Here is a 116,303-nt window from a genome sequence, read left to right as displayed (position 1 = left end):
CCCTATAAAAACATCTCACACACCACACTCCCCACTACCGTAAAAAAGTAAAAAAAGAAACAAAATTAGAAACGAAAACAGGAAGCGGTTAGCGATGAGGCGGCCCGGCCCAGCCCCGTGGCCGGTCCGCGCAGGGCTCCGCGTCTGGGCCGGCGGCCCGCGGCTCACTAAGGTGAAGTTTATCCCCTCCCGCCAGTGAGCAGCGTGTTTGGGGTTACATCAGCCTTTCCTGGGCAAGTGAAGGTGGAGCCGGGCCCACCGGGTGGTTAGCGGGACGCGGCTGGAGAAGGGGAGGCTGACGCGTTCCCGGCATCGCTGCCTGGTGGGCAGGGAATCCCCTGCGTAGCTGTCACTCAGAACTTCTCTCCCGCCCCAGAGGCGAACTGTGGGAGCCCGGGGCCCAGCCCTCCCCTGTCCCCGCCAGAGATGCTACGTGCGCCAGCCCCCCCGCCCCACCGCTCCCTCGCCAGTCATCAGCCCTGCAGTCACCTCGGAGGGGAGGAGAAGGGGAGGAGCCTTGTCTGGCCTTGGAGAAGTGTGTTAACTGGCCTTGGAGAAGTGTGTGAACTGGGTGCCTTCCTCCCCATCTCACTACGATTCCAGCTCCATGTCACTGGGCAAGCTGTTCCACCTCCATCCATTCACATCTCTTTCTTTTCCCTTCTATCCTTCATTCTAAAAATAATTGTCAATCGCCCCTCCCCCTTCCCCCGTCTCCAAGGCTCTTTACAACGTGAAAGACGACTCTCAGGGGCCCTTGTTTAACTCACCAGGTCATCTTTCTGAATCGCAGTTACTTCAGGCCTCCTCAGGTCATTAGATGGTCACCACCGGACAGCTCAGCTCACCTTCATGGGTGAGGCTCTGAAGACAGTATGGGAGGCAAAACCACCACTCCACCTCCCTGTTTTATTCTCTGGGCAGCTCTGACCACTGTTTGAAACTTTCTTGTTCATTTATTGGTCTGCCTCTGCCTGGAATGAAAGCTCTGTGGGGTCAGGGGCCTGTCTCTCTTGTTCACTTGCTAGATCCTTCCTCCTGGAGAGTGCCTGGTAGAAGGTAGGCACTTACGCTTCCTTGGTGAATGAACGGCTCGGTAGTTGGGGCCCTTTGTGGGTTTTATTCATGCATTCTTTCATTGGAAGCCCTGATTGACTGATAGGTGAGTAGAGTGCCTGGGTAGGATCCTGCTGCACTGGACTGGCCAGCCTCCAATCCCTCACTACAATGGAAGAAATGATAGTGTCTGTCGCAGAGGGTTATGAAAAGGGTTACAAAAGACAATGTAAACCAAATACACAGTTCAGGCCTCAACAGATGTTGGCTCTTATTTTTATTTTTACAGCAATAAGCCAGGGTTTGGCAAACTAGATAGCAAATATGGTAGGTTCTGCAGGCCAGGAGGCAAAATAGAAGGTATTATGTAGGTACTTTTTTATGAGAGAAAAAAAACACACACATCTTCACAATTTTTATTGGTGAAATTTGAAATTTTCATTATGGACACTGACATTTGAATTTCCCATAATATTCACATGCCAAAAATACTATTATTTCGATATTTTTTAAAAACCACCTAAAATGGAAAAGCCATTCTTAGCTGGTGGATTGTAGGTTGCCAGCCCTCCTTCTAAACTTAAAGAAAGTGTGCAATGAATTACTGCTTCACAGGATTATGGTTAAGACACAGGTGCCTTGCTTTGCAGTGTGACTTCACCACTCAATAGCTGTGAGAGTTTGGGCAAGCTGTTTGGTCTCAGTTCTTTCTGTACAAAATTGAAACCCAAATATCACTTGCTTTATTTATTTTTAAAAATATATTTTATTGATTTTTTTTACAGAGAGGAAAGGAGAGGGATAGAGAGTTAGAAACATCAGTGAGGATCAGCTGCCTCCTGCACACCTCCTACTGGGGATGTGCCTGCAACCAAGGTACATGCCCTTGACCGGAATCGAACCTGGGACCTTTCAGTCCGCAGGCTGACGCTCTATCCACTGAGCCAAAGCAGTTAGGGCTCACCTGCTTTATAAGGTTGTTGTGGATATTACTATACTCTAGTGATTCTATGAAACACATTTTTAAAATCTCCAAAACTGGTATTTATCTTTTCATTGATTGTGGTTTTTACTCATTGTTGGCCAGGTGTCAGTCATTGCCGGTACCTGTGGGATCTTGGCTAGAGCTATGCACACTGTTGTGCCTTTTTGACTTATATGCATCATCTAACAAAACTTTCCTCGAAGAGATTTCCCCAGGACTTGGAGGAAAAGGGGAGGTGAGCCTATCTTAGAAGTCACCTATTGGAATATACGTCCAGGAACCTATGTATCAGAAAATTTAAAAGAATAAACTCCCTCAAAAGCATAGTGATCTGTCATTGGTCCAGCAGCTGTCACATCATCCCCACTGTTTCCATCAACAAGTCATGGAAGGACCATTTTAGGAAATAGTGGGATTTCTGGTTCTTGTCTGACAACTTTCCACTGACATCTGATAGAATCAAGAAAGGGCCAGCATGAGAACATGAAGACTGGTGTCAGGAACTTAACGGAAACCCTGGGGACAAAAATGATGTTATCTTTCAAGAAATGTCTCACCAGCACCCTTGATAGCACTGAGGGTGATATGTGTTTGCGGGGGGGGGGGGGGGGAGTCCGATCCTGAATGTGAAGAAGTTTTAGAAATACCTCAATCAGTTTTTTTTGGATATCTTTTCTTCTATGTGTAGTATAGGAGTAGTTTATGACAAAAGAAAATCTGTCTAAATTTAAGTCTAAAAAATGCTTTTAATACTTTCAGCATAAACACAATGTTAAGCTCCGTGGTTGAGCATCAACCTATGAACCCGAAGGTCACTGTTAGATTTCCGGTCAGAACACATGCCCGGGTTTCAGGCTCAATACCCAGTAAGGGGAGTGCAGGAGGCAGCGATCAGTGATTCTCATCTTTGATGTTTCTCTCTCCCTCTCCCTTCTTCTCTGAAATCAATAACAATATATTTAAAAAGAAAAAAAGATTGTAACAGGTTAACTGGCAATATTTTTTTCTTTCTTAGTGGTTTATAAAACAGTGGTATCTTTAATTCTGTATTTTCAATTGGATGTAAATAAGATTAAAGCTCCTAGATCAGACCTGTGCATTAAGTAGGAAATAGGCTAGACTGCTTTAACAGAATACCCCAATATAACTGTAGACTTGACCATCCAGAGGGAAGCAGTCCAGGAAAGGTAGGATGACCCCATGATACCTCCTCACTGCGCCCATCCAGCAAGTGGGAAACGTGGCCAGGTTGCTGGTATACCTTTCTGCTAGCTGCACAGTCCTCCTTTCCTGGCCAATGTTCACCTCCTGGCCAGAGGTTAGTCACATAACCCTATCAAAGTGTGGGCAAGACTGGGGAAAGTGCTCTTTGGCTAGTTGGCCACGTGGAGCCTAAACTCAGAAACCCGTTATTAAAAATGGAAGAAAATGCATGGAAGTAGTCATAGGACCCAGTAATGTAAGCCATCATTAGCGGCTTTATCGTTACTGTTGTTGCTATTATGTATGCTAGTATAGAATGTATCCACTCATTGCCAGTGCAGTGGTTTATCAAATACTCTTTGCTCCCAACCTGTACTATTTCTTGGGATACTGATGGCTGTTTTTGGAAGAGACTGTGTGGGAAATCTTTATTATATTTATTCACAGGTACCTCTTTCGCCTTTGAAAAAGTTGAAATGTAGAATGCTATTAGTAAATAGGCTCAGCATTCAGGGATGCACTTAAATTGGTAGTGTTTTTAAAAATATTTTTTAAATTGATTTCAGAGAGGAATTGGGAGAGAGAGATGGAAACATCAATGATGAGAGAGAATCATTGATCAGCCACCTTCTGGGGATCAAGCCCAAAACCTGGGCATGTGCCCTGACCAGGAATCAAACCGTGACCTCCTGATTCGTAGGTCAACCACTAAGCCACACTGGCCGGGCTAAATCGATAGTTTACTTTTATTATTATTATTATTTTTTAATTCTTTATTGTTGGAAGTATTACATGTGTAGTTTTAAAACATTATCAGCGACGGCTTCCCAGACTTTGGCATGGCCACGGCTGGCTGCAAGGGAGGCTGAGGATTGTGGTCATTATTCTGGCAGCTTTGTGCCCAGCAAACACACATTACAGATGACTCCCTACTTAACAGTGCCGGTCAGAACTAGACAGAAATAAGGGCTCAAATTGGCAGTCATGGAGGGAGGGACACAGAGCAGCACATGGCCCCCAGGCACAAATGATTGGACAGGAGATTTTGGTGCTCATTTATAAGGTGATTTGTAAATTTTTATGTACAGTCTGGTTTACTCAACACAATAATATAGTTATTTCACTGGGAATTACATTGCTTTATCCCAAGTGTCTAAAAACAAGTCTTCGCAGGTCGCATAGAGTTGCATGCTCACCTATTCTGTTGCTTTTAGCCAAGTTGATGCAGAAAGGCTCATCTTGGTTAAGGTTTGAAGCTCTTAAAACTTTTCTGAGCCCCCTCTCTCCTAGTCCACCTCCTGGAGGGCAGTACCTTCCAGTTAAGTTCATCAACTTCCTCTCTGAAAACCCAGAGGAGCTGACTCACGTCTCTTTGCCCTTGGTGATTTAGTGCTCATGCTATCTGACTTTCTTTTAAAGCTTTTATATGTGTGCAAGAATATGCCAGACAAAAACAAAAACAAAATTTAAAGATGGTTAAACACCGAAGTTTGAGCACTTCTTTGGCTGGGGGCGGAGGGGGGGTGGGGCATAACCTCATATGCAAGTGAGGAACATTTCCTAGGGATGGTGGTTAAGGTGGTCTCTGAAATTGCTCATTCCAGAAGGTTGCAGAAAGAGACTTGCACCACCTTATCTAGGCCTGCCCGGCTCAGGCACCCCAGTGCTAAGTTGCAGGTGGCCCCTGCTGGGACTTTCAGGAGGTCCAAATGCATGGGGGGTGGGGGGGAGGACCAGGGGACTGAGTTCTCTCCCCCTAAGAGGCCTCAGGAGAGTGTCAGATTCTGATGTATCTCTGGTGTTTCTGCAGTATTTCCTTCCCCTCCCTTCCCAAACTCGGGGACCTGGAATTTGTCCTGACACCCTCCCCACCTCCACCACCACTTCTCCAACAGCAAGCCCCCTTCCCAATCCCCTGTCTTCACTACCCTCCCTCCACCACCATTTGCTTTCCCTCTGGTTCCCAGTCTCTCTTTCTGGATGGTGAAGGGACTATGGTGCAGGAAGGGGATTTTTTTCACAAAGAAACACAAACATTTCATTACAGTGATCTTGGAAAATACAAGGGGAAAATTCACCCCTAGAAAATTACTGTTAACATCTAGTTTGTTTATCTCTGCTTATTTTCAAAATTAGCCTGTCGTGCTTTACATTGGGTTAGCATTTCATGAATTCATTGTTCTCCTGCCCTTCCCCTCCATGCTTCCACACGTGAAGCACATCCTCATGTGGTCGAGTTATTTTCACTTACAGTAAAAAACACTCTAAGGGGAATGTGCTGTATCTGTCCTGTTTAGTCACTAACAAAGACACGGTATGTGTGTTTTTTTCTCACTGTAGGGAAGTCATTCAGAATTCAAAGGAAGTTCTTCGTTTATTGCAAGAAAAAAACCCTGCCTTTAAGCCGGTTCTTGCCATTATCCAGGTAAGCTGAGAACGTGGCTTTGTCCTCCTATTTTAGGGTGCCTTTCAATTTTGAAAATAACTGGACACAAAAGGCCAGCTGTATGCGTTGTCACAGAAGTGTCATTCGAGCTTAATGGAGGGAAGAGAGGGCTCGGCTGAAACTGCTCTCATTTTCCCTTTCTTTGGTCATTTTGCTTCCACAGTGCTCCAGGTTAGGGACTGCTCTGCTTGAGCGAGTCTTCTGTGGGTCTTTCTCCTTCGGTGTGGGTAGCTTCCGGAGGCCAGGAGGTAGGCGCTCACCTAGGTGCCCTCACACAGGGTATGGTGGTCCACTCATAAATGCTCATCACATGTGACTCCAAGGTGGTAGGGGGGGGGGGCGGGGGGGAGTTCTCCTTTGTTTCTGTGGAAGACAGATGGCTTGCCGAGTCATGGTACTGGGGAATCTTACTACTAAGGGCCAACAGTCACTACATGTCACAGGTCCTTCCTCATTCCATGTGTATTCCATGTGCCGCACACGGCCCCTTCATGTCCAACTGCAGTTGGCACTGTTTGCCATCCTTTTTGGCACACCCGGGCTGACAGGTGCAGGGAAAGAATGAGGTGAGCCAAGCCTGTAAACTAACACAGCAGTTGGACGGCTCCTGTCGTTTTTGGCATGCACTTAATATGTCAAAATAACAGTGTCTCGTTCCATCAACACTGTCAATGTCAAGGCTGTAGCGTATGCTCAGGTCACCGGTATTCCCGGGGGTCTGTCTCCACATCCCCCACAAAGACAGACCAGTGAGAAGCGTGGAAAGGAAAGTGGGTCGGGAGCCTGGGCCTCCCGGGACGGCTGCTTTCCACTTACAGGCACGTCATCTAAGCCCTGTCTCTGGTGTCCTAGAAAGAGATGCTGGCTGTGTGGCTATAAATGCCTCCGGAGGACGATTATTTAGAAGAAAGTGACACAATTGGAAGCTGACATGTGAATGCCGGCCTTTAGTTCCCTTTTATAAGCAAGGAGTCTCTGCATTTTCCTTATTATCTTTGTAATTAGGTCACTTGTAATCACAAAATTAGTCCGTTTTGTTTTATGCCTTTTCAAGATGTTACATTCTCCTTCTTCCTCCCCTCTCCTAAGGCAAGTGATGATAACTTGATGCAAGAAGTGAACCAGAATTTGGCGGAGGAGGTGAGGATTGTTGCTTTTCGAAATAATTTTTTTTGATGATGCACTCTCTCACAGTGTCAGAGTAACCTCGCGCTCTCTTTCCAGGCTGGCCTGAACATCACTCACATCTGTCTTCCTCCAGAGAGCGGTGAGGACGAGGTAATTCCCGAAGCGAACATGAACCCTCGTGTTGCTTCCCACTTTAGACCTAATACACCTGTCAGCATCTCTCAGTTGTGGTTGGAACATCTGGAGCCTTTTCTTGTGGCTGGACTTTTAGAGGGAAGAGTTTACTTTCCCCTCTAGCGTAAATGCTCCTTGATCTGTTTGTCCGTTACTGCACGTTTCCATTGAAGACATGGACTAGGACACGGTGACTTTTTGGTTGTTTCTCTTCAGGATAGCAGCATGGTCATCTAGTCGAAACTGTCTGAGCACTAATTCTGGTTTTGCTCTGTCCTGACAAATTGTTGGCCCTAGAGCCATTCCTTTGGCTTCTCTGGGTTGCAGTTGCCTTATCTACATATATAAAAGCCTAAGCAACGGGCTGGCCGACTGGCCAGTAGCTATGACGCACACTGATCACCAGGGGGCAGAGGCTCAACACAAGCTGCCAAGCTGCCGTGACTTGGCAGCTGCGGTTCTTGGGTTACGCACCCAGAACCAGAGGAGAAGGGAGCCCAATTCCGGGGTGTGTCACCCAAGAACCGCCCTCCCGCAATCCGGGACCCCTCGGGGGATGTCGGAGAGTCGGTTTTGGCTCGATCCCTGCAGGCCAGGCCAAGGGACCCCACCGGTGCACGAGTCTGTGCACCAGGCCTCTAGTTAATAATAAAGGACCAGCACAGGTCATCTTCAGGGTCCTTTTCTGGCTAACATTCCATACATCCTTCAGTGGCAGCAAAGAAAACCCCCCCTAGGATCCTTCGGCTACTGTTGCGTGTGATTTAGTGGTTCCTGCCAGCAGGGGGTGACAGCCTTCACGAGTGTCCTCTCAAGCGTAGGAGGAGCAGCCACCCCCCTAAGTCGCAGTTAGGGAGCTGTACCTCGGGCAGCTTTCCTTCATGCTGTGGCAGCCATGGCGGTCAGGATTTGGTGTGACTTCCGGTGCTGGAAAACCTCAAACAGCTGAGTCTGAGAAAATGCAGAAGTTCATTTTTCTTCTACGTGAATGAAGTTGAGAAGCAGGTAGGCCCTGGCTGGTGTGCTGGCAGTGCGACGTCGTTAGACACTCACTCCTTCCATCTCGCTGCTCAGCCACCTTTGTTGAGCACGTCACGTCCCAGGTCATGTCCACGTCACGTCCCAGGTCACGTCCCACATCCAGCTGCGCCAAATCCAAAAATGAAATCCGGACTTAGGGCGGAGAGACCTAATCTGAAAGCACCATTGTAATGTGGGGGAAAGGCTGTTGGCAATAGGCAGAGCTCTCTGACTGTAAGATCTGCATGCCTCTGAGAAAGGGTTCTCTTTCTTTCTGTATTTTTTTCAACCACAGTTTACATTTAATACTATTCCGCACACGTTTCGGATGTATGGCCACGTAGACAGACAGACAGAAGACGTGCACTCTACAGAGTGGTGGTGTGTCCTCCTTCCTCCTGCTCCCCCATCTGCCCCAAACACCCAGTTGGCCCCATACCCCATTATTTTGAGATTATTGACTATATATTTTCATCCTTCAATCCGCATCTCTGGCTATTCTGCAACTACCAAGTATCCAAAATTTTATAAAGAGCTCAGACAACTTAACACCCGAAAAACAACCCAGTGAAAAGGTGGGGAGAGACCTGAATAGACACTTTTCCAAGGAAGACATTCGGGTGGCCAATAGACATACGAAAAGTTGGTCAACATCACTAATCATTAGAGAAATTAAAAGGGTGTTTCTTGTATAGGGAAGGGTAGAGAAGTCTAGAATGAACCCCATGGGAGAAAGTGGGGTAAAAGGGCGGTTTAATGAGATAACAGATCAGAGAATGTTTTACCCCAAGTTCCAGCCTGTTTTTAGGAGGGGCTGTCTGCTAGCCCAGGGTAGGCCAAAGTTTAGGGACCTGGGGGAGGGAGGGAGAGAAGCTTGCCCAGAGTTCGGCCAGCAAACATTTTGTTCTGATTGATCAGTGGGGACCAAATAGTTCAGCTAACTTTTTATGAGTCAAAAATGGGAATTTGTAGGGTCTCTGTCTGCCTTGTCCTAGAAAGATAAGTATCAGTGAGACTTATTCTTTGCAGTGCACAAAGGGTAGAGTGATTTCTTAATTCCTGTTTTCCAGGATCATGGGGCTCAGCTCAACAATATCTTATCACCAGCAAGTGAAAGGAAGGCCACAGGTCAAAGACAGGCCCCTCCATCTCTTCCCTTCAGGGACCTTTCCTGAAAGTCACAATTCTGCTTTCATTCCATTGGCCTGAACCTAAATGCTTGGCCATGATGCAGGGGAGACTGGGAAATGTAGCCTTTACACCGGTGGCCTTACATCATTTATTATCACAGCTAAAAATCAAGAGTTTATTCTAAGTAAGAAAGGAAACTGGATATTGGGCAGATAGTTTTTGCCACACTTGCCATTGTAATATTACAAATATTGACACCTATCAAGAGAGTATTAACAAAATGCAGAGAAGTGTGTTGTCTGTAGAGGGACACCCAGTGTCTGTAGTAGAATCTGCATTTCTTTAGGTTGTTTTGCACTGGTATTGATAGCCCTTGACTTTTATTTTTTTCCCTTGACTTATTTTTTTTACAAGGAGTCGTTTATGCCCTATTTTTCTTTGAAATTCTGATAAATATGATTTTGTGTGGTGGTGTTATGATGTTGGAAAAGAGTAAAGATCTTAATTTGTTAAGATTTTGTAGTTGCTTCTATCACATCCTAGTTACAGGAAATCATAGTGCCCTCACTTCATTCTGGACTGTATTTAGATGTTACCCCCTCTGACCAACCCCACCTGATATCACTGTATTAGCCCTTTACCCTGCTTAACCTGCTCTATTTTTCTTTACATCATTTACCACTTCCAAATATTATAGTGTTGTTATTATTATTGGTCTCATCTTCCCCACTAGAATATAAGCTCCACGAGGACAGGAATTTTGATTACAAATCTATTTCCTTTACTTAGGACTGGTCAAAGTAGGTGCTGAAAACACTTAACAGTTGTTGAATAAATGAAAGAATGATGAATGAAGGAGAAAATTTTCTTTCTGAATTTTGTATATCAAATAGCTTTTTCTTTTCTTACCATCAGTGATTTCTGCTAGATAGGGAAACAAAAATGGTAAACGAACACTTCGTAGTAAGATCCAAATCCATGGGCTAGTATTTCTCTTACTTATGAATAAATAGTGTATTAAGTGAAATGAATCATTTCTGGCATAAAATAAAAAACAATAGAGAGGATAGACTATTGCTTACAGTCATACGTAGCCATTCATTAGCTATTACATTAGCTTCCCAAACTGTACTTTTTCATAAATAGTGAATTATTTTAGTGTTTCCTACAAAAAAGGGAGATATCTCAGTTTATCTATCATAAGCCTTTGGAAATGCTTTCTATGTGCCGTTCAGGTCCAGAGAACATGAGAACCCGAGTGATGACTTCTTGGATGTCATGAATAGTAAGCGTTTGTTGAACACACTGTGTTTTGAAACAGGCTTGGCTGGGCCAGGTGGAATGCTTGATTCATGCTTTCTGGCTTCCCTGAAAGTTGGCCGTCTGCTTGGCGTACCTATGATTGTTGACAGCAACTTGTCTTTTGCCTATCTAAACTGTACTAACTGTTGAGCGTTGGTTTTGTTCTGTTCTGTTCTCTTCTGTTCTGGCTGAGAGCAGAGTGATAACAAAGACTGAGAAGTCACTAAAAAATTCAGCCAGCTTTTTTTGAGCATTTATAAACATGCTGGAAAGAGGAAATAGACTTCATTGTGCTTTACACCAAGTCGTCAACAGGGAATAAAAAATAAACTACAAGAGGTGTATTTTTATGAATACGTTTCTTATACAGAGTTTCTTTTGGTGGGTCTTATTTTTGCAAAAACAGATTTTAATTGTTTTCTCTCTTTAGATTATAGATGAAATCTTGAAGGTTAATGAAGACACCAGAGTACATGGCCTTGCCCTTCAGATCTCTGAGAACTCGTTTAGCAACAAAGTCCTCAATGCCCTGAAGCCAGAAAAAGATGTGGATGGGTGAGGAAATAGAAAAGAAAACAACTAATTGCTAAATGAGTTTTTCCACTATGAATTTTTTATTCCACTGTTTCAGCTATGTCAGTAATTAAGAGAGAAAAAGAAATCATTTTAATACTTAACATCAGGGGTCCTCAAACTACGGCCCGCGGGCCACATGCAAATACAAATATTGTATTTGTTCCCGTTTTGTTTTTTTACTTCAAAATAAGGTATGTGCAGTGTGCATAGGAATTTGTTCATAGTTTTTTTTTAAACTATAGTCCGGCCCTCCAACGGTCTGAGGGACAGTGAACTGGCCCCCTGTTTAAAAAGTTTGAGGACCCCTGCTTAACATCATTTAAACGTTAGTATCATTTAAATATCTTAGAGTATTTTGAGAGTTTGAGGGCTTCTTAAATTCTGTGTAAGGAAGTTACATACTTTAGAAAACACACTTGTCCTTTTGTAGGGCAGAATCGGAACACGCAAGGTCATCCCGACTCATAGGGACCAATAGCCTGAGGGGCTACTCTAAGAAGCTGATGGCTTTCATTCCTCCCACTCTTTAATTTACATTTAACTGTTTAATATATCTACCTATTCATTACTGACTTGGGTGTTATTGTGGATTCATCCCTGCAAGTTACAGATGAGTGCGTTTTGACTGCTGGTTGCCTTATTTTTGGTTTCAGAGTCACAGACGTAAACCTGGGGAAGTTGGTACGTGGGGATGCCCATGAATGTTTTATTTCACCTGTGGCCCGAGCTGTAATTGAACTTCTTGAAAAATCAGGTATGATGCTCCTGCAGAAATGCTGCTGTTTTCTATTTATTGGTATTTATAATCCTTATTTTTTAGTAAGGATTTGTTTCCAGAATGTCAAGATCCTAATCGAAATATGGAAGTGTGATAATTCACTGTCAGCTTATTTATATCATCTTTTGAGAGATATGAGTGACTACAGAAGATTTTTCTGATACGATTAATTGTGTTGCAATTTAGAAGAGAAATCAGTAAAAATAACCAGTTTTAAACAAATTCTCAACTTCTCTCATGAAAACAATCAAAATAACCATAATGAAAAATGTCTCAAGTTTTATCTTCTTAAGTCTGTCAAGTATGAATTCCTATATAAGACTTATATATAATACTTAAATGAGAAAGCTGTTAGGTATAGTTTAGGTTATAAAACCTAGGTTGGGACTTATCAGTGAGCAATATCTCTGAGTAATCAGTATTTAATTTCCATCATTCTCCCCTTGATCTGGCATTTTTATGTCAGTGACATAGAAATGAATAATTTCTTTTTCTTGGTTATTAAATTTAATGAGTAAATTATTGCTGGTGTTTTCATATATTTAAGGACTTGCTGAGTACATAAAAATTCAACTAAACTTTTCTCTAATACAACTTGAGTGAAAAAAAGAGGCACATGTCCCTCCCTCTCACCTGAACAATCAACAATCAAACAAAAATTCCAAAGTAAATAACAAAGTTCAATTAGAAGAATAACTTTCAAGATACACCTCTAGCAGCAGTTGCCAACCAGTGGTCCGTGAGGTACAAAAGGTTGGCGACCGCTGGTTTAAGGAAACCTTTGGAGCAGCGATCGCCAACTGGTTGTCCGTGGACCACTGGTGGTCCGTGAGGTCTGAAAGGTTGGTGACCGCTGACCTTTAGGACATTAACCATTAAGCTCAAATCTCTGAGCTAATTCATATAGACAGTGGTTTTTCATCCTTTGGATTATCAGGGTGATGATTCATGGCCACTCTACCATCGAATTTGCAAAGAAAGAGTAAATTACGGCTTTGTCATTGTAGGCTGGTGCTCAGAGGAGCGAGTTTTAAAAGGCTATTGTGCCTTATGTTAGAGCTGTATGGTAGGAAGCCTCTGATGTTTGGGTTGTAAGACTGATTTCCATTTGCTGGGCAGGTGTCAGCTTAGATGGAAAGAAGATCTTGGTAGTAGGAGCCCATGGGTCTCTGGAAGCCACCCTACAATGCCTGTTCCAGAGAAAAGGGTCCATGACGATGAGCTCCCAGTGGAAAACACCTCAGCTTCAAAGCAAGGTAAGCATCAGACCTGTTAGAAACATTACTTTAAATGCTTGTATTGGAAAAGCAGAGGGGCTGGGGATGTATAGGCTACGTATTTAAGAAGTTGGAGAAGGAACAGGAAATCTCAAAGAATGAAAACAGCAAAGAGCATAGATTAATGAAACAGAAAACAAATATATATGAGAGATTATCAACAAAGCCAAAAGTTGGTTCTTGGAAAAGTCTAGAAAAAATAGATTCACCATTAGCCAAAATAATCAAGACATAAAGAGAGAACAGCAGCAATGTTAGGAATGAACAAAGGGTCATTTAACATCAGAAAATCTATTACTGTAATTCACTACATCATCAGATTAAAAACTAATCTCACCATAGTGAGTGAAGAAAAGTCATTTGATAAAATCTAGTATCCTTTATGAAATTTTTCTAGAGAATCTCTTAGGCTAGGAATGTAAAGGAATTCCTTAATTCGTTAAAACATCTATAAAAAGTTAGAGCAAGTACCTCATTTCATAGTGAAATATTAGTGACTATTTCTTTTAAAAGTAGGAAAGACAAAGGGTACCTGTTATCGATATTGCTAATTAACAGTATATAGGAATTCCTAGACAAGTTGTAATATAAAGAAAGGAAGAAAATTTATAATGATTGGAAAGGAAGATACTCAATTGTCTTTAGTCCTAGATGATACGGTTATCTACTATTAAAAACTATGAGAATTAATAAGAGTTCAGCTGGGTTCTTGGATTTAAAATGAACTTGCAAAACGCAATTGCATTTCTAAATAGTACACCCAGTTAGAAAATTATAAAAAATACAATTTCTAATAGTAATGAGAATATAAGGTACTTGGGAATATATTTAACAAAACTTATTTCTGACCTTTTGAAAGAAAGCATATAATTTTGATGAGATTCATTAAGAAGACCCAAATAAAAGCATGGATAAGAAGATTCACTATCTTCAAAATACTAATTCTCCCCAAATTAATTTATAAAGTTGAATCAAAATCCTGACATAATATTGTTTTGTGGAATTTGACAAGCTGATTCTAAAATGTATATGGAAGCACAAGGACCAAAATGATTTTGAAAGAAAACTCGAGCTGTAAATACCAACATGGAAGAACTTTTAAAAACAGCATTCACTGAAAAATAAGCAAGAAAGATATATTTCACTTCATGAACACCACTTTATGTAAGGTCTAAAAGCAATGTTACCTGGTATATATTTTTAGGACCACATACTTAGAGAGTAAAAGTGTGAAGAAATGGATGGGAAGTATGAACCCAATCAGGAAAACCATTTATAAGGGACAAAAATGTGGCTGTGGATGGAAAGGAGACCTGGGAACCTTCGCTTGTATTGGTCACGTCTTTTTTCTTAAACTGGGCCATGGGTGGGGTGTCCAGGTGTGTAATATTATTATTACTTCAGTTTCATGTCTTAAATAGTTCATACATTTTTTAATTTTAAAAAATTACAGTGCATTTCACAGATATCAAGCAAATTCAAGTTAAAAGCTCATTAAGTACAATAAATTAGCAGAGAACAAAATCTAAAAGTACAGGTTCCTCATGTTGCTGTATGAAAATGAAAACAAGCAAGTTGTAGTCCCCGCCCAGGGAATGCTGGTGTCTCGTCTGAGACTGACCATATTTGAGTAGCGAGTGGATCAAATCCATTGAATTCTTGTTTTAAGACGGCTCAGGAATTTGATCTTGTCATTGAACTCAAACCAAGGTGTCTTTTTAGTGGTCACCACATGATGGCAGCCTATTCAAGAAAATTCACGGGCAGTGTTTTGTAACGGAGAGCCCCGAATTTTTGATTTGGAAGCTTAGTGGAAGAGGACAATAAACCTTGCCCTGAACTGAACAGCTGTGGCGAGAGGGAGAAAAAGGCCTTCGTTGGCCATTGAATGTTTTCACAGCTGTCACAGATAGTTTTGCTGGTTGTATCTGTATTGTTGAAAAACAAAGACATCTTTTAAAGTACTTTTTTTATTATGGAAATAAATCACCCGACTTCTCTGGGATAAATCTCATTCTAACTTTGAGAACGATTAAGTAGCTTTACTCTCTAGAGAACCTAGAAATTGGGTTACATTTCTGTTTTCATAAATCTAAGAAGGGTCTCTCTATTAGCTCATGTCACGCACACATGTTGTTTTCTAAGTCCTTGGGACTTATAACAGCACCACCGTAATCTGAGAGCCTGTCAACTGTCACTCTTTTTATTGCTTCATCTTTGTAGTGAAAAAGATGGAAAGAAAGGTTCAGGGCTCCCCAACTTGTCTTTGAAGTGTATTTGGTGTCGGGTGTTTGGCCCCCTCTACCTAGCTACTTACTTGTGACAGGCTCCGATTCTACTGCAAGATAAAGCCGGTATCTTCCCATTTTTCATGCGGGTGCTTAGCACGTCACCAGCCACTTACCTTCCCACCGCTGTGTCTCCGTGCTTCTGCCTGACCTTTGACTTTTCACAATTGCTGGGCCTTGTTTCAGAGGGTCAGTGGGCCCCGTACCGACCATAGTCAAAGGGTGGCAGTGAATGTGGTACAAAGAACAACGAGGCACGGGTTAGCGTCCTGGGGCACCCAGGTGGGACAGGCTGTGTCCAGTCTTGCCACATCCTTGGAAAAACATCACCGTGAAAAAAATCGAAGGCGTAAATGTAACAACAGGTTGGGATTTTTGTCTTCTAAGTTCATCAACAATGAATAATGGTGCATTTTAAGATTCTTGTCCATTTAGTTTCTCAGTATCAGCCGTGATGTGTTAGGGAAAGACAAGGGGAAGCCAAGGCTTAGGGCGGTTAGATCGAAGGAAATTATCTTTGAAAAGCATTTCTTACCTGCTTACCTGGCATGGAACAAGAATCCCTATTGGCCGTCTGGTTGGGGATTTCCAACGCCAAGGGCATGGGAGGTTTCTGGCTCGGGGTGGTCATGTAACACTGGAGTCCTATCTACCATCTCCTAAGCGCCAGACAGCCTTTCCAGTTTGGGATGACCTTCGAGTAATCAGCCCGCTCTAACCATGTCATGTAGATGTAATTGCTCCTCAAAACTGTAGGACCTTCGAAGGTTTGGAGTCAGGCACAGCATGCGTGTCCTCGGTAAGCAGTAGAACATAGGCTTTGGTGGCAGACAGTCCTGGGTTCACGCCTTAGCTGTTGCTAGACTTTGGTGAACTCGTCTCCCCGTGTGTAGAACGGGGACCGTGACACTCCCTACCTCATAGGGCTGCCGGGATAACTCAGGAATTGTGGGAGCTTGCTCAGCACAGCCCTTGGCACCGACTCACACTCACATCAGCAGCTTGGCTGCTGTGACGGTGAGTCAGGAAAGCCACTGGCAAGGTTCACCATGCAGATGTGTAATTGATCTGAGACGTAGAAAGGCAGGTGGGTCCATCACATCCTACGGAGATAGACCTCAGCGGGATCCAGGACCCCTCCCTCCTTGGAAGGGATGCCCGTGCTTCCACTGCGTGGCTGGGGGAAGGAGAGAGGCGCTCTGTCTGGGAGGTTTCCCACAGTCTGTGGAAGCCAAGGGAACAGAACCAAAGCAAAACTAAAAGAGAGTGTGAGAGAGAGAGAGAGAGAGAGAGAGAGAGAGAGAGAGAGAGAGAGAGAGAGAGCTCAGCTTCGGCCAGGAGAGAGAGATTCCTCTGCTCCTCGCAAACCACTTATTTCAGATCATTGTCTGCTGGGAGTTTCTGTTTCCTTCCAGGTCCTGCCGTTTTGAGGGACAGTTACATCGCGTTAGTTATATAGAAACGGATCCTTTGTCTACCAGCCTGCCTAAATCTGAGGCTATTCTTTGGATACCAATTACATGTAAAATCTTCATGGAGCATGAGTGTGAGGAATCGAAATTTGTCTTTAAGAGTTCTACAGAAAACAGTAGATTTCTGTATTTGGTAGCTTTATAGCTTATGCCTATCTGAGTGTATCCTTGAAAATTAAGACTCTGTTTCCTGATTTGCGTCTGAGCTGTGAGGTGCGTTGTGCGTTTATGGTAGGGGAGGGGAAGAATGTCTAGGCTTTGGTCCACATGAGCCCCAAGCTGTGGATAACAGATGTCAGTGAGCAGAGCACCGGGCGTGGTGCTTTTGCAGAGGGCTAAGGAGTAACCTACTTCCTCCAGCCCCACACTCAACTTCCCAGGCCCCTGGAGTGGAGTGTCCCAGTGTGAGGATGGGACAGCGCCACCGCTCAGTGAGAATTGTCCTAGATTTGGAGATACCCTCTTCCTCACCCTAATGAGAATTCTCAGTTGTTCACCCTGATGCCAAAAGCAACCCGAGGTGAGAGACTGTCCCACATTTAGTCCTTCGGAGGCAGAGTGGTCCCCTCTCCAGGGAAAAGGGTGTCAAGCACTCAGGCTGTGTGAGCAGGGCCTGCTCGCGCCCCTAACTGAGAGCCGCTTCTGCATCTGTGTTAGACACAGCTGGACCACGATGCGAAGGCCTCCAGCTGTGACAAGTCACGTCACTTCCAGCTGCGTGTGTAAGAAATAATCTAGAAATAAGAGAACAGTCTTGTTTTTCTCTGAGGCTCTCGTTTCTCCTCTTTCTGAGCACAGAGACCCCCAAAACTAGAACTAACAGAAGAAAGAAAAAGTACAGGTCTTTCACATTTGAAGAATGAGAGTGTCTTTTTTTTTTTGAGCAAAGCTAAATTATCACAGAGTCATTCCCAGTTTAAATTCAGAACATAGCATAGCTTAAAAAAGACTTTAGAATGAATTGGAAAATTCTAAATATATTTGTATTATACATAGGAAACCTTGTAAAAAGAATAAATGCTTTTTCAAGATAGGAAAGAAAGCCCTAGCTGGTTTGGCTCAGTGGATAGAGGGTCGGCCTGGGGACTGAAGGGTGCCGGGTTCAGTTCTGGTCAAGGGCACATGCCTGGGTTGTGGGCTCCATCCCCAGTAGGGCGGCGTGCAGGAGGCAGCCCATCAATCATTCTCTCTTATCATTGATGCTTCTATCTCTCCTCCTCCTCCCTTCCTCTCTGAAATCAATAAAAATATATTTAAAAAAAAAAGATAGGAAAGAAAAAAACCCTAGGTATTAAACTGGACTAGATTAGTGAGTTACATGACAAATCTTTTTTTTTAAATATGTTTATAATTGTTAATGCATTTGTCTTTTAAATCCTGTAGGTAATAAAAAGTGTAATTATAAACCAAAAATACTATAATACTGGCTTTCCTGGAGATCTCTTTTTCTTCATATGGCTTGGAGTTGCTGTCTAGTGTCCTTTCATTTCAAGCTGAAGGAATCCAGTTCACACTTCTTATAGGGCAAGTCTAGTGATAGTGCACTCCCTTCGCTTTTATTAATATGCAAATGAATTAATTTCCTCGTATATTTGAAATACCGTTTTGCTGGATATAGAATTCTCAGTTGACAGATTTTTTTCCTTCCAGCACTATGTCTTTCCACTGTCTTCTGGCCTTTCAGGTTTCTGATGAGCAGGATAACTGTTTTAACAGGAGAGGTTACACTTACTAGTAAGCTAGTAACATATTGTAAGGGCAACAATGGTGGCTAACATTAATCAGGTTAGTGGTTACTGTGAACCACGTACTATCCTTTACGTAAATTTTCTCACTGATTCTGAACAGTCATCCTGTTAGGCAGGAGTCTCATTCTCCTCATATCACAGGTGAGAAAACCGAGGCTCTGAGAAGTAAAGAGACTCTAAATATCTACCAATTTAAACTGATAGAGGTGGCACTGTCACTTGTGTTTTTAGTCACTGCCCCATGTCAGCTCTTACTCCAGATAATTGCATGAAGTCTAATCACTAATCTTTAAAACCCTGAAGTCCCTGATAGCTTGGGTGGGGAATGTCAGAGACCAAGACCCAAGACATTAGACTTGTGTTGAGTTTGCTGTTGTTTTATGCCAACAGTTAATAATCCCACAGACACCCCTTTAAGAGAAGGAAGCTGAACTAGGCTGAGGCCTGGGTTTGTCACCACCCCTCCAGGCTCACTCCTCAGGGAAAGCGGCCACCTTACTGAGGCAGGGTGGGGTAGGGGGTGCCCCCTGGTCAGGACAGCCTCATTGTTGTTGGCTTGGGGGGAAATAGCCCCTGGCCCCGGGACACCACAGATCTTGTGCCGAGTCAATACCAAGGTTCCTCCGTATTGTGTGACCAGGTGACCTGAGTAATGTAGGCCCTGCACTCTCTTTGATGAGTTTTGAATAGTATTCAAGGCCTTTGGTGCCTTTGGTGTCAGCTCTTGTCCTTTCCACTGTTGCTCCTGCCTGAGCAGTGCCTGACTTATTCACACCACCACTTGTCAGCGAAGGCAACGGAGGCCCCAAGAGTTACAGGAAGTGGCATGCAGAAATCTCAACGTGGGATCCAAGGTTCAGAATCGGAGAGCATTAATGTGTCGGGAAATGCCAAGCTAACTTCCCACAGCCACATGGGTTTGCATTAACTTCAGGGGTCGTAGACACTGAAGCCCGTAGTTAGCAGCATAAATGTAAATCGAGAGGGCTGTCTGCCTCTGACACGTGGCTTGCTGCGTGTTCCTCTGGGAACTGTCACGTGGGCAGTTCTTCATTCTTGTGCTCCATGGTTCTGAGTCTTTGTCTGATGAGGTTCCCCCTCAAAATACATGCACATGTAGGGTCTTGTCTCTCAGCCTGGCTTTTTTATGTCCTAGGGTGTGAGGAAGGGAATTATTTTTGATGCATGATTCAAAGTATATCCATTACTAGATTGGAGGTTGCATTTCCCTTTTATCATCTGTTATAACTTAGATGAGTGTGAAGGTCACTTGAAGAGGGATTAGCTGTCTTTCCTATCATTTTAGACACCAGAGAATATCTCCAATATTCTCTTCTCAGACACTGAGCAGTAAATATGTTGAATGGTGATGTAAGAGGTGAATTTAGGAACATTTAGAAAAAGGAAGGTCATTTATTAGCCTTGGGGGGGAAATTTGGTAGATAAGTGCTGTAATCATAATCCCTCGCTGTCCACTTGGCTTGTAGTCCTGATTTATGAAATAACCATAAGGTAGGTCTTAATTTTAGAGGCCAATAATCTGTTCTACTGATCACGGAGGAGAGTGGAAAAAAGAAACTTACCCAATTCCTGAAAGGAAAATTCTCCCAGGATGAGATCACTTGCTGAGCATGAGTCGGGGGAATTAGCTTTTGCTGAAATTGTCATTCTCGTATCTTGCCAAACTATTGCAACATCTGAATGAAGTGGTTTGACATTCCTATTTTAAAATATTTCCGCAGCTATTTTAACATTTTTTTGATAGTGTGCTTAAATTTCAGGGAATTGTGGCTAAGGGTCCGTAGGTACGAAGCAATAATCCTATAATAGAAGTTCATTTAACTCAAAGAATTAAACATTCTAAGTTAGAATAACTTACGTAGAAACAGGGTCTCTGCTCGTGGAAACTCTGCCCGAATGAAATCTTCATTTGCGGGGAACACAGTCCACTCAAATGGCAACAGTTTCCCCGGCGTGGATGCCAGTGCTCACTTCTGTCGGGCAGTCACTGACGAATTCCTAATGGCCAGAAAAGGGTTTTTGTGCTTTTAGCTTGCTTGGCCATTGGGCCTCTCAGACCTGTCAACCGCACCCTTTCCTGAGAGCCTGGGCCACACCAGCCATCATTTGTTCCTCTTCACTTACCGTTGAAGAGGAGTCCTCCCCAGGATGTCCTTTAACCCCCTTTCTTCCCTCCTTCCTGTGTCCCTCGGAGCTCTTATCCAAGCTGCTGGTTTTCACTGCATCTGTATGTTGAGGGATCCCAACCTGTGTCCCCCTCCTTCCTGACCATCCCCAGCTCCAGTCCGTCTCCTCTTTCATATTTCAGTATCGTGCTTCCCCAGCCTCCCCCACCCCCTCAACCCATTCTCCACCGGCTTCCAGAGCAATCGTCCTAAAACATGTCTGATGGTGTAAGGGCAACCGTCTGACCGCTACTTGTCTGTTACCAAGAAAAGGTCAGCAAATTTGGAAATTTGGCACTTACTGGGGAAAAAGTGACATTTCATTAAAAAAGAAAAACACCTAACTTTTTAGGACTGTGCCACAAGATAGTGAAGGAATCCTAAAGGGGCTCACACAACCGCCTCTTAAAGGGGCTCACACAAACCACCCTGTGTCCCGGTTCATTGAAAGTGTAAGAACAAGTGAGGGGCCACCTCCCTCCCGTGGGGGCCCTCCCAGCCGACACACAGGGCCTGATCCAGAATGCCGGTGTCTGCCCGGACGTTCAATACCAGTGAAACGGACTTTCCAGTCTGTGTGGGCAAGAGAAGTGGGAACTGAGTGTTTCTTCGTTTCCTTTCCTGACCAGAGGTTTGCCCTGCCCGCTCCATCTTAAAGCTGCAGCTCTGACCGCTGAGGCAGGGACTTTATTTTTAAGTCCTCGGCGGCCTCAGTGTCTGCCCCAGGTGGCCCTCGAGAATGGCAGGTGAAGGAGTGTGTCCCCTGAAGAAGCCTGGGTCTACAACTTCCTGAGTGAGTAGTTGTAGAACCCTGTCTTGGCTGGAGAGAGCACCTGCTGTTGATTTTTTTTAAGTGCTGGTCTTCATTTTGAACTTTACTTACTGAACTCTGCTGATTACTTGGGAAGAGTATAGAGACAGCTTTCCTAGTCCCAGGCCCTATAAACCACAATTCTTCAAAAATATCTCTCATCCTTTTTTTTTTTTTTTTTTAAACCCATCCCAGGTTCTGGTATACAGTATCTGCAATCCTCACACCATAGATTTTCAAATGCACCCTTTTGAAACACATCGATAGCAGAAGGCTAATTCTGTCTTCTAGCCGAGGAGGGTGAGGCTGTACTTTCTATAGCTTAAATTTTAAAATGCATTTTGTTGGCTAATTGCAAAATTATGATGTTCCTTATAACTTTGCAAATCACATCTTTCCTCCTTATCCATGTTCTGACACTCACCCCCCCCCACCCCCCTTCAAAATCAATGAGTTAAAGAAAAACATATTTCATGTTATCTAAACCCTCCGGCCCGCCCCTAGGCTCCCATATGCTCCCCGTTAAATGTCTGCATAGCTGCGTCTTGCTATTGTTTTAACATTTGGTCTAATGCCTGGGGAGTGGGCGTTCTCTTTAAGCTGCTTCTACTCAATTCTCAGCAGAGAAAGCAATATTTTGTTATGAGGTAAAGTTTCAAGCCAGGCCCTGGCCAGGGTCTTCCCCACGGGGGAGGAGGAAAGTAGGAGCTGCCAGCGCGACGATAATTCTCCTTGAATTTTAGCTCATTAAAACCTCCCCTGGTCCTTGGGGGGGTTATTTATTGATGTAAGCATCTAGCACTTGTCCCTTCCAGAAAGAATTAGCAGCTATGATGTGATCATTGCTAAGGGAGGAGGTTTTCGTCCTTTCTCTGTGGGACCGGGTGTCCCCAGCTGCTGCTTAGCACAGCCCGTGGCAGAGCTGAGTTTGGGTCCGGACCAGGGGTCGGATGAGATTGCCGAGATTTATAGGTAATGAAAAGAACAGGTTGTGTCGAAGACACCACGTGTAGGAAACGAAGTGTCCTTAGGGGACTTGTGTGAACCTGTGATCCTTGGCTTTTTCCAAAACGAACACTTCAGTCTTGTACATGTTAACTGTTTAGAGATGTTTTGCCGTGTTCTGTTTTTGCTGCTATTGTGCATGAAAATAGAGCAAAAATGGTGTTTCTTATCTGCGGGTCCTTTTCAACAGCGTGGAACCTTTGTGTTTCTCTTGAGACTCCCTGTAGTTGAATGTCTGCCCTGGTGCAGGTAAAGGAAGAGGTGCATTTTCTTATTCAGATGTGACATCCTCCTTCCGTAAGAACACCTTTTCCCTGAAATATAACATCGCCCGAAAGTCTGGTTGCTTTTCAGATCTATCTGTAGAGAGCACGTGTGGCATTAACACACCAGATTGTTGGTAGTGTTGGCTTTAAACATCTTGATTTCGTCTTGCAGCGTTGTGGCCATGGAGCATGAGGAGAGAATGGTAGTTTCAGCAGGGACTTGTCTTTTTAATGTGATTCATGCACTCAATTCGCCGAGAACCGTTTCAGTGAATTCATTCTTCTTCCTGTGCCTTAATGAAGTACGAGACTGGAAAGCACAAGCACTGTTTGCCTCATTAGTGTTGCTCAGTGAATGTTAATTCACTTGGTCCTATTTGCATGATCAAACTGGTCTTGGCTTTATCGGCTCTTTGAAAAGACATGCGTTTACATTGTTACTGTGCTTCTCCTGTGTCGGGAGCTGGGAGCTGCCCTGGATCTTGGCCATTTTGTCCATAAGCCAAGTAGGACTGTCATGGTTTGCTTCCCCTCGCTGCCGTCTCTGGTCCCAAGAGGCCGAAGAGACTTCAGCTGACAAAGTCTCCTGCCCAGAAGGTGTTACAGACTCTCAGGTTGAGGAGCTGGCTTAGTTCTCCCTCGAGATCGTCAGGGATCAGCCTGTCCAAGCTGAGAGTGGAGGAGGGTGTGTGGAGCACGGTTGTTTACCGGGTGGTTGGGGGATGGTGGTGGCAGGGCATTGAGTCTGGAAAGCAGAGGGTAGGCAGCTTCCCTCTCTTCCTACCTCATAGAGGACTCTAATTAAGACGTATAGTAGGGATACTTACACTTGCTGAGCCTCCGTTTCCTCATCTACTAAATGGGTATAGGAATGCCGCCCTCACATATTTGGGGTATTCAGTGAGATATTGGCAGCACCGAGTGGACATGTGCAGGTGCAGCCATTTCCCCCCAAGGAGCTAAGATTCCTTCTTCCCCTCTGTCCCTCCACATACAGATCCAGTTTCAGATCCTCGGTTGCTTCCTTGGTGCGGGGACAGGTGGTCACTCTTTGGTTGAGCTCAGAGCCACCCGCTTACCCTGCCTCTAGACGTGACCTTCCTACCAGACACATTCCTCCAGCACTGTTGGCAGAATTCAAACCGGAACCGACGTGATAAATGTGTTTTGTAGTAGTGGTTTCATTCTTTCCTTTTTCTTTAAAAAAAAAAACAAAAACAGTTTTTCACGAGACTAACCAAGGCCTCAAGGAAAAGGAGATCCTCTCTCGAGCTTTTGAACATCCTTCCATACATCTAGTACAAGCTCCACGTGGCTCTAGTTTTGATTGTTCAATTGAACAGGCTGGAGGCCCCCTGTTCAAGTGGCCTTTCAAGTGGCCTCTGTACAGCAACCCCCTATGTTCCTCCTAAGCCGACTCAGGGTGCTGCCCACCCCGGCGCCCCTTCCGTCTCCGCCTTCCATCGTAGTTTTCTTTGGCCTCGCCCTTTTCTTGATGCTGCAGTGAGCAGTGAAAACACGTAAATGACAGTACTACATACGCTGGAGTGACGACCCTGGAGAAAGTGTTGGTCTCCTTTTCCTTCAGGATATGATAAACACATTCTCAGTACTAACCAACATGAGCTGCATTAGTCAGTCAGTCCATGATTCTGTCCGGGTCGTCAGTGCGAAGCAAAACTCGGGAACTGCGATGGCCTATTACGTTCAAAGCATTTGACATTGATCGCTCGGTATGTCTTTATTCAACAGATTGTCTTTTTCCAGCTTCAAGAGGCTGACATTGTGGTCTTAGGCTCGCCCAAGCCAGAAGAAGTTCAGAAGAAGTTCCCCTTTCTTGGATACAACCAGAAACGATTGTTCTCAACTGTTCCCAGTGTGTTAAAATAGGTGCCGGGCTGCTGATAAAAAATAGGTGTGATTGTTACAAAGCACGTTAACCTTATTCAAAAGAGTATGTTCCTGAGATGTCTGCTGGTCATTGTCAGTATGCGTGCACAGGAGAGGAAACTGAGAGTTGACGTGCCCACCTTTTGGGTTACTGATACGGGAACCACATTGTCCGCCAAAGAGGAGCCAAGAGGCCAAGTGCAGTGGCTGCCTCCGCCTCCTCCCCTGCCGGCCTCCAGCATCAAGCAGTCAAGCCAGCTGTGGCCTAACGCAGATCATTTGTACATGTGTGAGGTCAGCTAGAGAGCGTGGTTTCCGCGGTCTTTTAAAAAGCACCAGAATCCTTCCTTCCAAACAAATCTCAGCCAAACCTCAACATGAAAACAGTGGCCAGGAGGGATGGAAAATGGAGACTAGCTCTTGTGTCTCCCAGGTTTCCCTTGCAATGAACCCCCTAAAGTCCCCATTACAAACGGGTGGTGTTAGGATTGATATTTGATGGTGTTTCACCAAAGCATCCGGGAATGCCGGGTCACACCAGGCCCACGGTTAGGGTAGCTCAAGCTGTGCCAGCACCAGGGCACCCAGCCAGGCGGCAGTCGGCGCAGGCCCACAGGAGGTACCCTTCTCTCACTCAGAGAAAGACACTGAGGCCGAGGAAGCTCTGGCCACACTCAGCCCGCCTCAAGCCCCTGAGTGACATGTAGATGCAGAGATACGGGCAAAGGGAGGCGAAGGAACCCTCCTTCCTTGCTACCTGTGGCCTCCAAATCTCATGATGAAGCGAGGGACTCTCCTGGGGGCCTGGAGGACAGCGCTGTTTTTCTCCAGAGCTGGTCGGAACTTGGGCCAAAGTCCCCTCTCCCATCTTGCCAGTACCACACTGGGGTTCTCGGTCTTGAAGCCTTAGAGAATAGTATCCAGGAGAAAATAAAAATAACTTCTGACCCAGTCACCTCGACAGAACCATTTTACATATTGTCATTCAAAAAGCATTCAACATAATTTTATGGGACATATAGAATGAAAAGAAAATATATGACATGAAAAGCATTATTGACATTCATATAACTCTTTCTTCAAAGAGAAATGGGCTCCTCTCAGAATTAAGCACTCAGATTAAAAACCCCTTAGGCCTGTGGTCGGCGGCTTGCGAGCCACATGCGGCTCTTTGGCCCCTTGAGTGTGGCTCTTCCTAAGCCTTAGGAGTACCCTAATTAAGTTAATAACAATGTACCTACCTATATAGTTTAAGTTTAAAAAATTTGGCTCTCAAAAGAAATTTCAATCGTTGTACTGTTGATATTTGGCTCTGTTGACTAATGAGTTTGCCGACCACTGCCTTAGGCTGAAGGGGGTGAGGTGGATTGGGGAGGGCAAGGGAAATAGATGCTCAGGAATTAATATGATATGAAAAGCATTGAAGGAGAGTCTACTTCCATCTACTTCCATATTCTCTCTCCCTTTTTAAAAAATATACTTTTATTGATTTCAGAAAGGAAGGGAAAGGGAGAGAGAGATAAAAACATCAAGGATGAGAAAGAATCATTGATTGGCTGCCTCCTGCATGCCCCACACTGGGGATCTAGCCTACAACCCAATTCCCAGTCATGTACCCTGACTGGGAATCGAACCATGATCTCTTGGTTCATAGGTCGATGCTCAACCACTGAGCAACACTGGCCAGGCTCCCTCCATGTTCTTTTGGAATCCCTTTGAGACCCATGATTTTATGAAGGTAACATATTTTATTAGTGAAACTTTGCCTTATTAATAAATTTCTTTTTAGGACCTTCACTTACCTGGTTCAGTAGTAGTTTTCTTGTTGTTTTTGCATGCCCAGAGTCCAGAATAGTGCCTGACACATTATAAGTGCTCAGTTAATACTGAGTGCTGGATGAGTGAATAAATGTGGGCTCAGCTCAGAATTGCACTTCGAGTGCAGTTTTAAGTTAGCTGTAGATTTATAGACATTTCCTTGAATTTGTCTCCCACCTAGAAGCGGGACTGGCAGGGCCGAGTCAAAGATGAAAAACACTGTGCGGATGAAATGGATGAACATTTTCCAGTCTGTACTGTTTACAATAGCAGGCATTCCTCAGTAGTCAAAGTTTTCATTTTAACAACTTTGAGTAGTATGAAAATTTAATCTATGAGTAGTAAATTGGTAGAAGACCCCCTTTTATATAATCTTTCCCCTTTGAAAAAAAATGAATAGACTTTTTCAATTATTATTAAAAGGAAAAATGCTTTTATTTAAACTCAAGAACAAAAGAATTTTTAATAAACTTGTGATTGACTGAAGGCAGGGTTTTTTAATGAAATTTTTATGCTTATCTTAATGGTACAGGGTTTCCCTACTCTCTCCCTCCCTGTAAAATTAGATGGGGTATGGTGATTTACGATGAGGTAATTCAGTAGAGGCATTTTATTGAATATCTGATCTCTGGAGACGTTTTCCTGATGGTTGATATCCTAGAAGCAGTGTTCAGAAAACAATTACACCTGCTTTGTTGGATCTGTTCGCTCTTCTATGGCTTGACTCTGTTTAGATTTAAAACAGGGTCCAGCCGGCATGGCTCCATGGTTGAGCATTGACCTATGAACCAGGAGGTCACAGTTCCTGGTCAGGGCACATGCCCAGGTTGCAGGCTAAGCTCCCGGTGGGGGTGTGCAGGAGGCTGTTGATCAATGATTATCTTTCATCGTGGATGTTTCTATCTCTCTCTCTCCCTCTCCCTTCCTCTCTGAAATCAATCAAAATTTATTTTTATAAAGAAAAAAAAACAACAACAGGGACATGGCAATGTTCAGTTTCCTAGTTATAAGGATATAGTTTTAGAAGTGGGCTGTGATTTTGTAGTGCTATGCTTGCTAAAGCAAGACCATTTGTACCCCAATATTAGGACTTGTTTCCTGATGTACCAAACTAGACTAAGGAGAAACGGGTGTATGTCTTGGGCCCAGAGAACAGTATGAAAACAGCAACTTTGTGTTTTCATAAAGTTGGGTCAGAATAGTTTATGGCATCATTTTAAGCAAACATAACTGTTGTTAGTGTGGAGCAGGGGCCGAACCCTGGGCTGCATCCCAGGGTTCATGCTAATGAGCTGAGGGATCCTGGGGGACTGAGCCTTCCCTCTTAGGAATCTGAAGGACATATAATAGAGAGGGAAGAATATGGAATCTGGGGTCAGCATTGATCTGACTCAGAGATGAGAGAGTTTTTTGGTTTGTTTAACTCTTAATGCATTGTATCGATGGACTTGGGTGACTTTGGGCAAATAACCTAAGCTCTCTGTTCTTCATTGTCCATTCATTGTCCTTGTGGGCACGAGGGGAGCAATGTTGTTGGCAGGAATGAATGAGATGCCTCCTCATGTGCCAGGCCTCTTTCATGGGAGCTGCCAGTAAACGGCCCACTTTCTCACTCCATTTCATTGTTGTCACACCGGCACACAAAATAACTCACATCAGCGGGATGAAAGTTTACATGTGAGAAATCAAGCACAAGGAAGGAAGAGTTCCAATGAGGTTCTGAGGATGTAAGAATGCAGAAATTGGGCATGTGTGTATTTTAATGATTATCCTATTAGAGTTGGAATGTGTGCTTAGGACTTTTGAACTTTAATTCTAAAATCCAGTGTATCTATTACCATTTTCCTTAATTTTTTCTTTCTTTTTTTTTTTTTTTTAAGGAAATTCTAGATGTTTTGGATCTATCCCTGAGATATATTTTTGCCAGTTGTTTTTTTATTTCAAAATTTAATTAGTTCTCAATACAATATATTATTTAATGCTTTTCTTTTATTTTTTTAAAAGTCTCAGCCATTTAGAATAAACAAGTCTATCAATTTTTTCTTAATTTGGTTTCAGTGATTTCAAAAGGGCTGCTTATATAATTAATACTAATTTTTTTACCCTTTCTTTGAAGATTCTTACATTGTATTCTTTTTTAAAATAGTAATTCAAGTTATTTGATAGAGTAGTTCAGGTGTTTTAAGTGAGAAATTCTTGAGCACAGTCACAAAAATTGTACTGAAATTTTATTTATTGCCTTTCACTGTTAATGTATTTAACTTAATACATTAACTTAAGTTGATATATTTCACTTAAAAGCTAATCATGTTTTTTTTGAACAGTTCATCTTTACTAATTTGTAATTTTTAGCTCTTTCTATTTCAAACTTTCACATAAATTTTTTGGTGACTTGTTCTCCTGGGAGGAGGAGAAAATATTTAGAATTCAGTCAATGGGTTTATGCAGCGCATGTTTTATAAGAAGGGTGCCCTCAGCCAGATTGCAAAATAAGCTGAAGCGTTTCCATGTAACCGAGATGGCAGGGAGACTGCAGAATGCCCCATGGCCCCTCCCACTCATTTATTATGGCAAAATTCCCAAGTGGCCTCAAAATAGCTCCTGTCAGAAAAGGCCTGTTCTGATTTCCAGGGAAAGTACTGTAACACTTTAGCCTTACATTTTCTTATCGTGGAAAGTTTGGTTATTATAATACAAACTAGAGGCTGGTGCATGAAATTCATGCAACGGTGGGGGGGGGGGTCCCTCAGCCCGGCCTGTACCCTCTCACAATCCGGGACATCCCTCTCGCAATCCGGGACCACTGGCTCCTAACCGCTCGCTTGCCTGCCTGCCTGATTGCCCCTAACCCCTCTGCCTGCCTGCCTGATCGCCCCTAACTGCTTGCCTGCCTGCATGATCAACCCTAACCGCCTCTGTCTGCCTGCATGATCAACCCTAACCGCCTCTGTCTGCCTGCATGATCAACCCTAACCGCCTCTGTCTGCCTGCCTGATTGCCCCTAACAGCCTCTGACTCATCCCCCACACTCGGGATCCAGGCTTTCCTCCTCTGGACGGCCATAGGCAACCGAGACCCAGACTTCCCTCCCTCTGGCCGGCTGCAGGCAACCGGGACCCGGGCTTCCCTCCCTCTGGCTGGTCGCAGGCAACAGGGACCTGTGCTGGCTTTGCCCGGGCCGGCCGCAGGCACCTGGGATCCCAGACAGCTTCGCCCAGGCCCCGGCTTTGTCAGGAAGGACCTCTGGAATGACGTCTGGAAGACATCTGGTCTATCCGGTCTAATTAGCATATTACCCTTTTATTAGTATAGATTATAAATGAAAGGCTGTCTTTTAAAGTGATTCATTGACTTGTCCCTGGAGGAGCCATGAGTGAATGGGGAGTGTTTAGTGGAAGTGGAAAGACCCATTTGGTTTGGGATGGGACACTGGCTGGACTCACAGGCCAGTGTAGACAGCCCTCTGGATGGGGCCGCCCTCCGTACAGGCAGGAGTTGAGATAATGATTTCCTTTCCCCGTTCTCTTCAGATGAAATTTATTAAGGATGTATTCCTAATTTGTCAAGTTACCATCTTAATTGCTTTGAATTCTCTGGGTTCAGAATTTTTAAGTTAGTTTTAAGATGCATCGATCGTACTACAAAAGAAAGTAGTATCAAATAGCACAGAAGAAAGCGACAGTAACTTTTGATCTTGTCACCTTGAGATAACCATCTTGTATTTTTCCACTAAAAAAAAACATTACACTTAATTTTATTGGAATGACTATAGTAGAAGGAAAATAAAACAATATGATATAAAAGCACTACTGAAACTCAGATAACTTCCTTCAAAAAGAGAAATACTGGTTCCTATGAGATTCTTCTAAGATTTAAAATACATGTATATTTTGTGTTGTTTTAAAATCCTTTTTATGTTAGCCATATTCTGTTGCATGGAAGGCAGTGGTTGAGATTACGGGAGGAATTATTCACTGTGTAATTCCACAGGCAAAATGTTCTTTATTCACAGGGGTATTTGTGATTCTGTTCCGGGAACATACATTTTTAAATTGATACCAGTTCCTAGAATGTAGCTTTTTCCCTGTGTTTCCATCATTTAAGGATAGAGGTAAGAATGAGGAAAGCATAATTCTTTTCGGTGGTGGTTGGACAAGACCTTCCGATCAGATCTCTAGTGATGCAAACAAAGCAAAACAAATCTCTCTCATTCTCTAGACTCTTGGCTTTTGCCCGAACATGATTTATAAAACTGAAGTGTTGCTAATCCTTAAACCATACCTTAGGGACATGATTTTCCAACACCCTGAACACATCTGACAATAGGACATCACAGAACACTTACCCTGAAGTGTTTGGTGCTCTCTCTTGCGAAGGACTGTCAGCAAAATGGATAATTTCAAAGTGTAGTGGCCAAAAAAGAGGGGAAGCATTTCTTAGTTCAGAAGAATTGCTATTAGAAACGCGTCTCTTTTAAGGGAGGGTGTAGCTAAAGCATTTTTACATGTGTGTTTGCTTTTTATAATCTTCCAAGTGCCAACCACAGGAGGGAAAAGTAGAATTCTTATAAGTGCCTTTCTATTTTGAAAACCAGGTAATCCCCAAATGAATATTCTAAAATGTTACATCACTGTTAGGACAGGGAATTTTGTAATGATCAGAGAAAGCCTGATCTTTCACATAACACTCTGGCTGGCTTTATCCTGTAGGAGTTCAGTTCCCCTACTTATACTTTCTATTCAATGTGTGAAATTGCTTTTATTTTATACGTATTGTTTAAACATACACACCATATGCCAAGCACTGTACCTACCATATCACATGCAGTTCTCACAAAATTCTACGAGGTAGATAGTCCCCACATCAATGAACAGGGTCAAAGTCACAGTTGCTGGTAGGAGGTAGAGGCAAGATTTTAATCCAGTCCAACTCTAGAGTCTGTGGCCCAATCAGGAGCCCCAGGATGGTGCCAGGGACTGGTGACCTACCTAGAGTCGTACCTGCCATGGCGCTCTAACTTACTTGGGTGAAGATGAGAGCGTCATTCACTGCGCTGGCTTTTTACAAGGAGCGCTTGGATATAAATGACGATATGCTGAAAGTCTTTTTCCCCCTAACATGTTTCACAGGGAAGCTTGGCTCTGGCTCTCCAGGTGTACCCTTCAGTGGTCCCATCGCGGAAAATGACGTGAGTCTCCTTGCTGCAGCTCTGCGGATCCAGGTGTGTTCGACGCAGCTACTGGAGAATTTTGAGTTTGGAGCTTTGATTAATAGTGACTAATATTTTACTATTTGTGTGTGTGTGTGTGTGTGTGTGTGTGTGTGTGTGTGTGTGTGTGTGAAAAGATGCAGTATTAAGCACTTTGCACACCTACGTCCTTTAATTTTATTTCTCTGTGTGTGTTACTATTTAATAATTTGATAATTTGCTTACTCTTATATCAACTGTAGAAGGGTTATACTTGAAATGTTGCAATTTTTTTTAAAGTGTATTTTTAGTGAGGAAGGGAGAGGGAGAGAGAGAAACATCAACGATGAGAGAGAATCATCGATTGGCTGCCTCCTGCACACCCCCTACTGGGGATCGGGCCCGTAACCCAGGCATGTGCCTGGGTTGAACCTGGGAATTGAACCTGGGACTCTTCAGTCCGCAGGCTGATGCTCTATCCACTGTGCCAAACCGGCTAGGGTGCTGTTGCAAATTTTGGAAGCTAGGCATCCAGCCTGATTGTGCATATATTCTCATGTTTTCCTCATTTTTTCACTTCTAATGGAGATGAAGAACCCACTCTATAAATTTAATCTGTGCACTTGATGCCTTAGTGAACACTTAAACTATTTCGATAGTACATATATCTTATATTTTCCTTTTTAAGAAAAACCTACAAATTTAATTGCATGAGAATGAAAGTATTCCTGATAGTCACTTGAGTCGTTGTGCAACTTGATAATCATTTCCTGGCATGCCACCCCGGAGCAGTGTTTTCACAGTTCACACACAGGCCCCGTCAGCATTTACGTTTCTAACGTGTTTTCCTTCCCGTCCCTTCTGAAGAACATGGTTAGCAGTGGAAGGAGATGGCTCCGTGAACAGCAGTACACGCGCTGGAGACTTCACTGCTTGAAACTTCAGCCGCTCTCCCCAGTACCCAGGTACCCGGTGCTTTGTTTATACTGATGTCAGCTCATCCAGGTGCCTTAGGTCTCCACAGTGACCCACTGAGGGGGCATGCCTCGTGGTGTCATGCCCTCAATGCTAGATCATTTTATCGTTTAAGTACTCCCAAATTAAATAATAACGAACATGTTTACCATATCCTATCATTTCTAATATATGTGTGTTTTTTTTCATTTCTGAAATCAGTATGTACCTTACTGTCACTAATGTATATCCTGAATTAAATGGCAGTGGGGGTTTTTCTTAGTTGTCCATAAAATAATGATGCCTTAGATTTGACCAAATACAGTCATGTGATAATTGGAATATTCTTTTAATGTTAGAAAAGAAACATACGTTGTCTGGTTTTGAGGGCCGTGTAGGTTTCCACTCTGGGGGTAAATGGTCAACCCGGCCAAACACCAGTCCGGGTGGGGAGTGTCCAGCGTATGTGGGAGGATCCGCTGTCCCACAGGACGCTCTGGGATGGCCCCGGCAGATGTTTCCTTCGGAGTGGGCTTTGATGAAGTGTAAGCTACACGCTATCTATAAATTTGGAAATAGAAGCTGGAGAACAGTCTCAGCATTGTTAGCATAGTTAGATAAGATGTCTGAGCCAGAGGAGTGCTCTCTCCAGCCTCATAACGCGTGCTCTGTGGCTCCCCCGCCCCTTTCATCAGAGGCAGACACAATGCCAGCGCTTCCCCAGGTGATCCCAGCTTCTCCAGGTGATCCCATCGCCACTGTTGGGAAACAGTGTCAGTGGTTATTGACTAAGTTTTCGCTGGGTAACCAGTTGCGTTGTAGAATTGACCTGTTTCCCTGGGCAGTTCCTGAACACTGGTTCATTCGATTACATCCATGTTTCAGGCTGGTGAAACCCTCCAGGCGAGGCTTCCACCCCTGAAATAGACTAAACATCTTAGTCATCTTCTGTGTTCATTAATACATAAATCCCAAGGAATGTTGTTTTTCATAATATTATCCCTGTAGTTCTGGAATCTGTTTCATAAAATACTTTTCAAGTTACTTACGTCATTATAGGACCTTACTTTTTAAGAGTAAATGAGTAAATGTTTGAGATGGGCTCCCCCAAATTGTGTGCCACAATCTTTGCTTACATCAAAATAAATTGTCCTTGGGGGAAAGTGCTTTAATTGCTTAACCGAATTTGACTTCTAGCGCCACTGGGGAAAGAAAGGCAGGCTGACTAGTTTATAAATCACTAAGAAAATCATAATGATGTCACTACCACTCTTTAGCTAGGGAAAAGAAAACCTTGGACATTTTCCAAGAGAGGGCTCTTCAATTTAGGATATTGTGGCAGGAGAGAGAGAGAGTAAAAGGAGGGAAAGAGTGAGAGAGAAAGAGGGTAGCCTGGGAAGAATAATGAAGCAGGAGCATGGGCAGTGAGGGGGAGGAAAACCTAAGGGCATGGGAGAACCTGCCTGGAGGCACAGAGCTCAGTCCACATCTGCTGAGGTGCCCTGTCCCCTCTCTGAGCTGCCCTTGGGAGAAGGGGGCATTGGAGGTCGCTTTACTGTTATCTCGTGCACCGGAGTCCGCCCCCTGTGGGGTCATGGAGAAGAATGGGGTCCTGTGGCAGCTGAGACTAGATGTTAGCAGTAGAAACAGACCAGAGCAGGGAGCGACCCACTGCCAGAGGAGAGGGTGATCTGCCCCCCAACGCCGACTGTCGTGCCCCAAAATAGTGCTCCCGGGCCACTCCGGGAACTGGCTCCTGTCTTCTCAGTCCCTGATGCCTGCTCTCCCACAGTCTGGCTCAGGCCTGCTGGGTCTCTCAAACTGATGGCCTGCAGACAGATGGACGGCCTGAACCCCAGTAAAAACATGGCTGAGCTTAGGGGCCCCAGGGGCGCTCTCTGAGGAGATCAGCAGACGCTGGTTTTCACAGCACTCCCGAGAGATGCGCAGCGCTGTTCCCATCTTGCCGGATGAGAAAACAGAACCAAGTGTTTGCCCAGTGACACTCGGGAGCTCCCAAGTCTCCTATCCCTGAGGTTGAGCTTCGGACATGGGTCCATCACAGTTATGTAATTCATGAAATATTTTGAAATATGATTTTGAACTTGAAATAGGAAAGAGAGAGGGACAGTATGGACGCAGATAAAACAAAGTCACATTTACACATTTTTGGAGAGTGGCTCACCCAGTGAGAGCACTGTGCGGTAACCTGTCTGTTCCTGGTTAACGGATACAGCGACGACCCCTAGCATCGTGCTCTATAATAGATTTATACTTAAACGGGCACATTGTGATCTATAGCCTCCTCTCCTACGGTGTAGGTGTTTTCCTTGTACCCGGGCAGAATTCTAGGATCTTTTCCAGTTTCTCTAAAGCGATGCACCATTTTCTCACGTCCGTTAATTGTTAGCAGTTGTGCGTACCGCTGCTTGGGGGAAAGGACCACGAAGCCTTTCGCGTTGATTTAATTGTTGGCGTGGTGTGCGGCCATTTTTCACTCCAGCAGCGACCACCTAAGCTGAGAAGACTCTTGCCTCTTATGTGTTTCCCCCGCAGTGATATCGAGATTTCAAGAGCACAGACGCCAAAAGCTGTGGATGTCCTTGCCAAGGAGATAGGATTGCTTGCAGATGAAATTGAAATCTACGGCAAAAGCAAAGCCAAAGTCTGCTTGTCCCTGCTGGAAAGGCTAAAGGATCAAGCAGATGGAAAATACGTCTTAGTTGCTGGGTAAGACGGCTTTACGGCTCTTTTACTAAGACGACCTGTTTACCAAACTCTCTTCCCCGTGTACGTCCATCGTCACACCCCTCACATCCATCCAGTTCTCGCCTTTGACATTATCTTGTCCATTTCTCTTGGCATGCCTTCCTTTGATGAGCAGTGAGTTTTTCCTTCCAGTGCAAAAGAAATTAGTCTCCACAAAATATAAAGTGTAACAAGTCGCTAATTCAGTACTTCATTTTTTTGTTTCTCATATTGTGTTTTGATCACCCTTGCTCTCCACTTCGGATTTTTTCCTTTGTTTTTTTTCAGGATAAAATAACAATTGAAAGTAAGATATTTTGTATTGAGCAGAGCATTTTTTTAAAATATTTTTTTATTGATTTCAGAGAGGAGGGGAAAGAAATATATCAATGATGAGAGAGAATCATTGACCAGCTGCCTCCTGGGGATTGAGCATGCAGGCCAGGCACGTGCCCTGACGGAATCAAGCCGTGACCTTTAGGTTCATAAGCTGATGCTCAACCACTGAGCCACACTGGCCAGGCTGAGCAGGGCATTTTTTGTGTTCAACTTAGATTTTCCTATTCATGTCTTTACTCTTTCTTATAGATGAATTTGAATTATAAAAACTCAGTATTTGTCTTTCTTGCATGTCAGAATTAATGTTGGGCCATGCACAGTATTTATGAAAAGGAGCTTTTCCTTTTATTTTCCCTCTTAAAAAAAGAAATGCATTCCCTAGCTGAAAAATATGATAGAAAACAAAGGATTTCAAATATTTACTCAGTGTGACCTGAGGGAACATAGAGAGACCATATAAATTCCTCTGTTGTTTTAAATTTTCATTGCACGGGCTTGCTAATGATCTAGAGGCCAAAGCTGGAGGCACAAAAACCTCTTAACACTCAGAGATGTTTCTGATCATTGGACTTGACTCATAGTTAACTTTCTTTTCACATATTTAATTGTGGATGTTAGTGCTTTATTCCCTTTTTCTGATTATAAAAATCATGCATACTCATTGTGAAAGTATCCCAGAAAGTATAAACAAGAGAGTGAGACATCCCAGCTCCTAGCACCCAGAGGGAACAACTGTTAACATCTGAGACCATCTTGACACCGATGCAGTCACTCATAAATGAGGTCACTGACACTGCTCTTCTGGGGGTGGCGGAGTGTTCAGCAGTGTGCTGTGCCCTGTCAGTCATTGCGGAGCCACGTCATCGTTGTTCATGACTACATACCATTGCACCCTTAATAGCCCAGATTCTTCAAGTGCCGGGAAGGGGGGTCCCCGGCAGAGCGGGTGGTAGAAATGCCTGAGATGAGGGTGGGTTCCATTTTCCACATCTTCCCGGCACCGAGAAGCGCTGCTGTGGCCCAGCCACTGAGGGACCAGCATGTGTCTACTGCTCCAAGTACGGAGGCGGGAAAATGATCGGAGAACATCTTAGGGATGTCCCATCATTCATTTAGCCAGTTCTCTATTGCTGGGCACTTAAATTGTTTCCCGTTTTTGGCCATTATAAACTGCTAAAATCACCAGCCTTGGGCATGCGTATTTGTGCATTGGTCCAATATCTCCTTAGGAAAGATCCCTAGAGGTGAATTCAGTGTTGCAAAACTACAAATAAATATAAAACTACCAAAAAATCAAGATACCATGCATCATGTCACCTCTCCAAGGGCATCCTGATTGCTTCATATTTCCTCCCTCCATCCTCTTCCCCCTTCTCACCCCTCCTTGTCTCCAGCTCCTGTTACTATTTTGTAAGAGGAGTGGGCAGTCAGGGTCTGTCAGAGTCACTGTGGTTTAAAGGAATTCATACCTTGTTGCAGCATCTCAGGTGCCTGTGGCTTAAACCTCCTTCAGGCTGCCTGGCTCCCTTATAGTTGGACTCCCCACCCTAATGGGGTTCTTTCCAAGCTAGGCCTCCCCCTGGCCCTCCCTCCCCAATGTCGCCCAACTGAGCTGCAGGAGAGCTCCACGCTGAGGGATGCTGGTCTGTCTGCAGGCCCCTGGGGCCAGGATGTGAAGGAGCCCGCTGCCTGGGGGGCTCCGGGTTCCTGAGTTGTCATTGCACATCTAGTCGGTTTTGCTTTATGCTCATAATGCTTGATGCAAGTTTGTTGATAGTGAATAAGCAAACTTGGGTGTGGAGAACTTCCAAATTCAGCGTCTTATCCACGGATTTGCTTTCCTTCTCCCAGGCCTTGGGTGATCTTGGTGGTGGGTTTGCTGCCTGTCTCACCCCGATTAGGGTAGGAGGACTTAAAGGAAAACGCAGAGGACATGTTCTCAGTTTTATGAAGGAAAAGTCTGCTGCATTTTCTCATGTGGAGTGGCCGTGGTTTATCTGCTTTGGGCGCCTGAATATTGGAAATGAAAACACAAGCGTAGACATGACCCTTCTTAGCCAGGAACACAGAATCGATATTTCTAAAGCGAAAGCTCTGGCGGTGTTGTTACCAGGTTCCGAACTGGAAGCCCTTCTGCCAAAGCCTGGCCTCCGGCCTCACACCGGAGCATGACCACCGGCCTGGCCGGCTGGGGTTACAGCCCCCCGGGGCCCGCCCCCAGGAGAACACTGCCCTGCGCAGTCTCTGTGTCTTGTTTGTGTGCAGTTGAGCTGAGGAAGCCAGGCTGCCGTGTTGTGGATAGGGATGGAAATTATACCTGAATTCTCAAGTACAGATCTGACCCAAGAGATGAGTTCTTTTTCTGAAATTGTGGTATAAGTTCCCTGCTGAACAAAGGGCCCAGGAAGCAACAAAAATTAAACTGTGTTCCTTTCAACTGCGTTGGGAAAGAACAAAAGCTGCCAGGGTGGGATTTTGAGATATAAGTGCATCTGTTGAGTAGCATGAAGGTGCTTGGTAATATACACCCACTGTGTTCTGTAGGAGGAACAGACCTCCCCTGTCAGCACAACAAATGATGCTGAAGTGAGTAAACTGCCTTTGTTGTCTAATTGTTTAATAGCTGGGTGCTTAAGATTAGTTTAAAGCATAGACATTTTACTTATAATCTAAAATGAGTTCATTTTTTAAAAAATATATTTTATCGAATTTTTACAGAGAGGAAGGGAGAGGGATAGTTAGAAACATTGATGAGAGAGAAACACCGATCAGCTGCCTCCTGCACATCTTCCACTGGGGATGTGCCTGCAACCCAGGTACATGCCCTTGACCGGTATCGAACCTGGGACCCTTCAGTCCGCAGGCTGACGCTCTATCCACTGAGCCAAACCGGTCAGGGCTAAAATGAGTTCCTTTGAAGTAAAAATCACCTCTATATTTTTACTTTTGATCAAGTTAGTGATGGGAAAGTGACATTATCAAACCATTGTACACTTCTTTAGAAATATAAGTTTTCCATTAAATGGAAACTTTTTCAGAAAGGCTTTTTTATTCTGAAAATAATTTTGGCTCATTGTATAAAAATTTAACAGAAAGAAGAGGAAAAAGAAGGAGAAAACAAAATTTCTCATTATCCAGAAGTGTTAAAATTGGTTAGATTTCCTCCCAGGGTTTTGTCCATGCATTCATCCTTTTTACACATTGAGATCATGCCGTAAATACCACTTCATGTCCTGCCTCTTTGTCTGAATACTGTAACATAAAGCTTTTCCCATGCTTTAGAGTTCAAACGCCCACGTAATGTTTAAATAAACTTTAAAAATAACAATATATATTTGTTATTATACATTTCAATTTATGTGTAAATGCGATTTCAATATATCAACAGCAGGATAACTATAAAACAGTGGATTAACATTTTTTTCTACTAGTAATAACCCAAATGCAGAACAGATTAATTCGCTTTAAAAAGCTATTCTTCAAACTTTAGAATTTCTTACTCTGTCAGAATCATCTGTATTTCATCAGCTACACATCGCATGGTATTTACACCTACACATCACTTTATTTGCTTTGCCTGACAAAATGAAAAGTATTGGGAATTGTTCAGGGAAATATGCCAAAAGAATCTTAGGGGCTCTTGAGTTTTACATATTTTCCCAGTTACACTAATGAAAAGGAATTTGTTTGAGAACTTGACTCGGAGTGCAGCTGTAGGGCATTGGATATGTGTGCAGGAGCAGTCTCCATTGGCCCTTTACTGATTTCTGTGCAGAAGTTTCTAGAACTTCTCTGAATTGCTTGGACAGAGCAGTTTAAAGAGAAGCCCAAATCGGTCTGTGAAGAGACTGAGTTTCACATTAAAGAAAAGTTAAAATCTTTTACATCGCTTTTTTTTTCCTGTAGAGTGCCAAATACCTGATTGGATTTTCTTCTTTTCTTTTTCTTTTTCCTTTTTTTTTTTTTTTCTATTTCAACTCCTTATTTTAGTCTGTGTAAAAATAACCTTTATTGGCTTTTCTAAGATGATGCTTTTCTGCCTTGGATAAGGATTTAAACATCTGTGAGTTTTCCTTTTATTTGCGTTATTTGCGCAATAAAACAAAGGTATTTAGAAGAAACCACGACAGGACCTTTGAACTCTTTACCTCAGTCACAGGCAATGGAAACAGCCCAACGGCCCGTGGAGTGTATCGGCCTGTGGAGTGTATCGTTAGGTAGTAAAAGGCTTGTAGAAGCCCTTCCCCATCGGGAGGATGCCTGGGGTGAGTGATATATATTCGCGTGCTGTTTGAGCATATAGTTGGCAATTTGTGGGTAGATCCATGGCTAATGGCAATAATGCTGTTTAGCAAGATTCTAGATTTTGAGACCAGTTCAAAGTTTTACCACTGCATAAGCCATGTCTTTGATCTTTGAGTAAGTGGTAAACTTCTTTCAGATCATGTCCAAGTTGGCACCGAGCACTTCAATAAATTTTTACTCTTGTTAACAGTAAACATTTATCTCAGAAAAAGCGTTGAAATTCCTTCGTCTACCGTTTTGTGCTCATCTGCACCTTAGACAGGTGACTGGGATGCGATGAGAATGGGCATAATCCCTCCCCTGAGCAAGCTCATGGCCTGGCAAGCGAGACAGACATGTCAGGAAGCTTATAAAAATGCCCTCTGGAAAGTTCTAGAATAAACACATACTAAAGGGTGTGGGGTATTAGAGGGAGCGGACCAGTCAGCTGGGGGAATTGAAGAAAATACTGAACAAAAATCACAGTTCTGTCTCCATAAACCCTTAGCTCCTATAGAAAAAGAAAGTAGGTTGACATGGTGCTTGTTTTCTGTGTCAGCCTGATAACTTGGAATCTGAGCTAAGGACATGGGGACAATAGTTAAACCACATTTTGATGCCATATGCAGCAATGAGGTGACATAAGTTTTTATTGTAGCTCTCCTTTTATTGCCCCCAATAAATACTTCCTACTTTCCGATTCTCCTGACTTGTAATCGTTGGCAGAAAGCTAAGCAGTCCTGTGTTTCTAATTAAGAGTTGGATGGTGAGCTGGAGTTTGGAGGAGGTCATCTCTGGGCGGGTCTGCTCTTGGCTGTCTCCAGCAGCTCTGTTAGCATATCCTTGGAACGGAAAATGTAATCCTTCGTGTGAAGTTTAAGTAAACCACCGATCCCTTTGCAAACAGTAAGTGCTCAGTTAAACAGAAAGTTCACTCAGAGCATAAACACCTTCCTGACTTTGAGTCTCCGTGTCGACCAGGTCTCATGTGGCGGGGAGAGTCTGAGGGGGACTTCACCAGGCTCCTCTCAGGTTGGCTCACCCGCTCCCTGCCAGCGACCTCCTTGATGCTAAATCCAGTGACCTGCTTCTCGGTCCTCACTAGGCTTCAGACCTCTTCAAACTCGACACTGCCTTGGTTTCTTTCCAAGACTCCCTGTTGCTCCCCTCCTGCTCCCTCAAGGTTTCTTCCACTGCTCCTTCTTAGCTTCCTTTCGCTCTCTCTTCTGACTATTCCTTAAGAGAAAAACCTTCTTAACAATTTTGTTTTTATCTTTTTTCTTACTCTGTTCACACTCGCTGACTGATCTTACCCATTCCTATCCATAAAAATAACCATGTGATAATCAGCCTGTGTAGCTTGGTGGTTGAGCGTTGACCTCTGAACCAGGAGGTCATGGTTCGATTCCCGGTCAGGGCACATGCCCGAGTTGTGGGCTCGATCCCCAGTGTGGGGCATGAAGGAGGCAGCCCATCAACGATTCTCTCTCATCATTGGTGTTTCTGTCTCTCCCTCTCCCTTCCTTTCTGAAATCAATAAAAATACATTTTAAAAAAATAATAATAACCTTGTGAGGTAAGAATATTTGACTGGGTTTGATTTCCAGTTCTAATTGTGTGACCTCGGGCAAGTTCCTTAAATGCCTTGTGCCTCCATTTCCTCACTTTTCAAATGGGACTAAAAATAATGAACCCAATGACTATAACACAGAGCCTAGCATATTAACCACCCCAAACCCACCCTCAATTGTATCTGGCTGTACCTAGTCATTTGTCAGGTCTCAGTTTAGATATTACTTCCTCCAGGAAACCTTCCCTGATGTTCCAAATCTAGTTAGATCCTCCTTCCGTGGGCTCTCATAATGCAATTTAACTGCCCTATTTCCCATTCATTGTAATTGCTGATTTATCTGTCCATGTGTCTCATTCATCATGAGCTCTGTGAGGGCAGTGATGGAATCCAACTTGGACATCAGTGTATCCCCAGGGACTAGGAGCCTGGCACATAGCAGTACTTAATACATAGTTGCTGAATGAATGGTTGATTGCATGGCTCTGGTGGTCTGAGATAGTTGGGGATGATGTCTCTAAGGGTATTACTTCTTCGTGGTCACATCACTAGATTTTGCAAGTCAGAAAACCCAATCATCAGTTTTGTTGTGGTCGAGTATCCTAGGCAGCCTGACTCACACCATCTGACTCATAGAAGACAATATTGCAAGCCCAAATGACAGTTTTAAAAACTTGTCACAGTGGTTAGAATAGGCTAAGGAACAGGTTTATGGGGCCTCACATGGGAATGTAATGCACGCCTGTCCTATCACGTAACACTGTGGTGTTATGTATGAACGTGTGATGTGATGTTGGGTGTTGGGTGTTGTAGCCAACAATAAGCTCCCCAGTGCACAGGTGGTCTTAGCGCACCGAGGAGCTTTGGACTTACTCTTTTTAACTATTTGAGGGGCTGTTGTAGGGGAGGAATGGGGCTCCCTGTGTCTGACTCCAGGAGAGAGGAGGCTACACGAAGCAGACATCTCTTCCCGAGGGCACAGAACTTCCTCGCTGTGAAAGCTGTCAGTCCAGAAGAGATGAGCCGCCCGAGGGCAATGGGCGCCCATTGCCGCTTGTTTTCAGACTCGGCGGGGACAACCCTGGGCACTGATTTCTAAAAAGGGAGGATGGGTGGGGACATAGGGTCCCTTCTAATCCAGGGGGTTAAGCTGTGCCCCACTCACTCATGGACCACTGAGGCAGCCCCTGTGCCCACATCATGTCCCCAGTCAATGGCCCTGGAAGAACAAATGCCAAGTTACCCATCAGCAAGAAGCGACATGAGCTTAATTTCTGAAACCCTTTGATGTAGGGTTCTATGTGGCTTCTTGAAGTTGATGTTATGAGCACCACTGCCAAATAGCTTCTTTTTTTTTTTTTTTTTTTGGTAAAGTTGTGTCTGTATCTTGACTAACATAAGCATGGCCTGTGTGGCATGGGTAGACCATAATGGTTCAAGAAAACTGATTAAGTGACTTTAGAATGGTATGTTCTCTCGTATGTTCTCTCCTCTGATTAGGCTTTTGTACCTTAAGTTTATTTTATAGGCTGTCTAGGAAATATTATTAAATTCACTATTATTTTTCCCCCCTCCCAAATCAGGATCACGCCCACCCCTCTTGGAGAAGGGAAAAGTACAGTGACCATCGGGCTCGTGCAGGCACTGACCGCACACTTAAACATCAACTCCTTTGCCTGTCTAAGGCAGCCTTCGCAAGGGCCAACTTTCGGCGTTAAAGGTACTTGATTTAAACAACTAGCGTATCTTTCAGAGCAAAATTGGGGGGTAGGAATTTTCTTAAAGTCTAAAAAGAACATCATCAACAGATGTGGAGTTAAAACTTATCAGAGGAACTAGTGCGTTTTATCCCTACATGCACCCCCTCCTCTATGCTCTGTAGGTGAAGGTCGCCCTGAGTTGGTCCTGCAGAGGGCGCTGTAGTGGGGGGTTTAGTGGCACCCCCAGCCCAAGAAGCTGATCCCCTTGGTTTCCGTGGACAGTGGTCAGGCTCTTGCTCAGGAGTCCAACCTGCAGTGGAAGTCTTCTGTTTCACCAAAAACTTCTTTGCCAAGCGACTTTGAAATTCTGCTATTTATATTGGTGTTTTATCATCCCAGCCATGGCGAAAGGTCTTTCCATTCATGCGGCTAGAGACCCTTCCGGTCGGAGCCCAAGCCTCACCCTTTTCGGAGTTGCTGTGTGGGGCCTGAGCAGCTCTGGAACTGGCTGTGGACGGAGATGTGATGGAATTCCTCTTTGGCAGTGGCTGGGCTGATATTTGGCACCATCCCATTCACTACTCTTTCTTCATTGATTTATCTTGAAATTGTTCTCCAGCTCACTGTACAATAGCATCTATTGCTTTAATTACCGTTTCTTCTTGGCGCTTTGTCGTTTTTAGCAGTATTATATTTATATTACTCTTGTAAATATTAATAACTAGTAATTCATTAAGTCCTGATAACTCATAGAATGTCATGCAGTGGAATGAACACTAGACTTGGAGCAAGAAGGCTGAGATTTTATTCATGGCTGTCTCTTACTGCTGTGTGACCTTTAGCCAGTTATAACCGCTCTGAGCTGTGGCTGTAGAATTGTAAAAAGTCATAAGCTAGGCTTACCAGGTTATTGTGAGGACCAAATGAGACAGTATAGAAAAGACAGGATAAACTATAAAATGATATGGACATGGAAGATATCATTATCGTTTTGGGAAAAATTAGTCTTTTTAATGTAATGGCTTTACAATTTTGAGGGATAAAGAGCATGGCAGATCTTATATATTATCATCTAAGATAAAATTAAGTTTATAATGTGTTAGTCTGAGTTTATCAGACGGATTTTTTTAGCCAAGTTTTTTGATACTTCAGTGCATGTGCAACTTAAATGAAGCATAGCCCCAAAGATACAATAAATTAAGAAAACCGCATGTTTGCTGCAATAACATTCGCAATATTATTTTTACCCTTTTTTAAAATGAGGAAAATGAAAGTCTTAAATTGCAGAGTTGGACATGGTGTGAGCTTTCCCCCCTCCTGTCCTACTTTGATAAATGGTTCATGTTTCCCACTGGCTGTTATTTCATCTTGGGGGTAGGTGACTCCCCGTTGGGTGTGAGGAGCCGTGTCCCTGGGGCTCTGTTCCTCTGTGTAGCTGCCCTTGGTGACTCCTTTTAAATGGTGCCCGCTCTGTTGTTTAGGAGGCGCTGCAGGTGGCGGCTATGCGCAGGTCATCCCCATGGAGGAGGTAAGATCTCAAAGGGACACGTGTCGTATGTCACTTTTTTTTCTGTGCTCCCATAAACACAGGCCCACAGTCCTCAATTCCAGCATCCTGAAGGCCCCGAAAACCAAACCCAGCCTTGATTGTTATGGTCTGTTTATGGATTTTGTCTGTGCAGTTGGTGTAAACCTTCATATATTTTGCTGTAGAAATAGTGTTTTTGATGAACCGATGTTGACCGACACCCTGCTTGGGGTGTTTTTAAGTAAGTTATACGTACATCACATCACTTCTCTAAATTCCAAAAAGTTCTGAATCCCCAAACCCTCCTGGCCTCAGGTTCTGGATGAGAGGAAGCAGGCCTGTGTTGCCTACCAGCTAAGGTATAAACTATTATGGCATGTTCTCAATACTTCACATTATAAATATTATAACATATTTGCACATATTTAATTTTTCATATTTTTAGTGATCATATATTTTGTTACAAAATCAGACTTTAAATACAAAATATAAATAGTTAACCTTCCAAGAAATGTAACTTAAAGCAGAACACCACTTTTTCAAATCAATTAACTTATTTTTTTAGCCCAAAGTTGCTTTGTTTCTGAAGTAACTGGTAGTGTTTTTTAGGTGGCACTTCCACCCTTTCAAGCAGCAATGTGGTGAGACCACCAAGTCCTTTAACCCCATAACCGCACTGCTGGAAACATTGGTTATTAGCAATTGATTATTTAAAAACAAAACAAAAAACTATTTGCATGTATTTTTGGAAGCCACAGACTGCATAGTTTTGGTACTTTTCTCAATTATACAGCCCCTATAAATTGTAACTGTACATAAACAACATTATTACATAATAATGAGGTGTTTTTTTAAAGCAGGTAGCAAATTATAAATATGCCAATTTTACACATATGACTGTATGTACATAAGACTAGAAGGAAATAGCAGAATTAATAGAGTTGTGAGAATGATATTTTTTTTGTTTCTCAGACTTTGTGTCATATTTTCTGTTATACTGTTGTTGCTGTTTGTTTCATGCCCTGCCTCCTTCCAAAGTATATTTGATACGATATCATTTTCTAACACACAAAACAATGCATAAAAATGGAAATAAGGAAAACAGAATAAGGAAACCAATCACTAAATTATCAGAACCCTTCACCTTTATCCTGAGAAAGAAAGAATTTGGGACAGGAAGTCTGTTCAGGAGTTCTTTATTGTCAAGTGGAAAACGCTGACATTGATTTTCTGATTTAGGCCGTTTTATGGGCTCAGCTTATCATGAGGATATGTAATTAGCATAATGTTTTATTTACTCAGAAAGTCCTTGAATACTGCCACGGTTGTTTAAAACAAGTAGAAAGATGTTTTCATTTCCTATGTAGTTCAACCTTCACTTGACCGGGGATATCCATGCCATCACTGCCGCCAATAACTTGCTGGCTGCTGCCATCGACGCAAGGATTTTTCACGAAAACACTCAAACTGACAAGGTGAGAAAGGTTTCTTGTTGGCTGTTTGGGGCATCTTGTCCTAGGACTCCTGGATTCTTAAGAAGTTTATGAGTTCTCTGAAATGGTAGTCCAAATTTTGTGAATTTATGTATGTTCTTATTTCTGGGGGATAGGTTCTATACTTTGGTCAGATTCTCAAGTGAGTTTATAACCACTGCTAAGTTGTTGGGAGGGTTATGTCGGTTGTACTTTTTAAGCCAAATATTCTTTGAGACGAGCCTGTAGTTTTTAAGGTGGTCGGTGTGCCACTTCCCTTCATTCTGTCCATAGGTCTAATCTCTTCTCTATACTAAGGGGGTTGGAGTGATAGCTTTTTAAGACTAATGTTACATGCAGCTGTCCTAGGTGTGCTGTTAAAAAGGTCAGACCCCCTTGTCTGGCCTGTGTGGCTCAGTGATTGAGCTTTGTCCGATGAACCAAGAGGTCACAGGTTCAGTTGCTGATCAGGGCACATGCCAGCGTTGTGGGCTCGATCCCCAATAGAGGACATGCAGGAGACAGCCAATCAATGTTTCTCTCTCATCGATGTTTCTATCTCTCGCTCTCCCTTCCTCTCACTCTAAAATCAATTAAAAAAGGAAAATAATTTTTTAAAAGGTCACACCCTCTTGATGGGCTTCAGGTGCATGCAGTCTGAGAGGTAAACCATACATCTGGAAGCGACAGGGCACCAGGTGCTAATTCCTCATAGACACGGACATGGGTAAAAGTAGGCGTTTCTGGCACTTTTATAGGGGTCCCGACTACCTCCAATTAAAGTAACTTTCTAGTGAGTTATTGAAACCAAACTCAGATAAATATTAATTTGATAGTTATAAGGCTGTAGATGAAGAAACATCTATTTATGCAAACTCTTTGCAATGTGCATTATGTCAGATCGAGGCAGATTTATGAAAATGACAGAGCTTAAGGCTACATCGCTTATCGTAGCCAAGAATTTTAATAGGGCCTATAATCTAAACAGTTTGGTTATAAATGTAATGAACTTTGTTGTATCCTGTGAATTGTCCAAGTTCATGGTTGGCCCTTTAACTCCTGTGGCGTTTTATTTTTGTTTTGTGTTCTTAGTCTCTGTACAATCGCCTGGTTCCTTCGGTGAATGGTGTTCGAGAATTTTCAAACATTCAGCTTGCTCGGCTGAAGGTAAGTGTCCAGTGAGTGGTTCTTTAAAAGGAAAATATCCCAGAGGAAGCAGAAAAGCGGTCAGAGCCAGAAAGTTTGAACCTGGTTTGGATTTGGTTTTGAGCCACTCTTTGGGGTATTAAACGCTACAGAGAGCACAGAACTGGAAGCCTGGGACCTGCATCCCACACCAAACAGCAGGGCGGACAAATCGGGCCTCGGGATCTTCCTCGATGAATGAGAGGCCTGCTCTGCCGGCCTGGAGTGCCCGAGTCAGCAAGCACGAGGATCTGCAAGAGCCCTTCTCTTTTGTGAAATGTCTTTACTTTCTAGGGAACGAGACACAGCCTTTTAAAATTCATCTATTTCAGTTTCTGTTGTAGCAAAATACTAAGCAATCTTTTTTTTTCTGTATTTTGTTGTTGTTTTTTACTTGTCAATTACAGTTGACATGATACTAAGCAATCTTAATTCTTATTCACATTACTATTTTCTAGGGCTCTTTGCTGCTTGTCCTACTAATCACATTCATTTCCCCTGGCTCTTTTTCAGACCCTAGATACTACCTTTAATGGTATAATTTTTAGCCACTGCCTGGTAATAATTGGTTTTTAAAATTCACTCCTTTGCTTCTTACCACATTGGGTTTGCTGAGAATAACACACAACACCCCTCCCCCCCTGCAGCTACAACATAGATGGTATGTTGTCCAGATGCCTTCTTTATCCTTCTTCATTAAAAGCCACTGTCTCAGAATGCTTCCTTTGTAGGGACAGATGCATTAACAATTTCAGTGGGTTCTTTCTCAGTGAATTAGAAATAACTAGTTTTGAAAACACAGACATTGAGTTTACTTGAATTATTGGTATTTGAATTGGAAAAGAAGAACAGATGAACTGGAGCATCAGCCATACAGCCAGCGGTTTATGTCCCTTCCGGGCACAGCAAGGTGACCAGGGAGAGGGGCCCAGAACCTCGGCCAAGACGGTGCGTGCCCTCTGGGTGCTGCCAACTGCCTTACATTTTCAGATCTGCCATGTTAAAGGGTATATTACACATATCATTGCCTTCTGCTTACAGGAGATACTGGGTCTCAGGCACTGATTTCTGTGAGTTGGCCTCGCCTACAGTTGACTCAGAGTTCCAGTTCAGATTCTAAAAAGGCTTTCCTAGTCATGGAGAAAATAAAGGAAGAGGGACCATTTGGTTACATCTTGCTTTCTGTTCCTTCTAATACATAGCGCACCTTTTGTTCTTGGTCATTAGAAACTGGGAATAAATAAGACGGATCCCAGCGCACTGACAGAAGAGGAAATGAGCAGATTCGCCCGTCTCAACATCGACCCCCCCACCATCACGTGGCAGAGAGGTGGGTGCTGATCACCAGGTCAGGAGGCGGCCATGTCCCAGCTGACACTCTCCAAGTCAGCTTCGCAAAGGCTTGGTCTTCCTTCTTCCCATTGTCCGCCCAGCTTGTGTTCCCTAATTCCTCCATTTATTTAGAATCCCATCCCCATCTCTCATCTCTGCCTCCTGTTGAGGAGGAAAGGCTGTGCCCCTTCAGCCAACTGCTCATCAGGGCTCAGTCACACCCACTCCCACGCCTTCCACGTGTCCAAGGAAAATTACTTCACTTTCTTCTTTATCTCTTACAGCCTGTTGTCCTATATTTTTTTAAGGCCTGTGTCTTACCCGCCCTCTCTATCACAACATTAAGTTCTTCCTTTCATTTTCTTATCACCATTCTAAGTAGCTCTTAAATCTGTATTTTCAGTTCTGAATTTTCTCTCTGAGTTTAGCGCATGCTTCCAGCCATTTATGGGAATACTCTCTAACACTTCAAGTGCAACACGGGGGCCTCCCCATGACCTCCGTCCTGGTCCCGCCCTTCCCGTTCCCCTCTTAGCTGGGACACCTCCCCCTCCCCCTGCACTGCCCTTTGTGAGGGTGGGACAGAGGGGAAGAGCATGACACGTGGGGTCAGGAGCCCCCAGTGTGTGTCTCCCCCCCCGGCCACTAACTCACTGCATGACCCTGAGCAGGCCACGTGCGTGTTCTGGGCCTCAGGCCTCTGGAGATGGCAGTGGAGATGATCACATACGCTTACGGGAACGTGGTGGTAGCACTGATGGCCAAGGCGATGCCGAGGGTTAGAAGATGGGCTTTCCGGTCCTTCCTGCATGGTTCATCTGAGACCTGCCCACCACGTTCCCCGATTCCGCCCACCTCTATTTTTATCACGTGCCTGCTCTATTGCGGTTCCTTCAGTAGATAGTCTTGCTTTCTCTCCCATCCCCCAATTCAGTGAGTCGGGGAACAGGAGGTGGGCACGGTGGGCAGGTCGGCTAGTGCCGTGTGCCTGAAAGGCAGGGTCAGCGTTTCATCCCCCAGGACCTCCTCCCCATCCCCCCGTCAGTGTCAGGTTGTACATTTGGTAAACGATCTACATTGTCAGTGTGGACAGCTTGTTATTTGAAGCCTCATGCATTATTAGTGAAATCTCAGCCCTTCTGGCATTATAGATTTGGTTTTCACTAAACCTAGTCTAGTTTTCACAATCAAAATGCAAATCGGTGCAATTCAAACAAGCCAATAAAAAAATGAGATTTGGTGCCTGCGCGACTCAGATTGACTTCACCCCCACACACACCCTTTACTCCTTTATTTTTTTATTGTGGTTATATATGCCTGTCTCATTTTAACCATTCATTAGTGTGCAATTAGTGCCATTGGATACATCCACAAGGCTTACAGTGATTACACCATCACCACTGTCTATACCCAAAACATTTTTATCTTCCCCAACAAACACTCTGCACCCATTAAACAATAACTCCCCTTCTACCAGCCCCAGGTAACCACAATAATTAGATAGACACATAGTCATATAGTAATTGTCCTTCTAGCGTATTTTATCATGCCTGTTTTCAACGTCCGTCCATGTTGTAGCATATATCAAAAGCCCATTCCTTTTTATGTCTGTATGATGTTCCATGTATGTGCATGTAACATTCTGCTTTTTCATTCATCTCTCAGACATTTGGTTGTTTCCGCCTTTTGACTGTTGTGAATGATGCTGTATGTACATGGGTGTGCACCTGTCCAAGTTCCCGCCTTCTTTTTGGTTGGATATGTGTGTAGAGGTGGACTTGATGGGTCATGTGGTGGCTCAGTGATTAACGTTGTGCGAAACTTAATTGCCTTCTTCTTTTGACTCAGGTTTCAGCATAATAGGTCACCCCTTCAGAAATGCTTTTCCTAACTGCCTCGTCAAAAAATGAGGCCTCGCCCAGCCTGTGTTGCTCAGTGGTTGAGCATCAACCTATGAGCCAGGAGGTCACAGTTTGATTCTCAGTCAGGGCACATGCCCAGGTTGCAGACTCAGTCCCCAGTGTGGGGCATGCAGGAGGCAGCCGATCGAAGATTATCTCTCATCATCGATGTTTCTCTCTCCCTCTCCTTTCCTCTCGGAAATCAATAAAAATATCTAATTTTTAAAAAATGATACCTCACCCCACTGGTCCCCTGACAAGCACCGTCACCTCACCTCCTTTATCTTCCCAGGGCACTTAGCACTGGCTGATACTTTCTTGTGTGTTAGATCCCTCCCTGTGTCTGCCCACTGGAGTGTCAGCTCCCGGGAAGCTGGGCCTCGTCTCTTGCCTCTACTGCTTCCCCAGCCCTCAGAACACGGCCAGACGCACACCCGGCCGCCAGTCCGTCCTTGCCTGAATAATCTGTTCTCTTCTCTTTCAGTATTGGATACCAATGACCGGTTCCTACGGAAAATAACGATCGGGCAAGCCAGCACGGAGAAGGGGTACTCCCGGCAGGTGCGTGGCCTGTCCTCCACAGGAGTGGCTCTGTTCTTAGTAGCCTTGGTTTACAGCAGCGTAGATGCCAATTCTCTGCTGTTCTCTTCTCCTTCCTCTCCCCGCAGAGGCCAGGGGTCTCCCACCTTCTCCAGTGTCGTTTCCAATCCTCAGCAGGACTCGGGGGGTCGGAGGGCGGGAAGACTCCTGTGTTTTCTTCCCATCCTTTTCTTGTGTGGGTTTGGTTATGTTTCTGGGCTGTGCCGCTCAGGGTGTCCCCGGAATGTCAATCCTAACATATTTTATTGCAGACCCAACCCAGTTATTACTACAGCTGCATGACAACTAAAATTTGAAAATCTCAGGCACATTACTCAAATTTAAAAACTAAAGAAAAAAAAGCACCTTGGTATTTGGCTGAATAGCCTGAGGAATTTGTAAGGGTAATGTTCTATTACTCAAATCCAGAGAATGTGGAAGATAAATTATGATGTCCACCTTCATTTTAATAGGCCTCCAGTGTGGGGCCATGGTGCTTGGGGAATATAAATTCATTCCATGAGTTTTTATCTAGGCAAAATAGGCCTCTAAGGAATATTTTTGGTAATAAACCTTATATTTTAGGACAGTTTTAGATTTATGATTTTACATTGTTAACTTTTTTTAGTGAAAAAAATCACTTTTACTCTAGTATAAAGAAGAGATGATTTTGACATTAAAAAATTAAAATCTTTAGCATGAAAAAAATAATGTACAAAAGCATTAGAAGACCAGTAACAAACTGGAAGAGAGCATTTGCAATATATATAAAACAAAGGGTTGATGTGCCAAACACAAAAAGAACTTCCACAAAGTAGTACTCAGATATTGCTCTCATGAAGGCCTTTCCTGTCACCTTTTTAACACTATTATAGCTCCTGTCCCCAAACTCCCTCTGTCCCTTTCTTGCTGTCCTGACTTACCGTGTTTATCTTCTGCCCCCTTATTAAAATGTGAGTTTCCTAAGGGCGGAGGTTTCTGTCTCTTGTTACTGCTGTATTCTCAGCGTATAGAACCTGGTTACATGGTAGGAGTAGATATTCGGTAAATATTTGCTAAGTAAGTGAATAGAATAAATACAAGACAATTTATAAAAACAGAAATAAAATGCCAATAGGTAATCATGAAACTGCAAATTAAAAAACAGTGCAGTATTATTTACCTATGAGCTTATCAAAGCATAACCCATTGGAGACTTTTATACAGGATTAGTGGGTATATAAATTGGTGAAGCCTCTTCAAAGACAGTTTGTTAGTATTAAGTTTTGAAATTAGCCAACAGTTTCAACTCCAGGACTATAAATGTTAAAGAAAAAGGAGGATGTAGGGAATATTTTCATATGTGCACAAAACATCTTTGTATAAGGATATTACTTGCAGCATTTTTTGTAATGGAGGCAATTTTAAACAATCCAAACGTTTATGAGTAGGAGTGGTTACGTATCTTTGGTGCCTGCTTCTATACAGATAATGTGGCAGTTGAAAATGATAAAGTATACATAGGGGGAGAGACATGGGGCTCTCATATCATTGTGAAATGGAAAGGTTTAAAGAAACTAAAAAATTTATTGAAGTGAATACAAAATGTAATCACCTTTATGTTCAGAAGAGGCCAGCATACATGATCGTATATGTATATAAGCACATAAAATGGAAGCTGGTAAGATGTATACCAGCTTCTGACCTAGTTGTATCGGGAAAGAAAGCGGGTAGTAAGGAAGGCCTTTCACATTTTCTCTGCATGTTTCTGTGCTGTGACTGGGCATTGTCACAGTATAAAATAGGAGAGATTAATAATGGCTATGATTTGAATGCCTTGTATTGATAGGCTCATTATATTCAGGCGCACATTCAGTTTGTACATCTGGTTTACAAATGAGATTTGTTATATCTTGTAGTGTTTTATGGATTCGTGTTTTTAAGTAAAAAGGGATTATATTTAAAAACTTCAACTGCTTCTTTTAGACCATAAGACCCTGTTAAGGACATCTTTTTATGTCATAAAGGGAGATCTGTGTGATCGCTTTTTAATGGCTGTAGAATATCTCGACTTGGAGATGTGTCATCCTGGATTAAGCAGTTCCCTGTAATGGACACCTAGGGTGTTTGCAGTGCTGAGCTAGCATCGATAAGCTGATATCCTCAACGGTAACATACACACAGATTTATGTGAATTCTTAGAGATGGTATCCTTAGGACAGGTTCCAGGGCCCCTAATTGCAGAGTCAAAGAGGGCACAGATTTCAAATGTGGATGCATAATGATTTCCATGTTACCTTCCAGAAAGGCCATGTGGATTCGCGTCCTTGCCAACATTGCTTAATGTCCTTTGTTTAACCAGTTAACTGCCATGATATTTTCAATTAAATTGTGGCTATGGCGTGCAAATGGTTAAATTTGTGATAAACAATAATAACAATTACACTTACACCTTTATATGATTTAAAATGTTTTATTTGAAAAACAAAAATGAACAGTCCTCTGCATCATTCAGTCAATAAAATAAACAATGATGCAATATATATCGATCCAATTCACTTCATTTTTTATATTGCTCAAGATATAAAAATTTAAAATTGTAATAATTACAAATGAAGGACTTGTACGTGTGTTATAAATTCCACTTATTATGCAGGTAATACCTTAAGAGTATTTCTAGTCTCATGTTTTGATTAGTAAGTTTTAATATTTTTAGTCACTTTTTTATATGCACTCTTTATAATGGAATGGTGGCATAGAGAATCCTAACTATCATGCTATGAAAAATCACATATGTTCAGAATGGGTTATGTGGAGAATGTAATAATTGAATGTAGTTGCATTTGACTTTCACCTAATATTTTTTTCACTAAATCAGTAGCTAATGAAATCGCACTCAGGAAGTAGCCAGAAAGCTCCTTGGTTCCTTCATTTCCTTTCTTGTCAGTGACGGAAATGGACAATAAAACTTTTCTAAGGGCATCCGCGAGGGTATAGCTACTTTCTCTCTCTGTAAGCTGGAACGTGTCTGGTTCTCATGCCCCTTGGGAAGAGGGGAATTCAGCCGGAGCTTAATGAAGTGGGTCGTCCAGGGGCTGCTTGAGGAGGAGGAGGAGAAGGAGGAGGAGGAGGAAGTGGAGGAAGTGCATGTTCCCGCGTCTCCTCCAGCTCCTGCTGGTCTGTGCAGGCGGGAGGCAGAGCCCGGAGAGGCCGCAGGAAGTGCACACTCTCCAGCACTCAGTGCCGGGCACTTCCAGGGCTGATGTGGCCGCGCCCTGTGAACAGCTGGAAAGTGCTCCTGTGTCCTCTTTTGACATGGTGATCACACAGTCAGGCTGTCCTCACTGCGGGGCTGAGCTCAGACTCCGGGCAACGCCTCAGGACCATCTCCTTTCACTGTCCGCTCCTCATCTCTTTCAAATGCCGCCCCCTCGGCCCCACGATGAGTAACAGCTCAGAGTCCGCAGGCTGTTCATTCATTCGCCATCGTGTGCCTTTTGGGTTTCACACAGTTCTCCCCGCTGGGGATTCGGGAGTGAACCCTCCCCAGAGGGTCCCTGCCTTGCTGGCACTTAGAGTCCAGTGGTGGAGACACGCATCAAACAGGTAATCACATGTGTAGTCATTAATGACACGTCTGAAACATGCTATAGAAGCAAATAGTGCGTGAGCTGTTGTAATAGGGGCCCAGCCAGGCCGAGTCCTGCTCAGCAGAGCAGATGCAAGAAGCCTGCGGCCACCCTAGGAGTGCACCAAGCCCAGGACTGTGCGTGCTCTAGACCCTCAGAAAGCGTGTGCATTTGAGAATGGCCCTTCGAGGATGATCCCCGGCCTGCGAGAACTTAATTGCTGAGCTACGGCTCCTGCAGACATGGCCCCGCAGCTGACCCGCACCTTTGCTCTTGTCATCTCAGGCGCAGTTTGACATCGCGGTGGCCAGCGAGATCATGGCGGTGCTGGCCCTGACCGACAGCCTCAAGGACATGAAGGAGCGGCTGGGGAGGATGGTGGTGGCCAGTGACAGAAATGGGCAGCCCATCACAGCAGAAGATTTGGTGAGTGTGTCCATTGCGGGAGCTCCAGAGAGCTCGCTCTACCCGTTCTTGATTAGGAGGATGAAGGGTTCCTTTCTCTTATCCACATGCAGAATGGGAATTCAGAGAATTTCAGCACACACATTCCCCCTCACACGCCCGTTTGTTTCACAGCTTTGTAATGTTCTCACAGGCTTTTAGAACGTGCTTGTAATTGGTTGCAACCAAAGCACATGACATTTATTTCATAAGCTTTTCCCAGTTCTTGCCAGTCCTGGCCTCTGCTCTGCCTGGGGTGGGGGTCATCCTGCAGCCCAGCCCGTGACTTTTTTAAAAAGTGTGACCTCTGCCTGCTTTAAATTGGGGGCAAATCCCCTTTCAAAGGTATGAGACGGAAGTGGCTCCAGCGCACCCTGGCTTGTGTGATTCTGTGCCGTAGGTTTGGGTTTCACATCATAAGAGCAGGGCTCCCCCTTGCTCAGTGTTGCCCATCCAGCTCCTCTTCCAGTGGAATGATGCTGATTATAAAGCTGTGGGGGAATCCTGGCACCCCACTGCCTTCCTTAGTTCCTGTTCTCGTTTGGCACGCTGATCGTTTTATTTTCTTTTTAATAACCGTCTGTGTTGTTAACTTAAACCCCATCGGTGGTACAGTGATTTCATTTGCTCATACGTGTTTATAAGGACGGAGGAGGTAGGACATATGCCTGTTGCACCGCGATTGTGCTAAGTTTGAGCTTACTTCCAGCATCTTGAATCACATACAATAATGGAATCTAAAACATACACTCCCAATTGGAAAACAGTTGTGGAAGGGGAAAGGAAAATTAATATTTTATTAATTCCAAAAGCTTAGGACATAACAGGAACCCTTTGCCAACATGTCTTGATTACTTTTTGGCTGCTTTAGAAGAAATGGATCTGACTGACTTATCGCATAGTTCTTTGTCAAGTAAATTAAATGGATATGTTTACATCAGCAGCTCTATGGAATGCTTAGTACAAAGCTTAAAGCGAAAACCCATAGCCAGCCTGCTGTAAAAGTTACTGCTTTTCAAAAATTGTCAAGACCTCTACATTTCTATCTAAACTGACATATTACAGTTTCTGTATAAATATATTTCTCTGTATCCTATTAACTTTAAGTACCAACAAATATGTGGCAGGAGTGATTTGAAATTTAATCCTCAAATACTGTTTCCCTTAGCTTATTTTTTTACGTGTGATAAAAATCTTGGATCTGGAACAGATTCAGAGTTTGCTCTCTTTAGTTATCGTTTGTGTCTCTTCTTTGCGAACGTACCTAATCTCTGCAGATCGTGTTTCATTGAGTTGGAACTCTCAGTAGTTGGTCCAACATAGAAAATTAAGGGAGAACTTGCAGAGCTTCTATACTATCATCTCACTACCTTATGGCTTGTTTTTTATTTGGTCAAAAGACTGCATGTATTGCAGCGAACATTGGAATATGTGGCATGTAAAAGTTCCTGATAAGATGATTGATTCTGATAGTTTCTGGAAGAATATGCCCAAGCTCTCCCCTCCATGAACTTGGGATGTGGAACAGGTGGCATAGCTTACAGTTCGCGTGACAGCCCCAGAGCTGCTCTTGGTGGTGATGGGGTTTTTTTGGCATGGGTTTGACAACAGTCAGTGTGTAGGGAGCAACAAAAGATGAGCTGTGGCGTGGAAAACCAAGCAGGTGGGAACCCACCTGAGACAATCCAACAGAAACGTCCTATGTCCTTCCTCCTGTAGTTTCTTGAGCTAGGTGTGTTTGGCCAGGGATTAGAAGCAAGGATAGTGTGCAGAAAAGCAAACTACTACTCTTCTTCTACATGCTTTGTGTTATGAAAAGAGAACTGATTTCTTTGTGCCATTCCTGGCCAGCAGCTTTCACCGTCAGACATCTTAATGTATTTATGACAGGCAGGTTACATTTCTTGCGATGTATATTTTGTACAATCAAGTTGGATTTGTATAATAAATTGGATTTCCTCATAAATCTTAAGTGATGAAATATTATGAAAATAGAAAAAGATCACATGAGAGAAATGTAATATCATTGGTGATAGAAGAGGGAGAAAGTAATAAACTAATGCACTTTGGAGAGATAAAGAATTTCTAGATTCTACCCACTGATCCGTTAAGAGCTGTTGCACACTATTTAATTTTTTCATGGCTACATTCACATGCATTTGCTCCTAGTATAGCCACCTAATAACTGACTAGTTTGTTGAAAGACACCCTCAATCCCATAGAATGTACCACACCCCAAGTAAACGCTCATGTGAACTATGGAAAAAGGAAAAACGAAAGACACTTGCCCAGTGTCTTGAGAAAAGGTGGGAGGGATTTTTTTTAAAGCTTACCATGTGACCTTATTTGACACATTTTTTCCATAGTGCTTAGACTTCCTCCCTGTTGTTTCTTCCTTCTCCCTTCGTTTCCAAAAAAGGATTTAGAGGGAGCCCGGCCCAGAGCTTCCTAGGACTGGAAGAGGGCAGCCTCATTCTAGGCAGAGAGCATGAGACACAGAGGACGAGAAGCCTTTTCGATGCTTCTGTTTTTGGAGTGCCTTCTCTGTCTGGACGAGAGGTTGAGAGATGGTGGGAAACCAGAATGGGTGCTTTTAAGACAGTTCCCTCTCCCTCTCTTCATGCCCGCTCTGGAAATAGCGTTTTTTCAGTTCTTGGTCTCATTTCTTCAGGCAATAGTAAAATCTCTGGTTATGAAAAAATAATGAGCATAATTGCCAGAAAACACTTGTAGATGGCCTGAAAGATCTACTTCCTGGCAGACCTCTTAAACACCCTCAAGGAGGGCTTTGAAAAAATGCGACTATTACTTCCCCATCACTCTTCATGTCTTACACGGTTGACATTCATTCAGGTGGGGAGAGATGGACGGAGGGCGCAGTGCTGTGTCACAGGTGGCCGGCAGGCAAGAGCAGCCTGTGGGAATGCCCACCTAGGGGACAGGCTGGAGAGAAATGGATCATCTTTTGTCAATCATCTGTTGCTTTTTTCTTTATGGGAGAAAATATTTTTTAAAATTTATTTTCAGTTATAGTTGACATATAATATTACATTCGTTTCAGGTGTACAACATAGTGATTCAACAGTTACATATCTTGTGATCACTACAATAAGCCTAATATCTGTCACTGTACATAATTATTACTTATTATTGACTTTGTTCTTTATGCTGCATATTACATCATCGCCATGACTTACTTTTATAACTGGAAGTTTGTACTTTTTAAACTCCTTTTCCACCCAACCATCAGTTTGTTCACTGTATCTAAGACTTTGTTTCTGTTTTGTTTTGTTTATTTATTTGTTTTGGTTTTTGGACTCCACGTATAACTGAAATCGTATGGTATTTTTCTTTCTCTGTCTGACTTATTTTATTTACACGATAGATCTATCCATCTTGTTGCAAATGTCGAGTTCATTCTTTTTAATGGCTGAATATTTCATTGTGTACATGTACCCTATCTTCTCTGTCTATTCATCTATCAGTAGACACCTAGGTTGCTTCCATATCTTGGCTGTTACAAGTAATGCTGTAGTGAACGTATGGGGTGCATATATCTTTTTGAATTATTGTTTTCCTTTTCTTTCGGATCAATACCCAGGAGTGGAATTGCTGGATCATATGGTAGTTCTATTTTTAATGTTTTGAGTAATCTTCATAATGTTTATTGGCTGCATTCATTTACATTCCCACCAACAGCGCATGAGGGTTCTCTTTTCTCTGTATCCTCACCAGCACTTGTTATTTGTTTCTTTTTTATAATAGCCATTCTGACAGGTGAGAGGTGGTATCTTGTTTTTTTGATTTGCATTTCCCTGGTGTTTAGTGATGTTGATTATTTTTCATGTGTCTCTTGGCTAGCTGTATGCCTGCCTTTGAGAAATGTCTATTTGGGTCCTTTGTTTTTCTTATGTTGAGCTGTATTTTGGATATCCCTTATCTGATATATCACTTGTAAATGTCTTCTCCCATTCAGCAGGTCGCCTTTTCATCTTGTTGATGGCTTCTTCCACTGTGCACAAGCTTTATTTTATGTAGTCCCATTTCTTTCTTTATTCTTTTATTGCCCCCTGCCTTTTAAAAGCGATGTCAGAGTTTACTGCCTATATTTTCTTCTGGGAAATTTATGGTTTAGATCTTACATTTAAGTTTTTAAACCATTTTGAGTTATTTTTGTATATAGTATAAGAAAGTAATCTAGTTTCATCTTTTTGCATGTATCTGTCCAATTTTCCCAACACCATTTATTGAATAGACTGCCTTTACCCTATTGTATGTTCTTGCTTCCTTTGTCGGAGATTAATTGACCATATGAGCTTGGGTTTATGTCTGGGCTCTCTGTTCTGTTCCCTTGATGTATGTGTCTGTTTTTGTGCCAGTTCCATGCCAATTACGATAGCTTTGTAGAATAGTTTGAAATCAGGAACGTGATACCTCTGTGGCTATTCAGGTCTTTTGTGATTCCATATAAATTTTAGGATTATTTGTTATAGTTTTTGTTTTTTTTAAATGCTGTTGATATTTTGTCAGATTAAATAATTGGTGTGGGTTTTTTTTTCCTCTCTCCTTTAGGGGGTGACAGGTGCTTTGACAGTTTTGATGAAAGATGCAATAAAACCAAATCTGATGCAGACCCTAGAAGTAAGTGATTTTCTTTGTATAGAAATTGTTGAAAGTTTGCATTAATTGGATTGCTTGCGCGTCCCCTACAACATGAGCACTTCCAGCCAATATGAGCCCACAAGGAACATCGGAAGAATTTGGTCATCCAAAAAAATTAAAAGTGTACTTACAGATTCTTTAATATAATTCATATCTTGCCTAATGTAGTACTAATTGGCCAGAGTAAAAATTTAGAGACTCGATATCTTGTCTAATATTTCAGTAAGTTGTGTAGTTATGTTTACATGTTTTCTCTTTTGCTTTTTTTTTTTTTTTTTTTTTTTTTTTTTTTTTTTTTTTTGCTTAATCTCTCATAACAATTAGGTTTTGAGATTTTTTTGTTTTTGTTTTCCCCAAACAAAACACACAGTAAATGGTGAAAAAGGTTTTCCAGGAAAGTATGCTGTACCCTGCTTTTATAAGAATGCTGTTTTTGTATATGACTTTCCTGCTCTCGTCTTTATTGAACTTAAATTTCCTCATCAAAATATCTGTTTTCATCCAGGGGTGTAGTCACTCGTCTTGCTCATATGTTGTAGTAATTGTCTAATTCCCTCCTCTTAGCTAAAGAGAGCCCAGGGTTTGGGTGCAGACAAGGAGGCAGTATTTGGGTCGGGTTGACAACGCAGATGGTGTGGGTAGGGGTCTGGGAGATAGTGGTGTACTGGTAAGTGTTTTAACAGCCAGCTCTCTGGGTAAAAATGCCTAATTTGTAGCATTTGCCAATTTGGACAATTGTCTCACAATGGCCAATTTCTGGCTCCCTTCCAGAGGTCCCTGAACAATGGAGATGGGAGGCAGTGCATGCCATGAGTGGTGTAAACGCCTATTTGTCCTCGATCTGTAGTGGGACAAAGGGAGGTGGAGGTGGCCAGAGCATTGGGAAGACATATAACAGCAACACAAGCAAAACAACCATCCATTTATTCAGCTATTCAGCTGATACAAAGCTGAGTTTCAGTGTTCACTCTGCCATTCACTAACTGTGACCTGTGTTTTCATAATCTCATTCTCCCTTTTCTCTCATGTAAAATGCTGAGAGTCCCAATGGCTCACATACCCCACCAATGCTTGCTGCTATATGATACCGTACACAGTTAAATACTGTTGTCTGAAAATTCCAGAGCTAATCCAAAGACATAAAACTATCTATCATGAGTGTGGTATTTCACTTTATCTACAGAACACTTAGGAAAGTAACTCAGTAACTTCACCCTGATGTTCCTTCCTTCGGGAGCCCTTGCTTCTTCTGGCCTCTGACCCCTCACCCTCCTGGACCTTCTTTTTTTTTTTTTTTTTTAAATATACTTTATTGGTTTTTTACAGAGAGGAAGGGAGAGGGATAGAGAGTTAGAAACATCGATCAGCTGCCTCCTGCACACCCCCTACTGGGGATTTGCCCACAACCAAGGTACATGCCCTTGACCGGAATCGAACCTGGGACCCTTCAGTCCGCAGGCGGACGCTCTATCCACTGAGCCAAACCGGTTAGGGCCTCCTGGACCTTCTTGATGGCCTCTCCTCCCTCTCCTCTGTTGGCTTTCGACTCAGCCCCTGAATGTTGGGGGGGCCTGAGCCCTCATTTCTCCAGCTGTGCTCTCCCTGGTTACCAGCCATGCGATGACCCCACGCTCTGGTTCTCAACCTCCTGACCTCAGAATTCCAGATTTGGAGGTACAGTTACCAAGAGCCGCTTGAGTGGGTAAAAGGCATTTCAAACTTAACAAATAAGATCTTTGATTCCCAACCACCTCCTACTTCCTCCCAACCTGCTCCTTCCCCCAAGCCTGGTCTGTGAGCGGTTCAAGCCAAAAACCTAGAGATCATCCGGAGGTCCCCCTCCCTCCCTCACCCTGCCTCCCTGCCTCCTCCCTCCTCCCTGCCTCAGCTACCAGCATGCCCACCTGTCACACCGCCAACTGGTCTCACTTTATTTTTATTTTTTATTTTACTAGCTACATTTTAAGTAGCCTCAGGTATCGGATGGTGCAGATATAGAATATGTTCATCTTTGTAGAAAGTCCATTTGGACAAAGCTGTTTCAGGACTCTGGCAAGCAAATGGGTAATTGACTTGAAATGTTTGAAAAGTCCATTTTGGAGAATATCTATAGCTTTGTCATCATGAGGAACCAAGATAGCCCCTGCATTACTTTCTGAAGTGTTCTGTATATAAAGTGAAATGCCACACTCATGATGGGTAGTCTTATATCTTTGGGTTTTCAGACACCGTTTTTAACTGTGTATGGTATCACATGGCCGCAAGCACCGGTGGAATGTGTGAGCATATGTGTCTGTCTGAAGGTCTAACAAAGAAAATGTACACATTTTCCCATTCAAACTCCATACTGGGGGTTCCAAAACCAGGGCTCCAGTACTGAATAACATACTGTGTGGCCTTCAACTGTAAATGAGAAGTAAAATGCTGCTGATCTAGTTCTTAGAGTGGCTATATCAGGAGTAGTGAGGTGTTTATGCTGATCCAGCCATACCCTGTCTGTCACCTGTGCCCCTTGGAGACCAGTGTCTCGTGCTTCTCAGACAGATGGCCCCATCAGGGTTGGGGTTGCTGCGCGGAAAGGAGTGAGGGCAGCTGCCCGCCCAGGGAGGCAACCTGCGACCTTGTCCTCACGAAACGTCCCAGCGCCACTCTTACTCAGCGAGCCACGTGCGGGGACTGGCGAGGTCAGGAGGTGACGGAGACTCTGTCTTTTAAACAGCGTTTTCTTCAGAGCACTTGAAAGGTTTATCTGGACAGAAGTGAGAAATCAGACATAGACAGAGGTACACGGGTAGATGCAGACACTAAACCCACGTCTGTATACATGTCTCTCAACATGTGTGTTTGGGTTTCATCATCCCGACTTTATGTCCACACACATGTGTATGACCTTCTCAGGACCCTGTTACTGTCCCTCCTGAGGACTTTGGGAGGAAAGTAAACAGAGAGCTCACAGACTGGCTTTGATAAACTGTCTTCATTCTCAGAGACGGTTTTTCTCTCGCTTCCCCTCTTCCTGCTTTGGTGCAGCTTTCTCAGCTTGGACGATGGTCAGCCAGCAGCCCATCGTGGTGCGTGGGAACTTTCCGGGGCTTGCAGCCCCCATGCCCGCGCTCCACTCCCTGTCTCCCCACGCCCGTGAGCGGGCAGCCTGTTTTCACAGGTGGAGCTCAGGCTGCGCGTACACAGGCCCCGGTGGCCCCGCTGGGCTCTGAATAAAACCCGAGCACTCGAATGCGTGTGGGTAAACACGCTCTTCTAGGTGGGGCTATGGTCTGTTCTCATCAACAACGGAAACGTATAGGACAGGCATTAAAAATAAATGCACAGGCAGGTTCTCGTTCAAAGAATGAACATGTAATGGTTGTCCGATTTTTAACATGGAAGACAAACACTGAAAGTCTTAAAGCAGGATTTTTAAAAATCGGAATAACAAGCTTATAATTGTGAACATAAAAATGTTATAGTTCCTTATCATTGCAAATATAATATCCTTATGTAGTTGGCCTGCCGTGAATCAAATGGATTTTTTTATGCTTGCTTTGGGTTTTTCTTGAACTGATTAATTTCTTAAATAATCCTCTTAGACCATCAGAGTCTAATCCCATTTTTTTTAAAGAAAACACAATGTGAAGTAATGTGAAATAATGTAAGGCATTTACTTCACGGTCACTGAGGCAGCTAACACAGTGGCTTATCAGAATTACCGTAGGAAATAACTGGCCCTCAGCGCCTTTTCTCCTTGGTTCAGCATTAAATGTAGAATTAACACCATTCCAGAATACGTAAGGAACCTGGACCTTTGAAAGACTCGGGGCTTTTTAAACTTTGTGAGAATTTGGGCATTAGACTTGTAGTTTCAATGAAAGCGGAATGGCTGAAGTGAGCCTTCTCAGTACCCAGCAGTCTGGCCCACCTCGTGTGACCTTTCCGTTTGTCTCTGGGGTTTTTCATTTGTTCTTCTGCTTCCACAGGGGACGCCCGTCTTTGTGCATGCTGGTCCCTTTGCTAACATCGCCCATGGCAACTCTTCCGTGCTGGCTGATAAAATTGCCCTGAAACTAGTGGGTAAAGAAGGATTCGTAGGTAAGTCATTTCTTTTTTAATGTAGTTGTTGTAGGACATGGAAATCTAAAAGGTGATGACTGGAGTGGCGTGGAACTCACACGGACTTGAGATGTGTTCTTTAGACCTACCTACCCGTCAAAGAGGGTCTCGGTACTGGAAAAGCCCTGTGGGCCGGGCTGCACTGGTGAAATGAACTCGTGGTTGAACCATGGGTTCTGGTGTCAGATGCATGTGGGTGTGGGTGTAAGCTCTGATACTTTCTGGCTCAGAGACCTCAGGCACATTTTAGGGACCTCAGAGCCTCGGTTTTCTCATCCGTAAAATGGTGATCACAATATTGTATCAAACCTTGTAGAGTTATTGTGAAAACTAAAGGAGGTTATTCTTTCAGCAGATACGGAGCACCTACCACTTACAAGGCATGCGACTTAGACCTGAGGCCACAGTGCCGAGGACACAAGCTTAGCCCTGCCCTCTTGGGGTGTCCGTCTGATGGCGTGTATCATCTAGCAGGAGAGGGTGTTCATTCCATCTTAGCTACTATTAGCAGTAATAGTACTATTAACAACTTAAAATTAAATTGAATCTGAATGTGTCTTTGGTGGCCTAATGGAGGAAAGAGTTCCCAGCCAATACACTTGGGAGTTTTAACTGGTAGAACTTCACATCTTCGCTGTTGTCAAACTCTCCTTTGTGGTACCTGTTTCTCTTTGGCTTTTGTTGGATATTCCAGCCAGAAAGAGGGGGCAATGGCCATCGAGATGGCACAGTGAGTACCAGATCCCACCCATGACATTAAGGCTGTGACAAAACAAAAGACAAAACAGCACGGCTTCATGGAATGACCCCTTAATTTGACACTGAGGGATTATACTGGCAGGTTTCACAGGCCCACGGGGTATTTCCATTTACCGCCTGAGTGCCTACCATCACCGAGTCTAGCAGTTGCTTCTTTCACACCCGTCCTCAGCCTGGTGTCCAGCTCAGAGTGGGTTATTGTACTAGAAAGGATTCCACAGGACAAAAGGACTTAGCTGTGCACTTTTATACTCAGCCATGAGGAAGGCCATTCAGGGCTGTTGAGACTGCTGCAGGCATTCCTTGTAAGCAGTCAGGAGCGGAGGAGGATATGTATAGCTCCTTCCTCAAAGGTCTGTGCTAGACGGCCCTCGTGCACTTTGCTTCTTCGGTACCGAGTCCACAAGGAGAGTGGCTAGACATGCTGTCTCAAAGGACTTGCTCGATCGATCACGGCGTAATTGGAGAGCTAATGGACGAGGAGGCCGGGCAGAGGCGGGCACCGCGAGGCTGGTGCTTTTGTGAAGTGGTGTTCTAATGCTTTCACTCCACCAATAAAAGAACTTCTAGAAGAAAGCACTCCGTCTCGTGCTGACAGAGCTCTGCCTCTGTTCTCATCCAATGCATATTTATGGAATGTGTGTTACCATGGCAAAGCATCTGTCAAGGTGTGTGCAGAACATAGCAGCTCTCCGCGTGACCTTGGACAAGCCACCCTCTTCCAGCCAAGGTCCCTCACACTCGGCAGAAGCCCTCTGGGCAGTGCCTCTTTTATACATGCCTGCTGCTTCCACAGCTGGTCTCCAGGCACCACAGACCTTTGACCTCTGACCTACCTTTGGTGGGAGTGCAGCTGTGCCGCTCACACGACCCTGACCCTCTGTTGTGCCGTGGGCTGTAAACTTCCCTTTATCTCCCTCCCCCCTCCCCACCCCTCACCCTTCACCACGGAGGCCCCTAAGGCAGAGACCACTGCGCCTCCCAGGTCTCTCCTCTAAAGCCCCCCTCCCCTCACTAGCTTGAGGCCAGAGTGGGGCTGGTGATGGGGACAGTGGCCTTTGAAGACGTCCTTTCCTGACTTCTGACCTTGTCAACCCCTTTGAAACCTCAAGGTGGCTGTTGGGCTAACGGATGCAAAATTTATTTTCAAACGATTTCTTTGCCAATAAGCAAGTGGCACCATTTTGAAGCCTAAAATAAAGTGGAATGCAGGGGCATGCGTGTATCTGAAGCCTGAGGAGAAATGTCTGTCCTTAGGAAAGTCATTGTTTATAGGCTCAGACCCAAAAGATTGATAATTTGGGTTACATTAAGGAAATAAATTTTGTATGATAAAGGATGTTAGGTTAAAAAGCAAGTGACAGGTTGGAAGAAATCATTTACAAAGGCAACAGACACATGAACAGCATTCAGAATGTACAGGGGTGGCCAAACGGAGGTTTACGGTTGTGAATATGTGAAACAGTTTATTCTTGTGTTATTTATTTGTTAATCATTGTGTTACTGATTTGTATGACAGCTGTAAGCCTACTTTCCCCCACCCCTGTATAACTCACAAAGGGCTATATAGACTGATAAGAAAAAAACAAATACTCCCAGAAAATGGGCAAAAGATTGGAAAAGGTAGTTCACAGAACAAGAGCAATCTGACAGAATTTCCGGGTACAACTTCAAAAGAGAAAATGATGTAGCCGTTTCACTTCTCTGTAATACCCCGAAAATAAATAATTGAAAATATGTTTAGGTCATTGAAATAACTTACCTCAGGACATATTTATTGAGCTTCTGCTGTATGTCAGGTAATACACGGCCGGAGCCAGGAATTGAAGATGATTAAGACACGTTTCCCAGCCCACAGTAATTTACAATGGGGAGAGAGACAGGCCTGCAAGCAGACCCTCAAATGGCAAGTCCAATGCACTTAGGAGATTAAGGACCACATTGATTAACTAAGAACCTTAGGAGATGGGGCGCGTCTCTTAGATAGAATTTTCCCCACACTCCTGGTTTAATCTAGTGTTCTGTTCCATCCCAGCACACATAAGGAATTATTTTGTCTACTCTACAATAATTACTCCAAGATAATGGCCTCAATATTCCATTTAGACTTAAAAACAGAGTAAAGTTTATTTAATTAATTGCAGAAACTTGTCAGACAAGAGCAGAAGGCTCCATGAGAATCTGGGCAAGTGCTGTGGTCACTGATTTCTGTTTCTACTTCTTCCGTCAACAGTCCTCGGGGATCCACTCGCTTCATTTACTGCTGTCAAGGCAAAACATTGCTTTGGCATCAAACCCCAACCATGTGTTATTTTTAAGGAAATAAAGAAAGAAAAGAAAAGAATAACAACATTGAGTTCCTCGGTTTTGAAAACTTATCTCATATTTAAACTATTTGCAGGGATTTCTAACTTACACATGAACCTTAGTTTTTAAAATTTATTTTCTGTTCCCTAAATTTGGTTTTGCTTCCAGTTTTGAATGAATAACTTGCCTTCCTTCTGGAATACAGCCTACATTTTTTAAAAAAGTATATTTTTATTGATTTCAGAGAAGAAAGGAGAGGGAGAGAGAGAGAGAAACATCAATGATGAGAGAGAATCATTGATCTGCTGCCTCCTGCACGCCCCACAATGGGGATTGAGCCCGCAACCTGGGCATGTGCCCTGACTGGGAATCAAACTGTGACCTCCTGGTTCATAGGTCATTGTTCAACCACTGAGCCACTCCGGTCAGGCCAGTCTACATTTTTATAGCCAGAGGTTTGTTAACCGATGATCACCAGTCACCCCCTCCCATAACTAAATGCATAATTATATGAGTGTATGTACTTTTTTTAAAAAACAGAGTTAAGCTCCACAATTCTCATTAGATTCTCAAAAGAAGACATCCGTGCCTCAAAAAGATAAAAGGCCAGGGTCTGCATCTCAGGCCCTAATGGGTGCGGTATGCTGCTTCCCCTTACCCTCTATGGGGATCCATGTGAAGATCGGGTGCCTTTCAGCTTCCTGTTCACATTTGACCTGAGCACTCGCATCCAAAGTGCATGTCAAGAAGTTACCTCCTGGATTGCGTCTTCTCCTTGCTAACTAGACAATCACATGGACCCAGGCTGGGTTCCCCTGGTGCTGCCTGGGTACATGAGTGTAAACAGATGAGGTGGCAGAAGAGAAAGATTAGGCCCATCCCCAATCATGCACCAGGCGTGGCCCTGCACATTTCAGGATTAGGATTTAGTGATCAGAACGAGTAGCCATAGCAGTTCTAAGGCAAACCGAATAGGCTTGGGAAACACAACCTTGTTAATATTTCCATTATAAATGCTCCGGTTCTCTGAGCTTCAAACCTGTGCTAAAGCCATCACAGACTTGCTCACTTAATCCTTAAACAGTTCTGTTGTTCTCCCCGTTTTACAGATGATGCAACCGAAGCCTAAGTCATGGTACCCGTCGTCTGCCATGGCTCAGCCTAGGTGGCGGGGATGCGCCCACGGCCTCCCCCGTGCAGAGAGAGGATCTGTTGGCTCTTCTGCCTGCAGTAACTTTCCCATCTCTCTCTATCTAGTTCCCAGCCACTCCCATAAAAAATAATTCGTTTCAGATGACCTGTCTACAGCAGATGGTCACATTTAGAAATTGTACCAATATAATTATATTGTGCCAATAGATAGTAGCATGTGCCACCAGTCGTGGGATACTTTGAGGTGTTTTTTGTTTTTTTTTCTTCTGACTACTTTAAAAGATCCTTTTCCCTGATATATTGCTAATAAAGGTTGTCTTACTGAGTCACATGCTGACTGCTCTCCCTGCTGCTCCCCCACCGCACCCCCTTTTGCAAACAGCTTTAAATCTTTGCACTTGGGCTTCGGGACTCTGTGCTGGTGGTTACACCCTGTCCTCTGTTTCCATTTTTATTGTTAGGCAATTTTACATGTGCCTTTGTTTCGATAGGAGAGAACCAAACTAAACATTCCTATAATTTCATCCACCCTTTAAAAAAACCCATGTCCAGTGACAGTCCAGCTTTCGAAGCTCTCATTCTCCCAGACTTCACCCTGGTTACGTTACTTGGAAGCACTGATCTCAGCCCACACTCCGTCATGGTTATACTCTCCGCTGATCACATTTGTAATATCAAGGATGAGAAGTGCAGAATTATTGGAGGTCTGGCTGAAGGTCACATGCTAACGTTCAGGAAGCCACTAATCACCAGTAGTGGCTTGTACCCCCTCTGCTGAGGAAAGCCTAGTAAGAGGGGTTGTTTGTTACTGACCCAGGGGTTCTGATTTCTCATCTTGCCAGTATCCAGTCTCATTCTCCCCTCAGTGTCCCTGCTGGCCTTTATTCCGCCTCACCTTTCTCTTCCCTTTTGTAGGAGAATGGAGCCCTCCTTTCTTTCCTCAGCTAGTCTTCTGCCTCCCTCATTCCCTAACAAAAGGTGAAATATTCTGAGTATACAGTATTCCAGAAAGTACACAGATTAATATAGTGAACACCCAGGTTTCCACCACTCAGCTTTGTTAAAATCATAACATATTTCTGTGTGCTTTAGTTGTTGTTTTTTAAAATATTTGTTTATTGTTGAAAGTATTACATATGTCCCCCCTTTTCCCCATTGACCCCCTCCAGCCGGCCCCCACACAACCTCCCCAGGCCTCTAGCACCCTATTGTCTGTGTCCTTGGGTTATGATATATGTGTACAAGGTCTTTGGTTGATTACCTCCCACCCACGCAGCCTCCTCCACCTTCCCTCTGAGTTTCCTCACGCTGTTCCATGCTTCCATGTCTCTGATCCACTCCGCTCATCAGTTTATTTTGTTACTTAGATTCCACATATGAGTGCGATCATGTGATACTTGTCTTTCTCTGACTGACTTATTTCACTTAGCATGATACTCTCCAGGTTCCTCCATGCTCTCTCAAAGGGTAACAGAGTTTTCTTTTTTACTGCTGCATAGTATTCCATGGTATAAATGTACCACGGATTTTTTATCCATTCATCTGCTGATGGGCACTTGGGCTGTTTCCAGATCTTAGCTCTTGTAAATTGTGCTGCTATGAACATAGGGGTGCATACATTCTTTCTGATTGGTGCTTCGGGTTTCTTAGGATATATTTCTAAAAGTGGAATCACTGGGTCAATCAGCAGTTCTATATTTAGTTCTTTGAGGAAACGCCATACTGTTTTCCATAATGGCTGCACCAGTTTGCATTCCCACCAGCAATGTGCTAGGCTTCCCTTTTCTCCACATCCTTGCCAACACTTGTCATTTGTTGATTTGTTGATGGTAGCCATTCTGACAGATGTAAGGTGATACCTCATTGTCATTTTAATTTGCATATCTCTGATGATCAGCAACTTTGATTTTTTCATGTCTCTTGGCCATATGTATGTCCTCTTTGGAGAAGTGACTATTTAGGTCCTTTGCCCATTTTTTAATTGGATTGTTTGTCTTCCTTTTGTTGTATGAGTTGCTTACATATTTTGGATATTAATAACCCTTTATCAGATGTATCATTGCCAAATATATTCTCCCATACAGTGGGCTCTCTTTTCGTTTTGTTGATGGTTTCTTTTGCTGTGCAGAAGCTTTTTATTTTGATTTAGTCCCTTTTGTTTATTTTCTCCTTAGTTTCCTTTGCCTCAGGAGATGTATCTGTAAACATACTGCTATGAGAGATGTCTGAGATTTTGCTGCCTATGATTTCTTCTAGGATCTTTATGGTTTCATGACTTACATTTAAGTCTTTTATCCATTTTGAGTTTATTCTTGTGTATGGTGTAAGTGGGTGGTGTACTTTTATTTTTTTGCATGTATCTGCCCAATTTTCCCAACACTGTTTATTGAAGAGACTCTCTTGACTCCATTGTATGCTCTTGCCTCCTTTGTCAAATATTAATTGAGCATAATGGTTTGGATCAATTTCTGGGTTCTCTGTTCTTTTCCATTGATCTATATGCCTGTTCTTGTGCCAATACCAGGCTGTTTTGATTATAGTGGCTTTGTATATAACTTGAAATCTGGCATTGTGATTCCTCCAAATTTGTTTCTCTTTCTCAAAATTGCTGCAGCTATTCGGGGTCTTTTTTTATTCCATATAAATTTTTGGAGTACTTGTTCTAGCTCTGTGAAATATGCCGTTGGTATTTTAATAGGGATTGCATTGAATCTGTAGATTGCCTTGGGTAGTATGGACATTTTAATGATGTTGATTCTACCAATCCATGAACATGGTATATTCTTCCACCTGTTTTTATCTTCTTCTATCTCTTGTTTCAATGTCTTGGAGTTTTCCAAGTACAGGTCTTTTGCCTCCTTGGTTAAGTTCACTCCTAAATATCTTAAATTTTTTGTTGCAATGGTAGATGGGATTGTTTGTTTTGTTTCTCTTTCTGAGAATTCATTATTGATGTATTAAAAAGCCATCGATTTTGGGGTGTTGATTTTGTATCCTGCTACATTGCCAAATTCATTTATTAAATCTAGTAGTTTTTGGTGGAGTCTTTAGGGTTTTCTATGTACAATATCATGTCATCTGCGAATAATGAGAGTTTTACTTCCTCCTTTCCAATTTGGATACCTTTTATTCTTCTTGTCTGATTGCTGTGGCTAGGACTTCCATTACTCTCTATATGTATAAGGCTAATATGCTAAGTGTCCGACCGTCCAACCAGTCACTATGACGTGCACTGACCACCAGGGGGCAGATGCTCAACACAGGAGCTGCCAAGCTGCAGTGACTTGGCAACGGGAGTTCTCAGGTGACGCACCCAGAAACCAGAGAGGAGGGAGCCTGATTCCTCGTGGGGCCGCGCGAGTCCACCTTCAGCCGTGGGATTCCACCTTCGGCTGGGTTATGTTGTTGCTGGGTCACTGTCGGCCCCGAATCTGGTTTACTGCACACTTGCATTTGCGTTCCATGCCCTGTACAGCAACTTTACAGAGTGCCCTCTCACGCTCTGGGACCCCTCGGCGGGGATGTCGGAGAGCCGGTTTCGGCCCTATCCCCGCAGGCCAGGTCGAGGGATTCCACCTGCCGGAGGGACCCCGCTCACTCTGCAGATGCCGGGGAGGGACTGTGGGAGGTTGGCTCCAGGGCATGTCCAGCCCATCTGGCCCAGTCCCACCCCGCCGGCCACCTTCTAATTAATTTCCTTTCAATGTGCATGAATCTGTGCACTGGGTCACTAATGGTGAATAAGATTGGTGAAAGCGGGCATCCCTGTCTTGTTCCTGTTCTTAGGCGAAATGCTTTTAGGTTTTTTGTGCTTTAGTTTTTTTATAGAACATTAGAGACAGAGTTGAGGTCCCCGTGAACTCCTCCCTGATCTTTTTCCCTTTTCTGTGTCTCTTGTCGCCAGCATCCTGATTTGGGGTAAAGGAGTATCACTTCCGAGCATTCTTTTAGGCTTTTATCACATACATATGCCTCCTCAAAAGACCTGCAGCCCTCTGACCATGACACCAGCATCTCGGCAATTTTCACAGCACCCCAGGCCCAAAGAAATACCTAAGATGTCCCTTTACTAAGGGATTATGTCCAAACCACTTAATGGATGTCTATGTCCCAACAACTTAGTAGCTGTCTGAACAAAGGATGCATATAAACTGAAAGAAAATAAGTTTCATTCTTAAATAGCCACCATGACCTATTAATGAGATGTGTATCCTTTTTGGGTACTGCACAACTTCTCAGTCCTGGAATCGGCCACCATTTGAACCTCGTTTCCTATTCCACGTTGGCTTCGCACAGTTCTCGCTTCATCCTGCAGCAGCCACCAGATACGTAGCTTCACAAATACATGATGTCACCGAAAGGCATGCAGGGCGGTGATGTTGAAACGGTGAACCGCCTCACACGAGTGGGACTCGCATTGTCACCAGATGTCAAGTGGTGCCGAGTTTCCCCCCAAAATTTAACACATCCCATGGCTCCTTTGAGTTCAGAGCGCCCCGGGGCGCCTCTGCACATAAATTTGGGAACCACAGATATGGGGCATGTTTTTGTAATATTTTTAATACGTTTGAACATTTTATATGTTAATAAATGTGACTCCCGGCATTGTGCTGTAGCAGGGTCAGCAAACTTTTGCTGTCAAGGGCAAGCTAGTAAATTTCTTCGGCTCTGTGAGTCGTAGTGTCTCTGCAGAAATTCCAATGCCAAGGCATAGATCAAGCCTGCAGGAATGAGAGAGGCCGAGTTCCAGAAATTTTATTTATGGGCTCTGACATTTGAATTTCATATAGTGTTCACATGTGATGAAATGTTCTTCTGATTTGTTTTTAAACATTAAAAAAATGTTTTTCTAAAAGTTTAAATCCGCAGGCCATCATTTGCCAACTCCTGCTCTGGACCTTTGTATTTTGGTTCAGTGTTACATATTTGCATGTATCCAAGTAGCTGTGACCAGAGAAACCTCATTTTTACCTGCCGTGTCGGCTTCCTTGGCATGTATGTAGCACGCGTGTTAGCGCATTCTTCATCGAAGGGCATTTGGATTCCTTCCAGAACTCTGGTCTTATAGGGAACATTCTTATTTTTGTCTCTGAGAATCTGTGCAAAACGTTTTCTAGGGTCTATATTGAGGAGTAAAATTTGGGGAGTCATAAGTATGCTCCGAATCAACTTAATAGATGAAGCCAAATTGTTCTTCAAGGTACCAGTTTCTGTTACCACCAGTTAGAATGAGATTTCTGATTTCTCCCCATTCTTTCCCCCATTTGTATTAGGTTTTCAAAGTCTTGCCAATCTGATTGTAGTGAAATGGTATTTCATTATAGTTGTAAGTGTAAGTATAGGTTTAGACATTTCAGAGCATTTATGAATTTCCTGGTTTGGGGGGGGGGGCGTCATTTATCTTTTTTCTTAACGAATTTATCTCCATTTTGTAATATATTCTGAATAGGAATACTTTGCCACTATGTGTTAAAAATACCTTCTTCCATGTGTGGTTTATCTTTCAAATGTGTTCATCGTAGCTTTTCTCTTTCCAACCTTTCTCTTTTTTTTATGGTTTCTGCTTTTGGAGTCATAAAATGTTGGCTCTTATATTTAGGTCTTTAATCATCTCAGAGCTTAACGTTTGGTTTTGGTGACTCTTTTCCTTAATTCACACAATTTGTGAAATTTTTCTTCCCTAGTGATTCTTCCAGAGGTGGTTGTCAGCCCCCGCCATAAAAGGGGGGCCAAGACGCCTCGGGGAATCTAAATCACTCAGGGACTGTGCTCCCCTCCTCCTGTGCCCCAGAGAGTTCAAGGCCAGTGCAGGTGGTGGTCAGCTGTTTACTGCTGGGACCTGCCTCTGGGATTGCTTTTAAAGCCATTCACCTTGGCAGCGTCAGGGGCATCCTCTGTTCTGCCTCCCCAAGAAAGAGGAGCCTACAGGATGGTTTCTCCAGCTCTGCTTATCAGCTACATAGACCAGGGCCCTTCTTCTAGAAGGGGTTCCACACGAAGCCTCCCCCTGACTCTTCATCTGTTATGCTCAGCATCACCCAGCAGTGGTGCCTGGAGAAGTGAATACCTCTACTCTTCTTGCCCATGTTGTTCAGTTCTGAACATCTGCCATAAGAGGTCCCTTGGCATTTTGCAAAGAATGGGTTGACCCTAGCTAGTTTTGCTCGGTGGTTAGAGCGTTGGCCTGTGGACTGGTCAGGGCACATGCCCGGGTTACGGGCTTGATCCCCAGTAGGGGACATGCAGGAGGCAACCAATCGATGATTCTCTCTCTCATCATTGGTGTTTCTATCTCTGCCTCTCCCTTCCTCTCTGAAATCAATAAAACTATATTTTAGAAATAATAACAATAAATAAAATGCTTTGCAGAGTTATCAGAAAGAAAGCAGGATACGCTGGAAACCAGCAAATTCACAGGTACATATCTTCAAGAGCATTTATCTCTCTCCCTGAGCCTTGCTCTACCCTGAAACACAAAAGCGTGGAAGAAACTTAAACATGACAATTGTTGAGAAACAATGCAGAGAATCTTTGCATTAAACATTAAAATAAAAAACATGTGGTCTTACATTCAACTGGCATATTCCACATCTCAAATGTACTCTTGGTGCCAAAAGGGTTGCTACCCAAATGTTAGGGAATTTGGCTCCTTATTTGGGAAATCCCATCTCTGCCAAAGGGAGAAAGACAGGAGGCAAATCTTTTTGTGATTTTTTTTAAAAAGTCATTTATTTAGTATGCGCCACTTTTAGCCCAAAATACATAGAGTCCATATAGGTCCATTTAATGGAGCATCTGATTATACTTTAAATTTATTTGCTTTCATGAAAGTGAAAGTGTTAGTAAATAATGCAGAACTTAATTGGGCAGCTCTTGTAAATGGATTTGCTTTGGTTGAATTTACAACCTGTCTTAAATATCATCAAGAGCCCAAGTCAAGAACTTTCATTAAAAAAAAAACAAAAAAAAACACTAAAGTAATTTGCATTATAATGTAACCCTTAAATTCCAACCAGTTCTCTTAAGGCAGTGGTTCTCAACCTTCCTAATGCCACGACCCTTTAATACAGTTCCTCATGTTGTGGTGACCCCCAACCATAAAATTATTTTCGTTGCTACTTCATAACTGTAATTTTGCTACTGTTATGAATCGTAATGTAAATATCTGATATGCAGGATGTATTTTCATTGTTACAAATTGAACATAATTAAAGCATAGTGATTAATCATAAAAACAATATGTAATTCTATATGTGTTTTCCGATGGTCTTAGGCGACCCCTGTGAAAGGGTTGTTCGACCCCCAAATGGGTCGCGACCCACAGGTTGAGAACCACTGTCTTAAGGGATCCTGAGACCTAAAGCTGACATTTCTGTGATGTGTTCTGATATATTTAGAAACAACTTTTAATGTAACAAATAGAAACAGCTTTTAATGTAAAAGTCTTTATTTTCTCACTGATGAAATACCAGGAAAAGCGTTTAGAATTTATAAAAATGATGTGGTATTGTGTCTTCTCTAACTTGCCCTTTTTGTTTAATATTAGGTTTCTAAGATTCATCCAAGTAGTTGCATCTAGCAGCTATGATGAGACCACCATATATTTACCCATTCTCATGTCCACAGATATTTAGGTTGTTTCCAGTTGCTGTGTGATAAACAATACATGCTATGAAGAGTGACCATTCTCTTACCTTCTGGTGTGCTTGTGCCAGAGTTTCAAAAATTTCAAATATGTTGGTAACTCCCTACATACACATAATGTAAAACCGTTTCAAAAGGAGGAGAAGCATTTGCCCCTATTCTCTTTAGGGGAATCTGTGAGCCCCCAGTCAGTGTCACCGCTCCCTCTGGTGCTCACCTGTGGCCAGGCTCACTTTTCTGCACTTGTGTCCATGGAGCAGATGGAGAATGGCAGGGAACAAGATGCTAAATGCAAATAATAATAATAACAACAACAACAACAACAACAACAACTTCCCCTCGTTGAAGTTGTACTTTCATCCTTATAGAAGAATCAGAAAATCTTCAAAAGTAAAGAAAAAATTTCAGATCATTTCTAATATCTCCATACAAAGATCATTCAGTTTTTGTTCGAATGCTTCCATACGTCTATGTGGTTTTCTTTTTATAGGACAGTTATAATCCTGTTGAGATGAGTTACTCAGCTTGATCTTGGGCACTTTGGTATAGAAAACAATGTACTGGCTGAACCTCAGTTTTTTGCAAAGACTCAATCTTAAAACATCCTCTGCTCTCCACCACCCCTCACCCACCAAGGTCCCCTGGTGGTCTTCACTGTAGCTTCTAGAAGGTTCCACCGTCTTCATCTGTATCCCTGTCGACAAACTTCCTGCTGACCTTCATTCTGTTGTGTGGATGGATGTTCTCTTCAGTGCTCTGATGGTCAGTTCTTTTTCATCGGACAGGGCTTCTCCCCTCCCTTCCTTAAAGCACTTTCCACACCTCAGCCTGTCCGCAACCTCATCCCAGCACTGCTTCCTGCACAGCCTCTTTGGCTGGAGGGCCTTCTTCTCTAAACCTTGGACTGCCCCAGGGCTCACCCTCGGACCCTTTCTCTTACCTCTGCTCCACAATGCGCCTGGCCATCTCTGCACTCTCTACCTCTAGCCACAACCTTTCCTTGACCGCAAGGCTCAGATGTCCAGATGTCTCCCTGGACTTAAAAAAACCCTAGCCCATAATTTTGATCCCCTTTTGCTACCCAGCCTGCTTTCCCACCTCTCACAGAGACCAGCTACACCCTCTTCACTGGGAGCTGACAACCTGTCCTCTCCGCAGCCCTCCTCTCTGTAAAGCTAGGGAAAATGGCATGACCTAACACCTAAGGCAACTTGACAGAAACATGCATGCGTAGACACCACATGAGGCATTTCCTGGCATGGACCAGTCTTTGCTAGTAGTTACAGGACTTGACTTTCCTTGAGGACCTGCTGGCTGCTTTATATGTGCGTGTGCGTGTGCGTGTGCGTGTGCGTGTGCGTGTGTGTGTGTGTGTGTGTGGTAATGACCCTGGGACAGGGTCGCCCCATTTTACAGGTGAGGAGCGCAAGCATCAGTGTGAGTCAGTAGTTGCCCAGAGGCAAACAACTAGTGCGGCAGCGAGCAGGAATTTGAACCTAAGCCCCTGACCCCAGGGCCTTGGCTCCTTGACCACTTTCTAAATGTTTGCTTTCATTCCATATCATCATTCCTTAGCCCTCCCTGCTAGAGCTCGTAACGGGCACTAAATAACTGTTACTACACAGCAGCTTACTGAATGACTCATCTACTGGTAAACGTGTGAATTCCCACTGGGCTTATTATGGTGAATTTAGGCATATTTGCCCAATGGTTTGTTGAATCTATAGTTAAATAAATTTATTAAAAGAGTAATTAAATGAAAAGAGCAAAACATTTTGAAAAAAGTTATGGAAGGTATTTTGAACTTTGGGAATGTCTAACCTGACCTTGATTGTTTGCATTTACAAAATGCAAACTTATTTTCAATGAAGTATCTAGCCCATCTCTACTTAAGATTTATATATATTTTTCTAGATAATAATGTGCTCATAATGTAGTTCTGGTTACCATCATAAAATGTGGAGTTAAAATAGGACCCTTGTCAAAACATTGTCTTGCAGAGATGAGTGCTATGAGAGTTAACATGAAACGATTTTAAAATGGGATCCAGAGGTTAAACTGGAGTCTTAACATTCATAAACTGCATGGGCTTTCTGAGAAGTTTCTTTGAAAATACCCATTGCACAGTGACTTTTAAATTTACCTTGTATGATTGCCATCTTACCCCAGCGCAGCCAGAACTGTCAGCCCGAAAAGGGTCGAATGACCCTCACCAAACATAAACCATAGTTTAGAAAATTGCAATGCGATGAGGTTGTCCTTAAGCTTTTAGCAATGTTTTCCTAATTACAAAATTACAATACTGTATTGCTGTTCTCAGACAAGGAAAACATGGTAGAATTTTGAGCGAGGACTATTGGGAAGCTGGTTGTTGCTAAAGGAATGGAGGATCCTTTTGTGGACCTTTTAAATCTTCTCAGGGTCAGGGAAGAACACTGATTATTAGTGCTCTCTAAAAGTCTCAGGCCAGAGTGGCTCAGTTGATTAGAGTGTCCTATACACTGAAAGGTCGTGGGTTCAATCCCCAGGCGGGGGATGTGTGGGAGAAAACCAGTCGATGTTTCACTCTCACATCAATGTTTCTCTCTCTCCGTCTCCCTTCCTCTTTCTCTCAAATCTAAAAGCATGTGAGGATTTAAAAAATGAATAAAAGTTTTGGTTGGCTAGTTGGATACAGTGCAAATATGTGTAAAACTCAATAGTTTTATATCAGCTTCAACCATAAATGTTGTTTTGACCATTAATGCTTTGATACAAATAATAACAAGAAAAAATTACCTATGATTTAAAAGTACTTGGGTATCCAGTTCAAAATGAAGCAGAGTAAAGTAACTTTCGGGATGAAAGGTTTATCTCAATGGGATGATAAAGAAATACCTCTTGCAGTAGAAGAATCTATAATAATAAAAGCATAATATGCTAATTAGATGGGACGTCCTTCCAGATGAAGCCGGGGCTGCGAGGGAAGCCTGGGTCCCAGGTGCCTACAGGCAGCCGGAGGGAAGCTGGTGCCGGCAGCCAGGGGAAGGAAGGCCTACTCTTGCACGAATTTCATGCATTTGGGCCTCTAGTTTAAATAGAATTGTAAAACAGAAACTAACAATCAGCCTCACACTAACTGGCAAAGCCCTTAAAGGCACAGTAATGTATTCAGGAACACAAGAATGCTTACAATCACCACTATATCCGTCATTATTCTGGAAGTCCTGGCCAATGTTGTAAAACAAGAACAATTACAGAGTATAAATATTGGAAGAGAAGAGACAGATTTTTCATTTTTATGTGTAGTGATTGTATAACTAGAAAATTCAAGACTTACTTTAAGTAATAAAAGTTTTGGTTAGCTAGTTGGATACAATGTAAATATGTAAAAATCAATAGTTTTATATCAGCAATAAAGTCTGATGCTGTCATATGGAAAATATCCTATTTTTATGTGTCCCCAAGACTATAAATACCTAGGAATAAATGTAACAACAAATGAGCATATAGAAAGAAAGCTATATAAGTTTATTGAAAGACACAGAGCAAGACCAAATCAGTGGTGAAACACATACCATGTCTTTGGATGGGAATAATCAGTGTTAAACAATCATTATTCCTCTGTCTAACATGTAAATAACTATAAAATTACTGTACCGGACCATGCCATACTATACTATGTTGTGCTATTCAGTACTATACTATTATATAGTTGCCATAGAAGGTATGGAGGGAGATAAGTTTCCTGGTTAAGTTAATAATATTTGTCTAGATTCTAGAAGAATAAATTTATGAGGATAAACAAGGGAAAATTTTTTTAAATAAATAATAATAGATAATTTATCTAACTCTAGATATCAAAAATAAGATCATACTGCCATAGTAATAAAGAGGAACACACACAAAAACTGATACCAAAAGAACACCCCAGCCCGGCTGGTGTAGCTCAGTAGTTGAGCGTCGACTCATGCACCAAGAGGTCACAAGTTCTATTCCCAGGCAGGGCATATGCCTGAGTTGCTGGCTCATTCCGCAGTAGGGGGCATGCAGGAAGCAGTCAATCAATGTTGTTTCTCTCTGATTTATGTTTCTGTCACTCTCTCTCTCCCTTCCTCTCTCTCTAAAATCAATAAAAACATATTAAAAACAAAAAACACCCTAGAGTGTGTAGCCTTAAATAGACTATTTCATTATATGTAGAAATTATTAATTTGATACAGATGACATTTCAGATCAGTGGCAATGGATGGACTAACGATTAAATGATGTTCAGACATTTGGCTATTAATTTTAAAACAAACTTAAGAGTCATGTATCACAATGTATTCAGAATAGAGAGAGATTTAAATTTTTAATGTGAAATTAAAACTTGGAGCTTCAAGAAAAAAGTAAAAAAAAAGTTTAGTATTACTTTATAACAAATTTATGTGGTATATGGATAGGTGTTCATGAAATATAAAGTAAAAGAAATCAAGTTGCAAAACAATGTTTATAATACATTTCTCATTTTAAAAATATGTAGTAAATATCTACTAGATTCAATGAAAAAGCATGAAAGAAGTATATCAAATGATTACTTATATTTATCTGTGGGAAATCATGACTTTCTACTTTATTTATTTATTTGGTATTCTATAAATTTTCAGTTAGTGTGTGTTACTTTTGTTTAAAAAAAAAAAAAAGGAAAAATTGATGTGAACAATCTGAACTAATGTGACATGCAGCGCTGGAGGGACACTCGAGGCGGAGTGCGCAGACCGAGCGCATGAGTGTGGATGGACACGTGTTGGTGGGTTCGGGGGACAGTTTTACTGGAATGTGAGACAGGGAGAGATGGATTTCATGGTTCCATGAGGTCATTTTGAAGGGGAATAAATGATAATCTGAGATGTTATGCTTTCAATTGCTGGTGGAGATAAATTGACAGCTTTTAAAGAATGGTTCCAGTAAGGCTCTCTTGAGATGTCATTTGAGGCCAGCCTTGAAGAACACTGAAGCTGCAGTCGGTGAGGCAGGACCGAGGTCAGCACAGGGGTCTGGCAGAGAAGACAGATGGGAGTTACATTCTCAACGTCCTTCAGGTCATGGTGGGGAGTCAGTATGGTTTCTAATCTGTGAGGACGTCTAGAATGATTATGTAAAGAGATGTTACCGGGACTCCACTTATAAATGGTGTTTCTTCCCGAAACCCTTCCCCTCCCCCCCCCCATCAGATGGGTCCTTCCTTGAAGAGAGTGAGTGAGGGGGAGGAGAGGAGTGGGACTCCCTCCCCAGGATAGGGATCCATCAGCAGTTAGAGATGCGGCCGCTGCACCACCTCTGGGCACGTCCAGCGGTGAGATCTCACTGGCGAGTGGAAAAGCAGATTTTGAATTCTAAGTACAGTCTAACACATTTTAAACACACGAAGCAACACTCTACTTCATTTATGTCTTTTACACATGTGGAAGCGTGACCCAGATCAGCACCAGGTTAATCCGAGTTGCTGGCTGTGGGAAGGCGGGAGGAAGCTGAGCTGGGGCTGTGCCTGGGAGACTGTGTCTCTGCGCTGTTTTACTTCTTTGGTGGCAAAATATTAGTGTTTGCTGGTTATGATGGGGGTGGGGCGGCGGGGAGAAGGGACTCTGGGTCTGTAATTTAGGAGATGGCGGAGGCCAGAGCCATCGATGGGCAGTGGTCATTGGTATATGCTCAGGTCTTCACTTGGGGTAGGGCTGAGTCTGGATGTTAATAGCTCCGTTTGGTGGGTCAGGGGCATTCGGTTACTTCCTAGCAGGAGTGATGGTTTGCATATAGCTACCCACACCCTCCCATTTCCCTTGGGATGAGCAGTGGAGATGTGGACAGCAGCTGACCTGGGTGATCAGGCCGACGGAGCCAGGACGAGGCTTGCTCTCTGCAAGCCCAGTTGAGAGAAATGAGCAAGGCCGTGAGATTTCTCGGGGTTCGCCTGGTAGCCGGCTTTCAGGGAATGTGAGAATGGCTTCTTCATCCTCTGAGTGCCACTGTGCCACACTGAGAAGTTCAGTTACATTCTAAAACGTGAGTTTTGTTTTGAATGTTCAAGCGTTGAGCACACAAACCTCCCGAATTTCAAACCCCAGGGATCTGAGTCCCTTGTTTTGATTCCCTGCCCCATCTTTGTTTAGTCCTTTTGTTCTGTGTGTTATAAAGTTACGTGAATGTTTTGGTTGACAGTGTATTGTTTGTGGTTTTTAGGGTCAGATAATACTGTAATGATATAACTTCTAAAAATATTTAAAATGATGGAAATATATACATTTCCCACCCTTCAAAAACCATTTCTTTGTTTATCACACATTCATGAAGGAGGTAGAGGTTAGAGTGCGGACAGATCTGGAGCCCCGTGAACAGAACACCTGCCGCCCTGCGCATGCGTCCTGTGCTGCTGCAATCCGGCACACGTGCTGGTCCTGCCGTCTTGATCCAGTTCTGTCTGGAGCTGTGGTCAGACACTCAGTTCCCTTCCTGGCGCAGCTTTGAGGCACCAATCAGAGTTATAGCCACATCTCAGCCTTCAAAAGTGCAGCATCTTCCCCAGCCAAACTGAGCAAGCCTCACATCTTTCCTAAATAAAAAATGTAACCTTGCCTTCAGTCCCAGAGTGACTGTTGTGCGGAGGAGGAAAGCACTGGGTCATGTTCAAATAATGAAAGGATAGAAATGGAAAATGCTATCATGTTTCTAAGTAGGCTCTAGTTTTACCAATGAGTCAGTTAGGATGATGTTCACTGACAAGTCAGAGCATCGGTGAAAAAAAAGGTGCCCCAAAGCAAATAGAAGTTTATTTCTCTGTCACATCAAAGAAATCCACAGTAGGCAGCCTGGGCTGGTACGGCACCGCCTTGATTATCAGGAGCTCTATGCTGCCTAGTCGTCCAGGATGATTGCACAAGCCCCAGCCAGCAGAAAGGAGGAAGAAATGCATTCTCCCTTTTTAGGAGCCTTCTTCAAACTCCCATACAAAACTTCTGCTTATATCTTATTAATTACTCTAGGGGCCCAGTGCATGAATTCGTGCACCTTTAAAGGAACTGTGGGCTGCGAGGCTGCGGTGGGCATAGGGGTGGGTCTTGGCCCATCTTCTGTGCCCTGCCCAGCCCCTCCCGCCAAGGCCCCTGGTCCCCTGTCTGCCGGCAGCCCCACTTCCGCCGCCACCACTCTCACACGGACGGCGCCAGCCCAGCTCGCACCCACTGATGGTGCGGAGCGATTGGGGCCGGCGCCAGCAGTGGGTGCGAGCCATGGCTGCTGCCTTGATCGCCCCTCAGGAGCAGGGGGAGGTGGAGAAGCCCTGAAGGGCAATCGGGACTGGCAGCCAACGCTTGCACCTGCTAACAGCACCAAGCGATCAGGGCCAGCACCAGCAGCAGATGTGAGTTCTGGGCAGGACCACGGCGCACAGGAGCAAATAATTTTCAGCAACCACCAGAGGCTCGCCCCAATGACAGCGACCAGCGCCTTGGTCTGGCGCCCCCACTCACCTGCTCCACCTTCCCGCCGTGGCCAACGCCTGCCATGTTCCGCACTGTGCCGCCTACTGCCAACGCCCGTCATGTTCCACATGTGCCCCCTGGTGGTCAGCACACATCATAGTGACTGGTTGTTCGGTTGTTCAGTTCCGCCGTTTGGTCTATTGGCATATTAGCCTTTTATTATATAGGATTTTTCACATGGCCATACCTGGCTGCAGGAGAAGTTAAGACATTTTCTGATTCTACTAGGTCTCCTTCAAATAGAAAAGCAAATTGCTAATCCCCCATCAGCATGACATAGTGTGGTGGGTTTTCCAGACACAGACTTGAGTTAATGCCAAGTGTTCCATGTCACTGTCTCTATTTCCTTTTGACATTATCTGCCAGGTGGCCAGGCAGGGATTAGGAGAGAAGACCTAAAATATTATTTTTAAAATGTTAATGTTCTGGGGCTGTGCTCCACATTGGGTGAATTGAAAGGATCAGGATACAAGAGTGTCTAGACTAGAGCATGCCACGCATTCTGTTGAAGATAAAAGCGTGGAGGTAGAGATGCTGTCTTTGTGGGAACAGCCCATGACTCCTTCAGGAATCCATCTCAAATCTTCAAGCCACATGGACATCATGTTTCTTGTTTTTGTTTTTTGGTGTAGGTTTTTTTGGTTGATTTCCGAGAGAAAGGGAGAGGGAGAGAGAGATAGCAACATCAATGATGAGAGAGAATCATTGATCGGCTGCCTCCTGCACGCCCCAACGTGGAGATCGAGCCCGCAACCCGGGCATGTGCCCTGACCAAGAATCGAATCATGATCTCCTGGTTCATAGGTCAACACTCAACCACTGAGCCACGTCAGCCGGGCTGGACATCATGTTTTAATGCTTACCTTTTGCCAGTATAAAGAACATAATAAAATATTTGTATGTATTTAGCATATATAATACAAATACTCACATTTTTATCCGCTGCTTTACCCAAGTTGCACCCCTTCTAGATTAAGGCCAGACTGGGGAAGTGCCAAGAGGAGGGGAGAGAAAGATGGCAAATTGAGGGTTTGTTCTTTGTTCAAACAAAATGAGAATGACATCAAACTTTGGTTTCAGCGCCTTCTGGGCTAAGGATGGGGTAGAGGTGAAGACGTGAGAATTACTCCTGTCTCCTTGTCGCCTTTTCCTTATGAAATGTTTAACAGGACATCTCCAGGGGATCACTCCCCTGTCAGCTTGTAGAGAGCTAGCTGGGGACACAGATTCCACCGGAAATGGTGAAAAGGGCCCGATTTGTTTTCTTCTCATCATATTTCCCCGTAATGTGTCTGGGGTCCTTGGAGCGTATCCCCACGAATTAGGAGGAACTGCGCATTGATTTGGTGACACACAAATGGGTCTCTACCTTCAATTCGAAAATCCCTGCTTTGCCTGCTGTATTTAGTCAATATATCGTAGAATCTGCCTACTTTCGTGTTTAAAAGTTTTCCTTTAGTCTGTCCTAATTTCTTCTATAATCGAAGTTGCCATACTAGGAATGTTGGTATTTTTCATTTGTTTTCAGACTCATAACCAGACTTTCACTTGCTAAGTTTTTGACACTTTCAGAAACAGCTATTATAGACTCTTTGATGTTTTTCTTTTCCTGGGAACCTTTCAGATAATATATTTGCATATGATGTTTACACTTTCTTCCTGCCTGGTTTTATTTTCATAAACTATTCAATAAAAAAAACCCAAAAACGTTCTATTTCATCTTGTTTCAAGTTAAGGCGTGTTCGTAGCAGAGCTTTTCAGAATTTGTTTGTTTCACGGTGTCTCTGAGTGTCCAGTTCTCAGGGTCTACACGAGAACAGCTCTGCCCCGTGCAGTCATCCAACATTCCAGGCCTCGAGCCAGAACGATGGGACGACCATGTGTTTTCTCAAAACGGAAGGGTTAAAGCCTGGGCCATGGCAATCCCATTGGACAGATGGTCGTGAGCCCTACAAGAAGATGGGAACTATTTGGATCATGGATTCGGGAATTTAATTCGGTTGGATTTCTTAAGGGAGGTAAAAATAACATGTATAATTCAATTTTCATGTAAACATTTTTTTCCAAAATTAAATTTCGCCTTGGCCAAAATTATTTTACAAAACAAGATGATTAATGATGGTTCCAAATAATGTGAACCAGTGTCTGTAAGTAATTAACTCTGTGGAGGAAGAAAATTCTGGGTCCTGACACCAAAACACATCTATATGGCATTGCTGGCATTTTCAAGGGTTTTATTACTGCCAAGAACATATGGTTCCAGTGGAGCCGTGTCCTTTTTATACTCTGCTTATCTTTTCTTTCTCTTTGCGCAAACAAATCCCCAAAAACTTTCTCATGTGTCCTCTATGACTACCAAACTTCCCCTAGTAGCTACAAACATTGCCATCCACCAAAAAATAAGGACGAGGAAGGACACATGCTACTGTTAATATTGGGGTTGTTTTTTACTGGTTTCTTCTTTCTTTATGTCTTCCAATATGTGCCCACTTGATCTGTGTACTCTAAGACATTTAATAAATTTGACCCTAAGACATTTAATAAAATCAGAGATCATAGATTAAGTAGACAAAACCAAAACAGCAAAGGGGATTTAATTTTTTTTTAAATTTTATAGACTTAACGATGAATTGGAGCCTCAAAATTAATGTTCTAAATCAATTTCACTGTGTGTTTTTTTTCCAGCTGGAGTTATAAGGCTTAGTTTCCCTTGTAATGATTTTAATGATTCATCCTGGTTTACTTAGTCTCCTGCTAGTAAATGGAAAAAAATAATTAAACTCCTCAAAGGCTGGCCCACCTTGAGCTCAAGTTCAGAATTCCTGTGCTTCTGTGACTTTGAAGTCCACTTTCCCTGAGCTTATCTGCAGACAGCTGCTGCTGGATAGATGTGTTTACACGGGGCCGACAAGGGGCAGTATGAAGAATCTAGTTTCCATTTCCTTCAGCATTGTTCCGTTAGAGCCCACAGTGCTCCGCATGCAGCCCAGTCCCGCATAGACGTTGCTTCTTCCCGGATAAAAGTTTTCTTTTTATTTCTGATTTATAGTGTGAAATTAAAGCGCTGACCGAATGAAAACTGTGGTCTTATTCCTCCCTCTATTTACAAGAAATCCTTTTGAGGATTAAGTTAGCCAGATCTGCCCTGAGCAGATGTATTTCTTATCTCCACCCATTTGAAGCCGAGCTGATTGTGAGGACCAGCTCTTCTGTGAGATCTCTCACAGTCTGTAAATTCAAGTTCGTGTCCAAAAGTAATGGGAAACGCAATGTGTTTTATATTTGCTGTGTATGTGTGCTGTGTGTATCCTGGGAAGAAAAATTATTACTGCTACAGCAGGGCTATGAAACCTGAAAGTTCTAATCTTCTGAGTACACGTGGAGTAGAGGGCCCCTCGGTGACCTAGCAAGCTGGAAATTCAATTTGCAATTATGGTGACAATATTCAGGTACATCAAGTGGCCAGAAACTCCCGGAAAAATTATCTTGGTGCATCAGTTTAACTTGCAGAGTCCAAAGAGCATTGTCCCCAGTGCGAAAGCAAAAGTGAGAATTTCAGATCGAAAGTATTTGCTCCCTTCTCCCCCACTGTGTGCTCACAGTGATAACAGGACCGTGCAGCTTGGAAGAGAAAGCCAGCGAGGGAGCTGGCATTGTCACTCCCAGCCAGCGATGGGAGGACAGGCCGCCTGGCTGCAGGGGCGGGGAAGCCCGGTCTAGGGGGCTGGCTCACCCCATTGTTAGGTGCTGACGTCACTCCTGGCGCCCAGGGGCCCAATTGGTTCTCAGGAGCCCAGGCTGCAGAGCAAGGGTTCTCCACCTTCAACCTGTTTCTGCTGGTGCTGGGGCACTGCTCTTTGGTGCCTCATCTCCTAGAGGTCTTTCTTCTTCATCACTTTACTCTGCTGCTGCCCAGGAAGGAGCAAGGTGCGTCATCCCTAAATGCATTGCTCCCAGAGGGAAAAAACATTTCTGGCTTCAGTCAAAAAGAGAAAGAAAAAGGGTGTCTCATAGTGGAGAAGACTCTAGATTCCCTACTTTTTGTCATCACAGCAGTCAGAAAATAAGTGTGGCCACACCTGCCAGAGTGCAGGGAAAGAATTTAGAGCTACTGCTTGTATATCAAAATATTGAAGCCCAAGGCGTGAAAGTTTTCATTGGCAGCAAAACTTACCAAGCAGTTGAGCTGAGAAATGCCACACGATGCATTGATATACTGGGAAGGCAGTGGGCGGGGCCTGGCATAGCCTGCCCTTGGATGGGCCTTGATCGCAATCCAGCTCTGTCCCCTCAGAGCTGTGGACTTCCTGAAGTGTCTAATCCTGAGCTTCGCACGCTGTGGCAGAGGACGAAGGTGCCTCCCAGGTGTTGGAGGGGGAATGAGATGGGAGACCTCGTACATGCCTGGCGCAGCCAGTGTTGTGGTTTGTGATTCCATAGAAATGGGTTCAGTAAATGCACTAAAATAAAACAGTGACGCCGTTCAGGGTAAATGTGGAACAGAATTCAGATTTACCAGCATAATGGTAAATAAACACCAATCTTAAAACACCAAGGGGGATTCAAGCAAGAAAAAGTGCAAAAGGAAAGGTTAGAAGGATGTTCCTTTTTCATTAGGTAATTAATCTTTCTCATCTTTGTCATGTTAACAATGTACTGTTTCCTCACTAAAGACATGAGTACATAGATGATTACTTAAATGCCAAGCAAAATAGTAGAAGTTCAGTAAATTGATGAATGAGAAGAAAGGAAATTTTTCCTCTAAATTCTGGGATGCATGTGTTTCATCAGAAGTGCTTTTGAGTAGCGCGCCAAGTGCACAGAGGCTGTAACACAGAGAGTAGAGCTGTGGTCCCTGGGACACCCGATGGGCGCTTCTCTCAAGGCGCGAACGTGCCCGACACATAAGCACACAGAGGAAATTACTTCTCTCATGGCTGAGAATTTTATGAACCCATAATCTATAGGGCCTGCCTGTATGAGGTGATGATGTTAATGCTTTTTAAAAAAATTAGCAGATCGTTGAAAACGTATGTGAGTCCTAATTGCCATGGAAAGCGTCTATGTCTACTGCAAGTGGGGGGCTTAATAAAATAACTCGGTATAAAAATCACCCCTCTGCCTCATCGAGGAGTTTCATTGACATCGTATGTGCCTCCCAGTCGCGTGTGATTGTTGTGTGTTGTTGTTTCTGTTCAGTTTGTGCGATAGGATTCAGGGTGCCCCTGGGATCAGCATGGAAGCCCGCTGCCTGGCTGGCCAGTCGTGCCTTTTGCTCTCCAGCAGAACCCCGAGCTGTTTCCTGTGTAGTTACGAACCGTGCTCGTCCACGGTGTCATCCCTCCCCATCCAGACCCACTGACACTTCCTTTCTGAGCAGATTATGAGTTTTGAAGTTTGAATCAAGCCATGCTACTATCTAATAGCTTCTGTGCTTACACAGTAAATCAGTGTTTCCTGTTCTCGTTCATGTTGTAAGTTGACTAGCGGTAGCCTCCGCCCCTTCCCCCTGCATAACAGAGATTGCCAAGACAAATAACTGTTGAGGCATGGGCAAACATTTTCTTGCAAGCCTTTCTAAAGGTCTACATTACATGCTTTCCAGGAATGCTAGGTCATAGTCGGTGTACTTGCTTCAGGACTCAAGAGTAAGTCCATAATTAAAGTCAACATTAAATAATTCTTCAGCCTGTATCTCTTTTTAAGTGTATTGAGAGCGGTGACTATGGTAAGGAAATGCATGCTTGTTTCAGGTCCCTAGGAAAACTTGCAGGTTTTCTATGTTGGCAATTCCTAGGAAGTGCCTAGGAAACAGAACCTGCCAGTAAGAGTGGCTTGTCCCCTTCTCACATCAAGACCCCCTGAGGTTCTAAGACACAGATACAGGGCCCTCCACAGTGTCCACTTCCAAGCTAATACTTGTCGATGACGCCTTATTAAGTGTTCCTGACTTTCGTAATTACCGATGGCACACCCGCTTACCCTTTCCACGCTCTCTGTTGTCCTTAGCAGCAGCCTGACTATTTGAAAGCAAATAGTGTGATGATTACAGAATTGCACAGCAGTTTTCAAAGTGTAAGAATTGGCACTTACTTCTGTTCTCACATTATTTGCCTACACATTTCCTTTGCATTTGGAAGCCACAGTTCCTGGATCTTTAATACTGCATCCTGTTTTCTTCCCTGAGTTTCTCTCTCTCTCTTTTTATTTTTTTTATTTTTTTTAATATATTTTTTTATAGATTTTTTTACAGAGAGGAAAGGAGAGAGATAGAGAGTCAGAAATATCGATGAGAGAGAAACATCGACCAGCTGCCTCCTGCACATCTCCTACTGGGGATGTGCCCGCAACCTAGGTACATGCCCTTGACCGGAATCGAACCCGGGACCCTTCAGTCCGCAGGCCGACGCTCTATTCACTGAGCCAAACCGGTTTTGGCTCTCTCTCTTTTTAAAAAATATATTTGTATTGATTTCAAAGAGGAAGGGAAAGAGGGGAGTGGGATAGAAACATCAATGATGAGAGAGAATCACTGATTGGCTGCCTCCTGCAAGCGCCCCCCCCCCCCCAAGTGGGGACCAACCCGGGCATGTGTGGCCGGGCTGAAGTTCTCTTTGTTACTCCCCCCCCCCCCAATTTGTCTCTTAAAATATGAACTTAAACTAGCTAGCTAGCTAGCTAGACATTTCAAATGGCCATTCTTTACCAAATATGACATTTATACCTTTTATTAAAACTTTTGTATTTTATGAGAAAAAAGAGACGTCTGCTAGGGAAGTATCAGAACACCTTTACTTCTGTGTTAAATGTCTATCTACCTATCTTGCCATAGCCGGTTTGACTCAGTGGATAGAGTGTCGGCCTGAGGACCAAAGGGTCCCAGGTTCGATTCCAGTCAAGGCCCCATACCTTGGTTGCAGGCTCCTCCCCGGCCCATCAATCTCTCACATTGATGTTTCTCTCTGTCTTTCCCTCTCTCTTCTACTTTCCCTAGAAATCAATGGAAACATATCCTCAGGTGAGGATTAGCAAATGTCTATCTATCTCCATCGAGTGATAGCCTTTACTTTAGATCAGCGGTTCTCAACCTGTGGGTCGCGACCCCTTTGGCGGTCGAACGACCCTTTCACAGGGGTCGCCTAAGACCATCCTGCATATCAGATATTTACATTACGATTCATAACAGTAGCAACATTACAGTTATGAAGTAGCAACGAAAATAATTTTATGGTTGGGGGTCACCACAACATGAGGAACTGTATTTAAAGGGCCAGAAGGTTGAGAACACTGCTGTAGATCATTATTGGGTCCCACTCCAAAGTTTCTTCATATCTTTGTTAATTCATCTATTTGTACGTGCCAGGGACTGGAGATACAAAGATTAATAAGTTATGGTCCCTGCCCTCCAACCTACGTCTAATTAGAATGCTGCAGCTAGAAGGGATTCTGGATCCTGCCCGTCTGTCTGTCTGTCGGTCTGTGGTCCGTCTTTGATACTGACCAGCAGGACAATCAACAGTAATCCAGTACTGATGGCCTTGCCGCCTGTCTTTTCCTCTAATGGGAGCCCACTCTATATGACCTTTGACAGAGTGAACTGAGTATTCCTCTTGTGGGTCCACTGTCCCACCACCATGCTGGTTTCCCCAGAGGCACCCTGGTGTGGGGATCGCTACTGTCAGCCCTCCGGTTTTGACCACCACTAACGAAATCACTAGAATTGCCCCAAATACCGTATAAAAATATCTCCTCCTACTTCTTTAAATTGTTCTACTACATTGCTTGTTCAAAGAAAACGTAATAAAGGAAAAAGTGACTTGTAGCTCTATTCACTCCAAATTGAATATTTTTAAGGGAATATTTTTCAGTTTGTCAAAAGCATATCAAGAGTCATAAAATTTTTTTACGTAGTCTGGCCCTGTACTCTCTCCCCTGGGAATTGATTCCAAGAATGTAATTTGAAAGAGGTTAAAGCTCATACGCACAGATATTTTGCAGCATTATTTATGTTGGAAACAGCCCAAACGTCCAATAACAAGGGAACAATTTGTAAATCTTGGTTCATCCAACGTAACAAAATTATAAGCTGCCACTTACAGTCATAAATTTTGAAAGTATGTAATACAGCAAGAAAACTCTGATAACTTTAATTTTTTTAAATTTATCTTTATTGTAGAAAGTATTACAGATGTCCCCTTTGTTTATTTGTGGGGGTTTTTCCCCCATTGACCCCCTCCATATCATACCCACCCCTCCCAGGCCTTCACCACTCTATTGTCTGTGTCCAAGGGCTATGCATATACGTTCCTCATTCCTTAGTTAATTACTCCCCTCCCAGCCACCCCTAGCCCTGCCTTTCCTCTGAAATATGTCAGTCTTGAAAACTGATAATTTTAAAGTGAAGGAGCAGAATTATGAAATTATACCCACTGTATAAAAATTATGTGGCCATATGAAATACTAAAAGGAAACCATAAAGAATTACATCATCTGGTTGATGTATTTATCTTGGTAACGTTTTTTTTTACCACCGGTTCATGTCTCTGCTAAAAATGATGGCCTTGGTGGTACTGTCATTATATAGAGTATTTTTCATAAACTTTCGTTTCCGTTACATTCATAATATTGCTTTCCTGGAGGACGGTGCTTCTCAGATTTCAGTGGGCATTCATCTCACCCGGGGATCTGATTCTGATTCGGTGGGTCTGCAGGGGGCCTGAGAGTCTGCATTTCTCACAAAGCCCCTGTGCTGCTGGGCCTAGAGCTTCCCTTTGTGTAGGAGGACGTGGCTGCTGACCCAGTGACAGCAGTGTCGTCTTGGGAGACGATAGTAGACATGCTCTCTGCTACCTCCATGCGTGCCACAGCAACCGTTCGAGCAATTTGGGAGCAGGGGAGGGGGTGGCTAACGATGAGTATTGTCGGGAAGGAAAAATGTCTCCTTTAGCCTTCTAAGTTCTTCTGGCTGGTTTAAGAATTGACATGAGACAGTTTAACAGGAGAAAATCAAGTTTAATTTCATATGTATGGGAGCGCCGTAAGAATATGGGGCTCACGGGCAATCAGGTACCTGGCGCTCATAGGCCATTCTGAATTAAAGAGAAGAAGTAAAAGTCTGGGGCTTCAAAGAGGAAGAATTCACATGGGGGTGGAAAAGCAAGTGTTTGCAGGGCCATGCAGAAACTCTGGGGACAGAGAGGACTCTGGTCCCCAACGCTTTGAAGTCCCCCTTCCACACCCAGCTCATACTCTTCGTAGATGTCTCCTCCTGGACCAGGCCTTTACCTGGATTCTGCTCGGTAGTTAGGGGGAGAGTAAAAGCGTCCAGAGCCTTTTGGACCTGGATCTCAGGAGTCTTTGGCTCAAAATAATCTGCCTGCCAGGGTGACAAATTCTGGGGAGACCTGTTCTGAATCCCTATCGTGTCCTCTGTGCTTATGGAATAAAGGTGCTATTCTGTGCCCAGCCAGTGTGGCTCAGTGGTTGAACATCGACCTATGAACCAGGAGGTCACGGATTGATTCCTGGTCAGGGCACATGCCTGGGTTGCGGGCTCAATCCCCAGTAGGGGGCGTGCAGAGGCAGTCAGTCATTGATTCTCTCTCATCATTGGTGTTTCTATCTCCCTCTCCCTTCCTCTCTGATATCAATTAAAAAAATTTAAATATTCTATGCTGTATCAAGCTTGATAATCAGCCTCCTTAAGCCACTCAACTAACTTGAATTTTTTCAATCAACAGAAATGCCGGGTGGCACTGAAATATGGTTGAGTCTATGTATGATATAAAGAGTGAGAAAAGGATTTGCTATGGTAATTACACTAGCGATGGACTTTGATACAATTTAGAACCTGATTAAAAAGTTGAAAATCCCATCTGTGTTAAGGAAAGCTTTGCTCAGAGTTACTATCCTGGGAAGAAAAATCTAGGCAGAGAGAGCCAACTTGTAGGGAATGTGAGGAAATAGGACATTTTCTGAAATGTGGGAGCAGCAGTCTACCTTAGCATATGAACACGATGCAGTGCTGGCAGTAACCTGGAGGCGGTGGGAATTTCGGCTGTCCTTTGAATTGTAGCCACACCAGTGGCTGCCAAACCCTGTCCTGTTGTTTCCAGACGATAATAGCAAGTTTCCAACTTGATTCTCCACAGTAACTGAAGCCGGCTTTGGTGCTGACATTGGCATGGAGAAGTTCTTCAACATCAAGTGTCGAGCTTCTGGTCTGGTGCCCAACGTCGTGGTGCTCGTGGCAACAGTGCGCGCTCTGAAGATGCACGGAGGCGGGCCCAGTGTAAGTCGCGTCCTCCCTGCCCGGGGAGACCTGTTGTAACATGAAGATAAAGCAGAGTTTAACCCTTGAAAAACTCTAACCTGCTAATAACTCCAGATTTCTAGAATGTCTCCTTTTTCACAACTCACCATGCTAGGGCACTGAGAGTTTAGTAAGTTCTAGGAAGCAGTAGCACCCGCAGTTATTGCTAAGCCGTGTTTCGGAAAGGAGCAGAGCGTAACCGCTTTTTAGTCCTAAGATTCATATCTGAAGCTCATGTCGGCATTTTGTAACCCCACGGTGATGGGAGGCTCTGGCTCCCGAACGGAGCCCATACGGATGGACCGGTGGCTCCTGTGGGTGAGTCTGGTCCATGTTTGTACAGACAGTTTTTTGTGGGGTTTTTTTGGTTCACTGATTTAATCTAGAACTCTGTTCCTTCTGTTTCTGTTTATTATCAGTTCACTTTGTAACTCTCTCATTTCTAAGAGAGCTTTGCTTGGAAAACATGAATTCTGTTTTCACATTTTTAAAGACTTTTGATATTAATCTATCTTATTATATACAGAATTTACACACATCTGAAAGGATTTTTTTTCCCCATTTCCACAGACAAGGTATAAGTATTTTTCTTTTTTCTTTTTTAGGTATTTTCAAAGGGAAAATATGAAATCTTATACTGATTAATCATTTTTGAAATAAAATAACTTGGAGTAGCTTTATCATTTATAGTGTTGATCTGTTAGACACACTGCCCACTCTGATTTCTTAGGTATGCTGTGTACACAAGTGATTATTACATAGTAAGACTAATGCTGTACACTGTTTAGTCGTCCTCGCTGTTTTTGTCCTAGGAGAGGCCAACGTTATTTTATACCAGTTTTCAGATGAGGAAGTGGAGGTTTGAAGGGCTTAGGGAATGTTGGCAGTGCCAGGGGCCAGCAGAGAGCCAAATTGGAAGCCTGGGGCTTGGATCCAAACATCCACCGTGCAGAGCTGTATGCTAACAAAGGATAAACTTTTTCTGAACCCCAACCCCACTCTAAGCATTTCATTTTAGCCTAAAGCATCATCATTATTTCAAATGGAAGGTTGACATAACACGTATTATAAGGTCGTAAATCCTAAAGAATTCTGATTTTGCTCAAAACACCGCTTGTAGCTACCATCACTCCTTGTCTTTAGACTTTAAATCTATATACCAACTTCCATTCTCAACATCAGGTGAACTGTTTTTGCCAATATAAGATGCATTTGAAATTCCCCCTCCCTGTTTTGCACCCTGAAAATTATAGAATCAAAAGGGCTGTAATACTGGAAAGGGCTTGGAGGCTGTTTTGCCTGGTTCAGTCATTGTAAAGGTGAAATTGCTGAGGCACAGAGGACTCTGGCCTGCTTAGTATCACATCTATTTAGGGGACTAATCAGACGTAAAAATCAAGGTCTCTTTGCTCCTAGTCCAGTGCTTTTCCACACTCTAGTCTCTGTCCTATAAACATTCTCTCCATGATTTATAATCCTATTTCAGTTCGTCTTAATGCACGTGCTCATTGTTTTACAATGGTTGCGTTTTCTGCTCGCCTTACTCTTCCCCTTCACTTACAGTCATGGTTTCATGCCAGTGATGATGATAATAGAGCTCAAGTTGCCGATAACGGTGGAGGGTAATAAAAGGGAAGGATCAGGAAGCCGGCGAAGCTGAGCATCACTCTCTGGAGCTTCAGGGGCGCCTTCTGCGTCACTGGTTTATGAATGTCTATATGTATGTCTCCCTACTCAACTTTTAATTCCTCGAGATAAAGGACTATGTCTTCTTAATTTGAGTATCCCCAGTGCCTGGCATAGTCTGCATCCAGGAAATGTTTTCAGTAATTGGATAATAAATGAACTTTCATCTTCTTAATCCTATAGTTCCTATTATTCATCTCAGTGTCACTCCTTCTTACTTGAATCAGCTCCATGGTCATTTTTTTTTTTATCCACTATAATTTCTACTTCCTTTAGATATCATTACACAAATAACCATGGCTGTCTCTTATGTTTATTCAGCTTGGTTGTTTTCCATAGTTTGTGCAGTGGAAAATCCTGTGACCCTTGAACTTGCCCATTTTAGCCGCAATCATTTTGAATTCATATCCTGTCTTCCTAAGTGCTGAGCGTTCTTGGTGCAACATCAGAACTAACATTCTCTTCCAGTTTCATTTGACAATTCACTCTCTAAACCCATTGTATTAAGGAGGTCTCTTTAGAACCAATAGGGTATGTATTTATATAAAAAGAGAGGTATTATAAGGAGTTGGCTTATGCCATTATGGAGGTTGACAAGCTCAAAATTTGCAGATTGGGCCAATAGGCTGGAGACACAGGAGAGCCAGTAGCCCAGTCCTAGTTCCAGGCTGAGGAATTCTGCTGGAGAATTCCCTCTTGCCCAGTCTCCGTGTTCTAATCAGACATTTCAACTGATGGGATGCGGCCCACCCACATTGTGGGGGGCAGTCTGCTTTCCTCAGAGTCCACTAATGTAAATGTTATGCTTATTCAAAAAACGCCCTCACAGAAATACCCAAAATAATGTCTGACCAAATATCTGGGCACCCTGTGCTCCAAGTTGCCACATAAAATTAACCATCACACCCAATATTGCTGATTTTTGGTGTATGGTGCAATGCCTAGATCTAATTTTATGTTTTCTGTATTAATAACCAGTTGGCCTGGTCCTTTTTACTGAAATAGTTCCTCCTTTCTGATCTTCAAGCCTCCTTCCTCATCAATCAGTTCTCCATGCAGGTGTAGGTCTTTTTCTGGGACCTGCCTTCACTTGCACTGGTCTCGTTACATGTAATTGTGTCTGAGCTGCACTGGTAGCCTGTCGGCCAAGCTTCCAGTTCCTTCTCTTCCTCCACGCATGCCTGGCCTATGACTGACCCTTTTCCTCCCATATGTATTATAGTATTCGTTCAGGAAGTTCCTTGAAGAATTTGTTATGATTTTTATTGAAATGGCATTAAATCAGTAGATCAATTTGGGGAGATTTGACAGCTTTCCATCTAAGAACATGCGACATCTTTTCATTGATTTAGGTCTTTTTAAATGTTTTTTAATAAAGATTTATAGTGTATTTCACAAGGGTTTCTACATCCTTTTACAGATGTGTTCTTGTGCACTTTATATTTTTAAGTAGTGTAACAGGTTACTTCTGGATTCTTACATATCGCTATAATTTATATACAGTGACCTCTCTGATTTCCTTTTTTTAGATGTAGAAGTGACATAACATTATACTAGTTTCAGGTGTGCAACATAATGATTTAATATTTGTGCACATTGCAAAGTGATCACCACAGTGAGTCTAGTTAACATTTGTCACCATATATCGCTGCAAAAATTTTTTTCTTATGATGAGGGTTTTTAAGAATTACTCTCTCAGCAACTTTCAAGTTTGCAACACAGTATTAGTCATAGTCACCATGCTGTACATTACATCCTTATGACTTAAAAAGTATCTTATTAATTGTACTACTTTAGCTATAGATACTTCGGAGAGTTCTATATGGACATTCGTATCTGAAAATAATGACAGTTTCTTCCTTTTCAATCTTTATACTTTCTTTCTTGTCACTCACCAGGTCTTCCTAGATACAGTGCAGTATTAAATAAGAGTGGTTAATACTGCACATTCTTTTCTTATTCTTGATCTAAAAGAAAATGCTTTTAATAGTTCATCACTATGATATTTTCTGTAGATGTTTAGTATATGTTCTTTATCAGGTTGAAGAAATTACCTTTAATCTGCAGTTTGCCAAGTTTTTACACTAACTAGGTGTTGAACAATTTTCTTCATCTATTGAGATGATATGTTTTTCCCTTTTAATCTATCAGTGCTGCAAATTATATTATTTAACTTTCAAATATTACATGAACCTTTGGAGGATATGTTTAGAGAGAAGAAGAGGGGGAGAGAGAGAGAAACATCCGTGTGAGAGAAACGTAGATCGGTTGCCTCCCATATGTGCCCTGACCAGGGATCAAAACTGCATCGTAGTATGTGACCTGACCAGGAATTGAACCCGAAACCTTTTTGGTGTATGGGACAGTGCTTAACAACTGAGCAACCTGGCCAGGGTGACTTTGCTAGTCTTCTTAGAACCAACTTTTGGTTTAGTTGACCCTCTTGCTGGTACTTGTATACAGCCCATTCTTCCTGCTTTGGCTCAGTGTTGGATTCTGCAGAACTGTGCATGTGTGCAAGCTCAGCAGTACTTTCTGTCCTTTTTTCAATCTAGCATTCACTCAGTGCTGGGAAAACCCATCTGAAAATACTTTGTTTTCACACACAATCCAAAAACAATCTGATCTGTTACAGAGGTAACTTCTTTCCCAAGGATTTCAATATTCTCAAGACCTCTTCCACTGAGAGTAAGTCACCATGCCCTCAGTAAATCAAAATGTTTTCTAGGGTTTCACTGAAACCGGTAGCAGGCCATTGATAAAAACCATGTGGGATTGTGGAAAAGTACAAAATTGGGTTTCAGAACCCTATTATATTCATGCCCCTGTTCTGCTCTCGTTTGCTCTATAACCTTCAGCAAGACACCTGCATTCTCTCAACTTTCTTCGTCTTTAAGCTGTCCTGCCAACCTAGGCCAAAATAAATAAATAACTAAATAAATTGTAATGGCATTGCTTTAAAATGACTTAAAAAAAATGGTGCGCTTTGTATAATTCAGGTATTGATCACATTATCGATTCCATTTTATGCTAGGATAATGGGCAACATTATGAAAGTTCTCAATATTGGCTCAAATTGGAATCGCCTGGGGGAATTTTTAAATATTACTGATCCTGGGTCCCAGCCCCAGAAATCCTGCTTTAATTTGTCTGGGAGGGGCCCAGGAACCATTGTTTTTTAAAAGCTTCCCACGAGAATTTATGTTCGGCCAGAACTACCAGTTACTGGTTTAAAATGACAAAATGTACTTTTAAAGGCACCTTCCCTAAAAGTGTCTGATTTGTGTTTCTTTCGGCTCTTGATGAATTAGAGGAAGCATTATTTTTTAATGTTTTTAATTATTTGAGAGAGAAGCATCAATTGGCTGCCTCCTGCATCCCCACTACTGGGGACCAAGCCTGCAACCCCCGGCATGTGCCCTGACGGGGAATCAAACCAGTGACCTCTCGGTGCACTGGACAATGCCCAACCAACTGAGCCACAGCAGCGAGGGCTAGAGTAAGCCTTTTAATGAAATTATTCTTCATTTTGTCTCATCTCAGGTAACTGCTGGTGTCCCTCTTAAGAAAGAATACACAGAGGAGGTAAGAGTGACTGCTTTAAAAGGCCACAGTGGAGAATCATTCACACCCAGTTAACCACTGGCTTGCAGTTAAATGCAATTAGTAGATGAGTCCTCCACCCACGGCAACTTAGAAAAGTGCTTTTCTAATAATCCTAGAAGAAAGGGTTGGGGGTAGGGATACAATCCATTCAAGTTAACTCTTCAATCTTAAGAAATAATAGATATGGGCTTTATCTACTGCTCCTTACCCCAAGCTCACGGTCTCCAGCACAGAAACAAATACACAACTTATATCCATGTATTTAGGTGTGGGAAAAACTGACTCCTGGCTTTATGACTTGCCTGAGTTACTTGACTCTGTAGACTTTGGTTTACTGTCAACAGTACCTCTCCTCTCCTACAGGTGGCGCCAGGGGTTCGAGCAGAGGCTAGCTAGACAGCTCTCCTCACCCTCCTGGAGCCTTCTTCTTGTCCACCAACCTGCAGGGGCGTGGGCACGTTGCTTATGTCCTGGCCACTGGTCAGCTGCAGAAATAGCTGCCTGACTCAAGACTCAAATATGCCATTGGACTCCGAATAATTTTAGAAATGATTTTGAAAAGGAGCCACCTCCTCCTTCTTCATTCATCTCTCTTGGGGGGAAATGGGACCTGTGTATAGCTCCTGCATAGCTTCTAGGTCCACAGAGTGAGCAAATATGGCAGCAAGCCCTGCCATGGCGGCCCTCCCAGCTGAGTGTGGCAGGTGTGGTGGGATGCGATGCATGGGGGTCTGGTTTTCTTGCAGAACATCCAGCTGGTGGCAGATGGCTGCTGTAACCTCCAGAAGCAAATTCAGATCGCTCAGCTCTTCGGGGTTCCTGTTGTCGTGGCTCTGAATGTCTTCAAGTAAGTCAGGCGTCCTCCTTTCAATGTGGTCGTAGCGCTTGGGCCACCCTGTGAACTAGATTTGTGTCTTAGGATGTTGGTCTTTCTCCGCTTCATCTGAAAGAATCCAGGAATACTCTCCTCTTTCTGTTTGTTTGGTTTGGTTTGATTGGTTTCATTACAGCAGAAGTGTTCTCAGATGTTACTAGGGAAATGAAATCTATATAGTGACTTACATTTCTTTGGCCTTTTTTTTTTTTTTTCATTCCACCCAGCATTTCTGTTTGAAAAACTGTGGATGATCAAAGGGATGTGTTATGGAATTTTCTCAATAAAACCCTTAACAACTTGAAATATTTGAATCATGTTGCAAGGGATTTTTTCCCCCCATGTCTTTCTTTAAGTCTGATTTATTTAAACATGATGTAACCACTTTTGATGTTTAAAATATATTCAGTGTTAGGGAACAAAGTTCTGTATAAATGGTTAGTCTTTCTTTAAAAACATCGTTAAATGAATGCAGATGCAAAACCACAAACATTTTCATCACTAGGACTGACACCCGAGCTGAGATTGACTTGGTGTGTGAGCTCGCGAAGAGGGCTGGCGCCTTTGATGCGGTCCCCTGCTACCACTGGTCGATGGGTGGAAAGGGCTCGGTGGACCTGGCGTGGGCTGTGAGAGAAGCTGCAAGTAAAAGAAGTCGTTTCCAGTTCCTGTATGATGTTCAGGTAAGATCCCACAACAGTCATGATGGCTAATGTTTCTTATACTTGAACTGGTGCTGACAGCTTCACATGGCTTGTCCCATTTGGTCCTCACAGCAGCCCACAGGCAGAGAAGGAAGAGAAGGTGAAAGAGGGTAAGCCATCTGACAGGGCCACATTGCCAAGGGCAGGCCCGAGCTCCCTGCCCCAAAGCCTGCGCTCTTGACGGTTCTCTGCTTCCAAATAGTAGGCCTCAGTGAGGAGGGGCTTTGGAGAATTGGGTCCCACAGCTAACACTCTCAGGATTTGCACAGGAACAAGACTTCTGAGCGTCTCCATAAGGCTTGTCTAATCGTGGGTCGGATTTCCTTTGTTCATTTCTACTATAGATAGCTCTTCTCCCTTGTTTTAGTTCTCTTGAGCTATGTTTAGTATATTTTTTTTAAAAATTTTAAATGATGGTAAAATACACACAACATAAAATGTGCCATCTTTATCATTTTTAGGTGTACAGTTCAGTGGTATTAAGTACATTTACATTAAACAATAGCTCCCCATTCCTTCCCTCCCCTCTGCCCCTGGCAACCACCATTTTACTTTCTGTCTCTATGAGTTTGACTTGTCAAACTCCAAGTAGCTCATGTAAGTGAGACTATGCGGTACTGTATTTGTCTTTTTGTGACTGGCTTATTCAGTTTTCAGTTCCTTTGGGCTGAATACCATAGACTGGGTAGCTTATAAACAACAGAAATGAATTTCCCACAGTTTTGGAGGCTGGGGAGTCCAAGATTGAGACAGATTCAGTGTCAGGTGAGGGTCTTCTCACTGCATCCTCACAGGGTAGAAGGGGTGAGGGAGCTCTGTAGGGTCTCTTTTATAAGGGCACTAATTCCATTCATGAGGGCTCCACCCTCATGACCTAATCACCCCCCAAAGCCCCCACCTCCTGATACCGTCACCTTAGGGATTAAACTTCAACACCTTCGGGGGACATAAATGTTCAGTCTATAGCAGTAACTTAACATAATGTCAAGATGCATCCATGTTATTGCATATGTCAGAATTTTCTTCCTTTTTAAAACTGAAGGGTCATCTGTTGTATGCACATACCACATTTTGTTTATCCATTCATCTGTGGCGGCGACCTAGGTTGCTTCTACTACTTGGCTATTGTAAATTACGCTGCTGTGCACATGTGTGTAAAAATCCTTCTTCGAGACTCTGCTTGGAATTCTTTTCGATATATACCCAAAAGTGGAGTTGCTGGATCATCTGGTATATTTTTAAACATACCTGGATAATGAGCTTTCACTAAGAAAATCTGACTTCCAGGACCTCACTTTTCCTCAGTTTACCCCGGCACCCACCTAACATCTCCATTCTGCCTTCTGTGGCTCCAGCCCTGGCTCCTAGCTTTGTCCTCAGAGGTAGCCCATGATTGCCAGGGTGGATAGCCTGTAGCTGACTGCTTCTCCATCCCTCACAGATTCTGTCGGTCTGTCTCTCAGATGTCACAGTAATAGCGTCACCCCTCCTTCCTGTTCAGATGGCAGTGGCCAAAAGCTGAATAAAAAAAGGTGAATAGTAGCATTGCCTGGAAGTCTAGCGCTGCATCACCATGAGCGTGATGTTGACCTGAGGCGAAGGCTCCCTCTGAGGAAAGCTTGCGTGCCAGGCATAATGAGTACTTTGTACATTAACTTCGTTGCACCCGATGTTCCTGTTGGGGAGGAATTGTTGACATGCCCCCCAGCCACCACCCCTCATTTTACAGATAAAGAAACTAAAGCACAAACAGGTCAAGGAACCTGCCCAGTGTCCCACAGGCAGAAAGAGGCGGAGCTGGGAGAGTATTCAGAATGATGGAGGCCATTGTCCTGCTCTGTTCTTCAGGATTCAGTACTGTGTTCACAGCTGGGGGTGGGGAGATACTGCCGAAAGGGGCAGTAACTGAGTGACCCGCCTGGAGAGGAGCATGACAGATGGGCCCAGAGTCCGGGCCAAGTGAGGGAGACAGTACAGGCTCAGGAGATGTTTGTGGAAAGAAGGATTTCAGGAATGTACTGGGATGGTTAGCCCAGAAGACGTTTGTCATGTTGCAAAGCCCTTGTATGAATGAGACTAAAATGTTCTGCGTTGCAGAGGTGGTAGAGGGTAAATAGGGGGAGGAGACTTGGGTTTTACATGAAGAAAAGTATTCTAATTGGAAGCCGTGGGTTCTCTGACCCTGGAGATGATAAGCAAAGATAGACTCAGCCCTGTAGTGGGCACGTCAGGCATGTAGCCAGTCAGATGGCGGCCGGCCCTGGTGATCTGTATTCCTCCCTGCACCCTGCTGCCCAGGTAAACCTTGCCGGGGTCTCAGCGCCGGGCACAGCCCTCAGCCCTTTACACAAACTGTAGGAAAGTCACTTGCAGACCATCACCGTCCCGTCTGAAGCACCCACCCCACTCTGAGCGGCCACGGCAGTTTTGGTTTTTAAATGAATGATTTCCTAAGTGTGTCTCTTTTCAAGAAGACCCTCCCAGGTGAAAAGGTCAGGGAATAGAAGCCTGTTCCTGAGTTATGCTGGCTCAGACATGCGCACTAACCCTAAGATGAACCCTTTTCCTTCCCACTAAATTTATTTTTCCTGAATTCCCATTCTTCACGGAGATAATGCTGTTAAAACGTCTGCTCTCCTGTGGAAAGGGAAAATTTATAATAATGTGGTCTGAAGTCCTGCATTTGATAGGTGGTCTCGAGGCCAGGATTCTTACCTCCTTTGCCAACATATGCTGCTCCCTTTTCTTATAACAGAAATTAGATTTGAGCTGCATAATTGTTTATTTGATAATCAGCCTCCCGGACTCTTGTTACATGGCTGTTTGTGAAAAGAGTTAGTACTGCTCTGGTTCACTTCATTCATACTGCCTCCCTCAGAGCTGAGTTCCTGTCACTGGTAAGTGAGCCCATTTACAACCTTGTCTTGTAACAGCATAAAATCTGAATTTGTTGGTGCAGACGATAACCGAGCTCATACTCTTCTTCCCCTGATTTCTTGCATATTTAGTGCTGGTGAACCTTTGTAGACTAAGTAATGGTTTTCTTGAAACCCTTTCTGTTCCCTTTTGTCCCCCCACCCCTACCATGACTAATCATTAGGTGCTTGGCAGCTTGGTAGGTGTGGGATTGCTCTGCAGGAAGAAAGGCGATAAAATGCTTTTGGATGAATCACCCTGCTGCCCCTCTTCTCAGTTCAGACTGGGCTTGTGTTGTGTGCCTTTTGGGGCCTCCTCCAGCTCCATCACACTAGGAATGTATTCAGTACAGGATCCATGGCGTCTGATTTCGATGGCCCCACCCCTGCCCCAGGCCTGTGTTACAGAAGAAACACCTGAGATCACGTGGAGGAAGCTGAAATAGTGTGGGAGCACAGGGCATGATTGCTTGTGTGTGGGGAGTACAAATGGCTCGAAACCCCCATGGAAAGAGGAACAGTTAGAGAGAAAGAGAGACACCTGACCTCATAGACACTGTGAGGCTGGACAACAGCAGGGAGCCCATAGTTAAAGCAAGAAACAAGCTACACTGCTGACTTGGGGGTCTATGCTAAACTTTACAGAAAATTGAGTTAAGCAGCCACTCCTCGAGAACAATTCTGCACATTTTTAACCAAAGTATCTCCTAATTCAAGAGTAGGCAACTTTTGATTAGAGTACTGGAGGCAGCTGTTGATTCATAATAATTTTAAAAATTTGGAATAAAATGCAGTGACCTAATTGCTCATAGGAAACTTATCATGTAGGAATTAACATATTTAAATTTTAAATAGAGTGCGTCACATTCTCTCAATCATATTGTCACCAGAAAGGGATTGGGCCCGCGGCAGGTCTGCCTAGGGCCGGCCAGTAGTGTATGGATTCTTGATTTCATGCAGGAAAAGATTTTACAAAACGAGTCCAGGTGATTTTGAGAGCATATTTATTAAAGCTGGGAACAGTGAAACAAAGGAAGGGCTTAGGATAGAAAAGGCAACAGGAGAGAGCCTAGGACAGTGCTCTGCTTTAGCTTCCTAGAAACAGTTAGAGCACAGAAGTGAGCCACGCCGGGCTGTGTAGACTCATTGGAAGTAAAAGTCACAGTGACGGAAGTGAGCCAAGGTGAGGCTGTTTTTAGCTCACTGAAAAGTCATAGAAAAGGGGCCTTTGAGACAGGTTAGGGACTTAATGCAGGATAAGCTGCAGTAGCCACTGCCTGTTGCTCCCCTGGTTGCAAGTCTCGCTCGCGGGGAGAATTTAGGAGAAAGAGCAAAATTACATGTGTTCTTAAGATGATGTAATACGGGTCAGAACTTCATTGTCCTGAGGGCCCAACCCTTAAGGGAGTGGTCGTGCAAGGGCTTGTTATGGGTGTCATATGAGGCTATTCTTTCTGGCCCCTTGTTCCTCCTCTAAGGGGGTCTTATGACTAGGACAGTGATGGCGAACCTATGACACGCATGTCAGAGGTGACACGCGAACTCATTTTTTTGGTTGATTTTTCTTTGTTAAATGGCATTTAAATATATAAAATAAATACCAAAAATATAAGTCTTTGTTTTACTATGGTTGCAAATATCAAAAAATTTCTACATGTGACACGGCACCAGAGTTAAGTTAGGGTTTTTCAAAATGCTGACACGCCGAGCTCAAAAGGTTCGCCATCACTGGACTAGGAATATGCCAGGGGAAGAAAGGTCAGGGAAGGGTTTGGACCACAAGACCAGCCATATGAAAGGTCAGGAGCGGGTCCAAACCACACAACCAGCAATATGAAAGGTTAGGGGGGTGTAAACTGCATGAGCAGCAATATACTAGGGGAGGAAAGGTCACCCCCAGCATGAGGTCCTTGTGTTCCCAGTTTTGCCCGTTGCTAGGCACCCAGGGCTTTCCGCCCCGGTAACCTTCTGTAGCTGGCCTATCATCCTTGCTCTGCTCATGTCTATCTAACTGCCCGCCACAATATTATATCAATCATATTAGACAACCACAGTCCCCTTTAAGAAGTTAAGAGTTCCCTCCAAGTTCATCTTCTATATGACATTGTCTTTTGTATTATTACTTTTTACAATATCTTTATAGTTGACTAGTGTATCTCTGCAAGCACACAGGAAAATAGGATAGCAGAAAGACAAATCCATGTTTGCACTTTACTAGCTAACATTCCTCTTTCATACCTTTTTTCAAGCATAAGTCCGTGGATTATGCATTATAGATGCAGAAACAGAAGTTCAGAGAAGATGGGGGACTTACCCCCATAGCAAAGGGACACTTAGAATAAGAAGAATAAAGCCTTGGGGTCATGCAGAATTGTGTTCAAATCTTGACAAGGCTTAATTCCTACTAAAGATACAAATTTGGGCAAGTTGACTCATATCTCTGAGCCTCGGCTTTCTTATCGATAGTGTCTGAAAGTAACACCAACTTCAAATTCACCTCGTTGCTGTGAGGACCAACTGAAATGCCTCGGAGGAAAATGCAGAAACGTAGGAAGCTGGCAAGCAGTATAAGATCTTCCTCCTGCCACGATCACTCAGAAAGAGAGAGGGCCTCCTGAATTGACTGCAAGAATTATCTTGCAGCGCAGGTACCTTTGGAGACTCTAGGATTGATTTCCTGTCCAAGCGGCTTAAAACCAGGAATTAGAATCCAAGGCTTCTAGTGCACTGAGAAAGAGATGTTGGGGGTGGCAAGAGCAGCATCTGGTGTTAGAATGGTGGGATTGGACGTACCTGGGTTCAGCAACCTGGGTACTTGGGTTCTGGCTAGGAAAGAATTCAGAGCCAAGACTCAAACTATAAGCGAACATTTATTTGGAATATCACAGAGGTCGAAGAAGTAATTCATAGAAGAATTGGGCTTGGGAAACAAGTTATAGAGCAGCGGTTCTCAACCTGTGGGTCGCGACCCCTTTGGCGGTCGAATGACCCTTTCAGAGGGGTCGCCTAAGACCATCCTGCATATCAGATATTTACATTACGATTCATAACAGTAGCAACATTACAGTTATGAAGTAGCAACAAAAATAATTTTATGGTTGGGTCACAACATGAGGAACTGTATTTAAAGGGCCAGAAGGTTGAGAACCACTATTATAGAGGCAAAGGAAGGGCCCTTGGAGCTTAAAAGTAAGGAAGATAACGGTGATGCACAGTGGGGGAGGGGGGAAGGAGGAGAAAGGCCCCAAGAGGGAGAGTGCATTGGGTCTTATGTCCCAGGGGTTTTAAAGTGGAGATTTTAGGGGAGGTCTCAATAGACTATTCATTAGCTTTCCGGGTGTGTTCTTTCAGGATCAGGGTCTCCACTGATTGATTGGTCAGCTCTAGGGCAGGGGGTCACTAGTCAATGCAGCTGGTCCTGAAGTCAGCCTTGGCTAAGGTGTTGGTGTCTGCTTTTGCTGCTTTTCTGGGCCTCGAGCTGGAATAGAACTGAGGCCTAAATGTCATCCCTAGGGAGGAGAGGTCAGGGGGTCCGAACCCAAACCGCATGACCAGCGACATGCTAGGGGAGAAAAGCCACCTGGGGATAAGGTCCCACTCTTACAATTGTCCTCTGCTAGGCACCCACGGCTTTTCACCCTGATGACCTCTGCACCTGGCCCATCATCCTTGCTCTGCTCCTGTCGGTCTGCCCACCACAGAAAGGCACCACCAAATCAAAGCAAGACGTTTAGCATTGTTTCTCCATTAGACTTGAAAACCATTCGTGATATAGTAGAAATTCAATTGCTTTTGCAAAGGGTGGGTTGACGCTGAAAGTCAGCTTGCAAATCAGTCGGAATATTGTTTGTTAAATCAGGAATTAAGGTTGAAAATCATCTCTGTAGCCTTCTTCTAACCTTGCAAACATCTTGAGGTGCAACCTTGACAGCAAGAGGGGCTAGTGTTTGTTTTTATTAAAAGGTCTTTCCTGTTCTTTGTGTGAAGCCATTCTCTTGATCACAGCGAGGGGGCTGGATACAGGGAAATCAAAACAGACCTGGGACTCGGCCCAGGGCCCCAGCCAGCATCCCTCCTTCCTGGACTATTGTGCTTTCACTGCCTGGACATTTAGGCGTCTTCTCCCCTGCTGGTCGTTTTAACCCGTTAACTACCACCGTCCAAAACGGAAACCATCCCCACGCACCACGGTATTTTGAATTTAATTTAAAAAATCAATTTGCAATGAATATTATAAAAATAAATATATTACTCACAATTCGGGTGTTCGTGAATATTTTCAGCTGAAAATTCTCACGAAAAATAATTTTAAAGTTGATCAGGGCTGCCACTTAGGGAAAACATTTTTGTTATAGACGCGCGTGGCGTGTGGGGAAGGCACGCCGCTTACGTCTGCGGACCCTTGTGGCGTACAGTGGGTTAAGGCAGGGGTTTTGTTCTGGTTTGGTTTGCTTTGGGTTGGTTATTGGGGAATTATTTTCTATTTCTTAATGATTGAAACTTGAACACATGCCAGTTGTCGGTGGGGTTATCCTTTAATGGGATTCCAGGCATTTGCAACCAGAGCCTCAAATTTTAAATAAATAAAAATGCCTTCGTATGACTACTTATATGTATGTATATGTAGTGTATCTATAGTGTTTTTAAATTGTGGTAAAAATATACATAAGTGAAATTTCCCATTTTAACCATTTTTAAATGCACATTTCTTTGGCATTAAGTACATTCACACTATATATATGTATAGTTTTAGTTAATAGAATTTAAAAACCGACAGTGACATTTTTGCACATCTCTGTATGTCTCCTGTATTTCAGAATCATTGCAAAGAAACACTCCAAGGAGAAGGGACGTTCTTTTTTCTTGTTGCCCTTGTCCCTGTACTGTTTCTCCCCCTCGGGGCCTTAGACCTCCTCTGGCTCTTTGCTCCCTATCCTCAGCCCTGTCCTTGGTCTGTGTGGTTCCCCCCCAACCACACCTCCCTGCCTTCCCCTTCCCTGTGCATGGAATGTGCGGCGTGTTCTATAGGAAGCTGCCCCTTACATCTGCCAGTCATTAAGTATCCCATTCAAGAACCCATTTCTCTTCCTATGTACTCCCTTATATTCTCCTTTCCTACTGATGATCAGGCTCCGGTCATCCAACCTGAACTGCTTCTGTCCCTCACCACCCTCTTCTGCCCTGGCTTCCTCCCCATGGTTCAGCCCTGAATTCCCATATCATCTCCCCTCGACCACACCACACCCACCTGCAAACTCTCCTGCCATCTCTGTCAAAACTGGATTCTTCTCCAGCGCTGGCTTCCGGGGTCTCTGTCAAGTCTCCTTGGGCCTGCAGTCTGTCACCCACCTCCTCAGCCGCCACCTGCTCGCTCACCTGTGCCTGATGGGTCTCGGGAGATCCGACACTATTGCTAGCACCAGCCCAGCTTCCTCACGCAGCCTGCTGGGCCCCGTGTGATTCTGGCAGAGCTCCCCCGGCTTTGTGTCCGATGCTAGAAATAGCACCTGTGAGAAAAACAGTGATCTGGATCGGCTTCCTTTGTGCATGTCACAAGGATTCCTGTGACTTCATTTAAGTGCCTTCTTCTACCCTGAAAAAGGGACTGTCGCTCTGACAGAAGTTTCTAGAAATGCATTTATTTCATCTCAAATGATGGACGAATCAGGACAGACTGAAGGATGTGAAATGAATTGTCAGTGTCCCAGCACATGTTAGCTCAGTGATGGCGAACCTTTTGAGCTCGGCGTGTCAGCATTTTGAAAAACCCTAACTTAACTCTGGTGCTGTGTCACATATAGAAATTTTTTTATCTTTGCAACCATAGTAAAACAAAGGTTTATATTTTTTATATTTATTTTATATATTTAAATGCCATTTAACAAAGAAAAATCAACCAAAAAAATGAGTTCTCGTGTCACCTCTGACACACATGTCATAGGTTCGCCATCACTGTGTTAGCTGGTCCATCCCTGCCCTTCTGACTTAAATTCAGACAACATCACAGCATTGTATGGGGACAGTATTCATTTTCTCAGCCTAAAGAGCATGCACTAAGGAGCATTATTTTAAATATCATCACAGATACTATCATTAAAGGCACCACATTTAGCAGACCAATTCAGCAGAGAAAACTATACCCTTATGACGAGACAGCGTTGGATGAAAGGATGTGATGGGAGGACCTGCTGTATTCCTTCCCTTTGGCGTTGCTGTAATCTCCCGTTTGAGAGTGTAGAGGTTCACCGTGTGAATTCCGTGTTGTCCCTTCTCAGGCACAAACGCAGATTTTCTGGCCAGGAGCCTTTTTCCTTCCCCAGACCCAGCGATCTCCACACCTCGGTGGCCTTAGATTGAGCACCTCTGGGTGAACTTGTTGCTCGGGGCCAGCGAGCCGACAGGGATGGCCGCTCAGAGGCGGCTCATGGACGTCAGCATGTACATCGTGGTAGCTCACATGTGCTGCTCACGTGTGCTGGTTTCCAGCTAAGAACATGCTTTGTGTCGAGGATATGGGCCTGTTGTTCTCAGTTACAATGAGAGCTGCTCTCCTGACCCTGAGGGTACGTTGTCAGGAACCCCTTGCGCCTTGGGTACGCTCCGTGTAAGTTACCAGCCAATGGTGTCATGTTATACTTTTCTTTTTTTAAATATATTTTTATTGACTTCAGAGCAGGAGAGAGAGAGAAACATCAGTGGTGAGAGAGAATCATTGATCGGCTGCCTCCTGCACGTCCCCTACTGGGATCGAGCCTGCAATCTGGGCATGTGCCCTTGAGCAGAACCGAATGCAGGACCCTTCAGTCTGCAGGCTGATGTTCTGTCCACTGAGCCAAACCGGCTAGGGCACGTTATACTTTTTTATTTAAATACAGGAAAGGTTATTTACCAAACTGCACTTGCAGGTCATTTAAAATTCATGCTTCATTTAAAATACAAAATGAAATAATTACTGTGTCCAGAGATTTCTATTCAACTTGCAAGTTTATTCATTGGTCCTTCCCTTTAAATATTTTATGGGCATTGGCAAACATTTTGCCCACATCACAGCATAGGAACGTCTCATTCGTATTAATTCCCCTCTGTGGCCTTGGTGAAACAAAAGAACAATGTAGTTTTCATTCCGTGTGGCCGGCGAAGACACGGCAAAGTGGCCCAGCACTTCAGCCGCCGTGGGCTTGTTCGGAGCGAGCGGAGTGTGGGTGGTGGAGCGCTGTGTCGTGTTCTCCTGGGTCTTCCAGGAGGTCTGAGGGCTGCGGACGGCGATGCCCTATTATAAGCTTCTCGCGTCCTCTTCCTCCAGTTCCAGCAGTTTCATTTCTAATTCTCTTCTGTTTCACTTAATATTCTATTCACCTTATTTTCGCCCATTTTCTTCTCACCAAAAAATAATTTTTTTTTTTAATTTCAATAACTGCTTTCTGGAACTTGTAGATCCGTTTTATTCCACGAAGAAGCAGGTCTTAAGTAACTTCAGTAAATAATTCCGGCAGCTCCCGCAGGCCTTTTCGAGGAGGCTGTGCAGTCTAACGTGGAGCCTGGGTCACCACGTCCACGAAGTGAACATTGAGGAGCCTGAAGGCCCACCCTCCAGCTTACCTCTCTGCTGCCACCACTTTTATGGTGTGCCTGCTCTATGCCAGGGACGGTGCCACACTGTGGCCGCTGGTCACAGTTATTTCCTGTGCTGTGCCACCGCTCAAGTTCAGAATTCACTTCCTCGGTTGCACTAGTCACATCTCACCTGCTTAACAGCCACATGAGGCTGGTGGCCACTGGGTGCGAAGTGCGGGGAGAACATGTCCATCATCACAGGAAGTGCCCAGTGGACGGCTCTGTGCTAGACTATTTTGGTTTCCTGAATGTACATTGAAGAGGTTTGGGACCTAACCAATGCAGAATATGTTCAGGGTTACATTCTGGGTGAAGATGAGGATTTAACGTACACAGTTAGCTCAAAATGATCTGACATACAGTACTAGTTTAGACACCAAGTTTTGTGAAGTAGCTTATTAATATGCCAAGCATCATACAAGAGAATGGGCACTGTTTCCAGAATAAACCTTGTGTTTGCTGCCATTCACACCTTGACATGTGCCGTCCTCTGTGTGTGGAATCATCTTTCCTTTCAGATCCTTGCTCAGATCTCTCATGTCCTTCAGGCGTGATTCAAGGTCCTTTTTACGTCTTGCCCGCTTTTGCTGATTGCCTGCCTTCCCTGCAGCCCATGACCTCCCACCTTTAATAGAAGGGTTCCCGGAGCCCTTGTCACACACTGTCCTGTCCCATTTGTTGACTCACCATTGTCCTCAGGCCACGAGTGCTTGTACAGAAAGTCCCTGAAGTTCTTTGCACTGCGTGACATCTTGCAAGGACTTGCCGTATATGGTTATTTATTCCCTCACCAGACGTTTATGAAATGCCTACTGTGTGCAGGCCACAGTCCTAGGTAGGGATATGAGGATGAAAGATGTGGTGAATAAATAAATTAGTAAATATTTATGGAGCCAGGGGAAAGCCAGGCATGACTAGTGCATAAATACTCATAATTTAGTTTATCGTTTTACTTGTTTCAGAAAAACTATCATTTACTACAGAGAATATCAAGTTCAGATCAGGATCATTGGGCTGAGCTTGGCTTTTTTTTTTCTTTAAGGATTACACTTCTGCCCAGAATCAAGCAGAGAAACAGCAGGAACTTCCTTGCCCGCTGACACAATATAAATAGCCCGTATGCAATGGGAACTGCCTTACTGGGGCCGTTTTTAGTTTTTATATTAAACCCAAAAGATCTGCTAACTGAGATGTTCTTTTTATTTATTTACTTGCACATGTAAGTGAAAAAGGAAGATTGTGGTAGGGGGCCCAAGAGAACTTTGGTGGTGGGATTTCTGGCTGCACTGAGCCGAAGCACTTTGTTTATTCAGCACGCGGGCCCGGGTGTTCGTTGGCGGTGCAGTCTCCCGTCCTCTCGTTGTGGGGGGATCAGGGGGCATCCTCACCTCTGAGGGTTGGTGAGGCTGGGTCTGTACATTGAGGTCAAGTTGGAAACCAAGGGTGAGGAGAACAGGCTTCCCGCCTGGGCCTCGGCTGCTGGCCCCTCCTGCTCGCTGCACGGCCTTCTGCTCCGGCCATGTGTCGTGTGGGGGAGTTGCAGTTTTCCTGCAGGAAATTAAACAACTGCACAGCCCTCAGTCAGCCTGGCACCTGCTTGAAATTCCCACAGCACTTTCAAGTGCACATCAGAAAGGAAGACAGGTTAGTTGTTGACCAAAAAACCTCTATTTCCTTATGCCCGAAGGATTGGAAGCTGGGTCTCCAGGAGGGATTTGTCCAGCCCGGGCCCACATGCTGAGCTCACAGCAGCATTCCACACAATAGCCAAAAGGCGGGACCAGGGCCCACTGACAGATGAGTAGGATTGAAAATATAGTAAGTGCACACAATGACAAACTACTCAGCCGTAAAGAGGAAGGAAATTTGGGCACACGCTACAACGTGGATGAACTTTGAGGACATTGTGCTAAATGAAAAAGCCAGGTGCAAAAGGACATCCATTGTCCATGCGTCATTCCACAGATCTGAGGTCCTGGGGTAGTCAAATTCCCAGAGACAGGACGTGGAAAGGTTTGCCAGGAGCAGGGGAGTTGGTATTTAATACGGACAGAGTTTCAGTTTTTCAAGATGGAAAGAGCTCTGGAGGTTGGTTTTACAACAAGGAGAAGGCACTAAAGAATATGAAACAGCCCTTGCTGGTTTGGCTCAGTGGATAGAGCATCGGCCTGCAGACTGAAGAGTCCCAGGTTCAATTCCGGTCAAGGGCACATGCCCGGGTTGCGTTGAGGGCTCAATCCCCAGTAGGGGGGCGTGCAGGAGGCAGCCAATCAATGATTGTCTCATCATTGATGTTTTTGTCTCTCTCTCCCTCTCCCTCTCTGAAATAAATAAAAAATATATTTTTTTAAAAAGAATATGAAACAATACAGTTAAAAATGGTTAAGATGGTAAATTGTGTTATGTCTCTTTTACCACAATTAAAATTTAAATATTTATATTTCTTGAAATGAAGTATTTTTGTTTTTAAAACCTAATAATAAACCGACTACCTACCTACCCACACTAACACCTTCACTAGTCACCATTTGTTCCCATGTGAGTTCTTTAATGATTACCTAATAGAAAAGTTACACTCACCGACTTTATTTCCAGATCACAGAGTACAGCAAATAGTGCTACTCTTCTCATTAAATATGTTATGAGTAGTAATATCTGTTCTGTTGTCATTTTGTTTTGCTCCCAGAGGAAACATAACTCTTTTAGTCGCTATTGCCCCCACTCCATAATAATATTACCTGAGGTTTGTATAGCAAGACACTTACAGCACGTTCTCTCATTGCTTCCGCGCTGCAGTAAGACGATGTAGGTAGCAGCCACCCAGCTGTGCTGTGGCACCCACAGAAGGCTGGAGCAGCCGGGAGGGGGTGCAAGCAGAGACAGGACGCCGCGGGGACACTGCCTGGGACACAGTATCCTGAGAACTGACTTCCCTGGCAAAGCAGGGTCATTGTGCTTGCTGTGTGGGTGCTAGAAATATCTCTCAGCTTCCTGTTAACTTTTATTCCTTAAAAAGGGCTGCTCTTTGCAAGGCATTTATTGACATGACAGGAGATCATAGTAGTTTAAGTGCAGCATCAACAGCAGGCCTTTCAGTGCCCATCAACTCACTGTGCTGATGAGTGAGATGGTAGGTTAAAGTAAAAAGTCCTCTCAGTGTTGCCTTGAGCACATCGCTTCCTGGCCTTTCTTTTTTCCTTTCTTTCTTTTAAATCTTTGTTGTTGAAATTATTACATAGGTTCTTTTTCTCCCCTAAGCCTCTTCCAGCCGCCTGGACTTTCTTATCGATTCTTGTAACGATGGAACCACACGGAATCCATGTTTCGGCAGTAGGAAATTTAGAAACATCCACTCCTTTGTCCAGCTGTCCAGTGCTTGAGGATATGCTGGTGGGCCGTTCTTCATTCTTCAGTTAATACGAACATTGAATCCTTTACATTCGAAGTCGCCCTGGAGGTTCTCTCTCTAGCCCAGCCTCAGCTGTACCCTCATGCAGTCATTCTTGCACAACATTCCTGGCACCATACCTGCCTGAGACTGAATTCTCCCCGAATGGACAGTCACTACTCAGTGAGGCGGCTCTGGTGGTTACAGCTTTTCCTTAAATATTGGGCTAAAAAGTACTTCTAATTTCTGACCTTGTTTCGTATTCTGCCTTCCTGGAAGATGATCATCATTCCTTCCCAGAGTTGTCCCTTGTAGAGGTGGAAGTTCTTCTCTGATTTCTCCTGTGACATGGTTTACAAAAGGCCTCTTCCATCGGTAGATTTAGTGTCAGACTCTGATCCTGGGGCTGTTTCCATTTGAGGTGCATCAGTGCATCTGAGATGGCATGAGTTTTGCTGGCAGCCACTCCCTGCCAGGCCTGAAGAGCCTCTGGTCCTGGGTAACACCCAGGTGAGAGCATGACGAGGGCATCTGGACATCAGAGAAGCGAATGCCTCTGTGTGTGTGTGTGTGTGTGTGTGTGTTGGGGGGGGGGCGGGGGGGCGGCAGGTAAAGGGTTCCTGGGAGAAGCCGGCCTTTAGAGAGACCATGGAGAGCTTAGGGGGTTTTGCAGAAGTTGTCTCCAAAGATTATAGGGGCAGAGGCTTCCTGTGTAGGGCTCAGAAGCAAGAAGAAGGTGTCTTATCGAATGATGTTTCAGAGTACAGTATACAGATGTGTGAATGTCAGAACCAGGTTTTGCCCACTAGTAAGCCATGGGAAGCTGAAGATGTTTGAGTTTTTCCTACTTGGGTCCATTTTGGGAAGGTTAGACTTGGTGGAGTAGAGAGTGTACTAGAAGTGAAGTGACCGTTAGGAAGCTTTCATGGTAGGTTAGACCATCAGCATCTCAACCAAGAGCACTTAGAAGGATCATTTTCCCCACATCCTCACTTATACTTGATCAGTGTTACTAATCTAATGGGTGTGCATTGGTTTTTCATTAATTTTTATTCCTTGATTATAATGAGATTGAGCAATTTTTCATATGATTATTAGTCACACTCCATTTGCCCAGATTTAAATATTTGTCTTTCTCTTGATCTGTGGGAGGTTTTGGTGGTGGTTGTTGTTTTTTTTATCCTTTCTAGTAATTACTCTTTTGATTATTTCAAAAAAGGTTTTTTTTTTAATATATTTTTTATCAATTTCAGAGAGTAAGTTTGAGGGAGAGAGATAGAAACATCTATGATGAAAGAGAATCATCCATTGGCTGCGTCCTGCATGCCTCCTACTGGGGATCGAAGCCATAACCCAGGCACATGCACTGACCCGGAATTGAACAGTGACCTGATTCATAGGCTGATGCTCAACCACTGAGCACATGGGCCGGGCTAATCTTTTGACTTTTAAATATTTGCTTATATCTTCTCCCAGATTTTTCCCAATCCTTTAACCTTATTTACAGTATATTTTTTTATGCAAAAAGTTTTAAATTTTTGTTGTAGTCAGATCTATAAATCATTTCCTTTGGGATGTATTCTATTGTTACCTTATTTAAGAAAATTTTCCCTACCTTCAGAGCATAGAGTTCCCAGTGTTTTCCTCTATTATTTAGAGTTCCTATTTTGAAGTTTATGCCT

The 116,303-nt window shown here is 43.6% G+C and overlaps 1 protein-coding gene across 1 annotated transcript; it reads left to right on the top strand.

The window, feature by feature from the left end:
• The first annotated feature begins 5,584 nt into the window (after positions 1–5,584).
• On the top strand, positions 5,585–107,368 carry LOC102429354 (monofunctional C1-tetrahydrofolate synthase, mitochondrial-like). The gene is given in 26 exon segments (XM_023744878.1): positions 5,585–5,669; positions 6,780–6,830; positions 6,915–6,968; positions 10,876–11,000; positions 11,675–11,775; positions 12,919–13,055; positions 24,620–24,670; positions 24,673–24,728; positions 29,901–29,914; positions 31,690–31,781; positions 32,616–32,713; positions 35,259–35,432; positions 43,227–43,363; positions 44,825–44,871; positions 46,239–46,346; positions 47,436–47,510; positions 48,756–48,858; positions 51,246–51,322; positions 55,234–55,374; positions 59,965–60,033; positions 64,029–64,140; positions 93,674–93,813; positions 99,064–99,105; positions 99,873–99,973; positions 100,506–100,683; positions 107,240–107,368. Coding segments are annotated over 25 exon segments (2,379 nt in total). The 5' UTR covers positions 5,585–5,669; positions 6,780–6,797; the 3' UTR covers positions 107,354–107,368.
• Positions 107,369–116,303: the final 8,935 nt, after the last annotated feature.

The sequence above is a fragment of the Myotis lucifugus genome, unplaced genomic scaffold (assembly GCF_000147115.1).
Source record: "Myotis lucifugus unplaced genomic scaffold, Myoluc2.0 scaffold_494, whole genome shotgun sequence".
NCBI classification, from domain to species: Eukaryota; Metazoa; Chordata; class Mammalia; order Chiroptera; family Vespertilionidae; genus Myotis; species Myotis lucifugus.
The sequence above is the reverse complement of the archived record's forward strand: the minus strand, read 5'-3'. Positions and strand labels throughout refer to the sequence as shown.